Source organism: Mauremys reevesii, linkage group 13 (genome assembly GCF_016161935.1).
Source record: "Mauremys reevesii isolate NIE-2019 linkage group 13, ASM1616193v1, whole genome shotgun sequence".
NCBI lineage: Eukaryota > Metazoa > Chordata > Testudines > Geoemydidae > Mauremys > Mauremys reevesii.
The window spans coordinates 21891783-22018147 of NC_052635.1; the positions used below are offsets into that span (position 1 = coordinate 21891783).

Below are 126365 nucleotides of genomic sequence, written 5' to 3' on the forward strand. Positions count from 1 at the left end.
TTGCGACAGAACCACCCCCAACCCCACCTCAGAAGCATCTGTTTGTAAAATAAATTCCTTGGTAAAGTCTGGGGCTATGAGTATGGGGTCATTACAGAGAGCCGTCCGAAGTTCTATGAATGCCCTCTTTGCTGCGTTGGTCCACTTCACCATGTCTGGACCTCGGGCCTTCACCAGGTCTGTTAGAGGACTTGCCCTACTGGCGAAGTGGGGAATAAAACGGCGGTAGTAGCCTACCACGCCTAGGACCTGCTTCTTTTGGGTTGGCCAGGGCCAGGTTTGAATCACCTCTAGCTTATTAGTTTGGGGCTTCACTATACCCCTTCCTACAATATATCCCAGGTACTTAGCCTCTGCTAGTCCTATGGCGCATTTAGCGGGATTAGCGGTGAGGCCAGCCCGCCTTAAGGTGCGTAGTACTGCCTCAGCTTTCTCCAAGTGGGTTCCCCAGTCTGGCGTATGGATGATGACATCATCTAGGTATGCAGCTGCATAACTAGTATGGGGGCGCAGCAGCTTATCCATGAGGTGCTGGAATGTGGCTGGGGCCCCATGTAGCCCAAAAGGGAGGACTGTGTACTGGAATAGCCCATCTGGGGTGGAGAATGCTGTCTTTTCTTTAGCTTCTTTGGTCAGGGGAATCTGCCAATACCCTTTTGTCAGATCCAGTGTAGTCAAGAATCGGGCACTATCCAGTCGGTCAACCAGTTCGTCGATGCGTGTTATGGGGTATGCATCGAATTGGGATACTTCATTCAGTCGGCGAAAGTCGTTACAGAATCTCATGGTACCATCAAGTTTAGGCACTAGAACGATTGGACTGTACCACTGACTGTAGGATTCTTCAATAACGCCTAATTCTAATATTTTCTTTACTTCAGCCTTGCTTTCTTCTCTTTTGGCTGCTGGGATTTGGTAGGGTCTCAGTGTTACCTTGGCTCCAGGGATCATGCGGATATGGTGATATAGGTCTCAGTTGTCCGCCCTGGTTTTGTAGAGAACACATCTCGGTTGCGATTAATCATGTCGGCCGCCTCAATCTTTTGGATTGGCATCAAGTCGGGTGATATCCTCACTTGCTCGTGTAAGTTATCCACCTGGGGAAGGGTCTCCTGGGTGACTAAGCATGCCTCTCGATCATGCCAAGGTTTTAGAAGATTGATGTAGTAAATTTGATCTGGTTTCCTGCGGCCTGGCTGCCGCACCTTATAGTTTACCTCTCCCATGGCTTCAATCACTTCGTAAGGTCCCTGCCACTGGGCCAACAGCTTGCTTTCTGCTGTGGGCACAAGGACCATTACTCGATCCCCTGGTTGGAACCGTCGAAGCTTTGCTTGGTGGTTATAATGGGTTCGTTGGGTCTCCTGTGCTTTCTCCAAGGGCTCCCGTACAATGGGTGTAACTCGGGCTATCCGATCCCTCATCTGTAGTACATGCTCGACTATGTTCCTTCCGGGATTTGGCTCCTCTTCTCAGGCTTCTCTGGCTATATCCAATATGCCCTGGGGGTGGCGCCGTGTAAACGGGTCGGACTCACCCCCGCGGCACCTCCTGCTGGTGACTCTGGGAATTAGCTCTGTCCAGTGCTAGAGCACCCCCTGCAGGCCGGTGATCCACCTTTTTTTGGCCCCGAGTCCTTCCCTGAACCCCGGTGCCCTCTTACATGGGGTGCTGCCCTCAGCAATAACCCCTTTCTCTTAGGGTCTCCCCTCCTTGGGGAACCCCCACCCCACTATCCCCACTTCGCCTCAGTAGTGGCTACTGCCCAGTCTCTATCTAGCCCCCGTTCGCTGGGGCAGACTGCAGTATCCAGTACTCATCATCGGCAAAGGGGGTTTGGACCTGCTGCCTTGCCTACCCCTAGGTTGCCCCCTGCAACCCCCAGTACCTCTGAGCCTATAGCTAGGCTGCAGCCTGGGGCTTTCCTAGGCTGGAGCTTCCCCAGCTCCTCAGCCTTTTCCCAGCCCTGCTTCACCCTAGGTACCTTGTCAGCTCTATGCAGCCAGGCCCATCTCTCTCTACAGACAGAGAGAGACTGTCTGGCTTCTGGCTTCCCTGCCTTCTTATAAGGCCCTGTTGCTCTGTTTGGGGCGTGGGCCCCAGCTGCAGCCACTTCCTCAATCAACTCAGCCTTGAGAGCCACTGCTCTCAAGCCCTGCCAGGCCACTTTTTAAACCTCTTCACAGCAGGAGCAGGGTCCACCCTGCTACACGCCCATATAGTAGTATGAACGGAGAGAAACCTGTGGAGGCTTGTGGGACTTCCCGGATGGTGAACATGAGGTAAGGCAATAGGGTATCCCAGTCTTTCCCATCCCGGCTCACCACTTCCCTGATCATGGCCTTGAAGGTCCTATTGAAACTTTCCACAAGGCCGTCTGTTTGTGGGTGGTATAGAGGTCCGTAGGGCTTGTACATGGAGCAATGAACAGAAATCTTTCATCAACTTGGACATGAAAGGTGTCCCTTGATCAGTCAGTATCTCCTTGGGTAGCCCAACCCGGGAAAAGATCTGTACTAGCTCCTTAGCTATTGTCTTGGAAGCTGTGTTGCGTAGGGGGACGGCTTCTGGGTATCGGGTTGCATAGTCTAGTACAACCAGCACATGTTGGTGGCCCCGAGCTGTCTTCTCTAGGGGCCCAATCAGATCCATGGCTATGCGTTCAAATGGTACCTCTATTATTGGAAGAGGTATCAAAGGGGCCCGTAAGTGTGAGCGAGGGCTATGTAGCTGACACTCTGGACAAGAGGTGCAGTATCATGTACTCCTGGCCAGAAGAACCTCTGCAGGATCCTGGCCTGGGTTTTCTCTACCGCTAGGTGTCCTCCAAACAGGTGACTGTGGGCGAGGCTCAATATGGCTTTTTGATGTTTTTGTGGTACCAGAAGTTGATGTATCTCCTGCTCCTGCATTTGCACCACACGGTACAGGAGACCTTTCTTCACTATAAAGTAGGGTCCTGGACCTCAGACCTTCCCCTCCACTGGTATCCCATCTATCTCAGCCACCTCTTTTCTGACGTTATCATATCTAGGGTCCTCTGCCTGGTCCCGCCCGAAAGTCTCTCTCAGGACTAACCTGCCTGAGCTCCCAGGAGTCGGCTTCTGCTTCTTCCAATGGCTCATCACCATCATGGCTGGGGCCAGTCTCTGGCTCACCTTCCATGTTGGTAGTTTCTCTGATGGCTGCTCATGTCCATCTGCCTACTAGCGCGGTCTTCTGGCCCTGGGTCAGGATCCGGGTTCCCAAGGCCTTCGCGGCCTTTCTTTCTTTTTTTTTTTTTCCTGGCCTTTTGGGGGCTGAGAATAGATCCTGAGAAAACTCAGAAAACATTGGGAGTTGACATTCTCCCCAACGATGAGTCGCTGCCAACAGGGTCCCCACCTCCCTCCAGCCTCTCTGGGGGGAGTAAATTAACAAACCCTGGATAGTCCCTCCCAATGACTACAGGATATGGGAGTTTAGGAACAACGCCCACTGTCACCTCAATGGGGTTCCCCTGAACCTCTATCTCCACTGGGATGGTGGGGTAATGGCTCACGGCCCCATGCATGCATGTCACCGCTACGTGTTTGGCTTGTAGCAGCTGGCTACTTTTTACCAGCTTACCCAATATAAGGGTGATAGCACTCCCCGAGTCCACAAGCGCTGTAGTCTCTGCTCCATTTATCTTCACTGGCCTGGTGTAGTTATGTGGGGCTAATGCGACGCCCGTAAGGTGGATAAGGGAGCATGGGACCTCCCAATCCCCCAAGTTGCATTGCATAGGCTCCTCAGTGCTGGGACACTGTGCTGCTATGTGTCCCCACTCCCCACATGCATAACATCTATAATTGTTTCTAATCATTCCCCTATCATGTGGGTTAGGGGGTTTAGTCCCAGGGGTCCCCCCACTCAGGCCAATCCCTTCCTTCTGGGGTCTCCGCTGGTTTTCGACCCCCCTCTTCTTCCATCTAGGACTCCCCAGGGGTTTGGCTGCCCCACCTTCCAGGGTTGGGGTTGGGTGTTTGCTACGAAAGGGGCTTTCCTTGCGTAGTCGGGTCAATTCCCTGGCTGTCATGTATCTTTCTACCAGCGTGATCATCTCATCATAGGTGGACGGATTGTTCTGGCCTACCCATTTGCGGAGATCTGGTGGCAGTGCCCTCATGTATCGGTCGATGACCAGAACCTCTAGTATCTCTTCTGGACTCTGAGACTCTGTTTGCAACCACTTTCGTGCGAGATGGATGAGGTCATACAGTTGGGACCGCCGGGTTTTGTCTTCCTGGTACCTCCACTCATGATACCGCTGGGCCCGCACTGTGGTCATTACCCAAGATCTGGCCAGGATCTCTGCTTTCAGCTGGGGGTAGTCTGCTGCAGCATCTTCAGGCAGATCATGGTAGGCCTTCTGGGCCTCCCCCCACAGGAATGGGGCAAGGATGCCAGACCACTGATCTCGAGGCCAGGCCTCCCGTAGGGCTGTCCTCTCAAAGGCCAGAAGGTATGCCTCTACATCATCCTCCCGCATCATTTTCTGCAGCCAATGGCTGGCCTGTATCAGCCGTGTCCCATCCTGGCCATGGTTCAGCTCTGTAAGGGTCTTTACCTGGTTTACCAGTTCCCGCAACATAGCTTGGTCTTGCAAAGCCTGGTCCATCAACAGGCGATTAGTCTCTTGCTGCAGCCGCACTGCCTCCTGTTGGGCGGCTGCCTGGACACGGGTAGCCTCCTGCTGGGCCGCCTTGGCTTGTATAGTGCCCGCACTACGTCATTCATTGTGGTGGGGGGAAAAAAAAACCCTCTTTTTTTTTTTTTTAAATCACCCTCCTTCTTCCGCCGCGCTGTGCACACCAAAAATCCCACTGCTAACATCAGCTGTGACAAAGTTCCTCCTCTACCTTGGTGGGTCTTGCGCTTATTGGCGGATTTGCTCACCTCAGTGATCTTCCCCTCTGGTGGAACCCACAGTTTGGGTCAACTCCTCCTATGTCTGATCAGGAGTTGGGAGGTTTGGGGGGAACCCGGGCCCGCCCTCTACTCCGGGTTCCAGCCCAGGGCCCTGTGGATTGCAGCTGTCTATAGTGCCTCCTGTAACAGCTGCATGACAGCTAAAACTCCCTGGGCTACTTCCCCATGGCTTCCTCCAAACACCTTCTTTATCCTCACCACAAGACCTTCCTCCTGGTGTCTGATAATGCTTGTACTCCTCAATCCTCCAGCAGTACACTGTCAGCTCCTTGCGCCTCTTGCTCCCAGCTCCTCACACACACCAAACTCACTGACTAACTGGGAGGCTTTTAACTAGTTCCAGCCAGCCCTTGATTGGCTTCAGGTGGCCCAATCAATGTAGCTATCTCCACTGCCTTCTGGAAAGATCTTAATTGGCCCCAGGTGTCTTGATTAACCTGGAGCAACTGCCATTTGGTTACCATGGTCCTAGGGATTTGTTTAGCCTGGGGCTAACATACCTATTCCTTACTACTTTACTGTAGCCATCTGGCCTTGCCTCATCACAGCATCTAAGGATTGCATTAGCCCCTTTGGCCACAACATAGCACAGCTGATTACCCACCATGACCCCCCATCTTTTTCAGTTGTACCCTCTTGCTTCCCAGGATAGAGTCCCCATCCTGTAAGCATGACCTCCATGCTTTGTTCCTAGATGTATACAGATAGCCAGATTAAAACGCTTTACTTCGCTTGCACCCAACTTACCAAGTTACAGAGTAGCAGCCGTGTTAGTCTGTATCTGCAAAAAGAACAGGAGTACTTGTGGCACCTTAAAGACTAACAAATTTATTTTAGCATGAGCTTTCGTGAGCTGCAGCTCACTTCTTCGGATGCATAGAATGAAACACACAGACAGGAGATATTTATACATACAGAGAACATGAAAAGGTGGAAGTATGCATACCAACAGGAAGAGTCTAATCAATTGAGATGAGCTATCATCAGCAGGAGGAAAAAAAAACTTTTTGAAGTGATAATTAAGATGGCCCATTGAAGGTGTGAGAACTTAACATAGTGATCCATATCACCCTGAATCAGTGACCTGTCCTGTTCATTATTTACCACTCCCCCAATTTTTCTCATCTGGCATCCTGAGTCTAACGGTAGCAAGTACCAGATGCTTAAAGGATGGTACAAACCCCCCCATTACTATGGAATATGCTACCCATCAAAGTTTTTCTACCCTCCTACCCCACTACACTCACTTCAGACAAATCTCTCAAGTCCTACTTCTTCTGCAATGCCTACAGTGAGGCAGAAACGATTACATATAGAACTCAACTGAACCACTAAGCTGTGCACATACCTACTAACTAATCATTAGTAACCCTCACTACTCCCTTACCCCATTCCCTCCCTGTTTGCTACTCCCATGCACTGTGCCATGTCAAAAATGATAGGAAAGTCTTCAAAACAGAGTCTTTGCCCATACATATTTGTTATGTAAAGCATTTAGTCCATTTCTGGGAGTTGTAACAATAACGATGGAGGCAACTCTCTTGAGGATGCAGGAGGTGAAGAGATGAGTGCAAGCCTACAGGAATGGTGAGAAGCAGACGATAATGCAACAACAAAAATGTAAATATCAAAATGCACATAAAAGGGCCACAGGGAAAACATTAAGGAAGCGTGCAAAGGAATAGGCAAGAAAATACCAGAAGTATTGCCAACCACACAGAAGCTGCTATCACAAAGGCTCAGACTTGATGGCTGGTGGAAATAACAAATCTTGCCAGCATAAATCTAATCTAAAGGCAGAACAAAGTAAGCGGGAAGAAAGAACATGAATCAATTGCATCCAAAGAGGCAGAATTGATGTTTACCAAAGCTAATGGAAAATGAAAGCAAAATCACTTTAAAAAGAATGAGACTACTAAGAAACTGCTCTAAACATTAAAGAAGAATTGGAACAGGAGTCTGAAAAGCACGATTCTAGCCTTTTTCTGAAGATTCATACAAGAGGTCAAAAGATCCATGAGGTTCTAAAGGAAGCTAAAGCAAAGGATGCTTGTCTTGAAGTAATCAGAAGTTAGAGGAAAAGGAAATGTGACTGGAGGTCAAAATCTAATCTGAGGCCTTTACTACATGGTGACCTAGCACTAGTAATAGAGAGCTCATCCATGTTTCACAACCTGCATATTTTATAGTATATTAATTTATCTATTTAATAAAACAAAGTGGAATAGAAAGTATTAAATATGTATAGGCTTGGAAGGATTAGACTTTTATCAGTAAATGTTGGTAAACATCAATTTCACTGTACACAAAAAAAAATCACAAAAATAGTTCCATTGATAACCATCAAAATTTACACATATGCAAAGTAAGAAAAATGCTGTTTGAGAACTTATTAGAGTCAAAATTCAGTGATTTTGATTTTTGAATGAAGCTTGTTACAAATGGACTAGTGAATGGACAGTAAAATAGATCTGATTTGTTGATGTAAGGATATTTACTTCGTATATTTTGACAATTTGTGTTGAATCTGAGTCTAATGTCATTAGATAATTGTCATCCCACCAATAACTTCCTGCAACTCTGAAGATTTAAACAGATAAAAATTTAGAAACATGTTTAAAAATAAACATTAATATCTGTCCAAATTATTACAAAGAAATCAAATGCCAAGCTTAAATATGTACAATAGGGTGCTTGTCCATGATTAGGACTCTTAGGTGTTATGATAATACAAATACAGTAACAAATTATACAGCCATGTGCCATTTTGCTTTGAAAAATGATAAAAGAAACCATGATTTACACAACAGATCTGCTCTCTGTGTAATCACAGTCCTATTTCCCTCCTCTCCCACACCCGCTTTTTGCTACTGTTAACGCTGCAGAGCTAAAACAGGTAAAAAAGTGAGCCCGATTCGATTCACACTTGTGTAGTCTGAATAGAATTATTAAATACATTCCAGTCACAATACCAAATTCAGTCACTCAGCCTGCACTGGAATTATACATGTGCATAAGAGCAGAATAGGTGTAATTGAAGGTATATTGAAGGCAATAGGATTATGCAGTTATAATTGGGGACTGAATTTAATCTACAGACTACCTGTTATAATGCATGAGAAATAAAGGGCCCAACGCGATTTTTGGGATGCATCCATACTACTGGCAGTTAGATTTTTTTTTATTTGTAAAATGAACACATTTCATTTGGAATCACTGATTCAATAACCAAACACGGAACCATGTCACGTTGCAGAAAAGAATCACATTTTAATGTTACAAATGGAATCTTAACTGTTGCATTTTCCTTTTTAAATTTTAACAGCAGACACTTACTGTTGCATTGATTATTATTGTTTGTAATGCAGTAGCCCAGTGAATAGGGATTGGGGCGTCGTTGTAGACGCTGTAAAACCAGGTAGTAAAATGACGGTTCCTGCCCTAAAGACCTTGGTCTTGGTTTATGACAATGCATAGCAGGTGGATAAAGGAGGCAAACATTAGTAACAACATGATTTTACAAAGATTAGCTCTATGCACAATTTAAAATTCTTTCTAAAGGGTTATTATATACCTGTCATTACAGCTGGAGCCCTAGCAGCACTCTGAGTTAAGGCTGCCAAGTCTTTCCATTCTAAGCAGGGGCGGCTCTAGAGCCCAGCGGGCAAGCCCCCTGGGCGGGGCCCCCCCCAGGGGCGGGGGGCTGGTGGGGGCCGCACCGCGGCAGTCATGCCTGCCTGGGGGCCCGGCGGGGCGGGCGACGGACCTGCGCAGGCACTGCCTGGGGGCGGGGACGGCTGGCTCTGCTGCTTGCCTCGCTGAACAGGCACCCGTCAGCGCTGCGGCAGCTCAGCCGGATCAGCGCGCGCGCAGCGGCAGCTGAGAGCAGCGCGAGCAGCGCGACCGCGCGCCGCCTCCGCAGTCATGCCGTCCGGCCGCGGGCCTCGGCGGCTGCCTCGAGGCTCGGGGCGGCTGAGCATGATTGGCAATTTGCCTCTGATTCTAAGTCCCTGTTTTTCCTTATTCATAGCTTTCTAATACATTCACCATCCAAGACAAAATTGTCCAGGCCTGGTTTCTGTACTGGGGTGAATTTTTAAATAGACTGGCATTGGAGCGAGCTATATAAAACCACAAGGAAAGTGTGTGTGAGGAAAGGGAGCAAAGAGGGAATTTCTTTCCCATTAATACCCCCCCCCCTTTTAAACAGCTCTAGCTCCTGTGTGTTTTGGGACAGGAAGTGGAAATTCAGGGCAAAGAAGCTCTAGGGGGTGAGGGATGTTAAGTGTTGAAGTCTGGAGAAAATCTGCTTTGATGGCACACAGAGAAAAAGGGGGAACATTGCAGTGGGCTCGTGCTGACTGGGGCAGGGCCTGCACTAGCAGATCTTGCAGTGACTGGATCCCAGCAACCCAGAGTTCACCCCCATTGGATTCCAAATGATGCCACGTCCCTGCCCATACAAATCCCCAGCTCCTCCCGCCCCCGAGCCCTCCAGCATCTTCAGCTCCTCCCGCCCCGAGCCTCCAGCATCCCCCTGCCCCAGCATCCTCAGCTCCTCCCGCCCCCCGAGCCTCCAGCATCCCCCGCCCCGAGCATCCCCAGCTCCTCCCGCCCCCTGAGCCTCCAGCATCCCCCGCCCCGAGCATCCCCAGCTCTTCCCGCCCTCCGAGCCTCCAGCGTCCCCCGCCCCCAGCTCCTCCCGGCCCCCGAGCCTCCAGCGTCCCCGCCCAGCATCCCCAGCTCCTCCCACCCCCGAGCCTCCAGCGTCCCCGCCCAGCATCCCCCGCTCCTCCGCCCCCGAGCCTCCAGCGTCCCCGCCCAGCATCCCCCGCTCCTCCCGCCCCCGAGCCTCCAGCGTCCCCGCCCAGCATCCCCAGCTCCTCCCGCCCCCGAAACCCCAGCGTCCCCCGCCCCGAGCATCCCCAGCTCCTCCCGCCCCCGAAACCCCAGCGTCCCCCGCCCCCAGCTCCTCCCGGCCCCCGAGCCTCCAGCGTCCCACGCGTTTGCCCCCCAGACGCTCAGCACCCGGACCCCTCGCGCCAGTCATAGCCAAACAGCTCCCACACGGTGCCACGGGGGCCAATCGGGGCTTGCAAAGGAGAGGAAACGAGCCTCGCTCCGTGCGCGCTGACGTAAGCGCGCCAATAGGGGGCGGAGCTCGAGGCTCCAGGGGCGGGGTCAGCTCGGAGGGGCGGGGCCTGCGCGGGGCCTGCCTAGCGCGGCGCTGGCTGCCAGGAGTAGCCGCCAGGCTCCTGTCCCGTCCCGGTGTCCGGCGCAGCCGCCTCGCAGCCCGGAACAAAGAGCGGCCCGGCCATGGTGGGGATCCCGGGAGCCTTCCAGTGTAAGAGCCGCTTCCTGGGCAGGGCGGGGGCCGGGTCCGCCCTCCTCCCTCCCAGCGTCCCCCGACCCCGTCGCGGCTCCCGCCGCCCCGGCCCCCTCTCCCACCCCGCGGTCCTGTCCCGCCGCCCTGTCCCCATCGCCCCTCTCCCACCCCTGCCCTGCCGCCATCTCCGCCCCTAGCTCCCCGATCCCTGCGCTCATCCCCATCCGTATCCCACCGTCCTGTCTCCAGGGTCCCGATCCCTGAGCCCCTCACCCAGCCCCCGCCCCTAGCTCCCCGATCCCTGCGCTCATCCCCAGCCGTATCCCACCGCCCTGCCCCCAGGGTCCCGATCCCTGAGCCCCTCACCCAGCCCCGCCCCTAGCTCCCCGATCCCTGCGCTCATCCCCATCCGTATCCCACCGCCCTGTCTCCAGGGTCCCGATCCCTGAGCCCCTCACCCAGCCCCCGCCCCTAGCTCCCCGATCCCTGCGCTCATCCCCATCCGTATCCCACCGCCCTGTCCCCAGGGTCCCGATCCCTGAGCCCCTCACCCAGCCCCCGCCCCTAGCTCCCCGATCCCTGCGCTCATCCCCATCCGGATCCCACCGCCCTGCCCCCAGGGTCCCGATCCCTGAGCCCCTCACCCAGCCCCCGCCCCTAGCTCCCCGAGCCCTGCGCTCATCCCCATCCGTATCCCACCGCCCTGTCTCCAGGGTCCCGATCCCTGAGCCCCTCATCCATTCCCTGCCCCATCTCGCCACCCTGCCCCTAGTTCCCCGATCCTGCCCCCATCCGTATCCCACCGCCCTGCCCCCATGGCCCTCACCCCGCCCCGCCCCTACCTCCCCGATCCCTGCGCTCATCCCCATCCATATCCCACTGCCCTGCCCCCAGGGCCCCGATCCCTGAGCCCCTCACCCATCCCCTTACCCATTTTGCCGCCCTGCCCCTAGCTCGTCTCCGATCCCTGCCCCCATCCGTATCCCACCGCCCTGCCCCCATGGCCCCGATCCCTGGGCCCCTCACCCATCCCGTAGCCATATCCTGCCCCCCGGGCCCCGATCCCTGTTCCTCTCACAGCATTTCCCCATTCCTGATCTCTCCGAACTCTTATCCCAGATCCTTGCGCCCTCACCCCACCTATTTCTTTTCATGCTCCGCTTCCCTTCCCCTGATCCCTCACCCACATCCCCATTCCGTGATCCATCCCCACCACCTTCCCTGCGCTCCTCACCAGCATTCCCCTTCCCCCTGGGTCCCCATCCCCTGTTCCCCTCATTACTCCTGATCCTCATCCCCCTGTCTTGCCTACCCCCGGGCCCACTTCTTCCCACTGCCCCTTCCACTGGGATCTGGAGCAGTGAATTGATGTTTGAGAACAATATAGTTGATGCCTGCCCATTTCTCTCTCTCTCTCTCTCTCTCAGTGGGGGAGGGGATACTAGGGAATGAGCTGCTGTTGGAAGCAGCCCTTAAAGCTCTGCACCAATGTACAGTTCTCCATGGTGGAAAGGTGGATCTGGATCCATTCTACCCTTGGGCTGGTTTAGTGTCAGCCCCCCTGGGTTGCCCTTGATAACCACACTGGCTGGGTAGCTGGTGCTTGCTTTGTTGAGAAGGAACGCCAGCAGAAAACAGTGTGTAAATTAATGTTACTCCTCACTGCATTCACAGTTTGTTTATTTTTGCAGGGAGATGGGAAAGGAAGTGCATTTGCTGCAGGGCTGCCTGCTTCAACAAGGTCTGGGAGATTGTTATTGGAGTAGATATTGGTCTCAAGCCTGAGCAGGTTGGGCACCCCAAGATGTGGTGGATGTGGGGTGGGGGATGCACCCTTCCTCTGGAGTCAATGTACCTTAGCATTAGGTGTGATCAAGGTGTATTGGAAACTGGGTGGTGGCAGCTGTGAATGCTTTTGCTAAGCATCTCTGCCACATCCCCTCCAGATGTCCAAACCCACTTTCTCCCTCATCCTGGCTAGTGTTCTTCTGTTCTGTCATTGAACTCATCTAACTTCTATTTGTGCACCAAATCTCTTCACAAATATCAAATTCCATTGCCTTTATTGCGGGTTAAATCCTTGGAAAACTTGAAAGCCCCAAAGTCTTAATTTTTTCCTTCAAAGGATATTTAAAAAAACAAAAACACAAAAAACCTCAAACAGTGCATTCAGTTTTGTGGAAACTTAAAAAGAAATTACTTCTTGGCTCCAGACTAACATGAGAAACATTAATCTCCAAAGCAGCATTTTTGAGAGAGATCTGAGGGAGTGAGTGCGGGTTTGGAATGGGCCTCTTTTTGTCGTGGTTGCAGTCGATGACTGTTAGTCTGGCCTGGAGAAAGGAAGTCTGCAGCTCAGATATCTCAGGATATTTTGGGGCCAATTCTTGCTCCCATTGAAGTCAATGGCAAGATTTCCATTTACTTCAGTGAGGGCAGGATGGGCCCATAGGGTAAAATTCACCTCTGGACAGTGAACAAGTGCAAGGGTTTAATTGGCGTTTTCCACTGGGGTATATTTCACCCTTTGTGAGACCATGATGATTTCAAATGTTGTTAAGATAGCATGCTAATCATTCTGGGTTCAGTCTAGCTATTGGGCATGTTCAGGAGACCAATTACATGCATGTGGAGTTATTGACTTCAGTGAGGCTTTTTGTAGACATATGGGTTCACCCAGAAGGCATTAGGTGCAGGATTGGGCCCATTGGTCTTAAAAAGTTTGATTCTCTCTACTTGCATTCGGAACTTACAAAAGTGTATTCTTAATTTTGAACAAAACCTTTTCAGTTCTTTTTGAAAGGAAATGTTTTATGGATACCTGAAGATTGTACAGATTTTGTCTGGGACATTGTTTTCATAACAAATGTAAGTTTTTCTGCAACTCAGCTAGATCTCTTACTCCAAGAAATTGAGCAATGTCATATTAACCTCATTTAAAAATTAATATGACTAAACGTGTTTGCTTGTGAATGAAGCTGTCAAATGCTTAGGGCTGTCTAGACTAGAAAAGTACCACTATAATATGTTGGTTGGAAGGGTGATTTTTTTTGACCATTATACCAGTATAGTTAAGCCGATATAGCTATACTGGAATAACTCCTCATGTGGACACTCTGATTCCAGAATAAGAGTGTCTACATGTGGTGTGCCATATATTAGTGTAGCTTATTCCACTTCTGAGCCAAAATAAGCTATACTGGTATAACTCTGTCCATACTAGTACTGTTGTACTGCTTTAACTATACTGGTATAGTTAAAATGGCAAAACTTTCTAGTGTACTTAGGCCCCTTATGAAGTACTTCCCATTTTCAAAGTTCAGTAAATATTAACTAATCCTTTAGAACCCTCTTATGAATTACTTCAGGTATCCTTCCCTTTTCACAGATGGGGAAATAGAGACAAAGGTTGTCACCAATGCCTGGCTGCAGAGGAAGTCAGTATCAGAGTAGCATCCTGTGCTTGGATCACTAGACTGCACCTATCTCCGCTAGCCCACACATCTTCATTACACTGCATGAGTTTAGAGGGAATGTTAAAACCTGAAACTACTTGATCTTAAGCTGGTCAGGGTGGTTGCTTTAACCCTGTATTAAATGACATTTTAAACAGAAAAGTGGTAATTGTCCCCATAAAGCAACATTTTTGACCTGTAGCAACTTGGTATTGTTCTATAGTTTGTAAATACTCCATGACCAAGTACTCTCTGTTGTTGAATGCAAATGTGTTTTACATCTCTCTGGGCTGGTAAAGCAACCGTATATCTGTGTAAAATGAATTGAACAGAATAGAACTGGATTGCAGATCAAACTGGAAGGTCAGAATGTAGGAGTCTTTGTTTTGCTCTCTGACAGTAATAGTTCTTCACCGCAAAATCCTAGTAAACCTACTAACTGGCATGTTTACACATGCCCTTCCTATCAGACATACAGCCAAATGAACTAGAAACAGAATTGTGTGCATGTATGTGTGTAACGGAGCACTCCAGTGTTGCAGTATAGCAGCCTACAGAGTGCTCCATTGGGGATATGAAGGTGATTAACTTGAGCTCCATTTTAACAAACTTTACCGAAACAGGAGGTCTCCTTCTAGGAAGAGTTGCAATCCTTTTCTTTGAAAGCTGTAAAGTTGGCAGGGCTGCAGGGAAGTACATTACTGCTGCCAATGAGTGGAATAGATGGTTAGTGTGTGTGTATATAGCCATAATAGCCTCCCATTCATTCTTCTCATCTTTTCTTACATGTGCAGCATTTGTTAATTTATGGATAAACCTGGGTGTTCAGAATTGATTTCAAGCAACAGTGGGCTGAGTAATAAGGTGCAGGAAGAGAGAGAGATCACATTGTGATGCCTTTGTGTAACTGTGGAATAGGATTGGTATTCGCTAAAATCACTGTATCCTGAGTGTGTCTGTGTTGACAAGTTGAGTTCAGTGAAGCAAGGCAACCAGTGAAAGTGCATCCCAAAGTTCAAAGAAAATGAGAGAGCATTTTAAAATGAAATGTGCTGGCCTGAAAGGGAATCCGCCTAAAGACAGATGCCAGCAGTAATGTAGAAACAGCCAGAAAAGCTATATGCCTGGTTACTGAAGGAATTGCCAAATGAAGGAAACTACAGAGGATGGATAAATCCTTGTTGTGTGGTGGAAAAATGTACTGAGATGTGGTGGGAGTGAGGGTATTATGCAATCAACCCAGTTAAAAATACTTTCGTGACAAACCGTGCACACTCAACACACCATATTGCCAAGGTGGCTGCTGAGAGAAGTAAACTCTAGTAGAGAGGTCACATTATAATAACATGAATTAGATCATGTAATTACATGTCACATATTTGCAGGATATGAAAAAGAGTGCTCTTCAGCTTGGATGTGTCTTGCAAAAATAACTTGCAAAAAGTTCCATTGTGACCTGTTTGTGGTGCAGAATGACTTTGCAGTCAGTGATGCAGGCACTGACAAGAATGCATATTGGTACAGGACCAAGCACCAGGTGAAAAGACAATCTCTTAATACCCTACTCAGAAAAGCTATTCAAGGGGGAAAGAAGGATGGTCCTGTGGTTAATGCACTACAGTGGGACTCTGGAGACCTGTGTTCAACTTCTGCCTCTGCTACAAATTTTCTGTGTGACCTTGGTAAGTCACTCAGGTTTGGATCCTCAAAGGTATGTAAACACCTGACTCCCATTGAAATCAGGCTTTGATCCAGCAGAGCATGTAGGTAACTTCAAGCATGAGAGTAGCCACCTTGATGTCAATGGATAAATGCTTGACTGGATCAGAGCCTTTTGGGGACATCTAGGCTACACTGCAATCAGGAGATCAAAGCTAGCTCTAGTAACAGTAGCAGTGAAGCTGCAGCAGCACAACCAGTGGTAGCACGGCCAGCAGCCATTCAAGTTTGTACCCAGTATCCTGGGCAGGGTTGTACTCAGGAGGTTAGCCCCTGCTGCTGTCGCAGCTATACTGCTGTTGTTACTAGAAGTAGCAATGATCTAGATAATCAAACCTAGCTCAGCTATGTCTACACAAGCAGCAATTAAATCTCTGGATTGCTGTGTAGACATACCCTTTGCCTCTTCGTGCCTTGGTTCCCCATCCATAAAATAAGAAGAGTAATGGTCCCCTATTTCTCAGAGGTTCTGTTAGGATAAAAGTACCAATTTTTGTGAGGTGCTCAGATATTATGATGATGGAGACCATGTAAGTAGATAAAAAGCAGGCAAAAAAAATCGTGTGAGGTATCAGTTATTGTTAACCCTATGGGCAGCAGCTGAACATGAAGGAGCTTGATGCCAACACTTACTGCACAGTGAAGTGTAGTGTTTGTCCAAGGACCTTTGCATTTTGTCTTTGATATTTAGAAAGCAAGTCAGCAGGAGTGGGCATATAATGTCAGTAATGCCAAATATATACATTGACTCGGTTATTTGGCTAATGTTTTCATTACATTAATGAACAAATTTACTGGTTGCATTGATAAAGTACTGTGGAGGAATCCTTAAATGTTCTCTATGAAGCTGATAGTTCAGAATACAAGTGGGAATGCAGGCGACCCTGGGTGTTTGACATAGGGAAAATGTCAGATTACTTTAAAATAGATACTAGCCATCACTTGCATATCCCTTTCTGGTATGATAGTGAGGATAGCTCTGATGCTCAGACATTAAAACTGATCTTTTAGGGACTTGACCTTGCTATTACCCTGGGGTAAATTCATTGGCTTTAGTAGAGTTACTCTTCCTTTATACCAGAGTAGGTAAGATCAGAAGTGGGCCCTGAATCTTTTGAACAGGCTGAACAAGAGAAGCATTTTCTTGAATATGGTGTGTGACTTTTCCGAGCAGTGGATGGAAAACAGCACATATGTGAGGTAGAACTCATGAACTGATTCACTTCAGAGCAATGTTGAAATGAAAAGTCACCGAACTTTATATTTATTTTATATATTTATTATTTTAACCAAGTCTCACAACTAGCTCAGTTTTTATACTAAGCCTCTAAAATTAAAAAAAGAAGGAAAAAAGCCTGTTCTGCTTTCACTTCTGTTGGTGTAAATCAGGAATGAGTCCATCTGTGGAGTTAGCATGGCATAAAACTGGTGTAAGTGAAAAGAGAATCTGGCACCACGAGTCCTCTGGTACGGAAAGTTATGGATCCAGTGCTTCAACCCAGATAAGTGATTCACCTGAAACTCTTCCAGGCAGTTTGAAACTATTTTTCCAAGGCTTGTCCTTGTCTCCTGTGTTGAGTATCAATGAAAGAAAGTCTGTGACAGAAAATTGTCCCTATGTCTGTCTTCTCTTCCCCACACCTGAAGCCTGTCTAATTAAACAGGGAAGATACCATCTGATATCTGTTCTGTTGTCTTTATAAATGTCAGTCTGCAGGATTGTCAAGGCTGCACCTTTCATTAGTGCTAAAATTCCCCCTCCTCCTCCCCAATAAAAAGCCCATCCGTATGGAAAGAGAAGCACTAACTGCTACAAGTAATGATTTATTCTTCAGCTGAACTTTGTTCTATAAATCAGCCTTTAAGTTACAAGCAGAGACACGAGATCAGTGGGCAGAGAACCCTGCATCCTTTGAGGGGTCAGAGTCTTCATGCAGCTTTTCCCTTGAACGTACAGCATTCTGGAAAATTTGAGACTTCATTTGAAAATAGCCCTCACCCTTCTGGTTGTAAGGATGCTTTAAATCATGTGCTGCTGGCCTGACTGGAGTTGAACAGTGACATTATAACGCAGTTTGAAACATCTCATTCCACCCAAAACATAATCTAATTGGGGTGCCAGGTTTCAGAACTAGCTGGCAATTTAAAATGTTAATATTAGCCATTTTTCTATTGATCATCTCAGAAGGAACCGTCTCAAGCAGGTATATACCTGATGTTCCATTAATTTAAAACAGTGCTGTAGATAAATACTGCTGCCGCTTTTAAAGACCATCTAAGCTGGTCTTTGTTAAAGTAAATCCATACTAGTTCTACTGTCTCTAATGTCTCCCCTTTTCCTGGTATCTGGGGACTCTGTTGTTGTAATAGCAAGTGCCTCCAAATATAACAGCTGGGGCTAGTGTGGCTCTCGTATGTGTTTGCCCAGCCATTTCTAATGCACTCATTACTGTAACATCTAGGTGCAGATCTTGAGGTGGATCTCACCCTGCACAGCAGTTGCAGGGCCTGGGATGCTGAGCAGGACATGCTGGGATGATCTACGCTCCCAGCTAGACAATGGACAACTTCATAATATGACACCTTTTGCAGCCTTTTCTGCCCTTCCCCACCCTGCCCAAAATGTTGCCATCTCTGATGTGGGGCCTCCTGATTGTTGGGGTAGGGGAAGAGGCTGATCTCAGGGCTCTGGAACTCTTGTGATGGGAAGAGGAATGGTCCTGTGAGGAAAGTGCCATTGGGAGAGCCTCTACTCCCCACACCATGTGATTCCCTGTAATGAGCCACATGAAACATTTATTGCTATTCCTATTGATGCTTTAACAGCATGCCTCCATCGTGATAGTAATAACAAGTATTTATAGAGCACCTCACCCAACGGTGGACACTTTACAGGAGTCTTCGGAGGCGACTGGTGGCTTTTTCTCTCCTTAGGTCATCTTCTGGGGGTAGCCAACTGGCCTTCCTCCCTATGCCAGATCTTTAGGTTACCAAAGGGGCCCTGAGCCCCCCTCTTGCCAAGCTCAAAGCAGGCTGTATAATTTTCAGAGGCAGAGCTGCTGCAAGACTAAAGGATGAGGTGTGGCTAGCGCACTGAGCTGGCGGAACTCCAGTCCCACCTTCCAGAGTCTGGGCCCAGGCACTACCACCGCACCATGCTCGTACACAGTCCTGTCAGATACAAAATGCTGGATTCCTGCATTGCAGCCTTAGAGAAGATGTGGGTTTTCCATAGAACTTGTTCCAACAGCAATGAGTGCGTTCCTGTATTTCTTAAGATATTCAGTGATCCATATCTTATGTTATCTGGTATTAAGACGTAATTTAAGAAACAATACGTATTTCCTAGTTTTGGGACTCTGACCCCACTGACTCTTGTTGCCAAAATTCCTCAGAGATATCAGCCTCTTGATTAGATGCTGTTCAAAGATAGAGATGCTTAAAAGACATGTGGGCTCTTCTTTCCCTGAGGTCATACCTCTTTAATGCTAATGAAGGTTACATGGGCCTTGCAAGGAGAATGTACTCCAATGGCTGTTTCTTGGTACCAAATCTTCAGTAGTCTTTGTGGTTACACTGCAAACTAGATTATCCGATATGCTTATACAGAACTTCTTGTTGTCTTAAAGCAGTCGTGGCTGCAGATATAAGGAGTTTCAATAAAGCAATGTCTGAGTAAATGTGTGTGTGTGTGCGCACACTCGTGTGAGGAGCCCAAGAGCCGGGATGTGGAGTGATTTAACTGATTCTGAATGCTAAAACACCATGGAGCCCAGTGGCTCCCAGGATTTCCACCACCATCTTGGCTCCTCTGTTCTAGAATCCAGCCAGCAGTCTTTCAAGTCTGCAGCCAGGATCTTCCCTCCCACTTACCCATAGCTTTGTGGGGGAGCAAGAGACTGTTGGATATTTGGGACTCTATAGGGTTTTTGTTAGGGGGTGGAAAAAGTGTTCAAGGTGTTTGGCTCCCTGATGGGCCATACTCAGGCAGGGGACTGGGTTTATCTTGTGACATCACTCCGATGTATGACATTTCTAGCTCAGAAACAATAACTTGTGCTAAGCTTGTCTTATCTGTGGACATGTTTTTTTAATTAAAGACAAAGCTCAGTAAATATTTTTTAAATGATTGAATTGCCAAAGTATGAAAAACACATGTTGGGAGGCAGACGCACTGAATACCATGTGTGATTTCCCATAGCCCTGCATTCAAGAAGGTTAGTGTGATGCAGATCTTAGAGCTGTGGATGACAGATTTATCTGGGATGATTGGCAAAGATTTATAAACTAAGAGGGGATTTACTTAACACATATCTCTCGCCCTCTCCCTGGTTCCACCCTGTCTCAGAAATAGGAAATTGGGATCACATTAAAGCCCTAATTGGTTTGGCTCCAGCAAAGGTTTGGCGGCTGCCAAATAGTTAATTTATTGTGTGAGAGTTTGGCCATGTGTTGAGAGGCAAATTTGCTTTAAGCAAAGGATCTTTTGTAAACTGAACATCTATTCATTCAGCAGGCTCTGTTTACAAGCAAGCTCTGAGCGGGTCCCAGGAGAAACAGGGACCTGTTTTACATAACAATCAGAACCCAACAGGGCCCGTGGACTCCAAAACAGCAGGAGAAGGGAAGAGAGAAGGTTTGGGTTTTTCGAGCCCGGATCTTTCTCTTTGCTATGAGCTGAATCAATGGCTGCAGGGTTTGTCCTCTCTTCCCCTGTCAAAAAGCTTTGGAAATACTTGGACGAAACAGTTTAAAGGGGTTTTTAGTCTGACATTAATTTTAAGACTCCAAAATGTTTGTAGTGGTGAAGGTGGGGAAGCTCTGAGGAGAAAGTTTGGAAAGAGAAGCAGCCCTTATGCTGTCACCTCTAGCACAACCAGATGGGGAGACCCACAGGGTGGTTAGTTTTCTTTTCCTGTATGTTATGAGGAAGGGTAAATTGGAATGCACTTTTATCTGGCTGGCTTCCTGTAGCCCTGCAGGACCTTGCTTTGTTCTTGATCCTGGTGCTCTGTGAGATCACTCTTGCTGGTGATAATTTTTCATGTTATATTTGTTATCTCTGGCTGTTTTCTCTTGGGTCTGGTGAATCTAGTAAGATATGACTCGTGTGAACTTGTGGGAAGCAGGCTCAGGCAGTCTCAGGCTCTCATGTTGGCTTTAACTATAAACCGCTCTTATTTAGACTATCATCTTTATGTTTGGTGTTATTGAAATGGAAGTTGCATGTAGTGGACAGGATATTGCAGACTGAGATGCAGTATCTTATTCCTAGCGTGGCTCTGGATTTGGCATATGGTTTGAAGAAGCTAATAGGGACTAAATCATGGCTCTAAATACCTAACTTCGTGTTAGGGACCTGCTTCCAGCTAAGAGGAAACAATGGTATTACTACGGTGCCCAATGGCACCCTTATTGTCAATTGTCATTTCCATTACAAAATTGGTATCTTAAGGCTCAATATTTTGGCCATGTAATTTTCAGCTACAAAATGTTCTGTGCATGCTAACTAAAAGGCAAGAGCTCAAAGGGGGATTTCAGGTGCTTAACCCCCAGAAGGAATTTGTTCTTGTGCCTTCAGATGTTTTTCAAAGTGCTGAGTGTTTAGGAGAAATTGGTAAGTGGTTGCAACACACTCTCAGCAATATTTTTCCTTCTGTAACTTTCATCTGCTCCTCAAGCAACTTCCTTAGCTGTGATAAAATCCATTAAGTCCTATTTATGATCCAAAGCCAAATACAATACAACTATTGATTTGTGTAAATGTAACCTTTCTCCTGATAATTGTAATATTTCTGAAGACACCTAATGATAGTACAAAGTCAGTAAAGGTGTATTTTGTGTATGTATCAAACACTTACAGTGGAAACATTATCATCATCATCACAACTCAATGTTAATCAATTTGTGTATGCAGGAAGTGGGGAGTTGCAGAGGCATCAGTTCAACAAACAAATTTAGATCAAGCTGAACCTCTTTGTACCAAAGCTGCTTCTGCCTGGGGCTGCCACATGCTATTCTGACACACAGACTAACACATTCAGCATGTGCCACCCTCCATTTGCCAGTTTTAGTGTTGAGATGATGGCAGGTTCAGGCAGCATTAACTGCTTTGTACAGACGAGCTGTGGGGGTGTTGGAGCAAACAATAAGGATTGTTTTATAGAGCATCTTTTCATCCAAAAGGATCCTAAAGAGTGTAAACTCTTGTCCAGGAAACTCTTCTGCACCCACCACTAAATTTGAAATCCAGCCACCTCTGGGGTTAATTACAGTAATTGTTTCATAGCACACAACACTACATAACAGTTTAGGCAGGAAGCAAAGAGGAATACTCTGTCCAGTTGCAGAACAAAATAGAATTAATATCAGGATTTGCCTCAAATAGCAGAACCATCTTCATTCCAGCTTAGCCCAAGTTGGATGAAAGTCTTATCTCCATTTTCTTTTCTTTGCTTTAAAGAACATCTTACTTAAATCAAGTCCTTCTTAATATAATGGTTTAAAGTAGCAAATTTTAGCCAGAAATTCTTATGAGCTCCTACCACCCACTGTGTTTGCAGTTCAGATTGCTTTACCTGTGAGAGCTCTTGACCTTCCGACACCAATGGCCCATCCTTTACTCTTTAAGCTGGTTAACTGTCTAGTTTGTGTTCCACAATGTGCTCAAAAACTCCACCACCTTCATGAAATTGTTACATTCTCACTTTCAGAGATGCGTTGACCAGGAACCATTAAAAAGCAGTTAAACCTAGCTTGGGGTCATGTGCCTCAGTGTAAACACCTGCCTCCTGTTTGTCACTGGGGACATGGCTAAGGAAAGCAGCAATGGCTGGAAGGTGAGTGTGGATCTGTGGAGGGGAATATATAATATACAGAGTCTTTTTTAGAAGTAGCCTACTTATCAGTAACTACAATGCTCCATCGTAGGGTAACTGTTGGAAGTAAACAGTGGCTGGAATGATTAGGATATGGAACCGCCTTTCTGTCTCCATAAGCTTAGCATGCCAGTATTTTGAATCTGCATACCAGAACTTTCCAACTGGCTACATTTACCAGGATGACTGCACCATCCGCAAATGGGGGTGCATCAGTGCTTTTTGCACCTATTTTATAACACAGCAGTACAATATGCAGGGCATCCAAGTAGTTTATACCCCAGCAAACACATCCTGGCATTGGGAACATGAGTTTCCATCTCATTAAGCTGCTGGCAAAGCCTTGGTAATTCCAGTCACTGGTACAGCACAGGAATTATCCCCCCAACACTGCTTGTTCTGTCAGTCCAGAAAATCACTGTTTATTCTCACCAGTTGTGTGTTTACATTTGAGGGAAGGAGCGATTGTGAACTGTTGGTTCAGTGTGGTCTGCTTTAGTGTTCTTGTTATAAGAACAAAGGGTTTTTTAAATACATACATATTCAATGGATTTATATCCATTGAATATAGCACAGGGGATCTATACCTAGGTTACAGTGTTAAATTTGTTGAAATCTATGGCTTTTAAATGCAACAGATTGCACGGATATTAAAGCTTACAGAGGCTAGATTGCTTAGCAGTTTAGCAGTGGTGTATGGAGCCTTTCACTTCTAGATTGACTGCAGCCCAGGTTGGCATTAACAAAGTTATTGCCATCTGACAGCTGTTTGTTGGCCTGTGTGAAATGAGTTGTTGGTTTCAGTCCATTCCTAGCAGACAGGTGTCCATATCACAGTTGGTCCCTTTTTGGCAGACTCAATAGAGATGCCAGAGATTAAATAGACCATGGAGACCGGGCTCTCAGGCTACTAGAAGTGAGCCTCTCCAAGTAAGAGGTGAGGCGCATTGATGGAAGAGTGATATGCATGTGTTGTGGGGTTGTTTTTGTGGTGGAGGATGCAAGGGAAGTTTGCAGTGCTCGTGATTTTACAGGCTTCAAAATATTTTGTATACAGAGAAGAGAATCATGTACCTTTGGCCCTGTGTTTCATTACATAACTCGTAATAGTCTTATACAAAATACACTTTGGAGGTTTGTATTGCAGCCTTATACCATGGCTACACTTGCAAATTTGCAGCGCTGCAGCAGGGTGTGACAACACACCCTCTCCAGCGCTGCAAATTGCGGCGCTGCAAAGCGCCAGTGTGGTCAAAGCCCCAGCGCTGGGAGCGCGGCTCCCAGCGCCGTACGTTATTCCCCACAGGGAGGTGGAGTACGGACAGCGCTGGGAGAGCTCTCTCCCAGCGCTGGCGCTTTGACTACACTTAGCGCTTCAAAGCGCTGCAAGTGTAGCCATAGCCTTAGTGAGAAAGGGCCATAAAGGAGAGGCCTTGCAGGTCATTCATGAAAATCTCTGCACTTCATGAAATGCTCTGCTTCTTCATTAAAACAGGCTTATCCAGTTGAGATTATCCATTTCACGTGGGTTGGGCAAGCAGCACTCTTCCATTTTCATGTTAAAATCCTCTAGGCTACAGAGACCCATTGTAAATCGGCTTAGGTAAGGGAGAGCTTTTAGTATCCAGGAGGCTGAGCAGTGCGGAGTTTTGGAAATGTGACTAGAGTTGAGTGGAGCTTTTATAAGTATCAGTTCAATTATGTTTGACTTTTGGACCCCTGGAACAGATTTGTGGGTTGTCTCTGCAAACGGCATCTCCAGCAATTCTTATAATTCAAGAGTCCCTTCTCAGAGATTCCTTCTGGCCTTCACTAATAACTTTTTGAAATCTAAACCTTAGGGAAAAAGTTCAGAGTTTTTCTAGACATGACAGCAAGCAAATCAGCCAGGCAAATAGCTTTCATTTGCATAGAGATCTTCTGTATGGTGACCCCTCAAGCTTCTTTTGAAATGATATTCTCAGCCAGAATATCATGGTTGTCCTCGTTACACCTAAACATAGCATTGGCCACTGCAAAACTTTATCCCACTTATAATGTAAGTTTATTGCATCTGATCCAGTTTCATAAAACTTAAATTCAAGTAAAGGTTCATCTCACTTGGGAAATGCCATTCAGCTCATCTTTTCCACGTTTGGGTTGGGCAGGCTGAGAGAACTCATCCTTGTATATATGTGTGCAGTGTCTTTTCACTGCACATTCTTCACCATGTCTGCAGTCACAGTATGAACACCCACTTGCTTCTGTGGAAACGTACGGGGAGTGGTCATGGTGGTGGTGACGGTAGAAGTAGCAATACATGTGGCAATCAGATTTATTGGAAGTGTCTTTGTTGTAATAAGAATTTGGACTCTTTAGGTCCTTTTTGAACTACTTTATTATCTAGGCTGCAAGACCAAATTGTACACAGGCGTAATTGTCCAACATATGAAATTATGAAAATGGCAGTACTCCTTTGTTACAATGGACATGCCTTTGACATTTTCTCTAGATTTATAAACAAATAAAATAGAGCCTATCCAAGGCTCTAGCTGCCTCTGCCGTAAATTACAAAAACAAATAAAATGTAAATCACCAAAACTCCCCTCCTTTCTGCACATCTACTCCCAGTCAAAACCCACCCTGTTTCATAGCACGTGTCTCGCAATGGGGGCTGAAGGCTAGCAGTCCTGGGCTATTTTAGACACGGGAGCTTTTTCCAGAACTGAGGGCCCCTTTGAAGAATGCTCTAATGCCAGACACCTCTTTTAAGTTATTGGGGTCCAGCTGTTGTGCCTCTGCTGATTTGCATGCGGCAGTATAGCTGGAAGAGCGAGCCATTTAGGGCTTTATTGATCAAAACCAACACTTCATCTTCAGTCTGAGAACCAGCTGGCAGCCAGCGCAGATCATGGAGCACAGGTGTCATGCACTGTCACCTGGAAGCATCACTTAATAGGCAGGTTGCTGCTTTCTGCATTAGCTTAAGTTTCTGGATTGATTTAAAGTGTTAACTCCAGGTAGCAATTCTGAGGTGACAATGACAAGGGTAACAGTGGCAGATCCACATCCAAAAGAAGCATTTACAATCATCTAGCCAGGTGCAACTGATAAAATGCCTTCCTGGACATTGCTGCTGTATGATCATTTGTGTACCAACCCAACCCCCAGATTACACACATGCGTCACAAATGATAGCGTCTCACCCTCAATCAAAGATAGTGAAAATATGCTTGCTGCATCTTCCAGTTGCTTCCAGCATTAACTCAGTCTCATCTGGACTGAGTTTCAACCTGTTTCCTCTCCTCTATGCTCATTCTCTGTGGGACAGTGGGCCTGACACTCAACAGCTGTCCAGGTCAAGAATATTTTTTTATGTCTGACTTTCAAATTTAATATGTTGGCCATTTAGAAACATTTTCTTATTGATGATTAATGGATCTTGGTACATTACATTTGTAATTTTTTTTTTTAAATTAAAGTTTAGGGTTGGCAAAAAAACCCGACCACATGAGACTCCAAGGACTTCATTGTTTTTGTTGAACTGTCAATCAAAAGCTAAGCAAATGTAAGTGACCCTTGTTCAATATAAAAATCTGTGTGCCAAATTTCAGATCAGTGGTGTTTGAAATGGCCAACAGTTTAAGTGCCCAAGTAGGATTCACAGTCAACATGCTGATATGCCTTAACGAGGTCAGTGCTGTGGGGAGCTGTTGTAACTCTAATCTACTTTTAAAGCACAAGGTATGGATATGAAAGGCCAGGTGTTTGCCTTTAACTGCAGCTGCACCATCTGTGGAAACAGGTGGAGATGCTCAGGGTAGTCAGCAAAACACAGCTGGTAAAAGTTAAGAAAAGACATCTAATGTGCTATTTTACCTGGGTAAAATGGACCCCAAGTGGAATCACATGCAATTAAACACAGCTTCACCTTAGCGTAGGTGTCGGCTGGACACAGGATTAATAAAATGTTCTCTCTGGGCAGCAAAGCTGTCAGATCAAACCAGCCATTTCAAAAACTGTTTGTGGGTCACTGAATATTGGGCAGATGTGCCTACTTCACAGGACTCTTAATGCCAAACCCCGCATGTTAATGAGAATGTTGTACTTTAGAATTGACTTTTTTGTTTTTTGCTGTCTCCCTTGGCCAATTCTGATTGATTTAACTTAATGATTACATTGAAAAAGACTGCATATTTTAAATTGTTGTTTTGTGAATTGGCCTGTTGGAATCTGCCATGAAACTATATTGTAGGCAAACCCTGATTAATTTGAATCCCTGCACAAACTTTTGACAGACTGTTTAAACTAAACATAAAGCCTCAGTAGACGTCCTCTCATCTACAGTAGTGTGATGTTGTAATTCAGCAAATGCTTTTTTTAATGTAAATGAACATTCTACTCTCTGAATGGTCCTCTTAAAGGCCTGTTCCTGTATTATTTATTGGTATTGCAGTAGTACCTGCAGGCCATGGGCTGAGCCCCACTGGCTGAGGCACTATGCAGACAGGTAACAATAAGCGTTTACAGTCTAAACACTTGAAAGCAGAATGACTGTTCTCAGTGTGTGAAATTAAGCATGTACATAAGTCTTTGCAGGCTCAGGAGCCAATAATTTAATCTGAGGGGAATCCAACTGAGACAGGTACTTGTACCTAAAAGAATAAAAAATATGAAATCTTGTTTGAAGATACTGGATAATTCATGATTTTTTTTTTTTGTTAGTTTATTTGTCAAACTCACACCCTCTTGAGCACTGTATTTACATTGCTGTAGGAAGCTTTTAGTCAAGCAGTGCTGGGTGGGAGCAGGCCACTTCGGCTTCTTTTAAAAAAATAAAGGGGCTGATGAGTCTAGTCACCTTGTATTTTGATGTTAAAGGAAGTTACTCATTAGTTCTTCATTGTGATGTTGAGTATGAAACCCTGTGCTTTTCGTTAGAAAACATGCATTTCTGTGATGGACGTATTCATGGCAGTGGGGGCAGTGAGGTATTTTTGATGGAAAGTAACTTTTGAAAGCTTTGAGTATGATTTATTCCTTTATATTTATTGATAACTCTTAGGGAGTCACTATTTATTTGACGTGGCTAGGCACTCAGCGACCAGGGTGGTGGGCAGCAGTATAAAACCCTAAAATAGGTCACTTTAATCCTCTGTCAGGAATAAGCAAAGCCAAAACACACAGATTTACAGTGAAAAATGCCAGGGTTGGAGCTTTGCTGATGCTCACTGCACTTCCCTATTTGAACTGGACCCATGCTTTCTAGGTAGCTATTGATTGTTAGCATTGGTGTAGTTCAGGGGTCGGCAACCTTTCAGAAGTGCTGTGCCGAGTCTTCATTTATTCACTCTAATTTAAGGCCACTAATACATTTTAACATTTTTAGAAGGTCTCTTTCTATAAGTCTATAATATATAACTAAACTATTGTATGTAAAGTAAATAAGGTTTTAAAAATGTTTAAAATTAAAATTAAATTAAAATGCAGAGCCCCCTGGACCGGTGGCCAGGACCCGGGCAGTGTGAGTGCCACCGAAAATCAGCTTGCGTGCCACCTTTGGCACGCGTGCGATAGGTTGCCTACCCTAGTGTAGTTCTTAAGTTTGTAATGGAAGGTGGGTTGGTGTGTTCTGTCAGCTTACACTTGATTTCAGATGTTTCTCCAATGGCACTGGCTTAATATTAGTTTTTGAGACCTAACATAACATGTAAGGGAAATTATAGTGCCTAATATGTTTGTTCAATGCAATAAATACAGTAACACTATTCGCTGTGAATTTAAGGTGTTAACTTAAGTTGCAGTTTTACTCTGAAAAGTTGTCTATAAAAATGGCCCCATGCTACATAGCAGATCTACCATTGTGTGAGTATTCAGTCATATCTGCTTACTTTAGTGACTAAAATAGGTTTTTTTCCCTGCTTTTTCCTCCCATTCACAGCTAAGGGAGTGAGCTGGAGTTGATATCTTTCTTGTGTATCCTCAACAGAATTGTTTATTAAATTCTAGAGACAAAGGTGGGGGAGGTAATATCTTTTATTGGACCAACTTCTGTTGGAGTGAGAGACAAACTTGCCATCTTACACAGAGCTCCTCTTCAGATGATCCTCAGTCCCATCATAACAGTTTTTTATCTGTGAATTTTAAGAGTGTAGACTCTTTTTGCTCAGCGTAGCAATCCAAGAGCTCCCCTGGGAGAAGCACTTCTCACCAAACTTGTAGGAATGCTAACATTGATCCTGGAAACTTGTAATCGTGACTCTCCTCTTGACATACGTCATGGTGCTGGAAGAAAGCTTCATTTGTGACAAAAGATGAAGGTCAAGATTTTCAAACTGTCGGAGAAAAACTCAGTTCTCGCTTTTCGTTTGGGTGCAGCAAAATCAAATACTTTATTCTTTCTCTAGTAATTACAATAGAGGGAGTGAGTGCCTTAGGACACAGGGTGGCCCCAGTCCCGGACAGGTCTCTCAACTCGTAAACAATTACAGCAAGCATTTATACCTTTATTACAGACAATAACTAGCAATAATACAGACAATAATGAGCAACTGCATTTTGTTTATACATAAACCATCCTGCTATCTTATTTTTCTCACTCCTAGAAGACACCAGTCTGCATATTTGGTTATCAGTTACAAGGTCGTAATAACTTTTTACACAGTTCTTTTCCTCTCGCCTCACACTATCCTTGCTTCTACAAGTCTCACGTCATTAGGGTTACAGCTGGCCTAACTCTTGCTAACTGACTGACATGCATTAAAATCCCCTTCAAATCCTTGTTAATTCTTTCCCTGCTTCCACAAACCCATTGGCCTGGAAGTTGGGCTCCTAAATCCATATTTAGGGGTTTACAAATTTAAGTGGCCCAATTTTCAGAGGTACTAAGCAAAGTAAAGGGCTGCTGCTGCTGCTTGGGGCACCTTTGCAAAATCAGGCTATCTTTTTTTTAGTTTCCTAAGTATGGATTTTGGAGCCTAACTTTAGGTCCTTAGGCTTGGTATAAATTTTGTCCTGAGGTGAGTTTATCCATGATATAATAATAATATCATGTTTTTCTTTAGCAGATGGCAAAGTGCTTGACAAAGGAAGTCAGTGTCATTATTGACATTTTACAGATGGGGAAACTCAGGCACAGAGTGAGGCAGTGACTTGCACAAGGTCAGCCAGCAGGTCAGTGCCAGAGCTGAGAGGAGAAACCAGGTCTCACAAATCCCAGTCCGATGCTCTCTCCACTAGACCACATTGTCTCCTAAAACAGTACAAAATCAAGAAAAAATAACTTTGCTGGGCAGGATTTAGAACATCAGAGTGGCCATACTGGGTCAGACCAAAGGTCCATCTAGCCCAGTATCCTGTCTTCGAACAGTAGCCAATGCCAGGTGCCCCAGAGGGAACAAACAGAACAGGTAATCATCAAGTGATCCATCCCCTGTTGCCCATTCCCAGCTTCTGGCAAACAGAGGCTAGGGACACCGTCCCTGCCCACCCTGGCTAATAGCCATTGATGGACCTATCCTCCATGAACTTATGTAGTTCTTTTTTGAATCATGTTATAGTCTTGGCCTTCACAGCATCCCCTGGCAAGGAGTTCCACAGGTTGTGCGTTGCGTGCAAAACGATTCTTTGCTGTGTTTGCAACCCAAACACTGAAGCCAGTGGGTAGTGAGAGCCAGACTGAATCTGGGCTGACTGCCAAGATACAAGTACCATATATACTCGTTCATAAGCCAAATTTTTTTAGTAAAAAAGGGAAGCACCGGAGAAGGGAGTCGGCTTGTGAATGGATATAGAGAGGGAGAGGTGGGACACAGCCCGTCTCCCCAGCAGAGGGAGCAAGGAGAGGCAGCACAGACAGCAGAGCCAGAAGGGAAGAGGCGGGCCATGCTGCTCTTGCCCCAGCCTCTGAAGCAGCTGCAGCTCCAGGGCTGGCAGGCTGCAGCCGTGCCGCTCGGCCCTGCCCCCCAGAGCAGGCTGTGGCCGTGCCTCCCAGCCCACTGGAACATGCTGCAGCCGAGCCACCTGGTCTGGCCCATTGGAGCAGGCTGTGGCTGTGCTGCCCAGTCTGCCGGAGCAGCTCCAGCCAGGCCAGAGACATCCTCCCCAGATAAGGTGGAAAGGGATGGGATGGGGAGAGTGGGGCTGTCCCGGGCTAGGGGTGGGGTCATGTGGGGAGTGGTCACAGGGGTTATTCCTCTGACTCCCAGCTTCTCCCCCACAAAAAAATTTCCCAACCAGTTGCTGTCCTGGCCTGTCAGGGTAAGCAGCTGGTGTGACAGGACACTTTATTTACTTAGGTTTACCTCAGTGCCTGCAGAGCTTGAGGTAAACAAACCATCTCCGCCCACCAGCGGCTTATCTTGATGGCCTGGGAGCCGAAGTTTGCTGACCCCTGAATTATAGGGTCGGCTTATGAACGGGTTATAAAAATTTTCCATTTTTACTTATCCATCTTGAGGGGGCCGGGAGGGGAGCGGTTGGCTTATAAACGAACCGGCTTATGATCAAGTATATACGATAGTTGCTCTTGAAGATCCCACTAGGTGCTTATCTGCATCTTTAGGTTCCTAAATACCTTTAAAAATTGGCCTTTGGTACTTATAGAGCCGCCTGTGGCTCATGGTTACGTTTGCTCTGAGCCATGATGCCGGGGCCACTGCTGCATCACTAGCCCAAGCAATGCTGCCCAAAAGCTGTTGACTCTTCATGGCGCAGCCTGACATTGTCCGAGAAGGAGCAATGATGAGAGCTGCCACTGCCTATCAGTAATGGTTCTGTTTGAACAAGCAACCAGTCAGCCATACTTTTCCCCAGTTCCTTCCTTTTCCCACTCTTTCTCCATGCTCCCCCACAAAGATCCCAGCAGGCTGGGCTGGCAGGCTGCAGAGGAACAGCCTCATGGGTCCCTCCCTCCCTCCTTTGGTTTATTGATTGAGGTGTATGCTTTTGGAGATACAATGAGTGTTTGAGGCAGGGAGTGAAGGGTACGGGGAGGTAGCTGAACTTGGTGTAAATGTGTCGGGGATGAAGGGAGTAGAATGAACTTATTTTGGGATGGGGTTCTGTATGTCTAAGGAATAGCCGGGGAGTTGAGGGTAGAATTTACAGTGATGATGAAACATGGGGAAGGAAGAGAAGAACCTCACAAAGGAGAGAAACAGGATGGCAAAGGAAGGAAAGAGAACAGATGCTGAAAATGTGCAGGAGAGACACCAAGAAGGAAGGAAAATTAGGAGTGAAGGGCAGTGTGAAGGGAAGAACAAATGAAGGAGATGCTGGAATTTACATCTTAAAAGTTACTAGTTGGTGGGAGGACAAACACTTCCAATAAGTTGTGCATCAACTAATATCTTTGCATGTTCCAACACCACAGCATGGCTGAAATCCGGCCATTCTTTGTCTGACCTCCACTCTTCTCCCCTGGCCATTCTGGTTTTTGATTGGCTTCCTGTACTAAGTGAAACCACAACCTTTCAAACTCCTCCAGGCAGAATGAAAGGCACATGGCATCAGTGTAAGAGGAGCCCCTTGCAGTCTACTGTGCTTGGGTGGGCGTGCTGGTTCTTTCGTAAACTAATAGCTCCCAGCAGTGCTGCTAAATCAGACTTCATGGAGCCAAGAGCTGAAAGCTTGGAATACCACTGCAGGCACAAAAGGTCTGTCTCTTTTCCAACTGCCACCATTTGTTATGAGGCTAATGATCCAGAGACCCAATTGACAACAAGAGCAGGCTGCCAAAGATTGCCTTTGGGAGGAAAAAGTTCACATTTAGATAAAAACAAAACTGAAAGTTAAGTCACCCCTTTTTATTTTTTGTCTTTGATCGGGGAGGGGAGTGAGAGAATTCCATTCAGCATTACATCTGCAAAACTAACAAAAGTTTGGCAACAATCAGCATTCTAATTTATATTACTTCATTGGAAAGTGCTACTTCAAATCCATTAGTTGGTGGTTTGCAGTACAGTGTTGGTCACAGTTTTACAGCTTCTGGGTGCACTGCAAAATAGTCTTTTAAAGAGAGGTTGTGGTTTGGGTTAGAAACTTGGGTTTTAAAACCCAAGTTATCAGGTTAGTGACTGCTGTAGTCTGCCATGAAAGCAAACCTGGACTAGATGACCTATTGAGGTTCCTTCCAGCCCTACATTTCTATGATTTCCTTCTGTGCCTCTCCAGTACCATAACATATTTAGGCACTATAATCATGCAGAGGTAGTAAGGTACATGGGGAAGCAGCCACTTGGGATTTTGTTTTAGTGCAATTTCAAAAGAAAACCAACAATATTATTTCTGTGTAATGCTTGTGAATAAGAAATAGAAACCCATGTTGAGCGGTTAAAAACCTCCTCTATTAAAATAGAGATGTGATAACAAAGAAACAAAACAGGCTATTGGCTGGGTTGGGAAAAGTCAGCGGCCTTTAAGGAATAAAGTAATGATAGAGGGATGTACAATATGGGGCACTATGTTTCACAGTGTACTTGAGGTGTTTGGGATCCATCACATTCATTTTATCATGAATGTTATTCCTACATCAAGAGAGAATTCAGCAAATCACAGCATTGAACGTTCCTGCTTCAGTAGGTTTCTAACAGTCTCTGCTACTGTTTTCCTGGATCTTCCTCTTTTTTTGTGGGGGGTGCGGGGGAGAGGGGTGAGGCTAAGGTTTGAATAATTGTTTGGGGCAGGGTTCAAAGTGAATTGAGGGATGCTGCTAACAAGTCCTGGGTATCCCAGGGATGTGCGAAAGAACAGTGATGTGACTGAACATGGAAACAGGCTTTCAAAACTCTCTAAATGTGAATGCACAGTCATTTTAACCTGTGAGACGAGACTTGTGGGCACAAAGGGACACAAAAGATTGAAGCCCTTTAATTACATAGCCCAAAATGTCAAAGATTTTCAGTATGGTTTATAACAGAATAATGCTTGAGGGGTTTTGAAGTGACTGAATATAGTGATTGAGTTTGCCAGAAAAAGATTTCAACCAGTTTACGTTCCAAAGCTGGTAAATATTCCTGATCATCCTGACTGAGATAGCTAGTTAAGAAAGATGAGTGTTGCAGAAATTGGAGTTATGAGGATATATATCTTTTAAATGAACATCTGAAGATGAATGAATCCAGAATCTTGTATCTTTTCACCCTGCCATTTGGAAAATATTGTTGTTACAGAGCTATTGAACTAACTGTTTAAATTTAATCCTCTGCAGGCTGGGTTTTACTCTTTCCAAATAGGATTACTCATATTTTCCATATTTCAGTGTTTGGTTTAAATACCCGTGACGGCTACAGGGACTTGGATTTCTGATCAGGGCAAGGGTGTTAAATTTAGAAAAATTTCCTTTTGTTGGAAGGGATACAAAATTCTCAGGTATTTTTTTTTTCTTCACTTGTGAGGTCAAGTGGCAACAATGAACAGGTAACCTTTCCTACCATTTTTCTCATGTGGCAAACATTTTTCTGTACAAATTCAGTAGACTGCATTGTACAGTGTCTGCCTGCTTAATTCATTGCTCTTGAACTTTCATTCCCAACCCCTTTCTTAGCCCCCTTGCTGTTAAATGAAATTCCTTGCACCCCCAGTTCAAACATTGAAATAAGCTGACATCACCTCATTCTGTGTCTGTGTGTGTGTGTATTTACTTTAAGGTTTGGAAACTCACTCATTTTAATTGTGTCCGACATAGTACGGGGTGGCCAAATTATGGCTCTTTTACCATTAAAGTGTGGCTTGAGGCCCCCGCCCCCATTCTCCACTTACCAGACTGCACGGAGAGGGGGATCTTGTGGTGGGGTAGGAGCTTCTTCCCAGTGGGGAGAGGGGTCTCAGGGATTCAGCTCCACAGGGCACACCTGCCAGGGCTTTGGGCTTCAGCAGGAGTGGGGCTGAAGCCCCAACAGGCGCACCCTGGCTCTCGAACTTCTGAAGATTGTTGTATGCAGCTCAGAGGATCAGTAAGTTTGGTCACTCCTGACATAGTAAAACCGAATGGTAAAACCCTGGCTGCTTAGTCTATGTAAATAATCAACATATATTGCACTGGTACCAACAGGATGCCAGTCTGTTACGGTAGACAAGGCTCTTAACAGAATTGGCCTTGTGCTGGTTTAAACAATGAACTTGTTGAAACAGGTATGTTTGTTAAATGTACTGAATTTACTCCACACTAAGAGATCCTAATCTCCAGTCAGTGCACCCGAGAGGGTGGCTTCCGTGCAGCACTGTTGCTAACCTGAATGAGCATTATCCACGGTTCCCCCAGACAGCGATAGGCAGTGAGCTTCCCCTGAACCTTCAGAAGCATCCAAGTCTGCTGTCCCTTCCTGGGTCTAGTGACTTTTATATAAGGAATAAAGGGAGCAACCAAACATTTGACTTTCCTGCCAAACCTGGAGACTCGAAGAGGAGGAGTATTCCAGTTGGTTTCCATTGCATTCCGTTTAACATGAATTTACAGTTTCCATTTACCCTGACAAATGACTTTGGCTGCCCTGGTACTTTTGGATTTATTTTCTGTGCAGTGGAAAGTGGGGAGCTTAAAAGGTAAATGCTTTCCATGGTTGCCATGAATAAATCTGAGGCGTCTTTCCAAGATAGGAGCCCAGAAAGCAAAAAATAAAGCCACGGTGCATCATGAAATATGTGAAGAATTTAATAGAAGTCAAAGCAAGTTCAGATTTTCTCCGATTGCCGGGGAATGGACTGTGATAGGCATAAAAATTCCACTGGAAACTGGAAAAATTCTCCAGATTTCTCTGCTTTCCCAGAAACCACAGCTAGCAGCATATATCAATAGTCTGCAGTGTTCAAGCTTTGTTTTCATAGTTCTTTCCATGGAACGTTCCCATGTGAAGAAAGTAGAACCAGATTAATGCACAGAGACGGAGAGCAATTTTCCTAGCCGCTGCATGCAGTATTAGTTCTTTCCATGGTGGTGTCCGTGCACAGTATCAACATCTGGGTTGCAGAATCCTTAGCGATGGCTGCTGTCAGAGCAAACTAGCTAGTTGCCTGTTTTAACTAGGAATCCTGCTCGATGTCTGTCAGTTTATGTGGTTTATTTTTTCTTGTTGGTAGGTCTTGTCTTTACATTTTTTCCTTCTGGTGGCAAAGGCACAGGGAGTGGACGGGTTAGCTTAGCAGAAAATTTATTTCAAGAGATCTGCTCCAGAGAAAAAAAATTTAGTAAAGTAAATGTTTGAAATGAAATATACACAGGTTGAGAGGGAAGGTACTGTACATCTGGGGTCAGGCTTGGGTTATGCGGGTTACAGATATCGTTTGCAAGGATGAAAAAATACATACATATTGCATAACCGGCATAGACTCAGATTGGAGTGCAAGGGTTTTTAAAGTGTCAGTGGATAAGTGGGCTCGGGAACGCCACCATAGTTGAAGGAGTTGCACGGTTTCTCAGTTGCTGAGCTTTTGTAGTGAGGAGTCACCGATTACTTTTCTTTATAGAGGAAAGTATTTCAAAATAAGTTAAGGCTAGAACGCCGTTCCCTTTTGGGCTAGTGAATGGAATGCTGAGACGGGCTGCATTGATGGGCTCTGTGACCATGGCAAGTCACGTAAGACTCGATCCAAAGCCCATGGAAGTCAATGGAAAGATTCCTGTTGACTTCAGCAGGCTTTGGAGGAGGTCCCTAATCAAGGTTCACTCGCCTTTTGTAAAGTGATTGATAGCGACAGATTAAAAGCCATCCATATAAGTGCGTATTTTTCTTTATTATGGTGATGCCCCGTTCTGTCACAGTGAGTATGTCTAAACTGCAAATAAAAACCCATGGCTGGCATGTGCCAGCTGACTCGGGCTCCCAGCGCTTGGGATGCAGGGCTGTTTCATTGCACTGTAGGCTTCCGGGTTTGGGCTGCAGCCTGAGCCCTGGGACCCTTCCACCTCACAGAGTCCTAGAAACCAGGCTCCATCCCAAGCCCGGAGGTCAACACAGCAATGAAACAGCCCCACAGCTTGAGTCCAACGAGCCCGAGTCAGCTGGCATAGGCCAGCCTCGGGTGTCTAGTTGCTGTGTAGACAGACCCTATGAGGCTACTCAGTGCAGTGCATTTCTGTTCACCTTGATGAGAAGTGGGTATATCTCTTCTCTTGTTTTGACACAGGCAAGTAAAGTAACATTTTAAATTCTCAGTCGGTTTGGTACAGAGTGGGCAAATTTTCCTAATTTGTCTGTAACGCTGAATTAATATAACTGCAAACTGCTTTTAACATCCTTGATATGTCTGATTTTTCTCCACTTAAAAACTATTTTCAGGGTTGTGAAAATAAGGGGAAAGATTTGTTTGCCGCTGAGTGACAATTGACTGCTACAACAAAAGTTAGCGCTCTCAAAGGCATTCTTGCAGTTAACAACTTGAAATTAAATTTTGTAAGCCTTGAGTTTTGGGGGTTTTTTCTTTAAAAATACCTGAGAATGTGTTGTTTGGGGAGAGGGGAGTCCTCAACAAACTCACGTGCCTGTTGACAAAGTGGTTTTCTTCTGATGGCTCCTCAGAAGCTTTCTGCCATTGGTGGTATCATGAAGTGCCCTTGCCATCCGAGTAGCTTTCTGTCATTTTAATAACACTGGTATGACACAGCCAATTAAATCCACTCATACAAGAAGGATTTGGAAAACTTCTGTGTGCTGCAATGTGCCTCTTTGCACAGAGTATGGATATGGTCCCAATCACACACCTCAAGGCCTGGGTTTCTTAGGGCTGGTCTACACTAAGGGGAAAAATCGATATAAGATGCGCAACTTCAGCTACGTGAATAACGTAGCTGAAGTCAAAGTATCTTATATCGATAACTTACCCGTCCTCACGGTGCGGGATCGATGTCCGGGGCTCTCCACGTCGACGCCGCCACCGCCGTTCGCGGCGGTGGAGTTCCGGAATCGATAGAAGCGCGTTCGGGGATCGATATATCGCGTCTAGATGAGACGCGATATATCGATCCCTGAAAAATCGATCGCTACCCGCCGATACGGCGGGTAGTGTAGACGTAGCCATAGTCGCATGGTTATACTCTGAAAAGTGGCTCTCTTAAAATGGCACAGTGGGGCTTCATATTTATATCCAAATGACTCGAGCAAATTTGCTCAAGTTACAAGAAAAAAGATGTTTGACCAGATCCATCTGGGCAGTGTGTCCACATTGCACTGCAGTATGTGGGGAAGCTGATGGTAGCACTGATTAGTGGTTTGAGCATTGGCCTGCTAAACCCAGGGTTGTGAGTTCAGTCCTTGAGGGGGCCACTTAGGGATGTGGGGCATAAATCAGTACTTGGTCCTGCTAGTGAAGGCAGGGGCTGGACTCGATGACTTTGCAAGGTCCCTTCCAGTTCTAGGAGATTGGTATAGCTCCAATTATTATTATTATTATTTATTATTATTATTATTTGGCTGTGGGAGGATCACCCCACCACATGGGGGACTTCTACTGGCATAGAGCCTCCTCTGCTACACCCTCACCCTGCTGGCAGCATAAGGGTTGACTAGAGGAAAGGCGATGTGGCTTGGCTGGGACTTCCTTGTGCTGTGTCTGTTCCTGACTGCAGTTTTGGACCCGCCCCCTTGGGGCCGTATGCAGTCAGAGTTAAAGCAGTCTTTGCCTGTTTTTTATGCTTGGGAACTGCCGTATGTACAGCAGAGCTGGGTGGAAATCAAGAGCAAGCTCTATGCCACCTTTTTGTTTTCTCTGTCTCCCTCCCCTCTGCCCCTTAAACTGTGCCCATTAGCAGTAGCTGACAATAGTCTGGCCTGTTTCTTTTAATGATGTATCCTGCAAACTGACTCTGAGTTCTGGAAACTGAGATCGGTTCTTTGGCTTATGCACCATAACTAACAACAAGGGATTTTGCAGATGGAACCTAGCTGACAAAGCAAAAAAAAATAAATTTTAAAAATAAAATTCAGTTCTCTCTCCCAGAGCTGGGCTAGCTAACGGGAGTTAAAGGAAAAACTTTTTTGTTACAAAACAAAGATATGAATCTGAACCACAGAACAGATCCATTGAATAAGGTGCCATTCTTATACAGTCACACTTCTGACTATATAAGGATGGTGAGATGCCCCCAGAGCCTCTGAATTTGTGGGAATACATTTTCACCTCAACAATAATAAAACAATATTGAACAATTTTTTTGTGAAACTGCTGCATTAATATTTTATCACTTTCCCTAATTGTGTTGTTTAGTCCTTGGACTTAACTAGCTGTCCGCAGCTGTTGCAAATTGACTTTTCCCCTGGCGGTGTTTGGGACTGCAGGCCAAAACATGAGGAAAATAGTTCTTGAAAACTTAAGTTTTGGTTTTTTAACTTTTTTAAACTTGTTTGTGTCTGCATAACTAAGATGCACTTTTTCTGTCTTGTTTTGTGAAATATTGACAGCCTCAGTATTTTGCATGTGCTTTGTAAAAGGTGGTAAACACACCCCAAACCCTAACTTTTTCAAATAAAACATCTCTTGAACAGATCAGAACTTCACCTGCTTTAATCTCCCCTGATATAAATTATTTACAGAACAGTTGCATACCTAGGAAACGATTGCAAATGTAAACTCAGGTTCAACTTCTTTGGGGTAGAAAGGCTAAATGTGTCAGCTCTCCAAGTGATACCCTCCCCATGTCATTGGAATGAATCATGTCATTCATATGTACTATATATTAATAAAAAGCTAGATGGAATTGAACTCTCGTGCAAAGAAGAACTATTGTAAAGGGACATTTAGGTCTATTCATTTCATTTGAACTCTTTTTCTTCTCAAGGAAGGTGAAATTTTAACATAATTTTTTTTATAGCTAACTTTCTTATTGGTGCACTGACATCTTGGTTGTCACTTCTTGGGACAGAGAGATCTGAAAATAGGCTTAAACTAGTGCCCCCTCTGCTGGCTGGTTGGCTGATTAGAGCACAAGTAAATAGAGGCGTTGGGGATGTTTGAATAGACCTTTTTTTTAGTTAAATCTAGAAAACAATCCTTTGTGAGCAGACACCCCATTAGCATGCTGTGACAGAGTGCTGCCCGAAAGGAAGGATGGCCCACGCATTGGCACACCTCTGGAGCATTTCTTGAGTCCTGTAAATCCTGATTGGGGCTCTGTGGGCTGAAACGCCAGAGTTGAAGACAAGCGTATGTGAGCCCAGGGTGCTGCTATTACTGAGTTGGTAGGGGGCACACTCAAGTGACTAGAGTTCTTTCCCTCAGTGCCTCTGACCCCACCCTTGCTGCTTAGGAAGGACTAGCTCCCACTCCCACAGAGCACAGTTTTAACCTTTACTTTAAAAGCTCCTCCTCTCTCTCCCTATCCCCTTCTATTCCTCCCTCCCAAGAGAAATGAGGGGTTCTTAACCTGACTTGGGAATGAAAAGAAATAGAGCAATTTGGGGATGAAGAGGGAGATGAGACACTGAAGTGGCCATGTCTGTTGAGAGCCTAGGGCTGTGGGTTTCTGGGGACCAGTAACCAAACAAAGCACTGGGAATTTAATAACTGAGAACCACCCTTACCAGTTTTGGCTCTGTAATTGGCCAGTATCCCTGGCTTCTAATTGGCTGAGGCCATTCAATTTCTGTATAACTTCCAGTAGCCTGGGGCCTGTTCCTGCAAGTATTTATGACCATGCATAGTACTCTCTGCTTGGAGTTGCCTCATTGCACGCTTGGCCCTTAGATATCATTGTGCTAGAATCATGCAATAAAATTCTCAGGGAAGCTGAATAATTATCTGCCATCCATCATCAGACACCTCTGCCATTCTTGTGCCAAAGCTCTTCAGAGAATCAGCATCTTAATCAGGATTTCCACTTTCCCCCTCTTCCCCCCTTAAAGTCAGCATTTGGTAGTCTTGGCAATGTTGGGCTTTACATTGTCATTAGTTGCTGGGAGTTTTGTTGAGCTGTCTAGCTTTCAGACAAATATATGGGAAACTTCAGTGTTGCCCACACAATTTTCAAAAGGGTCATGTTACATGTTTGAACCTGCACAGCTCAAGGAAGTCCCGGTGGTGGTGCTGTCACCTCTTTCCTTCTTCAAGGAGCAGAAGCAGTGTGAAACTCGAGCAGGGGCCCTTGTATGTGTGGCACTGGCTGTGGATGTGAACTGTGCTACCCCTAGGTCCCAGCATCTGGCTTCATGTGTGAAGCACTGGTGCAGTGTGATCACTGTAGTTGCTGCCAGCCGAGCTCTGTTCTTGTCCAAGATGTGTGTTGGTGAGTGGCTACAACAAAGTGAGAATCCTGGCAGAGGTGCTTACGTGTTGCAGCGTTACCATGTCTAAGGCTATGCCTACGCTTAACGGTAGAGCAGCACAGCTGTAGCGGGTCAGTGTAGAAACCTACTGCAGTTATGGGAGGGGGTCCCATAAGAATTCTTCCTTTGAACAAATGCTGTCTACACTGAGGGGGTTAGGTCAGCTTGGGGTGTGGTTTTTTCACACCCTGAGTGATGTAGCTGGGTCAATCTAATTTTCTAGTGTAGACCAGCCCAAAATACTTTACGGAAACACTCCAAGTTGGTTGTGTCCAATGGCTTTCTTCTATGAGCTTCCTCAGTGACTGCTAAAAAAAGATTTATCCCATGAATCCACTATACATATCATTTAAACAATAAGGCATGTTTTTCTTTAACAGTTCCCCTCCTCTGTGATTAGAATGTTACGTATTTAATCACTCTTCCTCTGAGTTTTCCAGCCCTAGTTTGAGATCCTTGCACCGTCAGAATAGTATCTTCTTATTGCTTCTAATTGTTAACACATGCCAGTTTTGCAATTTTGCAAACTGAGACTGAAATTTGAAGGCAGTTTACAAGAAAGATTTACGTGCACTAGAAAACCTTCAGAAAATTAGTTTGTTTACCAAACAGCTTATCCAAATCCAGTTTTTAAAACTGAGTGCTAAAATTAAGACTCTCTTCAGCACTACAGGCTGCCTACTAGAGTGATTTACAACAGGCGTTCTCTACAAACAAGAGCTGCATAAACATAAAGGCATAAAGGATTTTGGAAGGGTCAGTCCAGTTGAACGTCCAATAGTCTCATCCTTTGAAGCCCCTCTTCACGGGGAGCTAGCATGGATCGTTGTAGTGCAGTATCGGTGTTGTTGTCAGCCATAAACAAATTATGGGTATTTAACAAGTTAATGTCAAAGTGGCTGAGAGTCACTGGTAGGTGTGTGCTTAGTGACATCAGCTGGCAAGGAGCCCTGGTAACAGAGAGAACGGGAGGGGAGAGAGAGAGAGAGAAAGGAGGGTGTGTGTGTCTATATCTGGATATTCTGGCGAGGTAAAGAGCTGGTTTGTTTGGCTGGACCTTCCCATCTGGGATCCATCTGTGTTTCCCTGGGATCGGACAGGCGGCTCTAGTCAGTGAGAAATCGCAGATGTGAGAGAGCTGACACATGTCCAGCTAATGAAAGAAGGAAGGCTGGTCTGAGGCTGTGCTCGAAGATTAAGAGCAAAAAAAGAAGAGCATTTTCTATATATGTCGAAGAAATTAGGTGAATTCTACAGCAGCTGGATTGTTGTAACCTGCGTATTTCGGGTAAGCAATATGTTTAAATTAGATTATTTTTTTAAAATGTTAAGAGGTTTATTTGTGTGTTTTTTGTTTGTTTTTTTTGTGATGCTGTTTTGCTGTGTGCTAATTTTTTAAGAGTAGAAATATTTTTCTGTTCTGTGGATCAGTTGAACCTTGAGCTCAGATAGTGGGAGAGGGTGTATATCTGTGCATGTGAACCCTCACATATGCAGTGCTTTGCAGTGTCGCCCTCCCCTCTCTAATCATCTCATTTAGACTGCAGTGGTTCTGCTGGTAAAAACTTCAATAGATGAGCTGACTTGGTGCATGGATTATGCAGCTAAAAAATAGTAAACTATTTCTCTAAGGAGAGCTGCGTTAGAGCTTTCTGTTCTTTACGTTGCTATGGAAGGGTTTGGTTTTCCTGGGGCGAAGGCTGGCATTCAGCATTTCCTAGTCTAATGGGAAATGGAAAAGTGAGAGGATTTTTTAATGTAACGTGTTTTTGATTGTGGCAAGCTTTATTCTCAGTTTTGCAAAACAATATTTTATAAACTGAGATTTATAATATAGGAGTAAATGTATAGGGTTAAGTCTCCTCCATCAGCTCCCAAATGTTCATAATTTTAATGCCCCTCCAACACATTTTTTCTCTGCACTGTGTGTGAGAATGCTACCTTTTTGTCTTTATACTCTCAAAGCTGCTATTGATGCTATCAATATTTAAATATCTCAGTTCAGTTTTGTGATGCAGTAACATCTCTTTGCTGTTAAAATTTATATCGCAAGGCTACTGTACGTTGGATTCCATTTTATTCTACTGGAATTCCCAATCTAACATATATATCTTAAACCTGCTTTTTGTTTTCCTCTTTTTCCAAAGGTTCAGCAGTTTTAAAATGTTCCGCTGATCCCTCAGGGCATACTACTGTAAAAATTATAGAATTGAACACCTGGTGAGCTATTGGCACTGGGGCTGAATGTTTGTGTATGGCACTAAAAATTATTGGCTCTCTTTTTTGCATCACTAAACTCCAGAGCTGCTGCATTTATAATCCATTGTGTTCCCCTTATGCTCATCCATAAAATGCTGCCCAGTTGCACCAAATATACCAGAATCCACCCTAAAGTTCTGAAGGCTAAAAGTGAGGATGGGAAACCTTGCTACAGAATCAGAGATGGAAAATATTTGTTGGGTTATCTACTACATCTCCCTGCCAGTGCAGGACTATTCCCTATTGTACACTTACCAGTGCTTTGTGCAGGCTAGTTTTAAACCTGTCAAGTGTCAGGGCTTCCCTTGGGAGACTGTTCCACAGCCTGATAGAGCTCACTGGCAGCAAGTTTATCCCACTGTTCAGGCTAAATGTCCCTATTCTTAGTCTCGTTTCATTATTCTTACCTATGCGCTCTTATCTTAAACAATTCTCTTTCTCTTGAAGTTTGCAAACATTCACTGGGTGTAGGCTGTTTCCGTACGCTTTGCAAGCCAGCACCTTGGCTAATGAAAGTGACTCTGCACATGGACACCTAAACCTTGCTGTTTGTCTCTTGATTTCCAACGCCTAAGAAGTAGCTGTGAGAGCATACTGGGCAATGCTGTGCAAATTAACGTCCCAGAACATGCCGGAATGAAGGAAGAATGTCACAAACCATACAAGCGTGTGCAAATTCCTAACAGTGAATTTTTCTGTTATGTTTTATTTGCATCAGTGCGTGAGCTATTTCTGGTGCAGTTGGGTAGCATCAGCTATGATGGTATTGAAGACCTGCAGAATTTGCCAGTGTTAATGCTGTTACTCATTGAAATTACTTTGCTCCATTTAAGACTTGATCCTGCAGTCACTATGCAAGCAAACTCCCAGTTAAGTGATCAGGAGTTTTGCCCACATTTGGACTGCACAATTGGGCTATTAGTCTTTATTTTAAACACCAAGCCTGCCAAATTCATGTTAGAGTTCTGCAGAAGACTGAGTCCTGAGGAAGAGGAGAAGAGATTAGAACGTAGGGGGGCAAACTACAGCCCTTGGGCCACATCCAGCCTGCAGGACCCTTCCTTCTGGCCCCCGAGCTCCTGCCAGGGAGCGGGGTCAGGACAGGCTTGCGGAGGAGCCGGCCCAACTCCCCGGCAGTGTGGTGAGCGGGGCGGAGGCTAGCCCTTGGCCCCTCCCCTTCTGCTCCCTTCCCTCCCTGCCTCTCTCGCAGTCACAGGTCCCCCAGCACCTGGGCAGTGTGGCTGCAGCTCTGGCCAGGCAGTATGGCTATAGCACTGCCAGACCTGGTGCTCCAGGGTGACACAGTCAGGGGGCAGGGAGCAGGGGGAGTTCCGGGAGGGTTCCGGGGCGTGTTCAAGGGGCCTGGGCCCTGCTGCCAGGGACAGGGGCAGAGCAAGCCAGGGTCCCCCTCCACTCCCAGCATGTGTGGCCCCTGTCCCCAGCAGCCAAGCCTAGACAGGGAGCGAGCCCTGCCTGACTGCCAGGGAGAGCAGCCAAACGAGCAGGAGAAACACACACAGGGAAAGGACTGAGCCCCCGTTTCCCCCACCCCACAGGTAACGTGGGACAGGGAGAGCAGGGAGGGTTGGATAGGGGGCAGGAGGGCCCCAGAGGGCAGTCAGGGTTGGGGAGCAGGGGGGATTGGATAGGGGATGGGCATCCCAGGGGGATGGTCAGGGGACAGAGAGCAGGGGTGTTTGTATAGGATGCGGGAGTCCCGGGAAGCAGACAGGGGTGGGGAACATGGGGGGTTGTATGGAGGTGGGGGTTCTGGAGGGTTGGATAGGGGGTGGGGACCAGGCCATGCCTCGCTGTTTGGGGAGGTGTAGCCTTCCCTACCTGGCCCTCCATACAGTTTCTGTACCCGACGTGGCCCTAGGGCCAAAAAGTTTGCCCACGCCTGGATTAGAACAACACTGCAGGATGTTCAAGGAACATTGGGGGAAAAGTGCTTGGAACAGAGAGGTAACATCTAGCTAGGTTTTTTTGTTTAACGCCTGTGTGTTGTCCAGAATTGCATGGATAATCATTATAGATATATAGGAATGGGAGAGTGCATGGATAAAATAGGATCTGATCAAACTGTTGAGTGGTTCAAAAGAAGTGAAAGCTCGTGACTTTTTATTAGTCCACTTAGGACCTCATTCTGCCGCCCTCAAGAAGAAGCATCATCTCACTATTTCTACAACTGCTAAGGATGCATTCTGCCACCTTAACTCACAATTAGTTATTTTGGAAGCAGTGGTGATGTAGCAGCGTCAGTCCCAGGATATTAGAGGGAAAAGGCGGGTGAGATATAATATCTTTTATTGGACCAACTTCTGTTGGTGAGAGAGATAAGCTTTTGAGCTTACACACAGTACTGTTGGAATCAGTAGTAGCTCTGGTTTTTCTGAGCACCTCTATACTGAAAGACATCAGGAAATTGGAGGTGAAATCAGAAAATGATGCAAAATTAAGGATCTTGAAGGGCTGCTTTGCGGGAGAAGGTTAAGAGAACTAAGCATATGTACCATGATTGGTTGATGACTAAGGGAAATATAACCAAAACCAAGTATTAGAAGGCTGTAACCACAGAAAGGGGAAGGAATTGCTCAGAGTGGGCCAGTGGCATATTGCTAAGAGTAAGAGATTAATCAGAGCACAGAGAAGCTTAAATTGACTACTTGGGTAAATTCCTAATCTGAGGAGTATTCCTAGACTGGAATAGTCTTTCTAGGGGAATGATGGAAGCACTATCACGTGGGTCATTTAAAACCGGAAAAGACAAATTCAAGTGCAGTTTTACTATGAGTAGTGATTATGGAAAAGTGTTACCTTCTTGCTTCACATACCTGCTTGGTGTATTTGAATTGTATCCGCTAATAGCACTGAGGGCCTGATCCAGTGCCCACTGAAGTCAGTGGAAAAACTCCCATCTATTTCAATGGGTTTTAGATTAGGTCTAATATTACAGTGTCACTTCTCAGAGGCCTACAGCACCAACATCACCGAGGTTCTGTCTACACTGCACTTAAATACCTGTGCCAGCTGTCGTGGTTTGCAGGGTTCAGGCTGAGGGGGCTGTTTAATTGTGGTGTCGATGCTCAGGCTGGAGCCCGGGCTCTAAGATCCTGTGAGGTGGGAGAGTCCCAGAACACAGGCTGCAACTTGAGGCCACATGTCTATACTGCAATTAAATAGCTCCTTACCTCGAGCCCCGCAAGCCCGAGTCATCTGGCACTGGCCAGCTGCAGGTGTCTAATTGCCGTGTAGACATACCCTGAGAGAGATCTGGATTTGATTTCTTCTAGGGCTTCATCAACATAATTGTTTACCAAGTCCCAATTGGTTTACCTTTGCATACCCACTTGAAGGCAAAGGGGTTGCTCACGTGTCATTGAGGGCATAATTTGGCCTGCAGAACTTTTTAGTCATGGTGCTAATGCACAAGAAGGAAAGAACAGTGCCTGACTTCTGGATTCCAGGTTGAGTTTGCAAGGCTGGCAGTTCCAGATCCAGTATTTTGTATAACTAATTGGACTGTAAACATGGAAACTCCCAATGCCATGTTTAGTTACTCTTAGTAGAAAATACCATGGTTTACAACCCTGATTTGGTATGGGGAGAACTAAATGGCCTATTGGCTTTCCCATTTCTAGTTTTTATGATTTGGAGAAAAAAATCTCAAATTTGATTGGTACCCAGACACAGTTTCCATTATATTACCAGATCGCTGAGTACAATGCAACAGAATATGAAGAGATTTCTGTGAAATGTGTGGAGGGAGATATTTGTTAAAAGGCTTACAGGCAGCATTAGATAACGTGTTTTTAAATTTGAACTGAAGAGAAAGAGAGTCACTTAGTGTCACCTACTCTTTTTTTACATGCTAGAAGAACTGACTTTTCTGTAGTCTCTCTGAGTTAGATGGTAAACCTTCCTTGACCAAACCTAGTGGCTAGCTAATATTTACATACTCCATTGTTTTTCAGAGATTAGGTATAAAATTGTGTTCGAACAAAAATTTGACAATAGTCATTGGGAAAGCCATGTTGTACCCTTCACAAAGGCTAATTAAACTTTACTTCTGAGATGTTGTTTTACTTCATTTGTACAAAGATTTGGAGACGGCTCCTGAAGCGAATCAGAAAATACCCGTATTTCTGCTTACATTTGATACCAGGGGCCTTGAAGTGCAGGGGAGAGATGGTCCTGTAGTTAAAGTACGGAACTAGGAGTCGGACTTGAGTTCCATTGTTGGATCTGTTAGATATTTTCTGTGTGACCAGGGGCGTGTAATTTCTTTGTGCCTCGCTTGCATCGACTCTAAGACCAGACGGAAGCATTGTGAACTTCTAGTCTGACCTGTATACACAGGTTATAGACTTTTTTTCCTCATAAACTGGATTTCCACATGTGTAAAACTGTCATCATCCGCTCAGTATTAAGAGTCTTAACTCATTGTGTTCTTAGAGCACTTTACAAACCAAGTAATTAACATTGTTCTTAACAGCTTTGGGCAGTGGCAGTTTAAAACCTATCCTGAGTTTTTAAAACAATGCTTAATGAGTTTCATTGTTCTGAGTCCTCTGCTCAGATGCAGCATTTCCTCCTTTCTTGGTTGTGGCAGTGTCTCTATTGCAATTCAGGTCAGGTGGGTGGACTTTCGGACAGAAGAATATTGTTAGCGGCTGGAACTCTTCAGTGTCACTGTTACTCTTCAGTTACTCTGCATGACGAAAAGCCAAAAATCTATCAGTCAGCCCATAAATCAGATGACTTCCTTCCAGTTCGGCCATGGAACTTAAATAGCCATCCATGTATTGACAGCTGTCTGTTATTTAACTAAATCTAAACGAGGATGGAAAGGGAGTGTGCAGAGAATGCTGCTGCTTTGAAAGAACTCAAACCTGTTGCAGTGCTGCAAGCTGTGAATGTTTAAAGACCTCGTATTACTTACCATGCTGGAGGAGCGGGAAGGGAGGATGGGGTGGGGGATGTTATTGTGAGGGTAACAGATGTGCCCTATGCTGTTGACGCGTGCCGGCTCTGTTCCTTTGCTCTTAACACCAGGTGCAGCTATTGTTCTGGCTGGTCTCTATTCATCCAGCCTCGTCTGTTACTCTGCTCTTTCTAGCTCATTGTTTCTGAAGAAAATTAGCATTAAAAACCCATCTGAAACCCCCATGTCCCTCAACTGCAGGTGACTGTTATTGGCTCCAGCTGCCACCCTTGCGCTTGATTACTTCCATATGGGGTTGTGGTAAGAAGTAATATCCACTTACTGATCTGTCCCCCCCCCCCCCCCTGTACTTTATTACTCACAAAGAACAATACCCTGAAATCTATTAGACCCCCCAATAGGCTCCACATTCTACTCAGTATTAGGATGGTGATGAACATTTTACAAGTGAAGCTAATTATTTCCCCCCACCCCCTTCTCTTCCTTCCTCCCTCTCCTCCTCTGTAAAAGTGAAATAACTAAGGGCCAATGGGTAGTAAATTAAATCTCTGAAATATCCAGAGATGAGGCGTCTTGCTAACAGGAAAATTCTGCTAGTTTTTGGATGATCTTTAATGGAAACTATTTAGCCATCATCTTTTATATCCTGTTGTGCCACACCTATGAACCAGATGAGCAAATCACATTTCAGGGAACCACAAGAGAATAGATGCTGCTATTTTTACAAGTTGATTGTTAATTTCATAAGTTTAGACAGACGAAGGGAGGGGCGGCGGAGACAGTTTAAAAAAAATGTGGATGATCTAGTTGTTAGGAGCAGAGCACGCCTCGTTTTTTAATACAATACATCTCAAGAATGGTATGTTTTGATTTTGTTTTAAATCTAAACCATTTAATGTGTGTTTTTTACTGTAAAACATAGCACTTCGGAGCTTCCTGTTTCTCCTTGTGACCCCAGGTTAAATGTGCTTAGATTATAAAGGGGGAAAAAACATTTCTGTCAGCCCTGCACCTCAGCCTAGGATCTGAAATCAAGCTGCATTCTTTCTGGCTTGTGCATCATCATCACCAGGAAAAAACCTTTCTCTGTTACACCTGGGCAGCCCTGTTGAGCACCTATCCTATTTATTATGATGCTTGAACCAGATGAGAATCAAACTCTCTCACTTTTCCTCCCATAGCTGTGTTGACCTTGCAGAATTAATAGGAATCAAAACAAAACCTTTTGTTGTCACTAAAGTCAGCCAGTAAAACTGTGAGGGAGGAGATGTATGGAATAAAAGGGTAATTTTTTTTGGTTTACATTGTCCCTTTTTAGAGTAGAACTGAACCTTGAAAGGCATTAAGGAAGCTAGAGCAGTGTCAGTACAGATAACCATGGCCAGTGCTATAATTCCATGTGGGACAAAGCAACTTTTATACTTTTGAACAAGGATTAGGAAACTACTTTCATAGAGAACTGGATGAAAGGATAATGCAAGATTTCGAATATACTTAAGTAGTTTTCCAGATGGAAATACATCCACTTGAACTGTGGCATTGTAATTCACTGGGTTCTGAAGAGGTTACTTCTGGGTGACCTACTAATTTCAGTTGCCCTGTTCTCCAGAGCACTGAGCGGTGGAGCTGTCACATACACACCCCTGCACCTTGGGTAGCAGGCTGCTGTGGGGAAGATTGACACCAGTCATTGAATGGCTCAAACACAGACACACTTTCCATGTGGTGCTGACTGAAGGAGGAAGCCTATTAGGCTCATGTAAACCCCAGCCATTATATATTATGAGACCAATTTTCAAAAGACCTTGTCTAAATCGCACATACAAATCCTGCATTTTCACACACACAGTGGCACTTAGCCGCCACTTACCTGTGTGCAACTAAATGCTCGTTATGCAATTTAGGTGACCACTTATGAAAACTGGGCAATTTGTGCTATGAACACACATTCTGCCGCTATATTAAGGTAACAGAGTGGGCTGGTGGTTAACAGCTGACTGGGAGAGGGGCTCCTGTGTTCTATTCCTGGCTCTGCCACTGATTTGTGTGACCTTGGGAAAGCTAACCTGTCAAGTGCTGTGTTTACCTCTCCTGTAAAATGCTGATAAGACTTCCCTACCTCCGAGGGATGTTGGAATTCCTGGTTTTATTCCCCACTGGTGTCCAGCAGCCTAAACAACTGGTTATCCTTCTCCATAGCACTTGGAGGGAGGTCAGACCTTTGCAGTGCAGGGGCTAGAGACTGTCCCTCTGGAGAATAGCCCAGCATTCTCTGCCTCAAAAGAAGCCCGAGCAGCAGATTAGAGTCTTTTAAACAAGTTTTTCTTTCTTTCTTTCTTGATAAATTAACTTTATCCTCAGCTTGGCCCCCTACCAAATTCTGACATTGGAACCAAATTCAGTGGGCGCTGAGCTTTCTGGGGCACTGTGGCTGTTGTTTCCCTCCCCTGCCTTCCTGTCAGAATGGGCAAAATGGCGAAGCAAGGGAAGAGGGCTGGGCAGGGTTGAGATGGAAAAGCTCTGGCATGCAGGGGATGGGGCAGGTAGATCTCTCTGTGGTGCTTTAAGAGGAACAGGTCCAACCCCACAGTTGGTGTTCAGGCCAGACAAGTTTCTAGCTGTAGAAGCTGCCATCCAGCTCAGACGCTTTTCTGCTCCCCAGCTCTTCTCAAGAGATTTAGCAGTGTAACAGCAGGCAGCAGTGGTGCCTTTTGCCAGTTCAGGAGACGGTGCAGCTAACATCTCAGTTCCCAGCAGCAGCTGCAGTGGGGGAGGGTTGCAAAGCAGTTCCCCACTGGGGCTTCTGCTCTCTCTAGTGGGCTTTGCAGAGGAGTAGCCTCATGGAATCAATTCTTCCTTTAGGGTTTCAAGTCTCCTGCCAGGGGCAAGTGGGCTGCTCCAGCCCTTCCACCTTAGTTTAAATGCTTGGCCCCTCTCTCCGTTACAGTCAGCTACACATTCCCCAGGAGGTAATGAAGACGGTCTCTCTTTCTCTTGGGTGGCAGCAATGCATGGGTGCTGGAACAATGAGTGCTGGGGGTGCTGCAGCAGCCCCTGGCTTGAAGTGGTTTCCATTATATACAGAGTTTACAGTTTAGTTCAATGGCTCTCAGCACCCCCACTATACAAATTGTTCCAGCACTCCTGCAGCAATGTATGTGACATCCTATCCCACATGCCCTTATTTCCAGCTAGTGCAACTTGCTATCATTCCTTTGCCTTTCCCTGCAGTGGATACCTGTGGGTCTCTGTCAAACCACTTAAATATTCACATGTGGGAGGAAACCAGCCAACCTGCTCTGGTTTCCACTATGAGCAAACCGCCTCCAAAGACTGAACTTGGTTGCCTTAGAGCCCCTAAAATGCTTGTCTAAAGTTAAATTCCTCTGTTTGACTCAATGAAGCACTCACTGGTAAAGAGAAACCGGAAGTCAAGGAGGACTCCCATTAACACAAGTCAAAAAAATCCAGACGTTCTAAGAAACGTCATAGAGCTTCCTAACCTTCCATCTTCTCTTAAGACATAGGAAAGCTGTCCAGATCTGATCAGGAGGACGGAGCTCTGAATAGACTATTCCCCTCACCCCCAGTTGTTTGAGGCGAGGTTCAGCAAGTTCCTGCCTATGCTTGGGATCCAACCTCCATTGGCAGAGGATCCAGAACAGAGTGGTAGGGCTGGCCAAGTCACCAGAAGTGCTTTCTTTCCAAATCCAAGGAGATTTGCATTTCCCTCTATCGCTTGCTGGATGATCTTATCAAAGCAGTAGGATAATGCCCAGCTAAGGTAAAGGGGCTGGATAGACTGTTCTTTTTGATGAAAAAAATGAGAGAATTTGTTACTACTGCAGCATCTGCCTTCAGAATTGTATGTGATCAATGCTACAGTGATCCCTATGGAAGGGGTGATTTCTGCCCAAGGAACCACCAGATAAGAGAATAGACTCATCTGATGAAATTATGAGGCCTCAGAATCAGCCCTTAAGGCAGGGGGGAGGGATAGCTCAGTGGTTTGAGCATTGGCCTGCTAAACCCAGGGTTGTGAGTTCAATCCTTAAGGGGGCCACTTACGGATCTGGGGCAAAAATTGGTCCTGCTAGTGAAGGCAGGGGGCTGGACTCAACAACCCTTCAAGGTCCCTTCTAGTTCTAGGAGATTGGTATATATCCAATTATTATTAAAATTTATCACACATACCTGCTTCTCCAGGGCCATTCTATCATTGGCAGATGAGCTGAGAAGTGCAGTTCCTTAAAAGGATAGGAAATGGCCCGTGATCCTCCAGAAGACATCTCTGACAGTTTTGTTTGTCACAGATTGTTCCTTGGATTTTGAGATTTGCTGTCTAATCCAGGGCCTCAAAAATTGTATGATAAAGATGTCTCTGTCTCTGGAAGGTGGGAATACAGGCCGAGCATTTCAGTGTTGTACACAGTTGGTTTTGCATTTATGATGGGGCAGCTTCTTTGGAGTTTGACAGTAGTAGATGCTCTGCAAGGGAGGATTGGATCGGCATAGATAAATTGGAGGTTAGAAAATGAGTCAGAAACATGTGAGGTTGGTAAATATCCCCAGTAGCTTTCTTCAGACTTGTATTAAACCTACGAAGTCAAATCCCAAATTTAAGGGGTTTCTTCTCCCCAATTAATTGATCAGGCCATATGGTGTTTACTGAAAGTGCCTGTGATATGGAAGGAGCCTACCTACTATATCACTCTCTTTCAAAAGAAGCTGCTTTACCTAATGTCTCTATCCTGAAACCTGCAGGTTCTTTTCAGCAGCAGATGAGCTGGGGATTATTCCAGTGACCTTCTCCCTGCTGTTGGTATAACCTTCTGATTCTGCTGCTATGGTGCTGCTTAATCTTATGTGCATTTAGCAATCTCCCCTGTCTTTCACCAGTATAACTAATGTGTCTTTTTTTCTCCCAGGGACTCTACCCAGGTCACTGTCTTACACTCCCCTATAAAAAAATTACTGGCTTAAGGTCCTTGGGATGAGAAGGTTGGAGCAGTATCTCTGTTTTCTGAAAATTACTAATTACTGTCATTAGTAAAATAGATCACCTCTTCAGGGGGAAGTGTGTGCACCAGGAAATAGTAACACCCTGACTTTTTTTTTTTTAAATGTATTGTAAAAAGCTGTTATCAAAGACGGCACATGGAAAGAATTTTCACATGACTTCTGAAGAGAGATTAATTAGTAATGGAGAGGAAGGAGGGAGGAAATCAGGCAACTGTTTTTCTACTCGAACTTTGCATTTAAGGGAATGGAAAAGTGGCAAAGTAATCCCTAAATAAGCAGGAGGCACCAAGGACTGAAAGTGTCCAGAATTGGGACAGTGGCCTTGGTGTCCATTTATGAGTTGGCCCTGGCCTAGAAAATTAACTTCTAGTCCCTTTAATATAATTGTTGGGCTTGAATGTAGCTTGTAATGAGTTCTCACTTGTCTTGCCAGTATATAAATTAATAATACGGTGACACCTTACTCGAGTCTGTTTGATGTAAATTCACTGCTCATGGCATAGTTATGAGAGATTGAGCTAATATGATTCTTTCCTCCTCCCCTCTGGGCCCCCTCCCTCCCACTCCCACAGTTTGTGCTCCAGCATCAAAGCTTCTAGAATCAAAATCCATGCGTAGGTCACCAAAAAGCTGCCACATTAGCGTGCTTATTACTTAATGTGTAGTATGCCTGAACTGTGGCTCTTCTCTGAAGAGTGTTGCTGAAAATAGCAGCAGGAGGCAGTGTGTTATCGCAGTGGTTTCTAGAGCAAGTGTTCTCCGTTGACAAGGTTTGCAAGTGTTGTCTGGGGGTGTGTCTTCACTACCAAGGTTAAAGCTGCGGCAGCGCTTTAATGTGGCTGTGTAGTCGTGGCTGTAAAACCCCACCCCCACGAGGGGAGTAGCTACCAATCCTGGGAGCCCAGCTACCAGTGCTGGTACACCGTCTACACTGCCACTTTACAGCGCTGAAACTTGCATCGCTCAGGGGGATGTTTTTTCACGCCCTTGAGCGAGAAAGTTTCAGTGCTGTAAAGTGGCAATGTAGACAAGGCCTAAGTTTTGAGAGTTGAGCTGGGTTATCTCCACTTTGCACACAGTCACCAGTAATAAAGCTGCTGAGGGTTAAATGATCTCTTCAGCAACACCCAAGCAAGCCTGTTGTCTTCTAATTTATGCCCTCAGTGGCACTTGTGCAGTCCCAGTCCCTTCAGTAAGTTTGCACAGATGTAACTCATTGGAATTTAATAAATAATTTTGTTGATAGACACAAGAAGGAACAGAATCTGTGGCTTGTTCAGTCTGAGCTGGGATGGGTCTTTGGGTAAAAGGAGTAAAATCAAGTAGTTAGAATCTGCTCAAGTTCCTTTTGAAAAGTAATACCTTAAGCCAGGGGTCGGCAACCTTTCAGAAGTGGTGTGCCGAGTCTTCATTTATTCACTCTAATTTAAGGTTTTGTGTGCCAGTAATACATTTTAACGTTTTTAGAAGGTCTCTTTCTATAAATCTATAATATATAACTAAATGATTGTTGTATGTAAAGTAAATAAGGTTTAAAAAATGTTTAAGAAGCTTCATTTAAAATTAAATTAAAATGCAGAGCCCCCCAGACCAGTGGCCAGGACCTGGGCAGTGTGAGTGCCACTGAAAATCAGCTCGCGTGCCTACTTTGGCACACGTATCATAGGTTGCCTACCCCTGCCTTAAGCCAATGTCAGGTGTGTTGTGAGAAAGAAACTAATCTTGAAGGGGTACCCCCCACAGAGGTGGCTGTTTTTTTAGTGGAGATGGATCGAGTGAAGTAAGGCCTGTTTGTATGGCTTGTAATTCTGTACCACACTTAGACTCAAGTCTTTTAAAATACACATACTACTCAACAAACAAAATCTAAAGAATGTTATCCTCAAATTTAGCCTCCCTGTGAATATCAAGAGGACTCTCCATCTCTATCCAAAGTACCAGTAGTCAGCATAATTCATGAGTTTATTAATCTGTTTTTCTTTAGGGTCTCTTTCTTGTCATTGTAGTTACTATCTCATGTGCAAATCTAATTTGCCTAATTGCCTGGTGAATGTAATTGAAAGGCACTCTGCACTTACTTGATTGTGGAAAGTCTCACTGGGCTCACACACAGATAGGACTCTGCCTCTGCTGAGAGGAAATCTATAGGCACCGCTTGGTAGACTGTGCTGTGGCTGGAGAAGGAAATGTCATTTGAAACACACTTGGCTTTTACACGTGTGGTTGCAGTTTTTGAAAACACACTTTCTGATTCTGATTTCTCTAATGCTAAAGCTGAAACCTTCCTTTGCTGGCGCGTGGGAGCCAGTCAGGGCTGGTGTATTTAAGTGCATAGCACCATTCCAGTGACTCCTGAGAGGGAATGGCATCTGTTAGCTATGCTACATTGTAGACAAGGCACTTCCAGTTTTTAAAAAACAAATGCAGTGACCAATGCTATTCATTGTGTTAGCAAGCTACATTCATGAAGCTACCATAGCAGCTTAACATGCATTAAGATACACTAGACCAGATTCTTTAGGCTGCCAAGTTCACTTTGCATCAGTCACACAGCACTAAATGAACTTAAAGCATCCAGTGGCTGCCCCTGGATAATTCCCTCCCATCGAGGAATATTAGGTAGGCAGCAGTTATGAGGCCCAGAGTGTACAAGGCACTCTCTCCAAAGAGAACTAAAATGAATTATGACTAGATTAGTCTGCCTTGGATACATGAGTAAATTGACAGGGTAGCAAGTGTGGGGCTAAAGAAAGTAGCACAAATGGAATGTAATTAATGGTTACAACAGCCAAGCCACAGTTGGTTATGATGTGAGGGACACTAATATGTCACTTAGTGTTGGATTCTGATGCCTGGACCTTATAGGAAATTGTGGCTATTAGAAGTGGAAAAGACCTACTGCGCCATCACTAGAACTAGATCTGTCAGGGTCATGACTGACAATGTGGCCTGCATGTTCTATATCAATTGGCAGGGAAGACTGAGACCCCCTTTCTCTGCGTCGAAGTGATAAGGTTATGGAACTGGTGCATAAAACATTGCATAGGAGCAATGTATCTTCCAGGCAGACAAACTGTTTGACGGCCAATGATCTCAGCAGGTATTTTTCCCCAAGACTACATATGGGAACTGAACCCCCATGTCCTGGTCAGCATTTTTTAGATTTGGGGATTTCCAGTAGTGGATGTCTTTGCAACTGCTACGAACTAAAAAGGCCAACTGTTTTGTTCAATGGGCGGTTTAGGTCCCAGTTCCCCTTCCTACTCCCTTGGACGGGGAAGCTGTTTTATGTGTATTCCCCCAGTGCCTTTGATCCTAGAGTGGTGAACAAAATCAGCCAGGAGCAGAATCATTCTAATAACCCCAATGTGGTCGAGGCAAGCGTGGTTTCCTTATTTGTTGCACGTAGCTCTTTGTCCACCGATAAATCTTCCAGTCACTTCTTAAATCCTCTCTCAGGATGCCGGTCAATTGGTACATCCCAATTTAAGTGTTCTTTGCCTCAAGACCTGGCTCCTCAATGATTCGCAGAATACAGTCTTCCTGTTCCGCAGACATATAGCACTTGTTCTTAAAGAGTAGGAAAGATTCTTCCAGAAATACTTACCTTTAGAAGTGGAGAAGATTTAGTCACTGGTGTGAACTCCAAGACACTGTCCCACAGTCTGCCCCACTTCAGCTCGTTCTGGAATATCCGGTGCAGCTAAAGAAAACATGGCTGTCACTTAATTCTCTCAAGGTTCCTCTGGCAGCCATAACAGCATTTCATACCACCTATTGAGGGGTTCTCCCTGTTTGCTGCATCTACTGGGTTCATGAAAGGTCTGGGAAATTTCTTTCCACCAGTGCAAGTGCCTATCCCTGTTTGGGACCTTAATCTGGTTCTCAAAAGTCTCATGAAAACTCCCTTTGAACTGATGGTAACCTGCTCCTTATTGAATTTATCTGTGAACAACAGCCTTCCTAGTGGCTATTAGCTCAGCCTGCAGAGGCAGAGTGATCAGCACTTTAATGGTGGACGCTCCTTTCAATTGTTTTACAAAGGATAAGATTTCCTTATATCTGCATCCCCAGTTCCTTTCTAAAGTGTCTTCTAAGTTTCATGTGAATCGGATGATTTACCTGGTAGTTTTTGTTCAGAAACCACCAAGTCCAGTGTGCAGATTGCACTCCATACTCTAGATGTCAGAAGGATGTTATCTTTCTGTCTACGTAGGATTAAACCATTTCATAAATCCCCTACACGGTTTGTTCCATTTGCAGACAGATCAAAAGGCTCTGCTATTTCTACCCAGAGGCTATCAAAATGGATTTCTGGATGTATTACAACTTGTATGGTCAACATCCCCTGCAGCTGTGAGGTCACAGTGTACATCTGAAGATCTACTTAAAAATGCCCTAGTTGCTGAGATTTGCAGAGTTGCTACATGGTCTTCGGTATGTGCCTTCTCCAAATACTATGCTTTAGATGACGATGCCTCCAGATCTGATGTGGCAGTTGACAGTGCAGTTCTTTCCTCTGTAATGGACTCAACTCTGAAGCTCCCCCCTCTTGATGGGCTACTGCTCGGGAGTCACCTGACGTGGAGCACCATAGGGTGCTACTTGAAGAAGAAAGAGAGATTACTCACCCTGTGCAGTAACTAGTTCTTCGAGAGGTGTGTCCCTGTGGGTGCTCCATTACCCATCCTGCTTCTCTTCTGCTTCGGAGTTTCCTTCTGAGACTCAGCAGTGGAGAAGGAACTGATGGCAGTTCACCTGCGCAGCCTGGTATAGTGGCAGCATGGGGCACGAGGATATCCACGGCGCATGCGTGGGCTGAACAGACACTGCTAATGAAAATCTCCTATTGAAAGTGCATGCGGACGGGGAGGAGGAGTCACGTGTTTCTGAAATGGAACATCCATCGGGATGCATTTTGAAGAACTACATTTACTGCACTGGGTGAATAACCTCCTTTTTTCCTGGTCTTTATCCTGCATTCAGGGAAATAGGATTGCCTCTTGGCCCTGCCTTCTGTTTTGAGGGAAACTTCAATATTAATTTTCATTCCTGGGGACACTGCACATGGTGGTTTGTTTGTTTGTTTGTTTTGTTCTGGTCATTCTTTTATTGATTGTCTTTGTGTTAGTGGTGTGACTCTGCTGGTTCTTGTTTGGCAAACCTGATCTTGGCTTGTACCTGATTTTTCATCCAAGCCAGCAGTTATGACTTATCAATTCCTGGACTTTTATTTAATGAAACCTGACTTCTTCAGGGCTTCTGTGCTTGTTATCTGAGAGTTTTGATAAGAGTGTACTTCTGGGGTGGCACCCTTGGTTCCATCTTGCTAGTAGGAATCCTCCAGATGGTCCTATATTTATTCATCTTCTGTGTTCAGGTAACTAACTGATTTTTCTTTTCAATGCTCCCTGCTCCTCTTTTTAATGATTAAGACAGTGCTATTCATGACGCTGTTTAATAATTATTCATGACACTTGGGCTATTGATGGGGACATTTCCAGCCATACATTTGACACTATTTTATCTGCAGTCTGTTCAGGGCTGCCCAGAGGATTCAGGAGGCCTGGGGAAAAGCAACTTCAGGGGCCCCTTCCATAAAAATAAAAAATTGCAATACTAGAGAATACTATATTCTCGTGGGGGCCCCTGCAGGGCCCGGGGCCTGGGGCAAATTGCCCCACTTGCGCCCCCCCTCTGGGCAGCCCTGAGTCTGTTCTGCTCCTTGTTCCTGGGTTACCTGTTTTGGTGATTGACACTCATTGGCTACACTTGTGTCTTTTGTCACTGGGGATTAGGACTCATCCCTCATAACCTTGTTTGTCCTCAGGGATCTGTGCACTCGACATCTCCCTCGTTGTTGGAGGTAATCCAGGCTTGCTTGAGGTCTGGCTGCTTTTCAGCAATGTTTTCAGCTTAGTTGATAATGACTGCTTGGGTTCTACCAAGCAGCAGGGATTTTTAAATTTTTGTTTGAATACTCTGATTTCTAATATCCTTTCCATGTTTTCTATTGAGGTTAAAGTTTCTTCTTTCAGGCCTTTTGGTGGTTTGCTAGAGGGCCTGTATGATGAATTTGCTGCATCTGTTCTTAAAAGAAAGAGGAAATATTTTCTTCTCTAATAATTTTCAGGTTGTTTTCCTCTTGTCTTATATTTTTTACCTTCTTTGGTCTCCAAGGAAGATTGTGTCTATTGCTGAGGTCAGACAATAACACTCTGCAGTATGTAAAACCATACATGCAGCTCTAGTTTGTCTTTCGTCCAACCTGGATGGTTCAAGGACTAAGAATTTGGCCAAGGCTGGAAGATGGAAAAATCTAGCTATGGCAAAATGGACATGCTGCTGGCAGGTTAGGAAGAATCACCTCAAGGCTATGATATGGGGGTAAAGGGTGCCTGGTTCCATTACTAATGGGGTTTTTAATCCACTTTTTGTGAAGGAAGCTTGTGGTTTGGATTTACTCTTGAACTCTACAGCTACTCCTGGATTCTCTTGGAGGCAACAGGGGCCAAAAAAGTCTTTGTATCTGGTGTGAGAGTTTCTCAGATGTGGCCCTTACCACAATTATCCACACCTTGGTGACCTCTAGACTGTTACTGCAAAATGCTTTGCTTGGGGCCACCTAGAAGACACAGCTTATGCAGAGCCATGTCTCACTGTGTCAGTAGCTGGGAGTACCTCATGGCTGTGCCAGCTCCTGTGCCTGTTGAGTGAAATCCAGAATAGGCAGAGTGATAAAGCCCTGCGTGGGTACTGGCTGTCTGAGAATCATCTCTGTGTGAATGAACACAGCCAAGATCAGATGGGGGCATTTAAGGTAAGGGTGCATAGAGTTGAATGGTGCAGGGCATTCTTAGGAGAGAGCCCCCGATGATCTGGCAAATCATCTGAATACCTCAGAATGCTTTATAAACATTAAAGAATTGGGCCTCTTTCATGCACATACACAAGCTAGATACTTTATTAACTCAGTGTCACAGATGAGGAAACAGGTGTGGTGACTTGCCCAAAGTCACACAGCAGGTCTGCAAGGCAATGTTGGGGCCAGGCACAGGAGCCAGATGTTCTGACATCTAGCCATTATCTTCAGCCATCACTGGCTTCATTTTAAACTTAATTTCTGAGAATCCTAAAAGTTCTTGAAAGGAAGATTTGCAGTGCGGTCTGAGCCATATGTACAGACCACACACTACCACACATGCATTATGGGGAACAGTGAGTCTAGAGTGGCCTTCCTCCTTCGATTTAGAAATAGGTTCCTCTCCTGGGGCCACGCCTCTCAGGTACCCAAGCTGTCTGGTACTCAAGTTTCTTTGCTGGGGTGTCTGCAGTCCGTTCTGGATCATCCTTCCAGTGCTACAGGGTTCAGCAAAGCCTAGTCCTGTTTGAAGCTGGCTTGTGCAGCTTCTCTCTCCCGGTTTCCCTCAGTAGCCCCTCTGTGAATCTCCTCACTCCAAGAAGGATGCCATAGAGAGACATCCTTTCCCCTCCTTGACCTTACTCCATCCCTACCGGGGCCCTCTGGTGGAGACAAGCAGGTTACATGAGGGAAGCTCCCTAGATACCTCTGCTCCCTGATGTGTACAGATGCCATCCAGAGGTTGGAATGAGGCGACAATCAGCGGGAAACCCAGGCTGCATAACTATTCGTGCTGTTAAATAAACCACAGTGGCTCTGGAGCAAAGAGCTAATGCTCTCTGTTCTGAACTGGAGCAGCATCTGCTGGCATGGGGCTTTGTCTCTATAGTCTGTCAGCTCTTATAAAACTAGAGTTGAGAGAGGACACTGGCTGGAAAAATTCCCTTCATTCCTCACAGCTTCTTTTTCCTGCCAAATTCAAGAACTAGGGAATAAAACAATGGCTGGCGAGAATGAAGGGTGAGCAACTCAGTAGTCTGACAGCTAAGAACATCCCATCATAAAGTTCTGCGGCCCTCATGGGAGCAGGCTTCGAGTCAAGCACCACAGAAAGAAGTCCACAGTGCCAGGTGAAAATTGGTTTGACAAATGTGTGAGCTGTTTTATTCTGTTTACAGAGCCAGTTAAGGCTGGGGCTAGCTGGGTATTTGTAAAAGACATTTTGCTTCCATGGAAAAATCCAGGAAGAGGTTGACCTGCAGATGTTCGTCCTTGCTTTTTGCTGCAGCCCTGTACGGAGGAGGGCGGATGCGTCTTTAGTAAGTATTGATGCAGCATTGTAGCAGTGATTGTATTGTTCAGTGGTGAATTCTCTTCAGCTCAGTCGATTAGAAACATAACGAATGCACCACAAGGTCACTATTCCCAGTGCCGCAGAAATGCTTTTCAAAGCCTCCCATCATTGAACTAGTCAGATAAAGAATGACTAAAAAAAAATTTGAAAGGTGGATGAGACTGGGAAGAGAAAGTGTTTCAGACTGGGTTAAATGGAGCCCAATTTGGTGCTCATTTGGGATTTTTAAGGGGTTGTGTTAGTTTGTTTTTAATTGCGCCACTTGTTAGACTTTGGTGTGTTACCTTTTAAAAATATCTCCACAGCTTAAGTCTTTAAGTCTCTTCCATGGTAAACACTGCAGAAAAGCAGGGCAACAGTCAGTGTCCTCCAGGAATATTCCCCATTAAACATATTTTAGCAGTTAGACCTGAAATCTGACCTACTTTAAGCATGTAGCCTCACCAGGAATGCCCACTAGCTTCTAAATATTGTTTTATTTCAAACGTGCTAGTGTGATTAAGAAACTAAAAGGAACATCATTACCATGGCCCCAATTTTGCAGCATGATTCACTAACATGGGCCTGTGCAACTGCACAGAGTCCTGCTGACTTTAGTGGACTCCCCATAGACCCACAGGTCTGCTCCATCAGGCCCTGATCCTCCATTGTGATCTTTGTTTTGATCTTTACTATGAGCCTGATCCAAAACCCACCGAAGTCAGTGGAAAAACTCCCAACTGCATTGTGCTTTGGATCAGGCCCCTTTCCTGACTTTTAAGAACACCACATGTTCACTGCTGCTTCAGAGCTAATTGGGACTAGGCCTGCAGGATGAAATGCTGTTCCCAACACTGCGCTGGCAACTTTTTATTGCTGTAGCAGCAACAGTAGAATTTAACAGACTGGAGCTTGCCTTTCTTCATGGAAGCGGGAGAGAAGTGAGGATGTTTATTAAAAGGGACAAGATCAGACTTCAAGATGTCAAGCGTTTAACAGGAATTAAAAAATGCTAAATAAAAATAAACACTAGATACTGTCCCCCAAAAACACTGTGAAGGTAGAAAACGCTGCCAGTAGCTAGAGTTTTTCACCCATACACTTGCACATATATCTGCACCAAAGCCATGATCTACTACAGAAAATTACCTTTACAGAAACTAAAGTTATTGCTTTATACACTGCTTTAACTGCAAGCAGGGCAAAAAATCTCCCACAGAAATCATAATTCTTAGGGAAGCGGTAAACAGCTGCGTGTCCTTCCACCTAACCTTTGGCTTTTTGATACGACAAATGAAATGTCCTTACTAGCACCTCAGCAAATCCTTACATGGATTTTGTTTAAATTAGTTGTGATGAATGGAAATTTGAAAAAAAAAAAATCAGATGTGGCTTCTGAATCTGTCATTTTTAAAAACGATTTGTCATGCTCCTGATTAGTCTTAGAGACAAACAAGCAGGATAATAGTATGCTGTTTAACAGGTGACGTTCTCTGGAAAAGGCACTCAAGATAAAAGCTGGTTAAAGCTAGTGAGCGACTGACCATCTTTTGTTTTGTTTCAGAAACTCAGTTACTAAATAGAAAACAAGTTTTAAATTAGTACCTCCAAAACCAGAGAATAACATTGAGGAACTCCAGGGTACTAGGAGCCAGAATGGTTGTGACTTACTCAAGACCACACAGAGCCAGCAGGAAGTCAAGGGGACTACTCATGCTTAAGTACTTTGCTGAAATGGGGCCTAAATGAACAGATTCTGTCCACGTTACATAGTATTTAAAGTAGGGCTGGATTTACATAGGTATTTAAGGTGCCTAAATATGGTGCAAATACTTTGCAAATGTGGCCCCATACGCTTTAAAATAGCCTTGGCAGAGATTTAAGGAATGAAACGGTAAGTGCAGCAGAGACTTGGATGGTAATATTTCGAAGGAATTACTTTCCCAAAGTGTGTCTGAATGGCATCGCCTGTGCACCATCTCCGTATTTATCACGCCAAGGAACTCAAGGGAGAGTTTCTACATTTGTAACTTGGCATGTAGTAGAAACACATTTGCTGGATTGTGCAGTGAATAATTTCAGAACATTTGGAAGCTTAACTGCTTAAAAGTAACTTTTTTTTTTAAGTGGGATGATCGGGCTTCCTCCACACATCTCTCAAATTAGCACATACAGTGAAGGTGTGTATAGACCACAAATAGGGTGATTATCACAATGTTAATATTCATATGAAGTTTTTGCTTCTGTTGTACACAATGTTTCATGTAAACGTTACCACTGGACTCTGTTTTCCATGTACTGTTTTTATGTGCATACACTTCACATACATACATGCAGGGAAATTACCCTGAAATCGTCTTTGATTCAGTGTTGGTGATGGCTCAACAATAGAAACTGCTGCTCTTAGTGTTCTTAGGTTGTATCCCAGCTTTACTTGTTATGTCTGGTCTCCGTTGGACTTGAAGTCATTAATCTTCCTCATGTTTTCGCCAGTAAGGCAAATACAAGACAGATGTCCACATCTGGAAGGTTAGTTCCAGCCATCATTATTGCACTCAAATAGTTTAAATTATAGTAAGATTATTTGGACAGCAATGAAGCAAGAGGAAATTTTTAAGAACTCTGAATATGTTATTTTGGTATCCATTAAAAATGTTTAGCAGCTGGAATTTTTCATTCGAAATGCTGTTAACCTAGTGAATAAATATTGCAGAGGATTAAATATCTGTGTTACATTAGAAATGGATTTTCAACTTATTTTGTACCCCTGTCTGCAGTGGTAAACAAACGAAATGTTACCAAAATGTTTATAACTAATTCAACTAATTAGCGAGGATCTTTTGCTTTGCTTGACCATGGTTGGCTATCCAAGGTCTGGGCGTTATATTTCTGGTTACAGTATTGGACAGCTAGATCGTGATGGTGAATGAGGTTTTGCTTTTTGTGGAAGGAAGCAAATTTCTCTGGCGAAGTTCAGAGGTATTTCATCATTCTGTCACTGCAGAATGCCAGGCGCAAAGTCTAGACAGGTTTATTGGCTACTTTTAACAGTTCAGAAAGGGAAAAGATGGACTCCTGAGGGAATAACTGCACTAACTTTATTCTTGCACTTCTCAGTGTAAGTTGTGTCTACAGGGTATATTTTCATAACAGAAAAGTTTATCAGGATGTGCATTAGGTTCCTCTTGATTCCCACTTCAATTGCATTGTGCGACAGATGGCCAAAGGTCACATGCCTACAGCTGAGGGAGAAGAGCCCCAGTAACTGTCTAGTGCACACTTTGACAGAGCAGGCAGTATTGCTCACTAACCCTCATTTTTCTCCAAAACTCGTGGAGTCTCATGCAAGGTGTCCTGCTGTGGAAAATACTGCGTAGCAGAAGAACAAGCGGAAATTATTTTTTCTAACCCCTGCCTTTATTTTACAAATGGTCCCTGAATGTTCTGGAGCCCTTCTCCCTTTCCCTGGGCCCAGCAGTCCTTTTTATTATAAAATCTAAATGGTGACCATTGAAGAGCTCTTCATTTGGCATTTCCAATACAAAGTGAGTATAAGGGCTCCGGAACTATGAACTGCTGCTTCTAGGGCAGCTTGGCATTTTGGGGTCAGGACAGTTTAAAATGTGACCTGCTTTCCCTCCCTTCAGCTGCCTCCCTTCAGTTCTTCCACCGCCTCCCCTAGGCCACTCTGTTAAGTTCTCCCCCACACCGCATACCCCATTTAATATAATGGATGACAATGGGGGTTTCGTTCTGCAGTGATTCCATCCGAGCCATGTCCCATTGAGAGCTGGTACGTAACTGTAGAATGATCAAAAACCCAGTCAGCTTCTGTCAGTGTGTCCAGCCATGTTCCCTCATGTCTATTAGGGACTAGGCTGAGACTACTAAATATATTTCAGTTGGACTCCAGGTGAAAGTCAAAGCTGTTAACTGTTTTGCCATCTAGCTCCATAATAAGTCTGTTGAATGAGCAGAAAGAAACTGTATACCAAGCGATGCTCCTCAGACCTTTTTAGAGAATCAGTCCGCTATGATGCAAATTAGTCATCAGCAAACTTCTGTTGGCAGAGATTCATTTGTGCCTATGAAATTAGATAAGTGATTTCTTGCATACTCTGGCTATGTATTTAGAGATTCTCAATTATCTGGACCCAAGCTACGTGTGTCATTAGGTTGTGGACCAAATTTTTGTGGCAGTTTCATCTGCTAAGCACTAAATTTGCTGTGGGTCTGTAAACCAGAACTGAGCCATAGACTCTGTGTAATCTTGAGCCAGTTGCATGTCATGGCTGGTACTGCACTGTTTATGCAGGAGGAAAGGAAGATCCAGTTGAAATGATAATGCTGAAATTAAATATGTGACAACAAAATAGGAAGAATTGCTATAAAACTCAGCAAATGCTGATAACTTTATACTGCCAAACACATTAATAGGTTTTCATAAAAATCACTGACGGATAAGACAGAGAAGGCTCAGCAATCAGCCTTAAAGAAAAGAAATTATTAATCTTATTTTCCTTATTAACTGCTTTCTTGACTGGTTGCAAATGATAACATGTTCTGCTATTTCAATTTCTTATAGCTGAGTTCCACATAACTGAGCTTGAAAGTGAAACAGCTGTGTGTGGGAGATGGAGAGATGGCAATGGAGATGCATGCATTTATTTTTGATTTGTGAAATGCCTATCCCAAACTCTAGGGGCTTAGTCCTGCAAGGTGCTAAGCACTGCTGTGAGGTGCTGAGTCCCCTCCACTTCCACAGCATCTTGCAGGATCAAAGCCTCTGGTGCTTTGTAAACTGAAATATACAATAAAGAAATGGATTGATCACATTCAGTGAAGTACCCAGGCAGGAACCTTATACCCACCCATCACAATAGGACCCATAGTAGCCCCTTATAAAACTGTCCATGTATAAAAGAGGATGCATTGGGCATCAGTAGATCTGGGCTCACCCAGATTGGCCACTGACTTATTGTGTGACCTTGAGCATATTACTCAACCTCTATGTACCTCAATTTCTTTAACTATAAAATGGAGTACTGTAGCAACATTTGCCATCTTTGCAAAGAAGCTAGACAAATTTGGACTGGAAGTAAGGCAAAGTTTTAATGGTGAGAGTAATTAACCATTGGAACAATTTACCATTGGAACAATTCTCCATCACTGACTATTTTTCAATCAAGATTGGGGTTTTTCTGAAAGATCTGCTCTAGGAATTATTATGGGGAAGTTCTCTGGCCTGTGTTTTATATACAGGAACTCAGCCTAGATGATCACAATGGTTCCTTCTGGCCATAGAATATATGAAAGCACTTTGAGGCCACCTGGAAACTCTTTATATGGAAACCTAACATCTTTATACGTTTTATGATGTTTTTCCTCTTCCCTGCTCCACTTAGGTATTTTGTAACAAAATACAATTCACCCTTCCCTTAAGGCTGCTTTTATTCATTGTCTTTATGCTGCTGCTATCATTAATGCTTTGTATATCTAATCCTTTCCTCTTTCCCCACCTTTTTGTGTAATTATATTGCCAAATGATAAAAGATTTGCTCTTTTCTAGGCAAACTGATTTTCATTTGAGCTTGGGAGACGCTACCAGCTATCGGACTGTAGGCTGATATATTGCTGAGCTGTTCGCACAGGGTGGTAGAGACTGACTAATAACAAATGCTTTGCATTCATATAGCTCCTCTCATCTGAGTATCTCAAAGCACTGTGCAAAGGTGGAAAGCTCTTTATAAATGGCTTGAAGCAGTCAAGGGGAGGAGACAAGACAACGTCAAAGAGCAAAGCAAAGATGTTAAAAATAAAATTTAAATGTGATTCTTCCCATTTCTCAGTTCCTAATGTGAAAATTATTAGCTTGGTGGAGACTGAAAACAGATGGTGAGCAGTTGGAACAGATAAGCACGTTATTCAAAATAAACATTCGCTGAAGCTGGGAAGGTGGCAAGCTATATTTCTCTCCACCCTATTTACATTATCAGGTCAAGTTACACTGATGCGGCTTTTAGGCTGCATTAAAATTAACAACAGGATCTTCTGGAAAGCAAGGAAATAGCAATGTGTCCTTTTAATCATGGAATCATTTGGGCTGGAATGGACATCTAATAAGCCACTTGGTCTGCCGCTCACCTTCAGGGCAGTATTGATTTAATTATCCTAAACCATCCCTAGTAGATTATCAGCAGGATCTAGTTTACTACTGAATAGCCCCCAGAGATGGTAACTCTATCCCCTCCCTTGCCCTCTTGTTCCTTTTCTGAACCATGTTTCTCCGAGTGTTCAAACTGAGGGTTTGTCTACTTGGGATGTGGGGCACGGCAAGCCAGGGGGTGAATCTGCAGCGGGCTAGCTTGCTGCGCAGTAACATCCTGTCTGGACCGTTCTACAGCACGCTAAAAGTTCTAAAATACATAACTTTGCTTTCTCTTCTATCCTGTTAAACTATGAGAGTCCACAAAGCAGCCTGAAGGGATGTCTTAAGTGTTCTGAGCCTCCACTTTGAAGTATTATGACTTTATGTAACTTCAGGTTCATGACCCTGCAGGATCATCTCAATCTTTTTTACTTAAATGGCAGATAAATGAGTTCCATGCATTTTGCTTTTTTTCGGGATGGTGGTTCTTTAGGATGAAAGACAGGCCTGTCTGCTCTGCAGGGATCTCAACGATCCCTGGGCACTTACTGTATGAGTAGTGTTTTGCCCTGCTGTCCCAGCTAAAATGTTCCCTTTCCCTACGGCTATGTTATGCGCTGCTCCCACCCTTTCACTCAAGAGGCTGCATTTCAGTGGGCACGTATGCAGAATCCTTCACTCCAGAAGGTATCATGTAAAAACAAAATATGGCTACTTTATAGACGTTAGAATCCAATCATCTGGTGGCAAGTGCCTTGCTGACTCTGATCACTCTAACTGTGATGAACAGCGGGTGGAGAAGGTCTCTTTGGATATATGGTGGGTCTTACTGTAAACAAACCTGTGAACATTCATTTACTTTGCATGGAGATGATTTCCTGTCTTGCTGCTTCTAACGTTTTTGGTTTTTAATACAAAATAGAGAAATCAGTTTAATAGCAAAGTTGGTTGAACTCTGCAAACAGTTTTGTGTGTTGCAGGACAGACTCTGCTGGTTTGTAGTTAGGACCTACAAACTAAGGGCTTGTCTACACTTGAAATACTACAGACGCATAACTGCAGCTGTGCTGCTATAGTGCTTCAGAGTAGAAACTACCAATGTGGACGGGAGGGGTTCTCCCATTGGGGTAGGTAACTCACTTCCCAGAGAGGTGGTAAGAATTCTTCCGTCGACCTAGTGCTGTCTATACCAGGAGTTAGGTCGGCTTAATTATGTCGCAAGGGTGTGGATTTTCTACACCTGAGTGACGTAGCTGGGTCAATCTACCCTTTCAGTGTAGACCAGGTCTAAATTCAGATTCGACATGCACTTCCTTAATTGAATTAACTTTTCCAGCACTGAATCAATAAAATACTTGTACAAATCAGAATAGCCTTATAATCTTGAGCTGGTTAATATATAAAAGGCAATTACATTGTCTACATATCATATTAGCCTTTGTTCCATTCTTCCCGGCACTGTATACTTGCCTGAAAGCTCACTGCTCTGGCTATTGTACCAGGATCAACATTTACTCTTCCACTTCCACCATTTCTAGCTTAATGCTAGGAGCCAGTTTTGTCACTGGGAAACTGCTTGTGCTGACCTTTTTAAAACTAGATCATTCCTCGTTGTGCATTGACCGGGCGATGGATGCTCCTATCTCAACATTCTGATTCCTTTCATAGTAATTCAGCCTTTCTGTCCAGCTACCCCCAAACAGTACTGCTTAGCATTGCGAGGTCAGTGGCACAGCATCCTCCCACCATTGGTTCCACTTTGCTTCTGGTTGAACCTTCTCTTTCCTAGATCACTTCCCATTTTTCCCAGCAACACTATCTTTGTCTGTTGGGATGTGTTTAGCTTTCTTCTGTCCCACTCCAGCACTGTGCAGTTCTCAAATATGCCAGGATGCCAACTTTTAAATAGTGAAGCTTAATGTTATTATTTAACAGGTTCACAAACCACATTTTATTAACACGTAAATCACACATCCTGATATTATCCTATCAGTCTTTTGGAGTCATCTAGTCCTTCCACTGGCCATGGTTATTTCACTTGAATTCTCATGGTAGCTGCTTATCTAGCTTTTGTCCTGCAGTCCTTTATTTCTCCTGGTTCTTGGTTTCTTTCTTCATTTCCAAAGACTTTAAGATAGAAATTAAATTTCTAGAGTCTTTTAGACACTCCCTAGCCACCCAGCTATTTTGATTTTTTTTCTTTTTCAAAACCGTATGAATGCAAAGGATTATTAAACCAGACTTTTCTTTTTATCGTTACAGTTTAAGTAGAATTTGGCTATTCTTCTGAGGTCACCCATCATAGCAACACTCTCCTTTTATTAAGTGTGATAGCAGGAAAGTTTACTTAAAGACAGTAAATGTCTTGAAAACCTGTCTTGGCTGGTGTTTAAACTGTTGAGTTGAAAAAGTGTGTATATTGTGGACACAATAGGGCATGTTTAACGCTCAGCTGTTGCTGGAGAGCTGAGGGGAAGAACTTCTCTGATTTGTGAGTGAAGGCAAAGATGGTCTGATAGCTTCCTCCAGAACCTGTTCTAACGAATTGTTCATTCTGGGACTTGATCCTCAACTAGAATTTAGCCTGCGCTTGTTAAATGAGAAGTTGATCAGCAGTGCTACTCTTAGCTGTTGTTCTTTGTCTGCTACATGAAGACAACAGTTGGGGAGCAAAATAAAATACAATGCAACCAGCAGAGAAAATCTAGTCAAACCAATTACTGGAGTGCCATGCAGTATATTTTTTGGTTGGGTGGGTGTCATGGGGCGCACTCACCACTGGTGGCACCTTATGTTGGCCATCCTGGGGATTAATTCTGCAAGGTACTGTGTCCTCCTCCAGCGGCGTCTCTCCCACTGTCTTCTCGTTCTGAGGCCTGCTTGCTCCAGGAACTGCAGCCGCCTTTTTGTGACTCAGCCCTCTGGCCAGGTCACAACATGGTTCCCCCTTCCGGGGGGCAGGGGGAGGGTGTAACAAAGTCTTTCCTGGACCAAATTGTCCCAGGCAGTCCACTGTCCTCTGCCTGGTATTTGCCATGTCTCTAGTGGCTGGTAGGGAAACCGGGTCCCACACTCTACTCCGGGTTCCAGCTCAGGGGCCCTCCAGTTAGCCAAGGCCTGCACTGCTGTCCCTTGCTATTCTCCTACCTTCCTGGCTTTCCCCCTCTTTGGGTTCACCAGGGAGTAACTGTGAACTCCCCTCTATAGTCCCTACACACCTCTCTCCTCCCAGGAAGTGACTGCAGCCTGCCTTCCTGCAGCCCCTTTCTGTTGCCAGCTTCCTGGCGTATATAGGCCCTGTCTGTCCCTGCCCAGTTGAGCCTTGTCTAATTTAATCCCTGGTCCCTGGCTCCTCCTCCTGGTGCATCCTGCACAGTTAATTGGGCCTGATTTACCCTCTCAGGGCCAGTGAGTACATCCCATCACAGTAGGATACAGTACAGCTTTGTGGTCAGCAGTTCCTTGAGTGGGCACAAAATCAATCCAAGCTCTTGAATGCATGGATCAGCATTCATGTTACACCCCCAGTCAGTGCCCAGCCCAAGCCGGGGAAGCTAAGGATCCAACCAGCGGACCAAATTCAGTGATGAATCCTGGTCATGTGCCACCTGAGGCATGTTACGCTAAGAAGAAGAATACATTGAAATGCCCCATCCTTTTCGCCACAAGGACGTCCTTAGTGGTACCCCCAAACCAAACAGCTTCCTACCTCCAGGCCATCCAATATACAAAATCAGTCGTTTTGCTATTACAGCTGAATAACGTGGAAATCAGCTGAAATCTGTATTGATTAATCATTGTAAAATCTGGCTTTCAACCCCCCTGTGTCCCTGTTGCTTTTCTCCATCAAATTTGAGAGGATGGAGACACTAACAGTTGTCAAGTAAAGAATAAAACAGAATGTCAGTGGCCAGGATTCTTTTAAATAAAGTTAATCTTATTCCCTGGTAACACTTCAGATTGTTTCAGGTTAGTTCAGTATAGTTTTCCTCTCATCTTGGCACTGGCAGGAATATTCTTTTGTTCATTCAGTGCGTCTTCATTAACCAGTCAACATTTGCTATCTCTGGATGTGAAGTCAGCACAAGTCGTCATAAAATTGTGATGTTTGGCAGCTTGATGGCAAAAGCCGTGTGCTATAAACATGTTCAATCTGTGTCCTACAGGCAGTGTTTGGAAAATAGCGACACAGAATTCATAAACGTTTCTAAAATAGATCCAGTCAGCGCTGTCAGACCAAACCATGTCAGCTAACATTCCCCCACAAGACATGGAACAGCAAGTTTAATAGCTTTGTAGAGGAGCAGAAGTTAGCACTGAAGTTTGTCTGGTATTTTGGAAGGAAGCCTGTTTGAAGTGTAACAGATTAAGATGTCCAATTTAGGAAGTGATGATAAACTGACGTTCTGAGTAGTCAAGCTATCAAATGCAACTGCTCTTCTTAAAGAGAGGCTGCAGGAACAAATGCAGGTTTGGAAGAAGGAGTTTGGTTTGCCAGTGTTGTCTTGTTTGGTGCTTCTTATGAACCTTGTATGTCAGGGAGCTGAAAAGCATGCTAACTTGGATGTGCATTTAGACTGAACTCATGTTCCACTTCCTGCCTCCAAACAGTTAACATTGCACTTGATTCTATTCAACATGATTTCAGATAACTGGGAAATTCTATGGCTTGCACGCAGTTTGAACAACTGCTGGATGTCCCTTCTCCCTAACCACAGCTGGAGATCAGCAGCTGAAGACAGGATTTTTATTCAGTCATTGATTAACCAGCAAACCTTCCTAAACAGTTCAGTGTGAGAAGAAAGCAATGTTCCTTCAGCCCTTGATGGGAGAGCTGACCTCCTCCATCAGTGTCTGCACTGCCCCATTTTAGCTCATTTTTCTCTGTGTGAAGCTGAGTAAAAACCTATATTATTCCCATTAAAGGGATATGTAAAATCAGAATGTTTAGAAGAAAGATATGTCCTTATCTTGGTTACAACCACAACAATCCAGTAATAGAAAGCTTGTGAAATCTAACAGCGCTGCTTGCTTTTTGTATTTCGCTCATGGTGAGTCATGAAAACAAGCCACTTGATTTCTTGTGAGTTTTGGCTTTCAGGTTCTCATGCACTGCGACAGAGCAATGCAGTTTTTCAAGTTATTACAAGTGCATGGGATTGTTTATTGAGGGTGGAGGGGATGGGAATTCCATTGAACTTTCGTTATCGCTGACAATGGCAATATTTCTGCTTGGGCTTTATTTAAAAAAAAAATAAAAAACACTTTATTTTTAAAAATGTGCCCTTGGTAGTGTTTTGACAGTATGGTTAATATGTCCTGCAAATGGTTTGGAAAGAGAGATCATCAAAATCAAGATCCCATTCCATGCTCTAGGGAGATCGTATGTCTCATGTCATTTTCCCCATATGCAGTTGTGGGAACAGGTTTCACAGAAAAGGGGTGAAGAAAACAGAGTATGAAAGGGGTACCGTGCATATGTTTGCATGTGAGCTGTCTCGTTGGAGGTAAAGGCAGGAGAGACTATTGAATTTTGTAAAGCTAGAATAGGAAGAACAATTTACAGTGAATGACATTTATTAAATATTGTAGAAATTTCTTTTCGGTTTGTGAATTATCTGACAATCGATTATAATTTCCATGAGTTAGCTCACTGTTTGCATTTATTCAAATGATTTGTGCAAACATATTTCAGTCACTGGGTAGCTCACAAACTATGGAGCAAAGTATTGGATATTTACAGTTAGAACTGTTTTGACTGAACGCTGTAGATCCCAGGGTGTGTTTCTGTTCCCTGAACAGATGAGTGCAACTCTTAGCATGAAGTTTCTGGTGTGAATACTTTTGATTGCAAATTTAAAATTTGTTCTCTGTGAATATTCTGGAATGCTTGTCTGATTCATGGTTGGTTCCCCTCCCCCCCAATTTTCCTGTCAATAAACTTATTTGCTAGAGTATTTGCAGGAAGTGTACACACAGGAAGGATGGACACATTCAGTATGAATTAATGTAAAAGTGTGAACGAACACTTGCATACAGAAGTGTGTATACAGTATATGGCCAGTGTCTTGAATAATCTCTCTGGTCGCTTTCTTGGCGGATGGGAAGCTGAGATTTGAACAGAAAATTACTGATGTGAAACAGGGTTTATATAAACTAAAACACACGCCTGCTGCCATATAAATACTTTAGGACTGCAGATTTGATTTGATTTTTAATTGTGAGCATTGAAATGGAGAGAGTTTCTTAATTGCTTGAGAATGGGGGGTTTACTGTAAATCATCTCTGCTCATGCTGCCAATGTCACCTCTCTAATCTCACAGAGAGGAAGATTGTTGGAGTGCAAGATCCATTTGTTACCTTGCTGACTTTAAGGATGATTTTCCACAAGGAGAATAAATGAGATACCTGTGGCCTGGTGTATGCAGGAAAAACAGGAGTGTGTGACTTGCATAAGGGATTTCAGGCCATGGGCGATAGTGCCGAGTGCTTGGTGCAGAAGGGCTCTGGCGCCAGGTTGTTCCTTCTATGCTTTCACAAACCAGCACCTTTACTGAGGAGAACAGATTGCTGCCATAAATTGCAAAGAAGCAGGTTTTGTGATTATAATTAAGTGAAAAACTTCTCATTTCAATCAGTTTCCTTTTAAAAAAAAATAGGATTGTTCCACTCAGAGTTTAAGCACTGGTACAACTGTGTTCTTTAGAGCTGATTAATAACTTGCAAAAATTACATCATTATGTAGTATTTATATATTTATAAAGCTCCTAAACTGTTTTAAACTCAGCTGTCAGTGGGCGGTTCCTTATAAAGTCCCTTTCAATAGCTTCCAACTCCAGTCTAGAGAGGTGGGGTTGGACACAGGTCTGGGAGCCAGGAATTTCTTAGTTCTAATTCAGAACTGGAAATTGATTCCTTCCAGGGCTTTAGAAAAGTCACTTCACCTCTGTTAGTTTTTTCCAGTTGTAAAAATGTGTATGCTTCTTACCTCTACTGATAGTTAATGCTTTGAAGATGAGAAGGGCTGTTCTAGCTCTAAGAAATATTATTTGATGTTTCTAATCAGCCCCAGAGGTCTAGCTGGGTCCTTCCTGCCTATTAAATCCACGCTAGTAATACAGATTATGCTATCAGAAGCTTGCTGACAATTCTCTTGATGCTGCACATGGCAGAATGGAGTCCAGCTTGCTCTGCAGTGCTGATAGAAGTTAGATTTGTTTTTTGGCAGTGAAAGAGCTGTGAGTAGCAATTTGCCGTTTTTCTGAAGGGCCTTCCTAACATAAATATGCTCTGAACTCTTTGGTGGGCTTGTTAGACAGGAAAATGCTTCATTATATATAAACAAAAAACTGCCCAGCCGTCCTTCATGACAAGGAAATGCCCCATGTGCCTTCTCACCTTTCAAAGTTCCAGAATGCTTTTTCCTTTGCCCACAGCCAATCAGCATTGAAGGCAATTAGTTTCAGCTGCTATAAAAGTATCCAAGCAGCTGAGGTTTTTTTATTTTGCACTAGAAAGAATCCAAAGTTTTCAGTCAACGCTTCAGTAGGCATTTCAGTGTGCTGCTTGTAGGCTGTGTTGAATTCCAACTTATGCCAAGTGGTGAAGGTTGAAACATGTCTAACTGCTAAGCTCTCCTCCAGGCCTTTGGCAGCCTTGCTGAAAAAGCAGGTGGTCTGCAATGATGGTTCCCTTTGGGTTCTCACACACTGCACACAACACATAGAAGTGAAAGACAACTGTCACTTCCTTCCTTCCCTTGCTCCCTCCCCTCACCTCCCCCTCCCTGCAAAAAAAAAAAAAAAAAAGTGCCAAGGCCCAGATGGATGTGCTGGAAATCTTTCAACGTTTTTTATGAAGGGCATGCTACAACATAGTCACAACGCGTTCGGGAACTAATCGGAGGAGACGGGCGTCGGTTTCAGGAGCAGAAAGTGTCAGCACATTGTTGAGGGGGGTGATATGGATCACATTGTCTCATGTTGCTCCTTGTGGCTCACAAACTTACGAACGTGCTGGGTCCCAGTGTCATCAGAGTAGCAACAATAAGCATCCATGTTCTCTGAATAATATGCTGGCGGGTTTATTGGCTCTTAGTAAAGCAGTCGTGCTTTGGAGACGCTTGGGCTTTGTCTTTTGCTGCAGGCAAGTGGAGAGCTATCTCAATGTCAAATCCTAGTGGAAACAAGACACACATAGTTTTTATTGATGTAAACTAGTTGAGCTCAACCCTGAGCCCTCCACCTGGGATTGATCTCGACTAGCTATATCGAGATTAAAAACTACGGTGCCATGTCTCCACTAGGGTTTAACAATGAGTTAACTGTCACACCTCTTTTGCAATGAAGACATGGCCTTAAAGGTGAAGTGGAATGATGTTTTATAAAAACTAATAGTTTTAAGAACCCAAATCTTTAGGAGAATACCGTACTGTATATGCATCCATACGTTTTACAGTCTTGATTTTCAGTGCCCACATAAGTACTCATCTATTCAGATGTATTTATCTGAATGCGCACACCTCCTTCCTTTTGTGTGTGCTTGGGTTGCCCTGTATTTCTGCAAGGGTGCACAGCCCGTGCTGTTCACAGAAGGGAGGCGTACATTTGACACCTGCAAACACACACCTGCTGGGGCACTGAATATCAAACCTTGAAACAAAAGAGCTTTACAAATGTCTCCTTTACTTACCTGTCAAAGCCTGAGTTTGTTCTTTCCACCAGCCACCTGATGGCATCACAGGCGCCTGGTAAAGAATGTAACTCTGCCTTGTGTTGTGTGATGGTGATTCCCCAGAGCTATGTGCCTGACCTCAGGTTTTAATGAGGGGTGGAGATGTGAAAGTCTTTCATTTTCAGCTGCCTCCTTTAAAACTATGGGTGTGATTTTCAAAAGAGTCTAAGGGACTTAGCAGCATAAATCATACAGACTTTCAATGGGACTTGTCCTCGTGAGTCATTTCTCAAAATCCCACCCATGTATGTACAATGTGCTGGCAGGAGTAGGCTGGTGCTGCCAGGCAGGTTTGTTACTTTTGAAAAGATTTAACAAATAACCAAATAAAAAACCTGGACCAGTATGTGTTTAATGCGTGCGCTCGTAATCAGTCCAGCCTGTAGTGTGCTCCATATCCGTATCCTGCCTGCAGAGGTTTTCACCTATTCTATTCAGGTTCTTATACTGCCCTCATCACTGCAAAATATGAGCACCCTGCTTTCTCTCCTACTCCCTCCAGCGTTATGAGTTCAGAGGAGTGATTTGGTTTGGGACAGGGTATATGTGTGCTTCTTTGACCTTCAGTGAGCGTTAAACTCTTTTTCCTCTCAACAGTTGCTAGTGAGAAGAGGGTGCCAGTGATGCCTGGATCGCCTGTGGAAGTGAAGATACAGTCAAGATCTTCTCCTCCAAGCATGCCACCACTTCCACCTGTGAACCCAGGCGGACCCCGGCCACTGTCATTCACTCCTACGGCATGTAAGGCTTGTCTGTACCTCGGTCTGATCTGATGTTAGGAAGCTGCTTTTCCCCTTGAATTTTCAACAGGGCTCTTCATTTTGATGTGGGGGAAACATTCCGTTTTTAAAAGTTGCTGCCAATATTGCAGCTGTTTTTGTGTGCTGATACCCAGAATATAGAGTTAGTTATGCATTGTAGTATGCACTTCACGGTAGCGAAGAACTGGGATCGGGGATTGAAGCTCTCCTACCAGGTAGTTTATTCAGTGCCTCTCCCTACTGATGCAGAATTGTTCACTGTGGTACATTGACTCAAATACAGAAGTGCTTTTTCCAGTTTAGTTTTAAATAAGACAAGTGCTGGCACTCGCACTGCTTCCCTTGTGAGATTAGTCCATGGGTTGATGTATCTCGCTGCCAGGAAGGTCTCGTTGCTCCTCATTATTCCTCCTTCTCCACCCCAAATCATCTCTCTCCATTTCAATTATTTATACCCTTCCAATAAGGTTGGACTATCATTGCCCCTCCTAGTCATAATTCAGTCCCTCCGTACCCCTGCTCTGTTCGGTTGCTGTTCGAACTACTCCCTCTAGTTTTTCTTTCTGGTAGTGTGATGTCTAGAAATAACACTCTCCTACCTGCAATAGCACCAGCACCGTACAGAGGGACATTTCCCTCTCTGCTCCCTCATGCCTCACTGATGTAGTTCACAGGAACTTGGACTTTTTTTGCTCCCATTATGATATTGCAAACTCTTATCCAATTTACCATCCGCTATCTCCCCAAAGCCTTTCTCAGCATTACAGCTTTCCACTTTTCTTCTTTCCATGCAACAGTTGAGTTAAGGATTATCTTTCCCCAGATGCACTAGGTGAATTTTTTTTAAAAAGTTGATTCTCACTGTTTTCTGTCCATACGTCTCATCTTTCTAGCTACCTGTGTATTATTTTACTGCCCTCACTGATGTTTGCAACGCCTCACAATTTAGTGTCATCTGTGAGTTTCACTTACCGCTTAACCTCTCTGCCAGAATAGAATAGGGATAGTTCATGGATTGAGAACTGGTTAAAGGACAGGGAACAAAGGGTAGGAATTAATGCTAAATTCTCAGAATGGAGAGAGGTAACTAGTGGTGTTCCCCAAGGGTCAGTCCTGGGACCAATCCTATTCAATTTATTCATAAATGATCTGGAGAAAGGGGTAAACAGTGAGGTGGCAAAGTTTGCAGATGATACTAAACTACTCAAGATAGTTAAGACCAAAGCAGATTGTGAAGAACTTCAAAAAGATCTCACAAAACTAAGTGATTGGGCAACAAAATGGCAAATGAAATTTAATGTGGATAAATGTAAAGTAATGCACATTGGAAAAAATAACCCCAACTATACATACAACATGATGGGGGCTAATTTAGCTACAACGAGTCAGGAAAAAGATCTTGGAGTTATCGTGGATAGTTCTCTAAAGATGTCCACGCAGTGTGCAGAGGCGGTCAAAAAAGCAAACAGGATGTTAGGAATCATTAAAAAGGGAATAGAGAATAAGACTGAGAATATATTATTGCCCTTATATAAATCCATGGTACGCCCACATCTCGAATACTGTGTACAGATGTGGTCTCCTCACCTCAAAAAAGATATTCTAGCACTAGAAAAGGTTCAGAAAAGAGCAACTAAAATGATTAGGGGTTTAGAGAGGGTCCCATATGAGGAAAGATTAAAGAGGCTAGGACTCTTCAGTTTGGAAAAGAGAAGACTAAGGGGGACATGATAGAGGTATATAAAATCATGAGTGATGTTGAGAAAGTGGATAAGGAAAAGTTATTTACTTATTCCCATAATACAAGAACTAGGGGTCACCAAATGAAACTAATAGGCAGCAGGTTTAAAACAAATAAAAGGAAGTTCTTCTTCACGCAGCGCACAGTCAACTTGTGGAACTCCTTACCTGAGGAGGTTGTGAAGGCTAGGACTATAACAATGTTTAAAAGGGGACTGGATAAATTCATGGTGGCTAAGTCCATAAATGGCTATTAGCCAGGATGGGTAAGAATGGTGTCCCTAGCCTCTGTTTGTCAGAGGATGGAGATGGATGGCAGGAGAGAGATCACTTGATCATTGCCTGTTAGGTTCACTCCCTCAGGGGCACCTGGCATTGGCCACTGTCGGTAGACAGATACTGGGCTAGATGGACCTTTGGTCTGACCCGGTACGGCCTTTCTTATGTTCTTATGTTATGTTCTCAGTGGTTTGAGCATTGGCCTGCTAAACCCAGGGTTGTGAGTTCAATCCTTGAGGAGGCCACTTAGGGATCTGGGGCAAAAATTGGTCCTGCTAGTGAAGGCAGGGGGCTGGACTTGATGACCTTTCGAGGTCCCTTCCAGTTCTAGGAGATTGGTATATCTCCAATTATTACCTTTTTTAATAATTAGATATTCTGTAATACTTATCACTGGGCTACCACATCAAACTTTCCCTCGCCCTCATCTTTGATACACTGTGTTTTTTATGGCATCCTACTTTATGGTTATTCAGTCTTATCTAAACCATTTTGAATTAATTTTTCAAGTAAGGTTATATATCACACAGTCTCAGATGCTTTACTAAAATCCTAAATATACTGGGGTCTGGTCATTTGCTAACTTAGATTTTACTAGCATTGCAGTGAAGTAGGTCTGGTGAGGATTAGTCTCGTTATTTATATTCCAGTAGTGCTTAAAGGCCCCAGCCAAAGTCAAGCCCCTCTGAGCTTGGCTCTGTACATACACCATAGTAACCTGTCCCAAAGAACTGATGATCTAAACTGAACAGGCAGACAAAAGATCCTGTGGGAAAGACTTGTCTGACTTCACCCAGCAGGTCAGTAACAAGGCTAGGAATAGAACATGGATTTCCCATTCCAGTGTCCTAGCCAGTACCCCATGCTACCTCCCTTGCTTATTACTTATGGTAGTTTTATCTAATGGTTAGTTATTGCATTTTTCCCCGTTTTTTTACTATGAATAGATGTTAATTATGGGAAAATAATTGCCGGGATCCTCCTCCTTGAAATTCATTATGACATTTGCTTTTATCCAGTCTTCTAGCACTGTCCGAAATATTTCTCTTGGATGCATCATGCATGCTAATATCATAGAATGCCCATCATCTACTTTGGCTTCTTTGAACATGTTTAAATATTCCATAGATTCCTTTACTTTTTATTTTTAAATAGAAAAATACATTTTAAAAAACACATTCAGATCTTCCTTACCCATAATAATGACACACACAACTCATAAGCCATTTTTTATTTTTCTTTGCAGGTCACCTTTAAAACAAGAGCTCAGCATGTTGTCGTTAATTTCATTCCCTCTCCCTGTGTTAATGGACCTACCTTCTACCTAGCAGTACTTTCCCTCCGTAGCAACCCTTTCACCCCATTCATCATCAACATGAGCAAGCTTTGATATTTTTTTTCTGCCCTTATCTTTCCTGTGAATCGGTAACTGACTCTGGTTATTCTTCTGTGGTTGTCTCCCCACTTCTCCACTGCCACGCCAGGTGTGTGGTGCTTTTATAACCTCAGATCTCTGAGCAGCCCTTGGGCGGTTTAACTGCCCTAATCCTTCCCTTCCCATAATTTGAAAAGGTCTCACTTGTGTAGTGGTTTGAAGTTGAAAGGCTCTCATTTTAGAAGGACACAATAATTTTATATAATTTTTATTAACTTACCATAGTTTGCACTATACTAAGTTTATAAATAATTTGTCCAGGCTGTTTCTCATGGTCCAATTTCATAAATATTGCTGGATTTTCCTGTCCTTTCAATGAAGAAGTGGTCATATCTGTTTTTCTTGAATAGCCATGTCAACTCTGTTTCTCTCTCTGCGTGCATGTGTACGTGTGTATACATCAGCATCCCAAAAAGACAGCGCAGTCCTAGGAATCCTTTCTGCAGTGCTGCTCCAAACAGTGCCCCTGGAAAGAGGAGCTGTAATGTTTTTTATACTCTTTGGGGCCTGATCCTGTATTACTTCCTCAACCAAAACTCCCAGTGACTATAATGGGTGTTGGTGTACAAGGAGTCCAGAATTGGGACTGTAATTTTGAAACAGTGGATTGACTTAAAATATGTTTTGAATCTGATGTACTTTTCCACTTTGCAATTCATGGTTTAGATCGCATTTGGGCCTGAATCTGATGCCTGCTTTAAACGTTTCCCAGACAGGACCTTAGATTGCACAAGAACTGTTATCGGGATCTGAACAATTTTTCAAATCCCTCCCGAAGCTCCTAAACATCAGCAACTTAGTCTAATTTAGTCAGAAAGCACGTTGAAATAGACTAACAAGGTCACCAACATTATCGGATCAAAAACAGCAGACACTTGCAAAACTGAGGCAGATGTAAATTCCCTGGGGTGTAGCATGGCCCTGATCCTGCAGCGGGATCCACCTGGATGGACCTTTACACTACAGCAAAGGCCTCTTGATGTCAGCAGTGGTGCATGTGGGTGCAAACATCTGTGCTGTCAGATGCTTGGCAGGACTCAGGACTAAGTGAACAAAATTGATTTACCTTGAATTTGTCAATTTTTAAGGCCAGAAAGGACCATTGCAATCATTTAATGCAGGCCACAGAATGTCACCCAGAAATTCTGGTGTGCAGCCCATAATTTCTGGGTGAGTTAAAGCATATCTAAGCCTGTGAGCTATATGTGAGACACTATTCTGCCTTACACTGTTAAACTTTATGAAGCTCAGCTCCCCGAGAGCTATCACAACCATAGGTATTTATTTAGAAAGCATTTCTTTTTAACCCTAATGGTTAGTAATTATTTCATGTCTTTGGAAGTTAAGCTAGGCCTTGGGAGTCTATTAGAGTCCATGCTCTTAATTTCAATAGGATTCAGATGAGAAAAACATTTTAAAAAACAGCTGACCGGTAGGTTTAAAAAAGAAACTATGGACAGCTGATCTGGCCTGCAAACTGCTACAGCTGGTCTACAAGAGGCTGAATATTTAAACTTCCGTATTGGAACAGAGCCAGAAGTGGAAAGGTTAGAGTGCTGAAAAGTAATGGGTATAAATGCCATTCAACAAAGCTGTGCCTGCATCCTTGTGTTTGAGTACATCAACGGGAAATGTCCTGTGTTTTCATGAGCACTTAGAGAAACAGGTACAGGAGTGGAGGAAATAGACCCATTGTGTCCATTTTAACATTGTATTTTTGCTTTAACCCACAATTCTGGGGTGCTCTGCTCTGTTTCTAGTCAGTTTTATTTTCTGAGTCTCTCGAACTGGCATGGAATTGTTGTGTGCCCCTTTTGGGTATTTCTACAACATGTTGCAGCAGTGGTCACTAGTGCTTACATTTTGGTTTGGCTCTGCATTTCAGTGCCCAATGGGATTAACCATTCTCCCCCCACGCTGAATGGGGCACCCTCTCCACCCCAAAGATTCAGCAATGGTCCTGCCTCGTCATCTTCATCCTCACTGACCAATCAGCAACTCCCAGCAACCTGTGGGGCCCGGCAGCTCAGCAAACTCAAGCGCTTCCTTACCACCCTTCAGCAGTTTGGCAATGACATTTCACCAGAGATCGGGGAGAAGGTCCGGACCCTCGTCCTAGCACTAGTGGTAAGCACTATCAAATGGAGTCCTGGAAGCCGCTCAAACCCAAAGCCTCTCAAATGGCCATTGGAGCTTTTCTGGTGGGCCAGAGCTCTGCTAGTGATGGGAATCTAGCAGCCAATGTGTATATATTGCACAACACTATGCATTTGTGGCTTATGGGAAAGCTATTTACCAAGTTTACTAAACTTTTTATAATGTTTACCCTGTCTCATAACTCTTCTGTTTTTCATCATCTTCATTTGGCTTCAATAAGCTGTGGAATCTCATCTGTATTTCTCTTCAGCTACTAGCTGGACACCACTAAGCTCCATGAAATCCAGAGGGGTTTGGGCTAAAATTCCTATCATACAAATCACAGGCCTGGTGTGTGTTTTATTCTAACTGAAAGTAGAGTAGCAGGTCTGATTTTTTTTTTTTCAAAACAGTAATTTCCTATGATGTAAATCATCTGCTAAAGGGTCCCGAACGTACTCTCCTCAGCGTCCTCTTGCAAATAGAGCTTCCTTGAAACTGAGAAGTGCATGTTATTTTTTGCTAGATAAACAGTCTCCTGCTTGTGTCGTCTTGTAACCCTCTGGAACACAAAGAATTCCTAATTTTCCTGACTCTGGCTGCTGATGAAGTTTGCTCTAATCTGCTTCCAAATGAAGGAAATGCCAGTTTGACACACCATTTGTTAAATACTGTCATGGCTTCAGTGTGGTCAAACTTAATATTTCCTTGCTGCATGAGGCAATGCGGTCTAAAGGAATGTGCAGAAGGGAGAGAGTCAGGAACTCACAAGTTCAGGCTCTGCCACTGACTTGCTGTGTGGCCTTGGGGAAAACCGATAATTCTTTGTTGCTGCTTCGTGGGCGGGGCTGTGGTGAGAATGGATTGATGTTTGGTGCGGTGCTCTGAAAAAGTGGTGGTGTAAGTGCTATGTTTGATCTATACAGGCCACCATGGTATTTTCTGTAACTGTTCAGTATGTGGCTGAGTGGTTGAATGCATATGCTCCTAAAGATAAGGAAAAAGATCTCTGGCAAATCCTGGGGTCCTCTGGCTACCACTGTACAGGGATAGCGGCTGTAAATTCACTGATTCAGTCACTATTTTAGAAAAAGGTAAATTCTAAGCCTCCAGTGAGCAGAGAGCCTCATGACACGCAAAATGTTTCTGATGGGATACGTAGCAGAACACATGATATGTATTAATGACTATTTGCTCTTAATGCCAGGTTTGGGCTGCTCCGCATAATTTAATTAGATACACTAGGAGAGCAAATGAAAATAGTGCTAAACTCTCGTAAGTGTTGAAAATTAGCCTTAGCAAATGAAGGCTGAACTTTCAGTGTCCTTCCTGTTCACGTATGTGCATGTACTTGCATGCACTATACAAATTTGTCAACACCTGTGCAGACTCTTTCAGTGGTCTTAACACCTGCGTAAGTATTAGAATACGGTGCTGGTGCAAAACCCATGGCTTGCTCGATACTCACCTGCGTGTGCATTAGGATTAGTATTTGTGCAAGTGTTAGAAATGATTATAGTGCATGCAGGCTTTTTTACCTACAGAGTAGAAGGGATGGTACCCAATCAGTGTTTCCAACCAATTATTTAAAGCCACGTTTGAAATCACTATGGTGCTTCCACAGAACTCAAGCAATTTCTGTTGTATTTTGGGTTGTGGAGTACGTTTCGTGGATTTGGGAAGTCTTTCAGTCATCCTCTGCAGCAATGGACTGGTAGGCCAGTTAGGAGATAAGGTGCTGCTGACTAAAATCTGGTGCAAACATTATTGATCCCACATGCCAAATGGAAAGGCTAACTTCAAGTTTCATTGGATTCCTTCTTCACACGGAATTTATTTTAAGGATTAAACTATGCAGAAGATGGAGTTTCATTTTGCTTCTTTTTACAGAACTCTACAGTGACAATTGAGGAATTTCACTGCAAGCTCCAAGAGGCCACCAACTTCCCTCTTCGTCCCTTTGTGATTCCATTTCTGAAGGTGATGGTGAAACTGCAGGGTCTCGCTAACGTGTTGTTTGGCAGCACTGCAATTGCTGGGAACCAGTAAACAGGAAACTCATCAGAGCAATTACACTTACAGTTGCAGGAAGACAGACCACAATATACAGTCATGTTGACCTAATATGACCAGCTCAGAGGGAAAGTGTGACTTTGTCATGGACATCATTAAAGATCCTGTATTGTCCATTTCCCCTGGGCTGATTGCATCTGAAGGAGATGACTGAATTTCCTGACACGTTTCTTAGCATAATCTCATTTTTCCACACATTCTCTTTAACTCCAAGTATCACAATTTATTTCTTGTTTACTCCATAACTAATTTCAGCAGACCAGCTGGGCATGTATTGAACAGAGGAAATACAAGTACTTAGGGAAGGGAGTTTCTGAGGTTTCAGAGAAATTATGCACTCCACCAAAACAAATCAGTAATTGATATGTAATGTTGAATGCTGTCATCTTTTCATCAGAGATGCACTAAAGGCATAAAACGTATGTTCTAAATGTTTGTTTATACAGCAATCTGGGATAGCCCTAACAGCATATTAAGGCCTATCCTGTCTATTTGTTGCCAGAAAAATAAAACAGAACTAAATTCAGCAGTGATCTAATCAGGCCTTGCTTTCAGCTTTGCAAGGCCCTGAAATAGTCAAGGTGCTGGAATCACAAGGAAGGTTATTGTGTAACGTTTTGTTTCCTAAAGCAACTCGTTTCAGGCCCTCGCTACTTCTCGAGAGAACAGTTTTTTCACATACGCACATGTCACATATACAAACATCATACAGTGCCTTTTTAACGCACAGCAAGGCTATAGCACAGGCACTGTTAATTTTAAACTGTGGATGCTAGTCGTGCCATTTTGACAGATAATTGGAGTCAAGTAGACAGATGGAATCGACACTGCTGTCAGACTTTACAAACCAAAGCTGCAATGAAGTGCAACCTGTTTTCCAGGCCAACCTTCCCTTGCTGCAGAGGGAGCTGCTGCACTGCGCCCGGGCTGCCAAGCAAACGCCTTCCCAGTACCTGGCCCAGCATGAGCACATCCTGCTGAACACAAACACCACGTCCCCAGCCGACTCCTCTGAGCTGCTGATGGAGGTGAATGGAAATGGGAAGAGACATAGTCCAGACAGGTAAAGGGAGCTGCATGTTCAATTCAGTTGTTAAGTAGTGGCCCTGGTCCTGGAGCAGTTAAGTCAAAGTGAAATCTAATGCCGCGGGAGGATGTTGTTCTTGCCCTCTGTTAAGCCATATGGCCTGGTCAAACTCTCATTCACAGTTAATGACACCTCTAATTCACTCTCACTTCTGTGTCCAACGTGGCTCCATAAAAATACTCCAAGAGAATGGTGTGCTTGTGAGGACGCTGCGCCAGACTTCACAGGGTTTTCTTCAGGCACTGATACGCTATCAAGCAGTCTGCCTGAGAGCCTCGCTGGCTAGAAGCTAGCATGTCATCTTCAGTCTGGCCTAAAATGCAAGAGGTGGCTGTTCCCCGAGGCTTTCCCTGGGGGAGTGGAGTGCGTAGGGAACAGGAGGCTGTTCTGGGGGAGATACGGAGGGGCAGGGACGGGTGTGTTTTGGAAGTCTATTTTAAGCTTTGCTGATTGTATTTTGGATAAAGTTTTGTGTATAATTACATAGGATGGGCCTTGAGTTTAGAGAAGAGCAACTGGAAATAATTTAAATTAACATCCTCTCGGCTCGCTCTCTCTCTCTTCCCTCCCCCCCCCCCCCCCCAATGGCAGTGTGTCCTGTAGTTGTGGTTTGGGTTTTTTCAAATGTAATACATTTGTTTTGCCTTCCCAGCTTGTTCCTACTAAGTGCTGCTGCCCAGAGTCCTGGTCTGAAATCTGTTTCTCTCTCTGGACAGCTGGGTTCATCTCTTTCCCTTTCTAAATATGTTCTTAGAGCTGACAGAAATTCACCTCTTTTGGCTTCTTTGCAGAAGAGAAGAAAATAGTTTTGAGAGAGACCCGCTCCCGTCGGAGCCGCCGGCCAAGAGAGTGTGCACCATTAGTCCAGCTCCGCGGCACAGCCCTGCCCTGGCTCTCCCCCTCATGAATCCTGCTGGGCAGTTCCATCCAACCCCACCTCCACTCCAGCACTACACCTTGGAAGACATCGCAACTTCCCACCTGTACAGAGACCCCAACAAGCTCTTGGAACAGAGGGATATGCGCGACAGACATAGCAATCTCAGTAAGAAAGCCGTGGCCCCATCATCTTGCCAAATCTGTCATACTAGCATTCCTATGGAATGGTCCAGTACACAGCTGGGCAGCATACTGAGGAGATCTGCCAATAAAATGCACATTGCCGGAAATCGTTTTCTATAGGCAGATGAACCTGTGGGGGGCGGGGCAGCTGTATCTAAACAACCAGTTGCAGGAGCGCTTTAGAATACCGCGTAAGTGGAGCTATCTGCTGTCGTCTGAGTGGTCCCTCTTACTGTAGGCAATACAGGGTACGTCCTGCACTGCAATGGGGAGTGTGCCTCCCAGCATGGATCGACAGACTCTGCGCAAGCTACCGCACTGAAGTAGCAGTGTTTACATTGTAGCTTGGGCTAGCCACCAAAGCTTACCCCAGAAGGTCTGGTGGGCTTGGACTCAGGTGACTAGCTGCAGTGTAGCCATGTTCTCAGAGCCCAGTTTCATAGGAAGTACATGCCTTTGGGATTAAAGGGAAAAAATACTTGCTCAAATCAAGGTTTTTCTCTTTTCCACGCCACTGCTCTTCACTATTGAAACATACATTTGTTTCAGTTTAACAAGCCTTATTTGTTATCTGCTGGCTGGAGCTACCAGACCACAATTTGTAAAGTCTAATGGAAGAAATCATCCTGTCCGGTCCTAATTTTGGGTGTAATTCTTAACAGGTTTAAATGGAGGCTATCAGGATGAGCTCGTGGACCATCGCTTAACAGAGAGAGAGTGGGCTGATGAGTGGAAGCATCTCGATCACGTAAGGAACCTAAAAAAAAAAAAAATCCTTTGAGGACCCAGCAACCAAACCGCCAGCTGCTTCATTTTACATGACTGGGTCATAGGTGGTGCCAAATCAGCATTTTCTGAGTGGCCTGGTTTAGTGTGCACTAAAAACGTTTTAAAACTGCTGCCGAATTTTCCATAACAAGTCTATGATCTCCTGTGATAATCTGGGTTTTGGCTAAAACAGAGTAAATGTCTTTGTGCTGTGAAGGCAGTCGGAAGGGCGCAGAGCATCCTGCAGGTAAGGAAACCGCAGGAGACAATATATTTTCATGGAAACTGCAGTGTAATGTAAAGACATTGTAATTGCTATTGCTAGTTGAAGAAGAACAAAGACTTTTTTTTTTTGCTGCTGTTGATAATGCAATGTTAAGTAGAGCGGGGGCATTGCTATCTTCTTGGGTGTGTTTGGAAACGAAGGGCTGCTTGTGACATGGACAGGTGGCACAAAGTTGTGTCTTTGTGACAAATGCCATCTTGCTTGGCACTGTGGGGATTGAACATGGGACCTTCAGAGCTACTGCAGCTTGAACAAAAGTTCGGTAGCTGAGTCTGTAACAGACCCATACCCTCTGTGGGTCAGGCACAGGGGAATCTGTAACATACATTCACCTAGGGCTTACACCTGCATTTTGCAGGCACAAATGTCTGTGAAAACGTGTTTATGACCTTTAAATAAGCTAATGCCTCTGAGCTCAATTAGTAACCATGGCACCTGCGAAACCAATTGGACGCAGTGCTACCGCTTGCATGCATGTACGGGTACAAGACTATTTCGAGGCTACGTACAAATATTAGCATTTGAACAGGTGTTTTCATCTACAAAGTGCTGACCAAATTGAGTGATAATTTTGCATGTGCACAAGTGGAGGCTGGACAGAGGCCTGGCTGGAAGTTTACCCCAAAATACTGTTCATTCTTCTGATACTAATCCTGGATTCTGGGACTCCGTGAAGTCAACCAAAACTACTAAAGGCTTTTCAAATTGATCCTTGCATATAACATAATTGTGATAAAATTGTGTTGTGAGAGGAGAGATGATATCAAAGTTAAAGCATTTCCTAAATCCTGCATGGCTGGGATATGGCTAGTTACTGACAACAGGGATCGTAGAAATCCATTTGCTGCAGAAAAATGCATAATTTGCGTTTTTACAGAGAATCTTTAGCTTTTACATTTTGTGAAAAAATAAAAACATATATTAACTATTCACTACATTTTACTGAAAGTACCAGTGTCACTTATTCCAGAAGTTCTCAAACTGGGGGTATGCCCATTGGGGGGGAGTGGGGCATGGAATGTATTCTGGGGCAGTGTGAGAAGCTGCTGGTAGCCGGAGAGCAATTCTGTTAATTTATTTTATTATAATGATTGATGACGCTTGTAGGTTTCGAACTTGCTTAAAAATTCTAAATAAAACATTGTGTTCAACTGATAACTTATGTATTGTAGTTAGGGAGACTAAAGTTCAGTGTTTCATTTTAATCAGAAAAACGTGGATTTTTATTTATTTATTTTTTTATCAGAGAACTTCACAGTTTTTTATCATGGGAAAACTAGGATCCCTGCTGACAACTGTCTTTTTCCCTAAGGCAAAGTCAATCTAACGGGCTGATGGAGAATCACTGGGTGCACACTGCATTCCCCTCTGTTTTCTGTGCAGCTCCAGATGATGGGAGTTGCATAGAAATTTAGACTACAGTATGCTCTCTGTTAACCTTTTCAGGAAGAGTTTTAGAAATATTAAGAGTGTCAGATTTCAGCCCTCTTTCACATGGCTGATGTGAAATAGCCAAAAATTTTGTTGAAATTTCACTTCTGTAAATCAGTGACTTGATTAGAGCTGCAGACCAATAAAGGGAAATTTCTCACTAATTCTGTCCCACACTGTTTCAAAATGGGGCTCTCCACCAAATGTCAGGGGAATGAATAAAAGCTATTTTTGAACAGTAATTGTGTGAGAGTAGCTGATATTATTTCTTTTTTCCTGGGTGTCTGAGCATATTAAATACCTTCCAGTGGTTGAAATTATGCCGATAATTGGTCTAAACAGGGACAGGTCCCTAGTCTCATCTGTAGATATATAGTAAAGAATAAGGAGTCAAATAGGAACCTGCTATCATGGATCTGATAATGCTTATGCAGGACTCATTTGAATAATACTTTAACAAGAAAAATCTCAGCGGTTGAGAGAATGTTCTGCTTTATTTCACCGGGACTTTGAATGTCTCTGATTTCCCCATTGCATTCAAATGATTCTGCGTTCTTTGGTCTACGTAAGCAGGCTGGGCCTGTTGTTGGGAAGTACCCTCTCAATGTGGCATCTTCCACTGCTCTAGAGAATGCCAAAGAAACAGGCTTCGGTAACCAGTTCTGAAAATGCACCTTTCCCCCCCAACAGGCTTTGAATTGCATCATGGAAATGGTGGAGAAGACTAGGCGCTCCATGGCTGTTCTGCGGCGCTGTCAGGAGGCTGACCGGGAGGAGCTCAACTACTGGAAGAGGCGGTGCAGCGAGAGTGCAGAGACAAGGAAGGGAGGGAGTGAATTCATCTCGAGGCAGCACAGTCCTGGGAGCTCTGACTCCATCAGCAGTGGTAAGAGAGGGAGCCAGCTGCTGCCACGTTGTTGCAAGGCAGCTTACTTGAGGCTGTGGTTCCACAGCAGCGTCCTCCAGATTTGGGGGAGACTTAAACCTAGAGGCTTAGAAACAGGGCCCTTTGGTTCATCTAATGTATCAGATCTAAAAGCAGCGGAATGTGAAATGTTTCTTGGCAACATCTGGTTGGATCAAGTGCTCTGAAATGTACATGATCAGTGAGTGACTGGAGGACGAATAAGTTGTTCGTACGCTCTGAGACTGAAAGGGTTTCTCCAGATTAGCCGTTGCCCTACTTTGAGAGTATCATATAGATCTGAAACTTGAAAACCAAGCTGACGTTGAGTTTCAGGTGCACCCCAAAAATAGTGAATGCTCTTTTTAAAAAAATGTTATTGGAAGCATGGTGAACTTGTAGCTGCCTGTAGTTCTGAAATGACTTGAGCAGCTTCCCCCAAACTTTGCAAAAATTAAAATTTCTCTATAGAAGTTTCTCTTTGGAAATATTTTGGGGGGAAGAGGACCGAGAATAGAGTGTAGAATGGTTACAGCCATAATTATAAAATCAGTACTAATTGGCACCATGATATCTCTGAAGGTGCCAAGGAACTGTAGGCTTTGGTTTAGAAGCAGGTTTTCATTAGAAAGAAATCATTGTCATTCAATCCGTTTAAAGTCATGAAGAAGGTATGCCCTATGGATGGCCCCTCTTAATATATTGGAAGTACAGTCTTTAATGGTATGCCAGGAATTATTATTCTGCTCTGCTCTACTCTACCCTTAAAAATAGCACTGTGGAGTTCTGTTTGTCACTCAAATTCCAGATCACAGGCACTTAAATTACAAGTAAAAACATGTTGCTTTTTGTTTTCTCTACCTGCCTGCCCTACGGATTTACCTGGGGCTCTGAGAGTCAAGCTGGACTCATTCATTCATTTCTTTGCCATAGGTAATAAAGAAGCTGCAGGACAAATGATTCCCTCAGGGACACCTGTGCAGCCCTTTTGCCTTCAGTTGAATTTTTACAGGTTTAACCAACTAGAACCTAGCAAATAATTCTGTTGACCTCACAAAAGAGACAGAACCCAGCTCCCTGTCTTATCGATGTTGATTCTAATGGAGCAGCAAAGTGGTAAAAAGTCACTGGAGTCAGCAGATGGTAATGAATACACGCAGGGAGCAGATCTGTTCAGTACAGGGAGTACCATTGAACGTAGTTGCTTCTCAGAACACAACAGCCTTTTAAAGCTGCTCAGGACTAAGGTAGTAGCTACAGCACCAAGGTGTTAAAAATGACTTAAAAGAGCAGGAATCTTGTTGAGTTCTCCCTTAACAGGATGTAATATCAAGGACTGTAATACCAGTGTTTTTAAGCTAGAGGGTGCAGTTAGATCAAAAACCTCAAAGTCAGTGAAATAGCTGTGTGTACATTGCAGAGTTTTGTACACACAGAACAACAAACTCTGATATTTCTGCCTCTTCCATTACCCTTTGACTTAGTTTAGTTTAATTTTTCTGAAGTCATGTGAACCTTTAGAAAAACATTTTAAAAAAAATACCAGAAAGGATTGTGTGTAAAAGCCATACTACTGGATTTCTAAAACCTTTCCAATGGAAATATATTTTAAATGGCTGAGATCACATGATACCAAATAGAGATACCGTTTACCAGCATCTGTCACATTTGATCTCACTGAGCTTGTATAGTATTGGGCGTGTTGTCTGTACACCTACAGCTTTAAGAGATGCACAGTTTGTATTTCATTTTTAGTCTGTGAGTTGCCTTTGGGATCTTTGAAAATGAAAAGTGCTGTATTTAATGTAATACATGGTTAGTATAGATTGATCTTCACAATCATTGCACATAGCAGATGTTTGATGAGGTATATTTATAAATATAGTCTGTGATGATTATAAAGTATCAGAAGATGGAAGTGGATTACACTGTGCAATAAATCATGCAGGACACTAATTAAAAGTTCATTTATCATCTTGCCATTTGATGAATGGTCTTAGCTGCAGAAATCACTTGCTTGGGTTTTAGCTATTAAGCCTATCATGGTCCCTTGGTGCTTTAGCTAGGTTTATAGACACTGGCTGCAGGTTCTCATAGCTTTCCTGCAGGGTTTGGAATGGCTGTTTAAGCAAAATAATTCAGGGAGAGGAGACACTGCTGATCCGTCAGTGCATTCCTTGTTTCCACAGATTCCCAGCGGGACTTCAGCAGCAGGTCGGGGACAGGCTATGTTACTGAAGAGATATGGAAGAAAGCTGGTAAGTATTTGTAGATGGTCACTTGATAGAGTTACCACAAGCTTAAGATAAATGCAGATGGGACACAGGGCCAGATGCAAAGTCATGCTTGTAAAAAGCATCTTGAATGTGCTGTTCCTTCCCTGGCTGGCTGGTTATATGCTGACCTAGATTTGCAAAGATGCATGCACCTGAGCTGAGCGCACACTTGATGTGTGTGCGCAGTTTGGGAGTTTGTGTGCTACATTCAGTGCATGCCGAGCCCATAAGTATACATGCCTGGGGAGACAAGTTTGGGAAGCTGTTGGAGACGCACTTGGGAAAACGTAGGTCTGAACTTGATCTGCCCAACGGCCGAGTGTAGAGGTTTGGAGTTAATACATTAGGGAAACAAATCCCAACGCAACCCAGCACCATTTCATCTAAACTAAGATGGGTCCCTCCGTTTCTTGAGCCTTCAATCTGGTGTTTTTAGCCTCTTTTTTGTTTGTTTGTTTGTTTTTGCTTACTGTTGACCTACTCCTGCCTGGATTTCCAATACTCTTGGTTTTCAGTGGCTACAAGTTGATAGGATAATGACCAGAAGCCGTTGGCATCAGGGCTGTGTAGAACCAGATGGTGGATTTAGACTGGTTGCCAGTAGGTAGGCTTATCCTAGTAAGCATCATGGCAATTGGCACTAAGTAGGCACCCTTGTTGTCGGCCTCAGCAGAGTGGCCATGGATTGACTTTCCTGTGGCTACTGGACTCCCCTCTCTCCCTAGAGGTTGTCTCTTCAGCTCAGGGGTGAGGTTCATTGGCATGAGCAGTGTTCTTATCTGCTTATTGTCTCTTTAGTGCAGGGGTAGGCAACCTATGGCACGTGCACCGAAGGCGGCACGCGAGCTGATTTTCAGTGGCACTCACACTGCCTGGGTCCTGGCCACCAGTCCGGGGGGCTCTGCATTTTAATTTAATTTTAAATGAAGCTTCTTACACATTTTAAAAACCTTATTTACTTCACATACAACAATAGTTTAATTATATATTATAGACTTATAGAAAGAGACCTTCTGAAAACATTAAAATGTATTACCGGCACGCCAAACCTTAAATCAGAGTGAATAAATGTTGACTCGGCACAGCACTTCTGAAAGGTTGCCAACCCCTACTTTAGTGTATCCACCCTAACATTGAATAGTGCTGCCCAAGGGGGATTTTCCTTCCCAGTCTCACTCAGTCATCTTTGTTCGAGGCTTGTTTTGCCTGCGAGGCTGGTTGATGAGGCTGTTGTTTCCTTCCAGAAGAAGCCGTGAATGAGGTGAAGCGCCAGGCCATGTCTGAGGTGCAGAAAGCTGTGGCTGAGGCAGAGCAGAAGGCATTTGAAATGATTGCATCCGAGAGGGCCCGCATGGAACAAACCATTGCAGACGCAAAGCGCCAAGCTACTGAGGATGCCTTCCTCGTAATCAATGAGCAGGAAGAGTCTACAGAGGTAAGAACCCAGCGCCGTATCCCTGCAGTCTGGGCTGGGAGAACGAAGGGCAGTGTTCTAGGGTGAGATATGGTGCCCAGTTCGCATTGACTTGCAATGGGCATTGGGCTCTAAACTCCCGTTTTGTTTCTTTGACAGCAGGATCAATTTAGAAATGATTCCATTGGGCATGCTGTGAAACCTGTGTAAGAGGCTACCTCGTGTACATGAAAATAGTGTTGAAGGGCCAGTGTGTATGGGGATCCTGACTCGGAGCAGCGCCACAGTAGCTACACCAGATTTATCGCAGTACAAGAGGAAAATCAGAGCTGCTGGATACAGTTCTGTTCCACTTTCCTCTGAGTACAGCCGCTCTTTAGCAACTGGTTTTGTAGCAGGCCCTGGAGAGATTTTTTAAAAAGTTACCTTGTTTTTCTTAATGACTTTAAAAGAATAATCATTAATACCTAGCTCTTATCTAGTGTTTTTCATCCGTAGTTCTCAAAGCACTTCATAAAGGAGATCACGATCGTTACTAGGTGACCAGATGTTCCAATATTATCGGGACCATCCTGATATTAGGGGCTTTGTCTTATATAGGCAACTATCTCAACCCCCCCGTCCCTAATTTTTCATACTATCTGGTCATCTTAATCTTTATCCCTATTTTACAGATGGGGAAACTAAAGCACTGAGAGGGGAAGTGGCTTGTCCATTGTAACTCAGCAGACTAGTGGCGGAGCCAGGAATAGAACCCATATCTCCTGAGTCCCAGCCCTAGTACCCTACCCACTAGGCCACACTGGTGCCCAAAAGACAGTTAACATCCAAGTTTGATTCCTCACTTAATTCCAGATGGGCATTCAGAAACTTACATGGCTCATTATGTAGCAGTCTGTAAGTGTGTGTCAATCTGTCTGTGCAGACCAGCATGGTGAATATTATCTTGGATATTTTGGGGTTTGTGTTGTCTTACAAAACATGTGCTGCATAACAGATTCATTTTGAGATAAACACTTAACTGCACCCCACATATAGCCCCAGTATTTTTCTCATTAGTGAAAACTCGTAAACCTTAGTGGAGCATGAACAATCTTGAGCAGGTCAGTGCAAAATTTTAATTTGATCCTTCCAGGACTAAAAAAACTCACAAAATATGCCCAACAGGGTATTTGCATGTTTTCTAGACAGTGATGTTTGATTCCTTCATAATTAGTGGGCACTGACAGGTAAGGATTGATTTTATGAAAATGAATTATAACCTTCCTCATTGATAATGCCTAACATTATTACAGTGGAAATTCTCTTTATTTACCTTTTCAATTCCCCTCATCTTGAGCAAAGAAAATAGCTTGGTCCATTTTTTTTTCTCACAATGCTTCAATATTAAGATTGAATCTGTTGTAGGGGAATATTTAAGTATAGTGCTAACACTGTTTTCACTGGTCTGTCTCCGTCACTGGCAACAACTCTGCTATCCTCTCCATCATTCAGTGGCTCAGCTTTGGGGTTATCTTGGACTCCTCTCTCTTTCTGGCCTTGTCGCATCCAGGCTCTTGCCAAATGACATTCCACCGTTTCCCCGCTGATGCTGGTTTACTTAACCCTGTCCTTCCCCTTATTAATGGGAAGTGTGTTGTGCATGGTGAGTAAAGTCAGGGGGTTCTGTATGCATCTGTATGGAGCTAATTTAGAGGGGAAACTAATTTAACACATGGAGAAAAAAAGATTGGGAAGGAGAAATCCCAAAGACACTTGGTTTTTTTTTTAAAGAGGAATCTTAAGATTCTCAGCACTAACCTAAGAATATAAGAATGGCCATACTGGGTCAGACCAATGGTCCATGTAGCCCTGTCTCTGACAGTGGCTAGTGCCAGAGCTACAGTGGGAGTGTACAGAATGTGGTAATTTTAGAGAGATCCACTCCTGTTTTCCCCTCCCAGCTTCAGGTAGAGGTTTAGGGTCACTTTTTATGGGGTTGCATCTCTGACCATTTTGGCTAAGAGCCGTTGATATACCTATCTTCCATGAGCTTATCTAGTTCTTTTTTTGAACCCAGTTACGTTTGGTCTTCACAACATCCCCTGGCCATGAGTTCCACAGATTTGTTGTGTGAAAAAGTTCTTCCTCTTGTTAGTATTAAATTTGTTATTAATTTCATTCATCAGGTGACTCCTGGTTTTTGTATTGTGTGAAAGGGTAAATAACACTTCTCTATTCACTTTTTCCACACCATTCAGGATTTTGTAGACCTCTGTCATATCCTCCTTGCCACTTTTCTAGCTCTAAGCTGAACAGCCATAATCTTTTTGTCTCCTTGTGTCAAAGCCGTCCCATACCCTTCATCATCTTTGTTTCCTTTCTCTGAACCTTTTCCAGTTCCCCTATATCCTTTTTGAGATGGGGTGACTGAAACTAGACACACTATTGAAGGTGTGGACACACCATGGATTTTATACAATGGCATTATATTTTGTGTCTTATTTTTCATCCCTTTCCTAATAGTTCCTAACGTTTTGTTAGCCTTTTTGACTTCTCCTATAGCTCTTGTTATTCCAAAGGATCCCAAAGCACGTTGCAAACTCTGGAATGAACATGTGTGTCCGCTAATCTGTCTTTGCTTTTTTCCTACCCTTGTTCGCCCCGCCACAGCTGCATTTCTGGAGCATTGCTGTGTGGGTGTTTGTTTTGGACCTGTAGTTTCTGGGCGAGGGTCTGGTGAGCATATGGAGTTTGTGTTGTTGTGAATTGTGGAGGCCAGCAATAGCCCCCTTGCTCTCATTGTTTGGCGGGTTTGTGTGGTGGTATGACTGTCTGAGCCTGGGAGGGAATGAGAGAGGCAAGGTCGGTGATGTAATAGCTTTTATTGGACCAGCTTCTGGGAGGAAATAGCATTGCCCTCCCCATCTCCTTGTTCAGGGCTCGGGCATCAAGAAACAAGAGTTCCCATTCCAAAGCACAGAAACGCTAGTCTCTCTTGTGATTATGGTGTCTTCCATTGGTGTCGATGGAATATGGCTCCGCATGGGGTGATTATATGGTTTGTGAGGATACTGAGTTAGCAGCCTGAAAGAGTCCTGTTCGGGCAACTCTCCGTAGGGAGGCAAGCCTCACAGATGGCACCAGCCACCTCCATTCTGGGATTGTGCAGAAAATCCTCATGGTCTCACTGAAAAATATTGATGTGGCCCAAACCGGACAAGGTAACTCAGATTCCTCCTCCAGGAATGTCTCAGTAATGTCCAATCTGCTGTGAATAAAGCCATCACTACTTCATGGAGGGTCACACAGTTCTACCAATCGCTGAGCCATGATTGGATGGTACTGCATGTCCAGATCGGACACAGCTGGCTCCAGCCAGTACACAGGCACCCTTCGGGATGAAAGGAGCTATATATTTTACATATTATGACAGGAGACAAAAAGAAATTTAATATAGTTATCTATTTCTTGGCTAAACATCTAAGGGGAGGGTGTAGCAGTCACTAAGCGTTGAAGGATGCTGGTATCAAGGAGCAGGAGGAATTGGTTAGCATGATACAGAAGTTACGAGATAGAATTAAGTAAAGGAATGATTTGTAGGCTAAATATCAGGGCAAACTTTTTGCTAGCGAGATCTGTTTGAGGGATGCAGTGTTCACCCAAGGGAAGTGATGGAAGCACCACCATGTGATACAGTTAAAACTGGATTCCTGAAACGGGATTGGAGCATAGAGCCGCAGGAAAACCCTGAACTGTCCAGCTACTAGATCTTTTTGTCACTAACCTTTTTATCTTCTGTGGAATGCATTATTCTTCAGCCACCACATTAAGAAGCTGTGTCATTATTCCAGGGTATCCTGTAATCCATAAAATATGGTTAGAAGCAAACTGTTTTAGGCAGGAGTGTCAGCAGCTTTCAAGCTGTGACTCAGTTTCTCAGGCTTCACATGCCAGTGGAGTATTTTTCCACATTCTGCTTGATTGACTGCTCTCCTATGGGTGTTGACTCTAGAGCAGTTCCGCTACCAATCAACTGAGTTAGGCTCTTTGCTACAAGCCAGTAAATTATTGCCAGGAGCAAATGGTTTTCGGTGCAGAACTGCTGAGCTGTGAGAGCTGCTAACACGCAGCTTGCCGAGCTTCACAGCAAGAGCGACGTGCCACCAGAGAAACTCTCGGGGCTGCTTCCTTTTCCTGCTCTCTTAGCAGCTTTTTGATGGCATTGCAGAAGCGCGGTGGTTCATGAAATACGTCTTGTGGGGTGGGAGTAAGGGGGTACACGTGGAATCTGGAGAAGGCTGGTTTTTCACAGCAGACGTTGCTCTCCCAGTATGCTTTTGCTAATACACATGTCCAGCTGCAGAAAGCTAATCCTCCAGTTCTGCTTCTGTGACCAACTGCAGTCACAGCTCCCGGTTTTGGCCTTTTTGCCCTTACAAACCAGTCACTAAGCCCGCCAGCTGACACATCCTCCAGAGTCCAGAGAGGCTTTGCTCAGCTTCCAGATTGAGTCTCACCCCCTGGGAACGGTTTCACCTGGCGGATGAGCTTTTAAATTAGCTTTTTCTTTTCCAGATTAGCCCATTGAAACCTCTTGTGCGGATAAGCAGGGTCCCAGGCAAATGTTGACTCTGTAGTAGTGTTGTAATCTCTGTGAAGAGCCCTTGGATAGTAAAATAGAGCTGCTTAAAACAGGAAATGAAAAGAACGTGTAGCAGCACCTGTGCTCTGATTTCCGGGGTGATGTTGCCTGCCCTTGGGGGAGGCTGTCAGTTGGGTACAGTCTGGCAGGTTGTTCTAGTTCTAGCACAGAGGCGTGGTCTGTTCCTGGGCTAGAATGTGTGTGAAATGGCTAGAAGTGGTGGATTTTTTTACATTTTCTTCTGGGACAAAGCAGTGCCTGCAATAGGGTGACCAAACAGCAAGTGTGAAAAATCGGGACGGGGTGGCGGGTAATAGGAGCCTATATAAGAAAAATACCCAAAAATCGGGACTGTCCCTATAAAATTGGGACATCTGGTCACCCTAGCCTGCAAATCCTGCAAATGCCGAGTAAGCCCTGTCTTGCTGCTCTCCAAACTATATAAACGTCCTCTAGAAATATATTTTTAAGTCAAGTGTTTTCTGTCTTGCAGAGCTGTTGGAACTGCGGTCGCAAAGCCAGTGAGACGTGCAGCGGATGCAACATTGCCCGGTACTGTGGCTCTTTCTGCCAGCACAAAGACTGGGAGCGACATCATCGGATCTGCGGACAAGGGTTACACAGCCAGGCCAAGCCGCTTTCCCTGCCAGCAGGGCGATTGGCGGCAGCCGCCGCCAAGCCAGCCGATGGGGTTCCAAGTCCCGCCCTAGAGAAGACCTCTGCAACGACCTCTCGATCCTCTACCCCAGCTTCCGTGACAGCAATAGACACTAATGGACTCTAAATCCAGGATGTTTTACACATTTTCCTGTTTTTAAACCTAAAAAACACTTACGCTCCACAGAAGGTTGTAAAAACTCCACCGGCTACTCTAGAGCCCTGACGCTCCGGCTAATCTTTGTGAGGCTTTTTCCATTTCATTATAATCCATCAGCAGTTGTTAGAACCACATGCCAGCCTTGCCAATGGGAGCTCAGTGCTACTCGCTTTTAAGCCTTGGCACCAGAGAGCACGTCACTTGGACCTTCAGGACTGTGGCCTCTTCTGCTTTGTTTTAATTGAACTTCTTTGGGAAGGAGCTGCCGGGTCCTGCCTTGACATGCACGAGAATCCAGGCAAGCAGCACGCAGTCTCCAAGGATGAAGTGTGGTGGTCTCCTTTCTGCTGAACAGCCTCCCCATACAACTCGCTGCTCCTCCTCTTTCATAAGATACATATTGTTCTTCTTCCCAGATGGCTCTGTACTTGGTAACTCTCTGCAATGAACTGTCCACCTGAACTGATTTTCCTCAGTGGGAGAACTTCTCATTCTCCAGTGTAATGAGAAATAAGCAGTTTCTTGGTTACAGATGTCTGCTTTTCCCCAGGTCTCAGCTGGGTGGTGACTCCCAGGGATTACAGGGGTTGGGCATTCCCTGGAGGAGAGGAGAATTGTGTTCTGTTGAGGAGGGAAGCTAAACAAATCTCCGTGCTGAGAGGGAGCAGTTGATCTTTTTTATATGGCCCATTTTTAATCCTCTCCTCTAACTGGACAGTCAATTGTTTATCAATCAGCTTGGTTAGGAGCCTCCACTCTCCTTGTGTGCTGAATGTTTCAGACCAAATCTCAACCTGTCATCATGGCCCCTTGCCCCAGAGGCTGGGTTGGGTTACTTTGCTGTGCAGGAAAGATTTTTCCACTACATGGAAACTGTTAGTTTTAGATTTGTTGACTTTGTTTTCACCCTGTGAATCTCCTCCACTCGATTGCAATGGATCATTTACAGCCTGTTCTTTCCAAGCATGTTGGCACAACGATTTAAAAAAAAGTTTCCGAATTTTGCAATTAATGTCAATTTTTAAACGTCCAAGCCTAAATGGGATTACCAGAGCTCTGTTGTGTGCCGAACTCTTGGTTCCAGACCTATATTCCATGCAGAGACGGGCAACCCTATCAAAGCACCTGATTGCACTGCTCTAGCTGACAGAATTCACTAGCAGTGCACTTATAAGCCAATGTATATCACCTTGTCCATCATTTAAAGCCTGCTCTAGAGATGACTGCTCAGAAGGGTGCAATCTGGTTGGGTTGTGTTAGTAGGCTGGTTGGGCCTGAAGGCGATGCTCTAATCTGGTCCCGGGGGGAAGATTGGTTTTGGTGCATGAAGAGAAACACAGTTTGCCTAGAAGAACTTATTTTATGAGTCCCTTAAGAGCTTGTTATATGTGCAGCTAATGCAACATGAATCGGCGCATGCTCGCTTTGGGAGTCCCACTGACTTCTCATGCTGCACACGAATAAGGGCTAGAGAGTATTGACCCTTCATTGAAGTTTTGTTTCTGAGACTCTGTTCTTCTGTGATCTTCGGATTGGAGCCAAACAAGACAAATAATTCCTAACTTATATTTGGTCACTTTTTCAAATGCCAGCTGATAATGGAGATGTCATTTACTGTTCCTCGGGCTAGCAATGGGAACAGGTGTGCTGTCGACTGGATGTTGTTGATATGCCATGGTAACAAGAGCAGGTTAGCTCATTGGTTGGGCTGTGGTCCTTGGAAACTCCAGTCTCCAGTAATGAAGTGGTTAACTCGCATGTCTTAAAAGATTTCGCTCACAGGCAAAAATCTTCTCATTGCCGAAATTCCGTATTAAGAATCTCTAGTTTTTGCCCCGTGAGAGATGGTTACTACCACAGTTCGGAGCCTGGACTCAGTCATGCTGTAGACAGCAGGTAGATGAAAGAGCTGCTTCTCTGGTGCAGACTCTTCTGCTTCTGAAAGGAAGAACAGACTGGTCTTGCCGGGTGCAGGGATAATTGTTGGCAGTATTCCTTACTTGTCTGAAGTCCGTCTCCATGGATGTGTGCATACCTGCCTCAGGTACAAGAGCTGGGGCCGTCTCTGGGGGTGAGGCTGTTCCATAGCCATCTGTATTAACCTCAAGGAACAGCTGATGCCTCCTGGAGAATGGAAACCTATTTGCAAACAATTCCTATTCTGTGTAAGGTTCTCATCTCTGTTCTCTTCATTCGCTATTGCTATCAGGATATTTCTGCAGAAACAGCGTCTCAGGTGTGAAATCCCTCCAAAGTCCTGTTTTTCTCTTAAACTGTCAGACCTTTCCAGTGACGATCCAGTACCCATCAGCATTGTACTGCGTTGATAAGGACCAGAGAGAAGCCACAGATTATGTGGTTTTCGTGAAAATATCCTTCGTGATAGAGGATGGGATTCTGCAGTCCTTACTCGGTCAATGCGCCCAGTGGAAGGTTTGATTAAGGACCCTCTTGGTACAGTGGTAACTCTGAAAACTTTTTCAGTTGCCTCCGGTAACTAAATAACATTGCCTCAATGTTTGTAGTATCCTCTGTATTTAGCTACAAATACTGAAGTGATGATACTAGTTAGTTGCCTAAGGGTAATCCCTAAGATCAGACCCCAAAAAGGATGAGAGCAATGCAGTGCTCTAAGGAATTATTTATAAATAGACAGTCTTCCATAGTTTTCACACAACTTCAATGGCTCTCTGTGTATTAAAACAAAAATTAACCCCAGTGTAAATAAATGAAATACTAACAGTCATGATTTAGAATGATTTTTTTAAACATGGAATGATAAATGTGAAATTCTGGTATGGGAAGACTTGTTGGATTGAGTTTTCTATATTTTTTTGTCATTTAATTCTGTAATAGGAATTTGTTACTTAATTCCTGTGCATAACTTATTTAATGTACTGTATAAAGGAACCCAAACTGTTACAGATGTATTTAGTTTGTTCTACTCAAAGTAGTCAATAAAAAGACTATATTCATCTTACCACTCCTCCTTCATCTCGCAAAGGGAATAGCATTTTATCATGATACACGCAACAGGCTTAGATTCCTTGAGGTTTCTGTAGGAACAGTGCCACACTGTCATGATAGTCATGGCTAATAAGGGTTGTCGGACATGAAAGCAATATATCCACTTCAAAACTGAGAAACCAAGGCAGCCATGCCAGTCTTCTGGCACATGCATGGAGACCAAAATGAATCCCCAAAATCAAATACAAATGCAGAATTCCAACCTGAGTCATGCACAGAGGTTTTCTAAAAGTGGTTTAATTTTGGTACTCAGGCCAAGATGTTTATCGCAAGGGATATTCTCTAGGCCCCAAATTCCAGTGAGCTATATACACATACGGTACCAGAATATGAAATCCCCCGCCAGGTTTACTGGCATATTCCACCTGCTGAAGTCTCAGTGTTGAGGGGGAGCAGCTAATATTTAGAGATAAAAATCACTGCTTCAAGCTTGGCACAAATTGGGATTGGTTTCTCTGGGACAAATAACATTTTCAGTCACTTTAGTTTCACAGTCTGACATTTCTCTTGTAAGTAATTAGCAGAAAGCGAGGATTTCTGCTGGGACGGAGGTCGTTACCCAAAAGAAGGGAGTGGCAAGTCACTTCATATCTTGCTGAGCCTCAGTTCCTCACCTTTGACTGCAGTGAGATGCTGCAGAGAGCTTTGCAAAGAGGTGCTTCTTTGGTATGATTCTTGCTTTGGGTGCAAGAGATCCTGGGTTCCAATCCCAGATGAGCCCAGTTAACCATTGGAACAATTTACCAAGGTGTGTGGTGGATTCTCCATCACTTTTTCAATCAAGATTGGATGTTTTTCTAAAAGATCTGCTCTGTGAATTATTTGGGGCTGTTCTCTGGCCTGTGCTATACAGGAGGTCAGTAGATGATCACAATAGTCCCTTCTGGCCTTGGAATCTGTGACTTCTGCTTGTATGTGGCATCTTCTTTTCTCCCACGGTTTGACTGCCTTGTCTATTTAGAATATAAACCCTTGAGGGCAAGGAATGTCTCTTGCTGTGTACGTACAGTGCTTTGCATGCTGGAGCACTGATGTTGGTTGGGATGTCTAGAAGATACTGTAAATAATTACAATAAGTACCTGCATTTCAGAATGGGATGTGGTTGCAAGGTGATGGGACATTTCAGGTAAATAAATCCTTACATTACAGTCTTTTGCAGTCAGAAAACCTGGTCCCCACGGACTACTGCATATGGAGTACATCAGTCCTGAAATGTGATTGTCTCTGGGGTGGAACACGTCCAACAGTGCACACCTAATGATGGCGTGCTGCTGTTTAGGACAGGAAGTGAACAATAACTTCTCTATCTGATATTACAGGAGAGGATTTGGGAGGCCACAATCATCACCTTTGCATGCTCTCCGTCTTGCCACATGTTCCAGCCATGGCGGAGGCTCAGTCTGAAGGAGATTTGGATCGTTGTCTCTGCTGTTCTTACGTGCTGCATAATCCCAGGATTTCAGCCTCCAGGGCTCTGTCGGACAGTTTTTACAAACACTTAATTCATTTGTTTAAATGAAATTCTAAACGTGGAGAAAAACATGCATTTGTATTTGGCAGCCAGTGTTTTACCCTGCTGAGCGGACGGCATTTTAATGCATTATTCACAACGGTAAAATCTTAGACTTTAATTTGCTCTAATCACAGATTCTCAGTGTGAATTTGCATCTATTCTTGGGTTAAGTCTGAATGTTAAGCTGTCACGTTCTCTAGAATGAGTGCAGTGCTCGTTCCTGCTGTAGTCTCGCTCGCTTGCTCTCTCTTTAATTGTGAGGCAACCCAAATTGTCCAAAGAGCAAATAAGCCTGTTCTCCAACAGGAAACCTCTGGCCAGCCTGCTGTACCTCCTCTCACCCTGGCATGTGGTCCGTGACCCATATTTCTTCTATGCATTCAGCAGAAAGGCGCTGACTACTGCTGTGAACAGTTCTTCTGCGAGTCTTGCTCGTGTCCATTCCATGCTAGGTGCGTGTGCACCGTTGCCGGAGATTTTTCCCTTAGTAGTATCCACTGGGCAGGCTCTAGTGCCCTCTGGAGCCATGCGCTTATGCACTGGTATAAGGTGCACTGCTGGCCCTGCAGCATCTCAATTAGTTCTTACCGCCTCTGAGGGTTGCTGGGACACCCCTTCTTCCTTCGGCAGGGCTTCTTCCTAGTGGCTTTTGGACTTTTTCTACGTTTGCAGTTATCATAGTGTAGTGTATAGTTAGTGTAAATAGTTCCTGTCATAGAGGGACTTTGCCCCAGGCACTGGGCATGCCCTGGGCTCTGGGCTTCAAGCCTTGTGCCTCCTGTGGCAAGCCTGTGCCTGTGAATGACCCGCACTCCAGCTGCCATCCCTGGGGCTTAAAGACCAGTTCAGTCTCCTTTACATGTGTGGTCCTTGGTCTCTGCAGACACACCCCAAGGATGACCGGTGCAGTGATGGTTTGGTAAGGTGCCTGCTAGGTGTTGGGTTCACCAACAGTGTGACGTCGTTTGGGACCAGAACTGTGCACTCGCTTACCCCGACCTGCAGAAGGGCTTTATGTGGCTTGAAAGCTGGTCTCTCTCACCATCGGGGGTTGGTCCAATAAAAGACATCACCTCGCCCACCTTGTGTCCCTAATTAGCATAAGCATGTTAGCGAGCCCTGCAATTGTGCACAGCTCTGAATATATGGCCCTAAATAGCTCCTGAGCTGGGCCTGATTGGACCAGCACCCATCTCCCTTCTTAATCCTCAGATCTAGTCAGCATGGTAAAGATTTCCTAGTAGCAATTGTAGTCAGACTATAACAGCCTTTCATCTGGCTTGTATCCTGCCTCCTTTTGACTGGGCCCATAGAAATCCCATTGCAGGTCGTTGTTGGCCTTAGCTCCACCAGCAGGAAAAGGGTGGACCTGTGGTTTGGGCACTGGATTGGGGCACAGGAGTTCTGGGTTCTGTTCCTGACCCTGGGGCCAACTTCCTGGTAACCTAGGGAAATTCACTTAACTGCTCTGTGCCTCAGTGTCCCCACAGAATGGGAAAAATATTGTTTCTTTGGTCTGTCTTGCTTATTTAGATTGTAAGCTCTCTGGGGCAGAAACTGCCTTTGATTGTGTGTGTGGACAGCACCACTCAGGGCATCAAGGGAGTACAGTAAGGATTGTCCAGCAGTCAGGGTGGCAGTGGATGTGGGACACCTGCGTTCAGGTCTGTCACAGTCTTTGTGTATGACTTCTGGGCCTCTGTTCTCCATCTGTACAAGGGGGGTCATTGCACGTCCCTACCTCAAGGGGGTGCTGTGGGGATAAAACCATTAAAGATGCATAGATTATGAGGCCAGAAACGTCCACTGTGGCCCCTAGCCTGACCTCTTGTATAACAGGCCAGAGACCATCCTGAGATCACTCCTGTGCAAGGTGTGCTGTGTCAGCACCTTAGATAGACAATACAAGTAATTCACAATAAGCAGTAAGGACTACGGCTATGGGCCCACCAGCTGTTCTGAGGCAAATATATCATTAGAAATAATGTGTGTAATACGTGTTGAGAGAGCCAGGGTGGCAGTTGGTTCAAACAAGTTCTGCATGTTCATTACCAAGCTGATCTCTTGAGTAATCCCAGAGCTTTAATGATATGTGTTGTGTACGCCATTCGTCAAAGCAGCCGTTCTGCTCTCTGCTTTAACGAGGCTGCCTGCTTTCCAGAGTAAAACCCTGCGGAGTTGAAGTTCTCAAATACAGCAGCTTATGCAGAGGGAAAGTTTTTTAATTTTGGAAAGTACCTGTAATTAATGCAGCCAAGTCACTGCTCCGGCCTCTTGGAGCGCCTTCTATTTGATACGGCACTTCTGCACGTGATTGCAGACAAGATCAACAGCGACTGCCTTGAATTTTCAGCCCTTTCCTTCCCTCCTCTCTGCTCAGAAAGCCGCTAGTGCCCGATTGTTCCCCGGGGGCTCATTCAGCCAAACCTGGAAGGCTCCGCTCTCTTCTGGACAAACAATATACAGCCCTTCCAGTGATCTGCCCCTCGGGGAGACAGGCAGCTAGACAAATGGTGACAATGGTGCCTGAGTTGCTGAAGCAGTGAAGGAGAGAGATGATTGGAGAGGTGCCTGAGTCGGTCACTTCCTCACAGAGTCAGACTAGTGTCAGCGTGAGCTTTTTACTGCCTGCGCACCAGCATAACCAGGTGCTGTCTGAACACTACAGGTCAGGAGACTGGGGGCCATTAGCTGTGGAGAATTGTTTGAATACAGTATGAATTTCACTTTGCCAGTTCAAACCCACCCCCGGCACCCTTAAAGTGCCCCTGCTTGAGAATCCACCCAAACCAACTCCAAACTGTGCCATAGATTGGGATGTAAAATTCTCAGTGGGCACGAGATGGATTAGTTACATATGTTAGCCACTCGGGGAACAGAACCGGTGCCACGTGACAGGAATTCTGGATGTCCACCTGGAACTGTTCACAGGTGACCTGCGGAGGAAGACTCGCTGGCTGAAGAAATGTGCAGATAGTTTTGGATAATGGCTATTTCCAGGACTTTGGCAATTTGTTTACGAGCAATTGTCCAGCAGCAAAGTAGGGGAAGTTCCTGGGATAAATGATTAGTTGTGTATTGTAGCTCTAACAAATCTCAATCTAGATTAGACAGGGTAGAATTGGGGTAAAACTTTAACCCTCAAGGGAGCTGCTGTCTCACATCATCATCAGGGTTTTGTTGTTTCTAATTAATGTTTATCGTGTGCGTGTGACTAGAGATCAGCCAGGCTGGCCCCCACTGTCCCAGGCACTGCATAAGCATAGAGGACAGTCCCTGGCCCAAGGAGCTTACAGTGTAGAGGACAAGACCTAGGAGCTAGATGAGACAGACAAGGGGGTGCAGTGGGCCTCATGGGGCAATAAAATAGGGTGTGAGCAATTCTTAGCTAGGCAGGGCAATGTTCACAGTTCACCCTTGTCTGCTGGGGGTCCACACAGTACTTCAGCAGGGATGGAGTTAATGTTTAATGTGTAACTCTGACACTAGAGGCTGTTCTCATCTCCCAGCTGGGCTCAGAACACAGCTCATACAATGCACCTGGGTTTCCTCACGTGCATTATTGCCCAGCACTGCTGAGGTGACGGGCTGTGGGGCAATCCTGACAGCAAATGTGTCTCCTTCCCTCCATCTAGCACAGGGGTTCTCAGACTTGTGTACTGCTGACCCCTTTCACAAAGCAAGCCTCTTATATATTAAAACACCTTTTTATATATTTAACACCATTATAAATGCCGGAGGTGAAGCGGGGTTTGGGGTGGAGGCTGACAGCTCGCGACCCCCAAGTAATAACCTCGCAACCTCCTGAGGGGTCCCGACCCCCAGTTTGAGAACCCCTGATCTAGCAGCACACACTCCCCAATCACTGCAAATCCCAGGGTCTGAAGCCTGCTGTCTCCTGTTCTCCCAGCCTGCCAGATTTGGACTGGATCTGTATAAAGCATCAGCTTCCCTAACTCCCATGCAGCACATTACAGCCTCTGAAGTGACAATCACTTAATATCAACATAATTAGGTAAATAATCTTGAATCAGCTGCTGGAAGATTGGTCCCCTGGTGCACAAAGGGATCAGACTGAGCTTGTGAGTTTTCCTACAGGGGTTTTGCATTTCCATTTGCCTCTGTTCCTGCAGAGGAATTGCACTTTTACCAACATTGTCTAAGCAGAGAGTTCTGCTGACATTTCACTTGGTAAATTAAAGAACGGAGCGTCTTCCCTTGTTTGTCCGTATGTCGTGTCTCTAGCGAGTCTGCCTGTTCCCTTCCTTATCTCTGACAGCCGTAGTAATAACGTTTTCCATTTCCATGGCGCACTCCGCCCAAAGGATGCTTTGCAAAGTATAAATGAGATTCCACATCATCCCCTGTCATAATGCAGCCACCTCTTGTGTGAAACACAGTGTCACTGCAACAATGGCTTAGGACAGGAAAAGGAGACTAGTGTATCCAATGAAAAACACAAGGACACTTTCGGTCGGTGGTGTGCAATCATCCCCCCCAGGAATCTGGCTAGAACGGGGTTGACTCATCTATTCTTAAAGTGCCCTGATCTCCCTGATAACCAGCCTCAGTGTTAGGGCTCAGCTGAGCAGGAGGCCCTCCAGTAACACAGTGCTGGAGCCGCGGTTTATTACTGACTCAAAGGGATGACAGACAGGTGGGGGCAATCTCTTCGCCATATAATAAAGTTGCTGAAAAATGCATTTTGGAGGCAGTAAAACTAGTCACCGGCTCAGGTCGGATTCAGCAAGTGGCTTCGGCTTAAAAAACCTGAAAAAACCAATTTGGAAATATTTCAAAAGGGAACATTTGGACTCTTTGTTTCCAAGGGCGCTTTGGTTAGAAATGAGGCTAATTTTTAAAAACAAAAAGGGTGACAAACACCTGGAAAATGACCCAAAACTAAACAGAAAAAACCACCACCAAAATCTGCATCTCGCTTCCGAGCGAACCAAAACAAATCTCTTCTGATTTGAACCACAAGGAATTTTTCATTTTGGCCCCCGCACTGAAAACGCCACTGTTCTCTCAGCGTGAGACAGCGCCCCCTAGTGCCTCACCAGCACCACCTCCTCCAGCACCTGCCCTCGCCAGGCCCAGCGCTGCTGGGTTTGGGGAGGGGGGGGGGTGCCTCTGGCATGGGCCCAGGAATAACACAAGCCTGCAGCCCAGACTGGAAATGAAGCTTGATGATCTCTGGAGACCGACCCTGGCCCAGCTCCACTGGGAATGGCGAGATGCTCACAGACTCCTGGGGCCGGAATTTGCTCTCGAGAGGGCAGGGCCTGACAGTTAATAGAGGGCTCCAGGCATGTTGCACCCAGGGACTCCTTTGTTCATTGTGTCTCCAGGGGGCAAGTCTGGAGGTTCCCAGACTCTGGTATCAGATGGCCAGGTTTATGGCCCCTGCCTACGTGACAGGCAGCCAGGCTCTGCCGCAGGGTCCATTCACTAGGTCAGGGCTTCTCAAACCTCATTGCACTGTGACCCCCTTCTTGCAAAACTCGGGTTTCAGCTTCAGCCCTGGGCGGTGGGGCTCATACTTCTGCTTCAGCCCCAGCCCCCAGCAAGTCTAACGCCAGCCCTGGCAACCCCATTAAAACAGGGTCACGACCCACTTTGGGGTCCTGACCCCCAGTTTGAGAACCGCTGAACTAGGTGAACGCTGCCCCACTCTGGCACTGTACGTTGCCGAAGGCCATAGGGTCAACAGGGCCTCTCTGACCTCGGACATTGCACCATTCACTTGCCTGCATGTCCTGGGAGCCTTTTGCAACCTTCTTCCTGCTCCGCTGCCTCCCACGCGGATTCCTGTGGGTTTATCTCAAGGTCAGCCGGAGCCATGAAAATGCCTGGGCTTGTAACAAGCCTCCCTCCCCTTGGGAAGCCTGTATGGCAGGGCTGCAGTCGCCTGGCTCTGTGCTAATTAATTCCTTTCACAGCCCAGCTGTTCATTTCCATTTGTTCTGCCCCCTGCTGCAGCCCTGGTGGGATGGGAGGGGTGCTAGGAAGGCAGCTGTAGGGAATCACCCAGGGTACACCCAGCCTGCACCGCTTCCTAAGCTGGCTCTGCAGCTCACAGCAGCATCTGGCAGGCCAGCTGTGGTTCACTGAGGCTGGCACCTGACGTACCAGCCTCTCCAGAGGCCAGCGCTGCCCCTCTCTGAGCACCATTGGTATGAACCCTGATACACGCCAGCACAGAGAGGTGTCCTGTCCTGCCGTGTCTGGGGTGCTGGGCAGTAGTTCGGCTCTTCAGGCAGTGGCACACGGACTTCCCCCTGATGAGGACAGGTGGTGTCTGCCCTCTCCCAGCCTGGCTGAGCCTGGGATTGTAGATGAGCAAGGCAGGTGCGACGCTGGAGGAAAGAGCTGGAGGGTATGGCAGGGGTGTTCCCACTGCTTGTCATGGATCCAAGAGGTTTGCACGTCAGGGGGTGATCTGGGAGCCCTGCCTGCTCTTGGAAACTCCAGCAGTGGCTGACCAAGACCATCCCTTTTCTTTCAGTACCCCTGGTACCTGCCTGTCTCACCGACCAAGGGCTCACAAAGGCATTTGTCAAGTAGGCCTAAGCTAGCGGGAGCTGGTCTTTTCCAGGCTAGACTGAGGGTGAGGTGTGTGAGCCCACCCACCCCTGCCCCTGCTGTAGCTACCTGCTCTGTGGATCATTCGCATTTTTCACCAGTGCTGAGTCCACCAGAGAAGGAGCTCCCAGCTGCTGAGACAGCTGGGGCTTGGCTTTCAGGGTTTGCCAGCTCAGCCTTCAAAGCCGACCCTGCCCAGCAGCCACCCAGGGAGCATCACACCATTGGCTGCTAAATATTGTAATTTATACAGTGATTCCATCTGAGCCTGGCCCCGTCATGCCGGGGCCTGACCTCAGTTAATGATCTCTGACACCACAGCAGCTGGGAGCAGGGCTAATTGACTGCCTCTCTCAGTCCTTCACAGGGCAGGAGGCGGGTGTGCGATGGGAATGAATACAAATCACTCAATCCATGGAGGGCGATGGCTGGCACTGAGAGCACAGCATCTGCCACCTGAGGGCCTTGTGATCGGAGCAGACCAGGGCCCTGGGGCAGGTCTGTCACCCCCTGAGCCTGCAGGAGATACGGTAGCCCTCACCGCTCCCAGGGGGCTGAGAGCACCTGGGAACTCCAGCCAGGCCACAGTACAGCTGCTCCCTTGCTTAGGTGGGTTTCTGGCACCTGTGCTCTGGAGCCTGGCTTCCAATGTGCTCCTGCAAGCGATGCAAGAAGGTGTTTTTCTTGGTTTTCTAGAGCCCTGCCTGGGTTCCCATCCATGAGCTGGGAGCAGCCAGGAAGCTCTCGCTACCAGCCCCCACATTTGCACCCTGGAGGGTTGTGGGCAGGGGGTGCTCACTGGGGGCCTCTCTGCTCTGCTCCCCAACCCCAGTTTGTGGCTGCTGCCTTCAGATTCTGCCTGGTTAGCTGGGTGCTCTCTGAACAGGCTGAGTGAGCAGCTTCTGAAGCGCTCCTGGAGCCGAGTCCGGCCGTTCTGTTTCAGGAGGGTGGTAAATGCGGCCTGGGGACAGGGCTTCCCAAATCAATAGACCCATAAGCCAGTGCCACCACTGCAACCCACTGGCCCGTCTTGGAGCTGGGGCAATGTGGGGCTTGCCCAGAAGGTGGCTGGCCTGGATGGGGCTGCGAGCTACAGGGACAAGGGGATCCCTTTGGAACTGCCTCCTGCCACCCTAGAACCAACCACCCTGCCAGGTGATAATGTGACACTTTATCAAACACGTCCTGCCACATGGGGTGACCTGGGCAGCAGGAAACTCTCCTCTGCTCCTTGGGCTTCCTGCAGGTAACTGGATCCGTTAGATGTGGTTAATAGTGTTTATTTAGGCCAGGGCCCGGAGCCGCTCTCTGCCCTCCCCTGGGGGTTGGCTCAGGGAACAGAAGTGAAGAGTTTTACGTGTGGAAAATGATCATTCACCATAAAGGGAAACAACAATTAGGGGCGAATGGCTTTATTAGCTGTGGTGAGATCCCAGACTGTGGAATGCTCTCCAACGGGAGAAAGCATTGGAGACTAGCCAGGGGGAACAGGCCTGCACCTGACCCCAAGGGGAGGAATGACTGTGACCTAACAGCACCCGTGGAGTGAGCTGAATTGTCTGTTCACTCACCCACACACCTGCTCCGTTGTGATGTACAGTAATTCAGGGCGCTGGCCTCTCAGCTGTGTTGCCTTAAGTCCTGTTCGGTCACACTGGGAACCGATGGACTGGGACACACCCGGTGGTTTGCACTGCTCAGCAGCATCACCTGGTCACTGGATCAGTTGTAGGTCATCTTGTGACCCAGCATGGCATCACAACGGTACCCCAGTGAGTCACAGCACAGCGTGCCTTTGCAATCAGGTGTCGTGTCATAGAACACCGGGACAGGCCACCCCTTGGAGGGAGATGTGGCCTAGTGCCCTGGGACTAGCCAGCAGGAAGTTCTGGGTTCTAATGCTGCCTCTGGCCTGGGGAAAGGCCCTTGGGGCTGGATTCTTCAATGTTAGCCCTGTGCATTTGCACTTCCCTAACTTCTGTGCCCCAATTCTCAGCGGGCAAAGGGAACTCGCGCTGCCAGAGGGAACTAGGCTGCAGCTAGGGCGGGGTCAGCACCACAGCCTGTGATTCCCATCCTGGTGAAGCTGGTGGGTTTCTTCTGGGCATCCATACAAAACACCCTGAGGCTTAGGGGCTCATAATTCAAACCCCATGATTGGCCGGTTGGCACAACAAAACGGCGCCGAGGTGGGAGTCTCCCACTAACCGATGGCTACGTAGCTGCTGGCTCCGAGGCAGGGTGTGAGGAGCAGCAGTGAAACAGGTGGAAGGAAGGTGTGCAGAAGCTGCCAAACTGGTTCCCCTCATCCAAGCTACACAGGACAGAAAGCAGGATGCGCTGTTGGGATTGAACCAATATGCACGTCCCCTTGGAAAGTGCTTCTGGAGTCCTCAGAGACCAGCATAAAGGGGAGGGGAAAATCTCAGCCTTTTCAATTTGGAGATGAAGCTCTTGGTACAATGAGGTGACCGTGTCTGTGAACCAAGCCAGGCATTTGTCAAGGGCCTGCTCTGCTACCATGCTCGGGTGCGAACCCCACACCAACCTGGAAGGGGTTAATGGGGCTGAGAAGGGGCCAATTCACCAGCTAGGCCCCAGCTGAGGGGAATTAGGTGGCCCAGTTAGTCCCCTGAGTGATGACAGTGCCCAGCAGAGAAAGAACAGGTGGGGCAGGATAAAGCCAGGAAGCTGGTAGCAGAAGGGAGCTGCAGTGAGGGAACCTGTTGCTGCTTTCTGGATATCAGAGAGGGAAGGAAGGAAGGAATCCTAGGGCAAAGGGTGTAGGAAAAGGCTCAGGAAGATGATGCAGACCTTGGCTGCACAGTAGAGGGTCCCAGAGCTGGAACCTGGAGTAGAGGGTGGGCCTGGGTTCCCCTACCAGTCACTGGGGACGTGGCACTGTCTGGGCAGTGAATGGGAAGATTGCCAAAGATTGGTACTCGGGAAGGGAGAAAACACCTAGAGACTTGGCTGGAGGGCCAAGCCACGAAGGGAGGGCACCCAGAGTCTCAGAGAGTGAGAGAGAGGCAGTAGGGAATGTAACAAGCGGCAGAAGGGGGCATCGGACCTGGAAAGAGCTAATCCCTGGAGCAACCAGGAGAAGGCGCCCTTGCGGTGAGTGTACCCCATGACAGCAGCCTTCTCTCTGTAGAGGGCAGCCTTTAGGGGCCTGTCAGCTCCCCCAGCTGCGCTGATCAGCCTCTAACAGCATGCACAAAATGCCTTCCCATGGCACATGAAAGCTCTGCAGTATTTTGGTACAACACAACTACCTCCCCCTAATGGCCCTTTCCATCCAAACCTAGAGGAATCACACTGTGGTGATGGAGGGTCTCCCATCTCCAGGTTATCCCCAGCCACAGCCTCCTGGTGAAAAGGACAATGGCACTAAATTGCATCCGAGGCTAAGGCAATAAGGACTGATGACTCAAGAGCAAGCTGATGAAAAGCAGGTCAGGCTTCGTACTAGGGGATTCAGGTGGCTAGAGCTTTGTAGCTGCTGCGCAATTAGAGCCCAAACATTTCCTGGGTCTGCAATAGGATAAGGCCTGTTCTTAGTGATGGCTGGATCCCGCATCACTGGATACACCTGGATGGTGGTCTAAACCCCCTCCCAAGGCTGAAAACCAGGCTGGGCTTCTCCTGGTATTTCCCCTCTTCTGCTCCTGCTCGGGCAGGAGCCTGGAAGTGCTGGGGCCTGGGGAACATGAAAAATGAGGAAACTTTGGCCAGATGGTTTATGAACCTCCACAAGGGCTTGGCTGGGGAACCAGGAAGGGCTCCTCACTGCCCCTAAATGGCTCCCCCCTCCCCACACGTTACCAACTGAGTCTCTGCTGAGACAACTTCCGTTAGAGAGGGAGAACCTGCCTGTCACCGGCAGTTAAGTCCCTGTCCACCCCACAAATACCACCGTGGTTTTTAACCAGTTCTCATCTGACTTGTGCACAACAAACATGGCTGAGTTGTGTACATGCAGCCACTTCAGTCCCAAGCTGTTTTTCTGAGTTCCCACCCAGCCCGATGCTGGAATCGGTTTGCACCAGGGCATTGTGGGAAGAGTCTGGGCAGCTATCCCATAGTACCTCAGCAGGAGACGCACAGACAGCGGTGCCAGCAGCACGTGGGACAGTGCATTCTGGGATGTCCTGCCGGACAGGGAGCTGGGAGTGAGTGGCACTAGCCATGCCAGGCCCTGGGCACATGGCAAAGGAAGACTGGTGTAGCCTGTACCCAGACTGCAGCCCCCTGCCAGCCTCAGCCTTGGGCAGGAGTGAGCTGCAGAAGCATTAGCTAAACACTGAGCAGGTGGGTGCAGACAGCCTGGTACAAACTCAGTTGGAAGCTGCTGTGCTCACCAATAGCTAGGCACTGTGGCAAGGTGAGTAACATTTATTAGTGGAGAGAATTAGCAATAAGGTCTCCCTGGGGCAATGTTGCCTCACAGCCCAGTTCAGTGGACACCTGCTGTGGAAAGAAGCCACCTCCCCCTCTCTGTCTTTGGAGGCCTCCAAAGACAGAGCAGCGGGACTGCAGCTCGGGCCAGGGAGCGACGCTCTCTCTTCCCTTACTAAAGACAAGCCAACAGTGCGGCAGTGTTCCCGAGCACTAGTGCCAAACGCACCAGCTCCCGACATCCCTGCTGCCGGGTTTGCATGGACTGCTGCCCCACACTGGGGGGTTGTCTTTTAAACAGCACACGAGTTTACGTGGCTTCTAAAGGGACCTTGGCTGATTGCACCTGATTCTGAATTAAGCATTCCCAAGTGCCGGGCAGTCGCTAACCGTTTAATGCGCCTCAGCCCACTGGCTCCACTTCTGCGCTGGCTCCCCAGGCTGCAAAGACATTTCTGACAACAGCAGCACCACAGACCAAGCACGTCCCGTAGGATCATCCCGAGTGGAATCCGCTGGTCGCGTCCATCCCAGCAAAGCAACTCCCCTCTCTGCAGGACCCAGGAGAAGTGAACGAGGGGCAGGTTGCTCTTTGTGTTCTCTGAAGCTGTGTGGGACCATGAACAGGGGCACTCAACCATTGTCTGGCCAAGGACCATGTGGGCAGCCTGCCAAGAGCTGGAGGGCTGCGGCCTTCCAGGAAAGCAGATTGCAGTTCTCTTCCTGTTTAACGTGGAGGTGCAGCTCACAGAGATGACAGGTCACGTGTGAAGCCCCATCTTGGTCGAGCATCCGCCCCCTGGATCAAGATGGAGCATCCTGACCTGGACCTGTCACCTTGTGGGCTGGACCTCTCTCAGCCTGCATAAAAATGGGGTTAGCCGCAAGCTGCCCTGGGGAACTCCGTGGGCTGCAGGTCCCCTCTGCCTTAGCAGCACTCGGCAAAGCTGAAAAACAGCCAGTCCCACCTGGCTGTGGCCTAGATCCCCCCGAGGAGGAAACCAGGTTAGCAATGGGACTGGCCATTGGAAAGTCCTCTGTAGAGTGTGCCACTGGTGAATGACAGTAGCCGAGGGCGTGGTGAGCGTGCTGGCCGTTACATGGGATCGCTGTGGTACTTATCTTTCTCCAGGGACAGTACCCAAGCCAGCCCCGGTTCCTGAGGCTCCAGCGTGCGTTCCGCTCCCCCTGCCGAATGACAGTGGCAGTGTTGTGTTGGCAGGGGCACTGACGCAGGCTGCAGGGTGATGGCCCCAGGTGAAAGCATTTTGCTTGTCTCAAGGGAAAGTGCAAATGCAAAACTGAGCAACTTGCAGGCGGCTGGGCTGGTAAACGTACTGGCCTGCCTCACACCGGCCGGATTTCTGCAGTACGGGCACCTCCTGGTAAAAGGGCTCGCTCTGCACAGACCTGTCCTCCTGCCTGTCTACCAGGCAGCCCTCACACAAGCAGTAGGCTTCCAGCACCCTCCGGGGGTACCGGCGCGGGTCTTCGTTGACTCTGTTGGAACAAAGCGGATTAATGAGGTCACCTAATAAAATCGAGCGCTGGCCAATGCACTCCAGCTAGGGATGGACTGAGCAGTTCGGAAAGTGTTAATAACGCTACTCCTCCCACACCTGCTGTGTAAGGTGCTGCACCAACATTCAGGAGCTGATTGGTGGTGGCTGGGCAGCGTTATTGAGCTCGCTGGGAGGAAACTGAGGCACAGAGTGGGACAAATGCCACAGACAGAAGTAGCTTAGTGCCTGCGGTGCACGGCAGTTCTATCCCTGCTGCGCTGCCGTTTTCAGAACTACCCTGTGAGCCTGAGCCAGCTGCTGCTGGGTGGAGCCTCCAGCGAGGGGGCGTGGCTGCTGGCAGGGCTCAGATGTTGGTTTGTTTCCTTCTCCACAGGGTGGCTGACTGTGGGATGGAGAGTGCCCCAGGCATGTGTCGAAAGAGGGACACGTTCTAGAAGTGCCCAGGAGAGTAACAATTAACCCTGCAGAACCAGCCATCCGCCATCTCTAGGGCACGAGGAGGATGTAGTTTGACTCAGGAAATGCAGCTCCACACCTGAGAGAGATGGGGGGGGGGGCCCTCCAAGCTCTGGATCCCAGTAGCAGTGCCTGAACCCAGAGGTGACATTTGTTGAGATGCCCTTCACTCCTCTGCCTGCGGCTTACCTGTATGACCACGGGGAGGCGCTCCTGTCCTGGAGGCGGGACGAGGTCTGGCTGACGTTCACAGGGCATGACTTCTGGTCCTGGTCAGGTAAAACGTCCTTCATTGGAGCCAATAAGCTAACTCCAGGAGCAAGATGGCGGCTGAGCATGGACTCCAGCTCTGCATCGGAGGGCTCGCGGCAGGGAATGTGGGCACCGAACGTCTGACAAAAGGCAAAGCCCAGCAGAACTTGGGCAGCCGCTTCCACCTGCAGAACAAACACAGGGGCAAAGTGAGAAGAAGCTCGGAGAAGCTCCCAGGGATCTGGGGGGGCTGAGCAGATAGGAGGTGTCTATTGTACCACCTGAAGGAGCTTTCCATTGCTCGCTGTTCAGGAGCCTTGGAGGAGCTAGGCTCTTGTGCTGAGTGAGTTCAGTACCTAAGTAATGGGGGCTCTTGCTCCTAAGCCACTTAGGCACTTTTGAAAGCGTTACTCCTACTGAGCTGCAGTGAAGAGGCCTGGAGGGGCAGGAAGGAGTGGGTTGCCCTGGCCAGGTCTCTGCTAAGATGGGGCACGCTCTTCTGACCGGGCAGAGAGGGAAGTGGACATTCTTTGCCCCCACGCTGCCATCTGCAAATGTGGCCCGCAGTCCTTCTCAGACCATTGTTAAACACATTTAACAGCCCGGTCCCCGTGCAGAACCTAGAGGCGCTCGCTCCCAGCTGACCGCTGGCCGGGTAGTCCTGTGCTGGGCTCAGTCCCCGTTGCTGACATGGGGGTGGCTTTATCCACGGTAGCTAACTCATGGTAGCTGGCAGGATATTTTTCACTTTTCGTGACCTTTCCTCATGGCATTTCATTTGCCTAATGAAACCAGGCAGGTTTCACTTGGTGTCAGGTTTGGTTCCGGAAGCTCTGCCCGGCGCTGGCCGAGCTGACCCGACTTGGCAAGTTACAGGCCTGGGCAGTGTCAGCTGGGACAGAACCCTCGCAGAAAGGGGACCTGACCATGCCAAGGTACTGACCAAAATAAAATGTAATTGGGGGAGCAGGGGGTGAACCCGTTTTACTGAAACCTTAAACAAGTGTCAGGGGGGTGGTTAGGCGAAGATCCCCACGTGGGCTGGGCACTGTGTGGTGACTATCAGCCGCACGAGAGCTTGTGCGACACCACCGCCTAGATCAGCGCGTCCTTTCCAGTGTGAATGTCACAAGTAGCAATAAAGGGGGGCAGATGCACAGATGAGCTGTGCTAGGGAGCGGGAGTTTCCTGAGCTAAATACGAATGTCTCAGCCTTTTGTGGCATGAGTGTGTCTTTAAGGCAGGGTGGGGGATGGGTAGAGTCTCCGGAGAGGCCCCTTTGCCTGAGCACAGAAGGGGGTTTCCTCCTTTAATACAGGCCCAGAGAGCAGAGCAGATAGTGCTCAGGGGGGAGTTGCTGCAGGGCATTTCCTTATTGCAGTGCAGTGGGCTGCTCTGGCTCTGAATGGAATTTGCATGTCCAAAGTGTGTTTCCTGGAGTGGGAACAGGTTGCAGCTGGCTGGGCAATTGCATCAATTTCTCTAACCCTGCCCTCTGGCTCCAGTCTTGCCCTCTGTTTCAGCCAGTGTGAGTTTTGCATTGACGTCTATTGGAGCAGGATTGAGCACGTCAGGAGGCAAATGGACACTCGGTTTGGCTAGTGCCCAAGCGCTATTGAGGATGTAACTTGTAGCGGTTCAAGGGCTGCAGTAGGGGCTGGCCCCTGGGTGGGGGATGAAAGGGAGGGGGGGTTGGTGCATTCTCCCACATCTGGGCTAGTTGCCAGTTGCCCCTCCAATAAGAAGCAGTGTGGTCCAGTGGCGAGGGGACGAGGTCTCAGGAGATGTGGGCTCTAGTCCTGGCTTTGCCAGTGGCCTGCTGGGGGACCTTGGGCAAGTCCCTTCCATGCCCCATGTCTCCGAGGGCTGTTGATCCTGCCCTCCTTTGAGAGCTCCAGGGCTCTGCAGAGTGAGGTATTATGAAGAGGGCATTAGCCCCAGTGCCTGCGCTGTTTGGGAAGCTGAGGGAGGAGCTGCATCCCATCTTCCTTCCTCTCAGTGCAGGATCTCCACGGGGCTCTGTTCTCTTCTGGACAAGCTGCCCATTGACACTAGCAGGAGTCACATGCTTGCGGAGAGCACAGGAGCCCTGTCGGTAATTCCCAGCCTTCTCTGGCTGGGCTGGCCCTTGATGGCAAGTCATCAGATGCTGAAGCTGGCACGTGTCACCGCCGCAGAAAGACGTGGCTGTTTTCTCAGCAGCCTTTGCAGCGAGATCCGAGGCTGCAGAGCTGAGCTGGGCCCGTCAGTGCTTTTTGTGCCCACTTCACTGAGAAAGATGCGTGCTAGGTCTTCCTTAGCTCTGCCTGCCTCTTGGCCAACTGGGCGGCAGCCCAGCCCTGTGCAGTCTGCATCCGTTAGCAGGGGAGGTTCCCCACTCCACTCCCTGAGCCCAGAGGGTCACGTTGGCTGAATTCACTCTGCTGCTTGAGTTCCGATCTCGCACACTTCATCAGCTGGGCTGCACATGCCTGCTGGTGAATTCCCCTGGGCTTTGCCCACTCGGGCCCCATTTCATTGCTCAAGAAGGCTGTGTAATGGGCTGGATCGCCCGCTTCATTTATGAATCACATTTGTGCAGCATTTGCTGAGTCATCTGTCTGTTTGCCCTGGGGCCTAGGGAGTGGTGGGCTCATGGCTCAGGCCAGGATTTTGGCTTGTAACCATAACCACCCCTGCACCAAGCCCTACGCCACGCTGGGGGAAGGGATGCACTGCTAGCACTTCTGCCTTTCAGACTTACGCACAGTGATGACTCCCCACCAAAGGGCAGCTGGCTCCAGCAGAGCAGTTAGCTTATTCTACTCATTTAAAACTGCAGGACACAGAAAACAATGCTCCCACAGTTGCACAGCATCCAGAGAAACAGCCCTAGTGTTTGGTAGCTGCTTTAACTGTTTTTTCATAAGCCCCCGTCCATAACTACACAAGCAACCAGCAAGGTAGTGCGGCCCCAGCTCCATGCAGTGATTGCTGCTTTGGGGTGGGTGACTTACTAAGTCACTAGGCTGCATTATATCACGAGCTAATTGCTAATGATCTCATTTTCCAGCTGAGGCTACCAGGATCCAGCAGCTGTGTGGGAGGGGATCCCTCTGGAGACACAGTTCCTAGGAGCCAGCGTTTTAGGTTGATGTTTCAAAGCAGCCTAAGGGAGTCAGGCACCCAAATCCTGTTGAACGTCAGTGGGAGTTGGGTGACCGGGTCCCATACAGCCCCTCTGAAAACCCCAACTTTAAAGAATGATTCTGTTTGCAGTTGCTGAGTTGTTCTACGTCCACTCGCCTCCACACATTTCACCCAGTGGGCTAGTTCACACCCACTCCATTTACTCTGTGCTCTGTTTCCCACCCTGCGCTCACCCTGTGCGCTCTTTCATGTACGCCGGTCCTACTTTCAGTACATACTGATCCTGTGATCTGCCGGCTCTCACTCAGACGTAGGCAGATGAGCAACACAGAGTGGTGTGTACTGGTGTAAAAGTTGCAAACAAAACCACACATCTCCACTTGTCATCCTGTCGTGTTTGAGCTCTGCTAGCATTAGAATTAACAGAGCAATAGTTCACAACCTAGACCCTCCCGGGAACCCCAGCAATCTGCTCTCCCTTAGCCCAGGGGGAAAGGGACTGGTCACAGAACTGGGGTGAAATGGACACATGACAGATGTTCAGGACGCAAAGCCAATATCTGGAATGAATGTGAGATCTTCCATGCTGAGAGATCACAAAAGGCATCGCAAATCTGCACAGGGCTCCCTTTGCCGCCTTGTCTTTGGGGTGAAATGCAGCAGAATCGCTCATTGCCCTTCATTTCACCGGCAGGTGGGTCAGGGCACTACAGCAATGGCCAAATGACACCATCGTTGAGGAAAGAAAGTGAAGAACGAGAAATCCCAGGGGAAAGGCCAAGGGTGGCTTAGGTAACTATCCCCAGTCGGCACTAAACCCCCTACCAGGGCGTAAGTCTCCACCTAGCGCCAGCCTCTGCTCCCCTCCCGCACACTGAGTAGCGCCGTATCTCAGCACAGTCAGTGGGCCGCTCCCGCGCCAAGTCCTGCTCCTCATGACTAAGGGGGTCAGAGCCTGGCTTTTAGGAACTGCCTGACGAGCCTTCCTAGGCTTTACACCGGCTACCTGACACAGACACTCACTCCATGGGCCCCCACCTCTGCTGATAGCGATTCCCCAAAGAGAAAACTCTGGCTGCAAAGTCAGGGGAGTTTCCCTCTTTCTGATCTTCCCTAGGGGCAGCTTCACTCTCCAGCGCACACTTGTAAGGCTGGATGATTAATAGTAAAACAGCGCCAGAGCCCCTGGCACAGGAGAGAGAGTGGAGGGCCCAGGACTGAGTGGAGGAGAATATGGGAGATATGGGGACACACACAGAGCCCCTGCCGTGGGGGAGAGAACTGGGGACCTTGGAATGGGTGGAAGAGGAAAGGGGGGGTGAGAGGAAAGGGGAATGGGGGCAAAGACAGAGCCCCTGACACTGGGGGGAGGGGAGGAATAGAGGATTCTGGAATGGGGGAAGGGGGCCACACACAGCCTCAGCAGAGGGGAGGGGGAGACACTCTTATTCCTAAACACTTACCCCGTCCCCTTTGGAGCTGAGTTTTAGGGGGTGGGGGAATGTCAGTGTAATTTACAAAGATCTCTGATGCTACAGGGGACCCCAGCTACTCACCTTTAGATGCATGGTTGTTTCCACCGTAGTCGATTTCACACAGGAGCGGGGAAGGTTTCTTCTGTCCCTCTGAGAGAAAAGCGGCTGGTAAACAACAGACCAGGAGCACCAGGCCTTTGCGAAGGTGACCCTGCTGGGCTGGCCTGGAATGGGAGGTTCAGAAGAGGACGAGGCTGGGAAGAAAATCTCTTTGCGTCCTTCCCCTCAGGAGCCCTGCCCTCAAACAGGTTCTCACTGCACAGGGGAGCATCAGACACGCCTCCCTCTCCCAGATACCTGGCACTGCAACCTGGAAGCAGCCATTCGTCAGTGACTCACTGACGGGGAATGTGTGCGGATGCCATGGGGCAAAGGGTTAGGCCCGGTCTAAGCAGTTGTTGTCCTGGTATAACCATGTAGGTTAGAGGCATGTTTTATGTATTTATTTATTTTTTACCAAAGCAGTTATACCACTACAGCCCCCTATACCACTATAGCCCCCCAGTGGGGATGGGGTTATACTGGTACGAAGGTGCTTTATACTGGTATAGTTATTCCTAAGGTGGCCACTCATGAGTTCCTGGAATCGCAGACAGTCCAGCACTTCTGGGAACAGCGTGGGCCTGCCTCGTCCTGTGTGTCTCAGCCCCCGATAACATGATCTCCCTCGCATGCAGTGTGAGGTCACGCTGGTGGGGGCGGAGCGGTGCACTCTTCCAAAGGGCGCCCCCTGTCTGATACCGGAGAAAACCAAGGCTGGTTTTGTCCCAGAACTGGTCTGGGAACAAACCAGCCAAAAAGACGTCGGGTGTAAAAGCAGACAAGTGACCTCCCTGGCAATTCTCCGTCCAATTTGGATGTACCTGGGAGAACTGAGGGTACATCTACCCTACAAATAAAATCCGCAGCAGCACATCTCAGAGCCCGGGTCAGCTGACTCAAGCTTGTGGGTAGGGTTGCTAGGTGTCCAGTTTTCAACCAGAAAGCCCAGTCAAAAAGGGACGCTGGCAGGTCTGGTCAGCCCTGGTGACCAGGCCATTAAAAGTCTGGTTGGCTGCCCACAGCGGGGCTGGAAGGCTCCCTACCTGGGGGGGGGGACTCTGTGTGCTGCCCCCACCCCACTGCCAGCTCCACATCTCCCATTGGTCAGGAACCACGGCCAAAGGGAGCTGCAGGGGCAGTGCCTGGCTGCCCTTGTACATAGGAGCTGAGGGACATATTGCAGCTTCTAGGAAGTCCACCGAGGTAAGTCCCACCCAGAGCCCATTCCCCGCACCCCCCTCCCCACAGCCCAATCCCCTGCCTCAGCCCTGAGCCCCCTCCAGCACCCAAACTCCCTCCCAGAGCCCACACCCTGAAGCCCCTCCTGCACCCCAACCCTCTGCCCCAGCCCTGAACCCCGTCCTGCACCCAAACTCCCTCCTAGAGCCTGCACCCTGCACACCTCCACCCCCACAACCTCCTGCCTCAGCCTGGAGCTCCCTCCCACACTCTGAACCCCTCACCCCCAGCTGGGAACGCCCTCCTGCACCCCAAACTCCTCATTCACAGCCTCACCCCAGAGCCTGCACCCCAACCTCCTGCCCCAGCCCGGATCCCCCTCCCACACCCTGAACCCCTCATTTCTGGCCCCACCCTGGAGCCCAGACCCCAGCCGGAGTCCTCACCCCCTCCTGCACCCCCAACCACCTGCCCCAGCCCAGTGAAAATAAGTGGGTGAGTGAGGGTGTGGGAGAGCGAGTGACAGACAGAGGGTGGGATGGAGTGAGTGGAGGGCGGGGCCTCGGAGAAGGAGCAAGGCAGGGGTGGGCCTCAGGACAGGGGCCGGGCAAGGATGTTTGGTTTTGTGTGATTGGAAAGTTGGCAACCCTACTTACAGGGCTCACACTAAAATACTCCTGCTCAGCCTGCAGTGCTGGCTCTGAGGCCCTAGGGTGGCCACCTGTCCCTTATTTCAAGGAACGGCCCTTGGCCCTTTGAAGCATTACATTGAAGCTGATGATAATTGCACTGAACACTTGAGGGCAGTAGAAATGTGCACTTGATAGAAAAATACGTGCTATGCTCAGGGAAGTGTTTCCCTCAAAGCAAAGTATCGGCCCTTATTTTTCATTTGGGTTTCCCTCGTTTCCATCCCTTACTCCCCCTTGCCAGGTCTCAGAGCCCGGGCTCCAGCCTGAGCAGGAGCATCTACACAGCTGTTTTTAGCCCCATAGCATGAGCCTGAGTCAGCTGACCCTGGCTCTGAGATTCACTGGCTGTGGGGTGTGTTTTGCAATGTAGACTTATCCTGCAATTCCCTGGTGGTGTTGGACCTGTATAACTAGACAAACATCACTCTGGTGTGTAGTCAAGGACTTCATTTGTAAAATGCAGATAGGTCAGGGGCAAGTATGCTTTACGGAGGGGTGCGCTGGCACCTTGCCCAGAACCTGAGGGCTGCAGCTTGCTTGTTTGCATGACATGGAGCAGATTGTAACTGCACTGGTCTTCAGCACCGAGGCGGGGACTGTGGAAAGGGCAGATTCCAGCCTGCAATGCTCCTGCTCAGCAGCCTCCCGCCCTGCAATCTATACACACCCAGGCATAATGAAGGCAAGCCCAGCTGCGGGACACTCAGAAAGCCGTGCTTGGCCACCACTGGTACAGCTCAGGAATCCATATCCTCGAAGGAAGGACTGACGCGGGAGGAAACATAGTCTTGTCATTCAGGCGCTCGGCTAGGAATCAGGAGATCTGCATTCAATTCCCAGTTCTAATCAAAACATCCTGTGTCACCGTTGGCAAGTCACTGGCCTTCTCTGTGCCTCAGTTGCCTTGTGGGGAGAATAATGCTTCCTTGTGCCTAGTCTTTGTCTATAGAGACCAGAAGATCTTGGGGCAGGGTCTGTTTCACATTATGGGGCCCTGATCTCACTGGAGGCTCTAGGCCAGTGGTTCTCAGCCTGTGGGCTGCTTGTGGCCCAATCAGCACACAGCTGCAGCTCATGTGACATCCTCAGGGCCAAACAGGTGGTGTATATATATATATATAGTAGATGCAGCCCACATAACACAGAGAGAGCTGCATATGCGGCCCATAGTGATAAATAGGTTGAGAACCACAGCTCTAGGTGCTTCTGTAACAGAGATAAGTAATACTATTAACCTTTACCCCACTCGGTGTTCTTCGGCCTCCAGAAACACGCTTTCCACTTAGCCAGCCCTGCTGAGCCTTTTCAGTCTGGAGGTTTTCACAGCATGTGAATGTGTCCGCTCAGCACATGCCCCAGGCTGCGATGGAAATAGTTTGTGCTGGATCCGTGAAAAAAAAAATCGGTCAAGCGGAACACCCAGGGACTCGGCCCGATGCCGATTAGAAACGAAAGGCAATGCAGAAGGAAAAGAGCGCCAGACCTGTCATGAGAGAGGTGCTTCCTTTGAGCACCTGTCAAAGCAAAGTGTCAGTGTGATGATTCCTTGGTAAGACGGAGTCACTGGGCCAGAGGCTTCTTCACCTTGCACCTTTTACACCTGTGCAGAAGGGGGGGTCAATCCTTGTCATTCTGCTTTGTGGGATTAGAATGTGAGATACTGAGCTGATTATGCTGGGAGTTGTGTGTATAGGACTGGCCTTGGGCTTGTTCTCATTAGCTAGTTAATTGTAAATAGGATACAGGTGTGTAGGATAATTACCCTATGGGTTATAGCTGCAGCTGTGTTGATTTGATTAATCAATTAGCAATTGATTGTCTACCATATTGTATATAAGAGCATGCTGGGAAATGAATAAATGGAGATGCATATACACACACGCTGTCTCTCTCTGCTTGGGCTCTGTTCCTGCTCGAGTGCGATGCAACACTGCTTCAGTCGCATTTTACAGGGCACCAGAGCAGCTGTCTCAGACTAACTTGTATTCCTTACACGCTTCCTTCCCGCAGAGCAGCATCGCTGTCCGTAGTTAGCACACCTTTGGGTCGAGCATTGTGAATGGAATGGGGCACATGAAATCCAGTCCTGAGTCTGAGTCACTGGACTGCAATGAGTTTTTGAGGTGATCGGTATATTTGTGTGGCAGACCCTGAAATGTATCCACAGTCAGCTCTGCCCATTCCTAGATCCCAAAGCCAGAAGGGACCGTTGTGACCATCTAGTCGGACCTCCTGCGTAACACAGGCCAGAGAACGGCCCCACGATAATTCCCAGAGCAGAGCTTTTAAAAAAACATCCACTCTTGATTTTAAAATTGCCAGTGCAGGAGAATCCACCACAATCCTTGTTCCAGTGCTTAACTATTCTCACCATTAAAAACATATGCCTTATTTCCAAGATCTCTCTCCTGCGTGTGCTGCGTTGTGACATCTCCCTACATCAGGATGGAGTCTAACAAACCCAGTCTGTAAACCTCCAGAGCTTGGGATTACAAACCAACAGCCCGTTGCGTATGAAAGGGCTGTAATGTACTGGACTTGGCCCTTAGCAAAGCTCCCTTTATATCAGCTACTTAGGATCAGAGCGGAAAGGAGAAAACAAAATGTTTAGCGTGCGACTGTGATCGGACGCCAAGGGCAGCAGCGTTCTTGGGCTGCTGGAGCAAGGAACCAAGCTGTCGTGTTTCCCAAACTTGGTTTTGGTTTCAGGGAACTTTATGTCTCGTGCAGTTTTCAAGCACAAAACCGACCATTTAGAGACAGAATTTTCAAAAGACCTCAGCCCATCTAGTGCATGTTGGATACTGAGACCTTTTGAAAATCGGGCTCTAGTAGAGAACGGCTGAGAGGGCACCGTGGACAGTGGAGATTCCATTTCACAAAGGGTTTGTAGATTTTGAACTATGTCTTCATTCCAAATCAGAAAACCAAAAGTTTTGACATTCTTCATGAAGGGAAATTCGGAGGGGGAGGGGATGGGGGGGACAAAGGAGAGGGAAATTGCTTTGGATCACTTAAAATGTTTCATTTTGACAAAATCTAAATGTTTTGTTTCATCTTTATTTTGTCTTTTT

General features: G+C 46.0%; 2 protein-coding genes and 2 long non-coding RNA genes across 6 annotated transcripts; 1 reads left to right on the forward strand and 3 right to left on the reverse strand.

The window, feature by feature from the left end:
* Nucleotides 1-10129: 10129 nt before the first annotated feature.
* Nucleotides 10130-101939, forward strand: CBFA2T2 (CBFA2/RUNX1 partner transcriptional co-repressor 2). Of its 3 annotated transcripts, none has more exons than XM_039498399.1 (11): nt 10130-10297; nt 76464-76607; nt 81967-82208; nt 84108-84197; nt 85172-85353; nt 86169-86422; nt 87102-87187; nt 89615-89810; nt 92018-92086; nt 93352-93539; nt 98636-101939. In XM_039498399.1, the coding sequence occupies exons 1-11, from the start codon at nt 10270-10272 to the stop codon at nt 98924-98926; spliced, it is 1770 nt and encodes a 589-aa protein (XP_039354333.1). In that variant the 5' UTR covers nt 10130-10269; the 3' UTR covers nt 98927-101939. The 3 variants fall into 3 exon arrangements, with proteins under 3 accessions (XP_039354333.1, XP_039354332.1, XP_039354334.1); XM_039498398.1 differs by having other exon boundaries at nt 10132-10297; nt 93349-93539; XM_039498400.1 differs by lacking the exon at nt 10130-10297 and adding an exon at nt 25856-25878 and having other exon boundaries at nt 93349-93539.
* LOC120380583 lies at nt 47354-57081 on the reverse strand. Its single transcript, XR_005587817.1, has 5 exons — nt 56913-57081; nt 56398-56493; nt 54869-54964; nt 51963-52256; nt 47354-47534 (listed from the first exon to the last, which is right to left on the reverse strand). It is a non-coding gene; the product is annotated as an uncharacterized LOC120380583 (long non-coding RNA).
* On the reverse strand, nt 84000-90881 carry LOC120380582. Its single transcript, XR_005587816.1, has 3 exons — nt 90711-90881; nt 86978-87196; nt 84000-84252 (listed from the first exon to the last, which is right to left on the reverse strand). It is a non-coding gene; the product is annotated as an uncharacterized LOC120380582 (long non-coding RNA).
* An 11228-nt stretch (nt 101940-113167) lies between the features above and the next one.
* Nucleotides 113168-121603, reverse strand: LOC120380581 (interleukin-17D-like). Its single transcript, XM_039498402.1, has 3 exons — nt 121400-121603; nt 116652-116899; nt 113168-115983 (listed from the first exon to the last, which is right to left on the reverse strand). The coding sequence occupies exons 1-3, from the start codon at nt 121409-121411 to the stop codon at nt 115761-115763; spliced, it is 483 nt and encodes a 160-aa protein (XP_039354336.1). The 5' UTR covers nt 121412-121603; the 3' UTR covers nt 113168-115760.
* Between the last annotated feature and the right edge of the window lie 4762 nt (nt 121604-126365).

Excerpts from the sequence above, each read along its gene's own strand:
- CBFA2T2 (XM_039498398.1), top strand. The coding sequence starts at position 10,270 with ATGGTGGGGATCCCGGGAGCCTTCCAGT. Across the intron at positions 86,423-87,101 it reads CGACAGACATAGCAATCTCA|GTTTAAATGGAGGCTATCAG; the intron begins GTAAGAAAGCCG and ends AATTCTTAACAG. Across the intron at positions 92,087-93,348 it reads AGAGATATGGAAGAAAGCTG|AAGAAGCCGTGAATGAGGTG; the intron begins GTAAGTATTTGT and ends GTTTCCTTCCAG.
- LOC120380581 (XM_039498402.1), bottom strand. Across the intron at positions 115,984-116,651 it reads GCCTCCCCGTGGTCATACAG|AGTCAACGAAGACCCGCGCC; the intron begins GTAAGCCGCAGG and ends TTGTTCCAACAG.